General features: G+C 39.0%; 1 protein-coding gene across 34 annotated transcripts; it reads left to right on the top strand.

Annotated features, from left to right (window-relative positions):
- The first annotated feature begins 29275 nt into the window (after positions 1-29275).
- On the top strand, positions 29276-136599 carry adgrl2a (adhesion G protein-coupled receptor L2a). Of its 34 annotated transcripts, none has more exons than XM_037248803.1 (29): positions 29276-29422; positions 41217-41340; positions 50968-51254; positions 68779-68953; positions 86260-86473; positions 93112-93221; positions 94575-94634; positions 98386-98400; positions 100914-101714; positions 112665-112964; positions 113367-113470; positions 113722-113907; positions 114854-114892; positions 116546-116729; positions 117354-117476; positions 117564-117763; positions 118405-118578; positions 119148-119354; positions 119872-120092; positions 120907-120973; positions 125926-126017; positions 127341-127385; positions 127529-127555; positions 128419-128587; positions 128674-128802; positions 129391-129487; positions 131115-131243; positions 132099-132116; positions 134248-135131. In XM_037248803.1, the coding sequence occupies exons 4-29, from the start codon at positions 68791-68793 to the stop codon at positions 135129-135131; spliced, it is 4758 nt and encodes a 1585-aa protein (XP_037104698.1). In that variant the 5' UTR covers positions 29276-29422; positions 41217-41340; positions 50968-51254; positions 68779-68790. The 34 variants fall into 34 exon arrangements, with proteins under 34 accessions (XP_037104698.1, XP_037104719.1, XP_037104723.1 ...); XM_037248821.1 differs by lacking the exons at positions 29276-29422; positions 41217-41340 and adding an exon at positions 133689-133727 and having other exon boundaries at positions 50580-51254; positions 134248-134267; positions 134339-134422; XM_037248819.1 differs by lacking the exons at positions 29276-29422; positions 41217-41340 and adding an exon at positions 133689-133727 and having other exon boundaries at positions 50580-51254; positions 132099-132150; positions 134248-134267; positions 134339-134395.
- The last annotated feature ends 7580 nt before the right edge of the window (positions 136600-144179 follow it).

Raw genomic sequence — 144179 nt, 5'->3', positions numbered from 1 at the left:
CCTGTCACATACTGCCCGGTCTTTGAGATTCCATGAAGCAAGACTCCTATTTGTGCTTGTAATAGCTGCATAATGTTGCTCATGGGCTTTTGGCTTTGGGGAGGAATATATTTTTGCCCAATTCTCCATTTTCCTAATAGCTGCATCTTTGCATGATAAATGCAATGCAGCCGTCAAAGTACTGTAATAAATGGGGTTAACTGGTCGTGTATCATGTGAGTGTATATTTGGGTGAGACCAACGCTGAACGGTGGATTTGTTTAAAGAGGAATGGCTCCAGATTTGCTGTTTGACTTGTAATCAAGGATGTTAAACCTCGTAAATCTTTCTTAAAGCCACTTGTGTGGCTTTTGGCTCTGTAAAAGGTCTGTCTGTGATTTCACTGACAACATATTGTAACAGTTTGCTTCAGGAATTCATGTACTCCGTTGCAGCTCAAAGTATTGTTTTTAAAAACAACTGGATGGAGACTTAATTACACACCACACACCTCGTATTGCAATAATACAGGTCAGAATATTGTGGGAATAGCGGGACAGATCGTATCTACTTATAGCATCTACATCTACATTTCACAATCAAAACTACCCCCTCCATACACACACATAAATGTTTAGTTGTCTTTATGGGAAACATTTAGACACCACATATTGCAATACATTGTTTTGTGTATACTACCCCACTTACATCATCCTAGAAGTCGTGATGTGTCACAGAAAATTGGATTTGCTGTTCCAAATATCATCATATACATATTGACAGTGTTGGAATATTTTTTTATATTATAATATTATTATATACATATGGGATATTTTTTTAGTTGCGGATGACTTAAAATAAAGAACCCATCAAATAAAATAGGTTTTTTATTTTTAATATTTGTTCATTCTTAATGAAGCCTTATATCACAAATAAATTCAATGTACTTTGTAATATTTAAGAGATTCCTTCTCTGTGATTTGTTGATTGTGTGGTTTGGTGCTAGTTTCATATTCTACAGCTTTAATTTGTTTCACACCACAACATATTTAGCACACAATTGCTGTGCGAACTTCTGCCCTCAAACACTCAATGAAATACATAAGTAAGATTCACACTGTGACATGTTATGACATTTCAATTTGGTATCTTCTACTTTTAAATATTCTATAATTGTTTTTAGTGTACAAAGTATTCAATCAATTAAAAAACTAATTTGTGTTCAAGACAGCCATGCTAACTAGATAGTGTTAAAAATATATATTTATCTCATCAAACATCTGCGTGACAAAAACGCACACAATCACAATTCTAATTCTTTGACAAATAACCTTACCACACAGCCAAGTTTCTAATGATTCTGTTTGCATGCAAGTAAGAAACAAATAAAGTGAAAGATGGATTTCTCATTTTAGACCATGTTAGGCAAGATAGCCAAGCCATCTGTTTTGGGCCTGTGGGCGAAAAGCTGATCAGTCTCTCCACAGAACGAGTGTCACAAAATTACATGTATGCCAACTGAATCCGAGCCCCTCTTTAATTGTTCTGTCCTTCCATCATCAAAGTGGAATTAAAAAAAAAAGAAGAAATAAAATTAAATTAATACTGTGATAGTGACTTGAGGTCATATTATATAGATGTCAAGCCTCATTGTAAAATAAACTGCTAAAACATGTGAAATGGTCAATCTCAGGAAAGTTGTACATTCAAAATTACAAAACTATTTTTGTCTTAAAAGCCACACACACAATTAATAAAATCACAAATGCAAGAAAAAATTGTTTAGATTAACTCAATTTGTCACACTTTTACCCGTGAAGTAACATCGTACTGTAGGTAAATTTAAAATGTATTCCTTTTCTTATTAGCATTTATATTGCCATGTTAAATGAGATATTGCACACAGACCACACTGTAAAAGCGACAGACGACCCATTGACTCAATGCTTACCGCTCAAAAGACATCAATAAAAACAATCCCAAGAAGTTCGACGCTGCTCATCCTTGCCGTTTGAATAATTTCAATTCAATTTAACTACAGTGTCCCTCCCGCTCAAGCACCACAGCAACATTCCGAGTGCTTGGTGACTTTCTATTTTGGACTAATAATCCAGAAAACAGATTTCCCTTTCAGACCAGTAAGTTAAGCATCAATTGATAGTTAAAGGAAGACATTAGCATGAGTCGGTGCTTAATGACATTGTTTAATGGTGTGTTCACTTTGTTAATATGGCTGACAACACAGACACATTACGCTCGGAACTTTGGAGAATGCTGCTGTGAGTTCAGTACAAAAAGTGACTTTCAGGGCTAAGTTTAAACATGATCAAACATTTTTTTTTTCCGGCAGGGTATTTGTTTCTAAATGGCTTCTTGCCTGGAGGCATGTTTGCAAGTGGTGAGGAAGAAGTGATGACTGGATCTAAAATGTGAAACATAATTACCCAAATCTTGACGACAAGATTTGAAACCATTCAATAAAAACCCAGTTTAATGTGAACTTTGATACTTTAATGTTGTTAATAAAACTTTTCTCAATAATAAGCATTAATTAATTCCTCGGTTTACAAGGTTTCACACATATAGTATCACTATCTATACATCGTATAAGTAAAATGATTAATGCTCATGTAATGTTCACCCATCGTTCATTTGAAATTGAATCAAACATTCTGAATGAGACCAAAGAAATGCATCCCGTATTTTAATACGTTTTTTAAGAGATGCATGGATTTATTTATTTATTTTTTTTCCTTGAATGTTTTCCTTTTCTTAGACACTCTTTACATTGCATTCAGAGCAACATAAAAAGCCTGGTGCACTCAGCCTTGAAAACATATCAATAATTCAAACACATCATCCTCTCATGATTGGGCGGGGGACTGGGGTATAATACTGTACGTTGTCACATCTGACGATAGCTGTCACCTGCTGGAGCATGCATGGCAACAGCAGGATAATAAATGCACAGACCATGGAAGCACGTCACCCTTTTCAGTGCTGGAATGGCTGACCTTACTGGGAAAGGTGACTTTGAAACCCCACACATATCGTTGGATTACCTTTTGCTTCTCATTTAATGAAATAAATACATTGGTCAATTAATTTGATGACTACAGCAATTAGAAATTTTGAATGTTCCAATTCTGTACCAACCCAGCAGTTTTTTTTTAAACTCAACATGCACTGTGTGAATTAAATCTGTTTTGAGAGTCATTCCAAATATTGCATTACCTGAAAAACAATATAACTACGGTTTCTTAATTGTATCATTCTGGACATACACATTTAAGACATCCTGAGTACGGCAATTTGGGTTTTTTCCCGGTGTTCTTCAAGGCTTTATACTTGGACCCCTCAAGTTCATCATCTGTCCTCTGCCTCTCTTGGCCATATAGTATATTCTGTAGCAAATATCCATTTCCACTAAGGTGTAGATGACACCCAGCTATACCTGAGAACCAAGTTTTTTTAATCCCATAACATGGCCACTGCTTGACCACCACACAGATGTATGCATTCAGTCACTCCTCCTTTCCATTGCCTGACCGAAATACTTTTTAGTTGTACTAAGTTCATTTTGTTTTCACTTGTCAATCACTTCACTGGTTCTTTTATCTCAAACAAGATATTTTAGGTTGCATTACCTGACATGTTTTGGCTTCGACTCTGATGAACGCGGAAGTACAAGCCGAAACATGTCAGGTAATGCAACCTAAAATATCTTGTTTGAGATAAAAGAACCAGTGAAGCGAAATACTTTTTGTTTTTACTGACAGACTTTTTCATTTTAGACTTAGAAATGATATTCAAAAATGTCTTTAAAATATCAGTGGAGCATAAAGTCCATATGTGATGACAGACAGTCCTCTGAAGTCAATCTGGTTATCCCATCCTTACCCTAAACTCGGATCGTGGACAGTTTAAACAATCAACTCATAATAAACAGATGTAGAAGCTCTGAATTTCATAGACATAAACTCTTTTTTTTCCTCTCTGTGATTTATATTTCCCGGATGCGATGCACAATTTGCATTCTAAGCCAAAGAAGGTCATTTGTTTGAGAGTATAACTGTTGACACTGATTGTTGTGTTGAGTGATTGTTGCGTGGGCTCTCTGTAATTTATTCTGTTTAGTGAGGAGGAGTCAGGTGTAAGGACTGCCCTTAAGTGTGTTTCTAGTGTCTGAAAAACAGAGGGGGAAAATATGTTTCTTTTTAGTTTGAGCATGGTAATGTCAGTCAACTGTGCAAAACGTTGTACTGCCAGTTCAAGGGGTATTCCTGGAGAAAATACTTCACTATAAATGAGGGGTGAATTATGTATGATAAAGACACAGCTCACTAAAATCACCGTGTGATTCCAATGTTGTCATTGATGAAGATGGAATATGAGTCATCAAGTCTTTTTTGTAAGTCCACTGACATTCTGATTGTAACGCAAGAGCTCCAACTCACACAAACTCAAATAGGTGAACGTGAGATGTTTAACAAAACAAGAATGTAATGGAAATTGACCTTGAATACACTGAAAGGCACTTTTGAAACAAATATGATAATTGTAGATACTATGTGCTGGTCACCATGGTGACCAATTATTGTTTTAAGGTTTGGACTTCAGTCCTGAGTGGATTGTGCATGTTCGCATTGCGTGTTGTACATTTTCTAGCTTCATGTTTGTTAATGGAATTTAACTTTAGCAGTTTTAAAACCACTAGCAACAAATATTTAAATACAGACTCACTTCACCCATCTCTCCCTACCTCCATTGTGACAGGCATTATAAACAACCCTATGTTAGACAAAGTCTTAAAAATCTAAATAGAATTACCAGATGGGGCCAGAAAAGGATGATTTTTTTCAAAGATAATTTTCTTCATGTGCTATAATGACAGATTTAACCAAAATGACAAAAAGTAAGAAAAAAATGCATAGTCCTGAGAAAAAAAACCCCCAAAAAACCCAGCAAGTCTTGCCAGGATTCAATCAACTTCAACATGAGTGACATTTTCTGAACCATGGCTGTGCTTTGTGATGCATGCAGTCATGGCTTTAAGTGAAACTGCTGCTTGGGTCTTATTTGTCTTGGCTCTCTCAAAGCATTGCAGCTTGCAGTTATGTTGAAGCTTTTACTCCAAAATTACACATGGTTCATTTGTGAACAACTTGTTTATTATGAGTGTGATTTCTAACCGCATATTTCTACGACAGCTCAATTTCAGTAAATGTATGCAAGGGTAGGGTTCTTAGAAATCGTTTTTAATGGTCCACAAAATGTTTTTTTCTTTCTTTCATTTGTTTCGGTCACATGACCACGTAGTATCACATTAATATTGCCGGAGACTTGAAATCAAATCATTCTCACTGTACTGAAAGATGATTTGTGAGAATTTTACATTTTATATAATCATTAATTTGCTGTTAAAATTGAATCACTCAAAAAGTCTGACTTCATCCCATTTTATGTAATGTGGTCTGAAAAAGCAGATAATTCAAAGGTTATAAAATCCCTGTTTTTTAATGTTTGTATTTTTCATTGTCATTCCTTCAGCATCAACTTTTAAGACAGGGCTAGTTCTTTAATTTATGCCGAAGAGATGTCTTATCTCTAAAAGGTGTTGGCTCAATCAGTCTTTCTGAACACTCAACAATGGAGTGCTGTGGAAATTAAATTCTCATTGCAGCACCTGCAGAGCTGTCAAGTACTTGCCTCAAAACAAATATTGAAAAAAAACTAGAAATTGCAATTCCTGGAGAAATTGCGTGTGAAGGCGAAAAAGCTGAATAAATACTCGAGGAATGCTGCAGAATGATGTTTAAAGTTGGAACAGGTTGAATTAGTTGAAAAATGTAGAAGGGAAAACGAAATTTTAGAATATTTGCTGCGAATTTCGGAATAGAAAATTTGCCTTCACACAATAAGCGTTTTACTCTATACTATGAAAGGAATCACAGAAATGCAATACTATTTAATATTTCCAAGTACATGCCTGGTTTGCTTGGGGTGAGAGAGTTAAAAAAAAATGCTCAGAATCCTGAGCAATGATTCTTTCATTTTAATGCATTTCATAAATAATCTGCTCCAGAAGGTAATTACTCCAGGTGTTTACATATGTATCTACCATCAGGCTGCACAGTAGGTTCCTAGTTGGATGAATGTATGTTACGTTATTAAATTGGGCCCTGAGTAGTAGGAAGAAAGATGAGCTACAGTTGGGCAGGTATGAGAAGCAACATTCGTGCCTATTCATCATCCTACCCTGGTTAAATTTCCCTTATGTGATGCAGCGTTTAGGTGGGTGGCCAACGCTTCGAGGGTTAGGCACCAAAGTGTTTCACTTAATAACACATTGGAAGATTCATTTTATGTAGAACCAAATGGCCTGCAATCTACCAGGTTGTTTGTATTGATTGTGTTGCTATTTTAAGAATAGTTTGTCACGATCGAATATTTTTAAAATCAATTATTCTATTGATTATTCTATTGATTAATCGAATAATCCGATTTTGTTGCATTAAAGTGCATTTAAAAATCCTCCAATTGATTTGAATAAATACGAATAATATAAAAGATAAATCAGTTTGCTTTAATGACGGACAAGAGAAATCAAAAGCTTTTAGTTAAACAATGACTTTAAATTATTAAGAACCAATAAATTTCACAGTTATTTTGTTATTGATTAATCAATCACTCTGGTACAGCATTCCAAAGCGGACCAAGACACACTCCCTCAAGTGATCTTGGTCGCCATGTTTGTCCTGATGACCGTATCGGCACTCACCAAATTAACTTGTCAGAAAAATTATTTTGTTATCTTGACACTTAAAAATGCAACAACACCACAGTGGTCCACTATTGTTGTTTTCATTGTGCTGACACAGGAACAGTTGTTTTTATTTAATCTTGCAAATGATAACACACTTTCCTTCGAAAGGCACTTTCTAAGTTTATAACAACCGCCAGGTAAGTTTGTAGTTTTTTTTTTTTTTTTTTTTTTTTTTAGTTAAAACTGTGTCACGTCGTCGTCCCCTATGACTGAGGGTCTTTTGTCTGCTATTGCTGTTAAACCATCAGTGGGACGTAAAGTCCACACGTGATGACAGGCAGTCCTCTGAGGTCAGTCTGGTTATCCTGTACCGCCCCCAACCCTGACTGCTTCACAACAGTCTTATACAATTACTTCCCAATACAGATTTATCATTGAGAGAAGTGCCGAGCTTGATAAACACTTGAAAACAGTTCACTTGGCTATAGTCTTATTTTCTTTCTGCAAAATGGCTATGGATTCAACAGAAATTTACATTTTGGGAAAAAGAAGGTCATGTGTTTGAGTGTAGAACTCTTCTCTCAACACACTGTTGTGTTGAGTGATTGTTGCGTGGGCTTGCTGTTATTTATTCTGTTTAGCGAAGAGGGTCAGTCGGTATATGGACTGCCCTTAAGTGTGCTTCTTGTCTGAAAATCAGAGTGTAAAAAAATAATTGTTTTTTTAGTTGGAGCATGGTAATGTCAATTGACTGCACAAAAGGTTGTATTACAATTTAAAGGCATATTGCTGGAGCAGATATTTCCCTACGAATGGCAGGCAAATTAGAAATAATGAAGTGTGTAGGCCGACATACCTCATTACAATAGCAACGTCATTGATGAAGACAGAATATTAGTTTGGGATCTCAAGGTGAACCGGCAATGACTAGTTATCAGTCTCTTAATCAAGTCCACTGAGATTTATTTTGGTCTGATGTGGACTATCATTAAAGCAGAATGTGATATTTTCTTGGCAGTATGATTATCGTGCTTGAGGTGCACAATTGCTCTTCAGAATAGTACAGGGTTAAACCTGACATATTTTCGAAGGCTTATGTGGTGAGATCAGCCTTGCACTTTTCTCCTATTTTCATCATTCAACATTATCATTAATCCAGCAGTGATTGTTTCACACATTTGCAGGTGGCTCAGAACTCGTCACACCTTTCCAAGTTAGTCAGCCAATTAATGAAACTCAATGGAGACATCCACTATGCTTTAAATTTTGTGGATTTCACCACAGAAAAATTAACACCTTTTGAGTCCAATGCTCATTTTAAGACAAAAAAAAAATGTTATCCTCAGATTTCATGCCCAAATAAATGTTAAACCTAATGCCACCATGACATGTTGCTGTCATTTACTCTAACGTAGTGTGAATACCATGAACAAGGAATTTTCCAGTGACTGAAAAATAAAATATGGTGGTGATAATTCACTGTTGAGGGAATGTGTTTTTTTTTTTTTTTTAGCTCAACATCTCAGTGACACCAAATTTAACAGATGGAGACAAACTGTATAATTAAATCATCCCGCCTCTTCACTCCAGAATTTAGATGGATTTCATGTAAACAGATATGTATTGCAATGTGTAGAGTAAGTCTTCCACATTTTGGACATGCTCGGGGCAGTGATGCCCTCATTAATGGCAGAAAACAAATCCATGAGACGTAGTCCACTCAAGCACTTGGCAGAGGTATCGCTAAATAACGCAATACACATTTTTATTTCCATGGAATTTATGTAAATTATTTTATATGCAGAGCATCATCCATTACATTTTGATGTGAATCCAAATACTAAATGTATTTCTTTGGTTTTAACGTCGTCATTAAAAAAAAATTCCAACTGTCCCGCAGGAAAGACAAAAATTAGAACTATGGTTTTGCATTTTTTAAACACAATGTTTCACCATTCAAATACTACCTAGCAGTAATTGACTTTTCTGTTTACATTTGTGCAAAATGTAGGCAAATTAACAATTTTCTAAACTGTTATTTGCACACCTTAAGTCTTCACTTTAGTTGAAACACCATTTCACTGACTGAGTGCCTTTCTTGTATGTAGTACGTATATGCAGCAGTTTAAGTGGCACTTCTCTAAACACATTCAGTGTATAAAGAAAATACTCTTGTGCGTGTTTTGAGCAGTTCCTTAATTACATGCCAAATGTTCAGGAGGAAAAAAAAATGTATATCAAATATCAAATCTGTTTCAGAAGACTGATCCAGGTATGCAGGGTGATTGGCATCTAGTGAATACCTCATTAAGAAAACTCGAACCAACACTGCTCGATGTGAATATGAGCACTCCATCAGATTGCTACCTTTGGAATGTGGCTTTACTGTAGACCAACTTTAATTAGAAAGGACATTTTTGAAGTTGGACTGAACATTATCTTGTGAGCAGGGTCTGTTTTCAAAGATCAATAAGATATGCATCAAATAGTCCCAGAGGTTGATAAATGTGGTGCTTGACATTGTTGCTAAGCCTGTCTTTACATGCTACTGGCAAATTGTTAGTTTTCTAGCTGCTTTGGGCTCATGGGACACGAGGGAAATTAAATTGCTGCTCATGGAATGGTTGCCACTCTGAAAAAAACAATGTTGCTGAAGGCCATCAGTGTCCAAAGACTAATTGAAAAGAATTAATGAATATATAAATATATGCTCTTGAAAAAGGAACAAAATGTCAAATGTTCAAAACCTAAATCATTAAACTGGATGGAATACTTAGTTTACTGATCAAATAAATGTTGTTTTGACACATGTAGCCCTTTTCTTTCTACTTAAAAATAAACCACATCAATAAGAAGAGGGATATTTCCCAAAATGCAGATGTTAAAATTTTGGGTCTTTCGTCAACACAAACATTTTTGGGGGACCTTCAGAATGTTGCTTTTAAAAACACCGTCCAGTGTAAAGACTTCGCAAAAGTCCCTCTTCACCATTTGTGTGTAATTCAAAAGATGATTTGTTTTTTCCTTTGGTAGGGTGAGAGGGTTGCATTATTTGTGACAGGTATTGCGACTTAATTTAACAATAGAAACTGGTGGTTTCATTTGGTGGAGAGACCCCCCAAAAAGTAATTTCATAATCTCCCCAGGCTCTGTTCAGATAAATGGAGCTTTCAATGGTGTATGCATAAATATACATTTAATATCTCACTGTAGTGAGGAATGAATGGATCAGAATACATGATCAAGTCAGCTCGTATAAATTTTTTTTCCAGGCTTCTGAGTGGACAAAACACACTAATTGCTGTTCTTGTTGTTTCCCTGTTATGTAGATGTGGTCAAAATGTAAGCGATTTATCTCCTTCTGCAATGCATCTTATTTCCAGCACACTGCCTTTGCCCTAATTTGAGGGCCAAGAGTACAATCACAGGCCTGTGCCAGGGGTTGACCTTTCATTGATTTACATCTGATAGTGTGCGGAAACCCCGTTGGCTGTGTGGCTGGGTGTCTTCAGCTGTGGTCTCTTTAATTACCACACCAACAATGGGTCAGTTGTCTCCATGCGTCTCGGAGCGTAACATTTCTACAACATGGAGCGGGATGCGGAAAGCAGCTGTCACCAAGGATTTCACTCTCTCGATCGAGGCAGGCAGCCATATTCTAGAAAAGTGAGGAAAGCAATCCAGGTATTTACTCATTGCCTTGCTGATGGCCTAAACCATAAACACCATAAACTGCAAAATGGTGCATAATATGTTTACTGATTCTTCTGGCTTTCTGTCTGTCTGGATGGATGGATGGATTTACATTTTCACATTGTTTTGGCTTTGATGCAAAAACAATATAAATTCTCCAAATCTATTTTCTAGCTTACTTGATGGAAAAAATACAACAATAAAGTAATGAAGCAAGTTTGCAGACCCAGTGAAACAGTCTCCCTGTTTATGCACGTGTACGAATATTTTTAGATGAATAATGTCCAAATTTCTAGTCTGATAAGATTTGCGGGCATTTTATAGAGTATCCAGCTGTGCGGTGAATACACATCTCCTCGGGTAGTCAAATAGCCCCACTTTTGAGATGCATGAAATACAAGCTTCCAATAATCTTTTAGATGGTTTACACCCAGATGGGAACATGTTATATTGCATGGTCAAATTGAACAGAACAAAGTAGTGTCAAACTGTCTCCCCTGCAGGGCTGAAATAATAACTCTGCGTTTTTATTCCCCTCAGTGGTACGCCCCCCCTCCACTCTCTGCCATCGTTTAAGCATTTTCAGTCAATGAAGAGATGTTCCTCAGCGGAAGAACTGCTGCACATTGTGAAACAAGTCTATGAATGGATTTTTATTAATTAGCCTGCCCAACAATATGCTGACTAATTTGAATTCCAAATGAGATATAAAACTACAGACAAATTATACTCTCTAATTTGTGTCTAATTGAGGACAGAGATGTGACTGGATGCACACATAGTAAAACTGCACATACTACAAGTATGCGGCCCAGCAAGGGTGTAACATCAGAAAGGTGATGGTGTGGGCCTGTTTAATGGACTACTATCGAAGTGAGATGGTAGGAAGGGTGAAGGTGCCATAATGAAAACTATGTTGAGTTTCTAACTGATAATTTGCTCTGATGTATAAAGTAAAAATTCAAGCCTTCCACAGTTAAATAATTCTACAAATAGACAACACTATTTTTTTTTTATTGAAGCTTGTGCGTGTTTTCTTTTCACGCCATTTTACATCAAATAACATATTGTTCACTGAAATGCTGATTGTAGAAGATGAAATAATATCCTAACAATAAATTGTATTTGTTTGAAATGTATTGACTCTTCATGAAAATGCAGAAAAGCAGCATATTACTGATACTTTGTACCACAATGAATTGTTGGGGGAATTAGAGAGTGATTTTGGGCTAAAATCAATTAGTGATGGTAGTACTTGCAATAGACACCTTGACAACATCCCCCCCCCCCCCCCCCCACACACACACATACACACACCTATGAGTGCTTGTCCAACATGGTGGTAGCTATAATTAGATTTCTAAGCTCAGGGAGTCGGGATGGATGGCAGTAATTTACTTCTTCTCAGACTGAGATTTGCATGATTTGTGTAAATGAGAAGAATGATGACAGGTGATGTCTTGTTAAACACATCAACTGTCTCGTGTGCTGTTTTGAATTATCGAAATTTAAAATATGGTTGCCCTAATGGGTAAAATAAAGGATCATTCCCATTCCTGGACTGAAAGAAGAAGCCAAGTAATAGCTGCAGAGATTTTGGGGACGGCCATCTATACTGTATAAATAAATAAATGATATACCTAGATATTTTTTCCAATGAAAGAACAAATCATTTGACATGACGATAAGTGGAATATCAACACACCATTAAAGGCCTCTGATAACAATGTTGATAAATACAGTATCTTGGTAAACGACAAAAAAATAGCAATATTATTCGGGAGGATAACTATTTAATCACTAAGTGCAGCACGGCAGCTTCATCATGGCATCTATTCACCAGAACTAAAAGTTGTGCCTCATCAGCATGATGAGATGGTGTGACTGAGACTGCAGTATCCAGACAGTCATTAGTGTCCTCTTCTTCATTTTGACACTGACTTCTGGATATCTGCCATCTCTTATTATATTACAGTCTCCAAACTGCACTGTTTATCTTTATTACTGGCCCTTAATCTCTCGTGACAGTTAATCGCGTTACAAGTTCTTTGGATCGCTTCATTTTATTTTACCGCATTCATATTGTCTTTGTGCCTGTAACGCCATAATATTTACAACTTGGGATAACTGAACGGTTCATTACGCAATGTGTCCCCTTCTTGGCGAGGGTTCTCATATAAGAAAAGTCGGCTGTGTTCCCTCAGTGCTGCTTAGCCGGGCTGTGATTAATGTCTTCATGCTCTGGTCAAAGTGTCGATATCTTCACCAGCTGGGCCCATCTGTCATGTTTTTCCTGTGACACCCCTGAACGTATCTCTCGTTCTATCAGGGAGGCCATCCATCAAAGTGGTAAACAGAGACATCTCCCATTAGCGGCCCTGAACACTTCTCATCATATACTGTAACAGACAAGCAATCATCTGGTATTATGTAGCGCCACAGGCTAATGTGAAATATTAACAGAAATACAGCACTCCAGCTGCTGATTGGATGGAGCATCTGCACAAAACAAATTGAGAAGATCGTAGATTGTGGAAGGCGGCACGCCAAAGCAGTGTAAAACTGTAAATGCACACATACACAACCGGTTCAGGGCGTCCCCTACCTACTGCCCGATGACGGCTGGGATAGGCTCCAGCACGCCAGCGAGTCCTGTGGGGACAAGCGGTACAGAAAATGGATGGTAGATTGTGGACATCGATTCATAAATGATCCTTTTTCTCTTACAATTTTGTTCTACAGTGTGCAAGGGCAATAAGGTTTCTAATTGGATTCTAAAATGATCAAAGAAGTTGCCAAAATCATGTAGCCATCAAATAAATTGTTGTCACATGTCCACTTGAGGGCCATAGGTGAGCCTAGCCCAGCTGATTTGAAGCTCGAGGCTGGGTAGGAGCCTTGACTGGCGGGCACATATTGTATAAACAAAATGGAAATAACTAGGATGACTTAGGCTGAGCCACAAAATAAAGAAAGTTGCAAGGATGCAGTGACCTTTGCTTTTGTAATGCTGTTTATATACATACGTGTTTGGGCATGGATGAGTCCAGAGCAGTGTGAGAAAACTTTTTAATCTTTTTGAAAAAGAATCAGGAAAAAACCTGAATGTGACTGCATATCCCAGTTATATAAGGGTGTCCGCACCCTTATATAACTGGGATGTGTCAATGTTCTGATTTTACACACATTTCAAATCGCATTAAACGGGAGTCAACACACACCTTCCACTATTTAATAAGCCTCCAATTAACTAAAAAATACACTTAAGGTGGCTGACATGATTTTATATTCCTAGGAGAAGCATGAAGATTTTGTGCTAAAAGCGACTTCATGATTCCCGTCACCTTGTCTAAAGCCCCATGTCCGATGAGAGAGAAAAAAAAGCTCCCCTGAAGCAAATTGCCGCAGCAAAAGATTTTGTTATGGTGTGATGAAACTGTGTGACGAACTTTTTGGCCAGAAACCTAAAAAGGTGTGTTTGGTGCAAACACAACGCTGCTTATTACTAGAAGAATAATTTACCTACAGGGAAACATGGTGGTGCCAGCATAATGCTTTCAGGCTGTTTTAAGTTAGCTGAAACTGGGGCCTTAGAGAAGGTGGTTGGAGGGGTGTTCGTTCAATTTTAAGTAGCATGCCATCAGTGTTAGCACAAAAATCTTCTGTTAGAAAACATCAATTAAAAGAAATGTAGCAAAAGGTCTAAATGAACAGCTGAAATTTATTTTCCATCACATTTGGACAGGGGTGTGTAGACTTTCTATATCTGGTGTGGTTGGCATATGACCCAGAAAGGGTTGAACTTGAAAAACTTATTTTTGAGTACTGTATAATACTCTCTTTGTGTAAATAAATGGTCAAAATGGCAAATCATTTCAAGGCAAAATGTACCTTTGAAATTGGATCTGCATTGGCGACCATGGTTTTACTGCTCTTCCTCTGACACCTTAGCTTGGATAATGCTGACAGCATAGCATTTGGAAGAAATCTGCACTGGAAATGAAGATGATGTTTTTCAGAGATGTTGTGGTGATACCAAGATAAAACTAAAATATGATTCACTGCACAGCTTTCCTTGATATTCAGACTCCACATTCTTTTCTCTTCTGCAACTGTTTTTATGATAATAACTAAAACATAGATAGTAATCTAGGCAACAGTAGAAATTCTGAAGGAAAAAGTTGTTACAAGTTGAAAATAAAACATGAAGGTATCACAGATAAAAGATCTGATATTTGGCCAGTCTGCTCTTCTATTTACATACAGATCACAGAGACCCACACATGGCATTTAAAAGGGAAGCTTTTATTGGGTAAAAGAGCAAAAAATTAAGGACAGGTTTTCCGAAATTGAGCGAGATAGTGTTTCTTTGACTCTTTGAAACCCAGGCATGATCTGGCACACATTTAGAAAAAAAAAGGCTAATTGCTTCAGCACCTCTGTGCAAAAACCCAGTCACTTGTGAAACCATAATGGGAAACAGAAATCCACCATGTAATGCACATGGTTTCTGCTTCCTCAGTCAGATCGTTGTCATGTATTTTCTTTGTTGAATTCAGACACAGCAATTATATCGTCGGAATGCATCGTATGTATTGAAAACTGAAGCAAAGGACAGTTAAAACTAAAATAGTTTCATTTCCTTTAGTGTAAACAAATACCCCATGTCGTCCCCAGACCAGCACAGTGTGTAATTGGCTGCTATAACTCAACAGAACGCTTTGCCCTGAGCTACACGTAATACTTCCTGCACTTAACTAAATCCATTTTTCAACCCTCAGTAGAGTTATGACACACTAATGCATTATTGTACAAATGTCTGACCAAGTTAGACCTTTTAAAAACATGAACCGTAGCAAAGGCTGATCAAAGAGTTGGTCACTGTTTAAGAAACATCAAAAAGCAAAGATTGTCAGAGATCAGTTTCGAGTGTGGTTTAGTTTCAAAGATGACAGAATGGCTAATCTGGATCCTATTTTGAAGATAATTTAATATTATAACTGAGAAAGCAAGTGTGGCAGTACACAGGCATAAGAACATTAGATATAATAATAATCATCATCATTATCTGGCCCTTTTTTGTTTGCATGTTCTCCCCGTGCCTGTGTGGGTTTTCTCCGGGCACTCCGGTTTCCTCCCACTTCCCAAAAACATGCATGGTCGGCTGATTGAGCACTCCAAATTGCCCGTAGGTGTGAGTGCGAGTGCGGATGAGTGTTCGTCTCTGTGTGCCCTGTGATTGGCTGGCAACCAGTTCAGAGTGTCCCCCGCCTACTGTCCGAACACTGCCCAGATAGGCTCTAGCACGCCCGCGACCCCTGTGGGGACAAACAGTACAGAAAATGGATGAATGGATAATCATCATCACTGAACTCGCGTGTTGTATTGTTCTGACTATCTTTAAAAAAGGAATGGTACGTTTCATTTAATTTGCTACAAATGTGTGACAGATGTGAATTTATGTGTCCATCCTTTATGGCTGTTTTTTGCAAACGTTTAGTAAATCAGGCCCATACTCGTTGATTCTTTTTTTCCCCATGCAGCATGGCAGTAATGTCAGACGAGTAAATACTGTTTGTACGCCTTACTTTTAGTTGTTTTGATGTACAGAAGCAATATATACACTTAAGTGCAAATATAATTAAATAAAATATGCAGGCTTGAATATGACCTTGACTCTCAAAGCGTCTTTAATTGACTGCACAGGACTAAGATTTACTTTAATGGATTGAAAAATATACCTTTGGACATCTTTGAAATGTCAGAGAGGGGCATGATGCATCTTATTTCATAAACATTACTAAAACACAACTAATGGAAATTATCAGTCTACCACACGGTGATTTATGGAACCTTTGACCTCTGCTTTGTCCAGCTTCTTTGCTTCTTCATGCTGGAGTTTCAGAATTGTTGGCATGCATCATACTCCTTGCAAAGGTAATCATTTATTCATTAAACCTTCAAAGTGAGTGCTTTCTAAGATGAACAAAAGTGTGGGTGCAACTAAACCTTTGCTTTTTGGATGTGCAATTCTTATGAAACATACTCGCATCGTTTCACTTGTGACAACTTCGGGGTGACAAGTGAAATATCTTCCCCCAATCGTATGTGCTTGATGAACAAATACCAGGCTGTTGTGAATTCGTAATTGTTAATAATAAATTGTAAAACCTATTGAATATTTATGTCTTGTGTCTTTCTGGCCTCAGATAAGACTTGAATCATTCAATGCACCAAAGAGTACTAAAGAAGGCTCGGTCGCAGCAACAGAACAAGTCGCTTGGCATCGGCAGGGAAGATTTGGCACATACGCGGTCGTGCTGTTCATCCTACAAATGCGTGCTCTTTACAAATAGGACATAATTTAAAAGGGAAAATAAGCTTACCCTTTTCATTGCTATCAAATTTATTGACAAGAAGCATGGTTAAAACTAAGAAATAATCTACACCCCAAAAATAAATGTGCAAACTATTTGATGTTTATACTTGATGACATTGCCGCCATTTGTGCCACTTTAAATTCACTGAACTTGTAATGACGCTCGACGAGCTCCGAGCGCTTGCGCGTTTCAGTCCATATCTCAGTAGTGAAGCTGTAGACAGGTTGGTCCAAGTTCCCGCTGTGAGGCAATGGTACATAAAGCACACTCCAGGTGAAAACATACAAGGCTACGCTCCATTAGATCACTCCCTATGCTATTCCTGAGATGGCATTCTCAATTAAAAGGCCCTTGAATCTTGCATTCGAAACACGGATTTTACTGCCCTCATAAAACATGGTTACTTGTGAGACCCGGTAAAACAAGGCAGGGACATACAGTATATTAGGAATATATATGCTGTAATTGACACTACTTTGTAAATGCTTTATGGCTTCACGTTCAACCTTTTCTTTCTCCCTTACACTCTCTGCCTTGTCTTTGGTGATTTGCCTGTTAGCTACCTGCACTTTGTCCCAAGACAATGGCCTGTTCTGCTCATGCAGATGATTTGGTCATAGCAGCAGTGCCAAATGAGGTGTCTGCCAATTAGGGAGGGATTCCACTTACATTTCTGGGCAAACTTCCTCCAGTAACTGCACCCCATTGTGATATGGCTTTATAAGTAGACTCCAATAGATTCTGCTTTTCCGCTTGCAATATTACAATGTTGTTTTGCAATTCTGCACTCCTCGGAGACTGAGTGGTGTGAATCTGGAAATGCATTTGGTACCATGGCAGTATGTGATGTCAAAAGCTGAGGGTTTAAGTGCCCACACTGTATCGACCAACTGAGAATCATTCCTTGATGTTCAGATTGAATATTGGGGTCAGTGCTGTTCTTCTTGAGTTCTGTTAGTCCACAGGTGTCAAACTCAAGGCCCGGGGGCCAGATACGGCCCGCCACATCATTTTATGTGGCCCACGAAGACAAATTGTGCATCAAATTCGTGTCATTACTTGAATTGCAAATTGTCTTCACTTTTAACATCTTTTTTTGAAATATTTGACCAGTTTTTACTCGTCTGATTTGAAAACAAGTTATTTGTCAGTTTGTTTTGTAACTTTTACTGTATATAATATGAGGTGCTCATACATTTATTTGGGTTGACAGTCATGATGGCCCTCCGAAAGAAGCTATGAATACAATGCGGCCCGCGAATAAAAAGTTTGACACCCCTGATCTAAAACATATTTGAGAATAGGTTGCAATTCTGCTTCACTTTTCTTGTCATTTGTTTTTTACCGCTAGGCAAATATGACAGGATCTAATCGCGGTACATTTAAGTGAAATAATGTCATCGCCCAAGGCAATACTAGCTTACTCCTTTTTTTGTTGTCAGTGAACTGAAAATCTAAACCAAAATAAATGTGACAGTGACATGGACTTGCTTAAAACATTTGATGTCATGAGCACAAAACACGTTATGTTCCTGAATTTGACTGTACAGTCAAAGGTTCTTTGACTCAAATTCTTTGCTTATTATTCCACTCAAAGGGAAAGCAGTCAGAAGAAGCTTACGGCTTCAAATCTCCAAGCTCTACCTCTGTGATTACCCAGGCCACGGTGGGATAACGATTAGAAGAAAATCGCTAATCAAGGCGGATGTCATTAGCATATTACCAATAACAGCATGCAAATGGCGGAATAAAGGGAACTGCCTTATAATGCTGGTTAAAGTAGGAATCAATGTCATGTATAGATGCACACAGCTGCTTGACAAACAGACATTCACTTCCAAACATGAGTCAAGGAAGTGTGTAAAAATTATGTTTTTTTCTGGTTTTGTCTGAGTCACTCTGTGACGCACTTGATGCTAATATCACATTCCCCCTCTTTCTTTTGATCAGCTTTTGCAGCTGGGCTTCCCTGTCTCACTTGGATGCATCAACAAAGCATGAAGTGGCCACTCTGATCTGGTGAAGTATTGCCTGGATGGGGAGAAATTAGGTGAATTCTTTTAACTTTTCAAACAAACATAATGCAGTCAAACTTACTGGATGAGAATCAATTACATGAAGTGAAAAAGGGTTCAGCGGGGGATTTTGCTCTAATTCTGGAAATCACTGAAGACGTCTTTTCAAAAGTGCTCGGCTGTGTCGTGTCACTTGGCAGCTGTGTTTCAGTCCAGTTAAATGAATGACTGAAAATGCAAAACGATTTGAGCTCAAATTCACCGTAAATTATTTGTATGGCTAAACAGCATCCATTTGATAAATTGTCAACCTCCTATTTGTTTGGATTTTGAAAAAATAATTCTGTGGTGGCCGCACAGATTTTCTCTGGGTACTCAGACCTATTCCAGGAATTGTCAACCGGTGGGCCACGGTCCTCTAGTGGTCCGCAAAATTGTAAAGGAAAATAATTGTAACGTTTTTAAAAATAAAATTGATTTATTATTCAGACTTGATTTATTTTCCAGCTAATTTTTGAACCATTTATCCATCAAAATATATGTCAAATGTAGCTGAGATTCCCAAAATAGACATACAGATGCAAATAAATAGCTTGTATAGGTCTATCTTCTTTCGGTGGAAAATAAAATAATATTCCGCCAAAGCAAAACCAGTTGAAAACCCCTGTCCTATTCTTAAAAAATGCATTTTAGGGTACCAGAAGACTCATAAATTGCCCCATATAGTAGAATGTGAGTGTGGATGCTTGTTAGTATAAAGGTTTAAAAAGTAATATATCATACATTTTTATTTAATTGTAGGCATAGTGATCAATAATTACATTTAATGTGTTGTTCCTCACCATACACGACGCTGACGTGTTTCGCTGATACCCGAAATAGACACACCCGCACAAATTTTCTGGTTCATTGACAGCATGTGTAACAAATGCACTTTGTCACATATGTGAACTCTTGAAATCGATTTGTGATGACACTTTTCTTGTACCTCTGCTCAAGAATTGGCGGTAGGCTTGTGAAGCGTAATCTCTTTGAGGCACCTTCATATAAGGGCCTCAAATTTAGGTTGATGCATTCTATTAATCCACCACTAGATGGCAAACAAAATCAACACAGTGTCCCTTTAATGGTCTTTAATGGCATCGTTATTTTTCTTGAAAATTTTGATGTTATAGTAGTTTTAGGTCTGACAATTTACTTGAATTATAATCACAATACAATTGTTCAACTGAGTCAAACATCATCCCCCAAAACATTATGAGTAAATATATAATAACTTCATATCGGAGAGTATCCACTCACAGCCAAAAGATTAGGCAGACTTTGTAAATCTATTGTGAGACGGATTTATGAGAAGCCTTTAGCAAAAATAATAATGCACAGCTTTGACAGACAGTTTAAGAGCAGTATTGACTTGTGTAGCAGAATAAGATGGCCAATTCGCTGTATTAGAAAAAGCTTTCAGAATGACGCAGTGGGGTTCTTCATCCCTTCAAAAGACAACAATAATAATCAAAGTATTAACAGATAAACATTTAACTTTACTCGCAACATATTCTCTTTTCAACAGATATATAGTATTTGGAGGCATCTTTAGGATCGACCAGATGGTTTCTTGGGAAATAAAAGAATATGATCACAATACAAACATTTTGCTATTGGTCCTATTGGATGTGTGAGGCAGATTGTGTCAATTTTTCAACATGTCTAAGCCCTTTGTATGAAGGGGACCCGTTAAATCTGTCTTGCTTCTAATAAACTACCATTATTCCCCCCAACAAGGCTGCACTCATTAATAATGCTTCTGTCAGATGCCCATTCTACTATGTGAAAATAGAAAATATCATTAATTACAGTTTCTGTCACACTCTGACAGCTCCAGCAATTGTTCCAGTCCCTGAGTTCTGTTTCATTGTGTCCACACCTAGTGACCACCTATTCTTTACTGTCTCAATGGAGATGTCCAGCATGTGAGAGCCACAATGGGCTTGTGAGATCTCACCACACATTGCGAAGCTTCTGTCCCAGCAACGCATTAGTCATCGGGGGAGCCATCGAGTGTAGTGCAAAACACAAAATGCTGATTTATCACACTCAAGCAGATATTATAGAACAGTCAAAATTGTTTTTTTTGTGTGTGTGTGTGGATTCAGTCGCTTTTCTTCGTTTTGCAACTCACTTAAATAGCTTCCCTTGAGACGCACTTTGGGATTTGAGTTTGCTGCGACTGAAGAAGTCAGAACATTCTTTTATGAATTCAGTTGGATCTAAATGCTTGTAGAATGCTAATGTCGGAACATTTTCCAACAGGAACAAAAGGGAAACGGGACAAGAGCCCAACTCTGAAAATGTGTTGAAACGTGAAATTACTATGATGGATTATTTTGTTTTACATTGCACTAAATCTTCCGCACAGTCTTTGACCACCATCATTGAGAAGTCTCACTAATACATATAACAGTTGCAATGACTTTAGTGAGCTAGATGAAAAGGTCGAACACCCTTGGTTGAACCCTGTCACAAAATACCATTATGTAACATTCGAGTCTAAAAAAATTATTTTCATGCGAACAAGGTCTTAACTGAATGAAATATGGAGTGTCATAATTCAGACACAGACATGAACACTCTGTCTCTACTTCAAATAGCAACTTCAGTCTTTGAATACTTCTACTTTGATCTCACAACGACAACTTCATCTTCTTAATTTTTTGACATTAATTTGGTAGCATCTTTTTGTTTCAATGTGGCCTTCATAATTCTTTGGAATGACTAACTCTACAAAACCACTTTTCATTTACTGTTTTATTTTATTTAGTTTCATTTAAAAAGAAACTATAAAAAATGGAATATCAAATAATATGAGTATAGCGTAGGGCAAAATCTCTCAGAAGGAAGGGGAGAAACAGACGCTTCTAACAGTAGATCTAAATATGTTTTTTATTATTCATATGCAGCCCAGGAAAAGCGCAAATCATTCATTTTGTGTGGCTATGATAAACTATAGTATTTATGGACAAGCTGTCAAGATAGCATTCTCTCTTCAGTTATTGCTGATATCGTCCCCTGTATACTGTACGCTGTCACACACTGGATTATATGACACCATCGCATAATACACCTCGGTTTGAGTTTCCCAAGATGGATAAGCTTGGAAATATATGATAGCAGACCCCATACAGGCGTGTCATTAAACAAGGGCAAGTGAGTGTGAACTATAATGCATCATCCACGAGAGCTGCGGTCCTGGCTTACTATGAAGCAACATTGCCACAAACCAATGGCTAACTTCTGTCATCACTGTTGCCTTTAACTTTGCACGGGGCCGTGTTGGAGTGGGAACATGTGGTGGCCCAGAGAAGACGAATGGGCAGTTATGATAAATTTGGGAAAATGTGGTTTTATTCGAAAACAACACACTGAAAGGGAATTAGCTTTTCTTGCATTGTGGTTTGATCTTTTGTTTCGATCCTTACCGCGGTATCAATCATACTCGATTTTTTAATTTTTTTATTTTGTCAATAACAATGACTGCCTGATTTTTAGTCCCCCGACTCAGACAGAACTGAAGCATGTGCATAGAAGTAGGGCACTGCATTCCGTGTCATTAAGTCGGACAAAATGCACAGAGGGTTTAAACATGTATTTTCAAGAGGCCTAAATTTAGACACTCATTATGGTATCTAGTAGCAAATAGTGCTTATCTATTCAGTTACGGATGCTCCGTTTGGACCATCTATGCAGGAACTGCTGACACAGGGGGTTTGAGCTCTTACTGCATATCATTACATGAATGAAATATGTGCATGATTAGATGCACAAGTTGGAAATCCGAGTAGGTTTTAGTGGGGGTGAAAGGCTCAAAGCCGGAGTTTTTTGTAAACAGCTTCATCATACTGTTAAAAGCAATTTCATCGTTGTTTTCAAAAGCGATATAAAACGGAATGCAATTTCAAAATCCCATTTATGCCTCGGGATATAACATTATTCGGTAAAGAAAAGTACTTGACTATTATTGTAAATTTGTGCAAGGCTGTGTGTCATTATCATCAACTTTGTATTTGTTGTGATTGTAAAGATGCTCAAGCTTTTTGTTCATAATGAATTTTATGGAAATGCATTGACTCTCTTTCCCCAAATTCAACTATAATCCTATCATATTTTATTCATGGTATTAAACCAAATTTACTCTTCATCTGTGAATGAAACAAAAATTGACTTTCATTTATTCCATTCTGAAAAGTGCCTGCTTCCTTTCGTTTCTATTTCTTCAGTTTATCACCGCTGATTGTCTGCAGCGTAATCCACAATCTTGAGGCTCCAAATGTCTTTGTGTTCATCTCATCCACAATGGTCATTTCCTTCAAAGACCTGCGGTGCTTCCAAAATCATTTATAGCTTCTTATGACCTGTGCAGCTCTCCAGGGAGCCCTAGACTCTGTTAAGGGAATGCAAAAGAGCCTGAGCAGCCCTCTATCTTTTGATATACTCTGGATGGATTTTTGCTCACTAAGAATTCCCTCTCAAAGGAGCTTTTGTATATTTGTTTTCTAAAAGGCCATCCGGGCTCTTCATTGTTGGCGGTTCAGGAGCGGGTAAACTCTCATTTTATCCCATCAATTAGTCAGTAATTCTTAGTTCCCACGAGTAACATTACACAATGAGATATATTCCTTTCAGCTGAAAGGCGTCATTATATTTTATGAGGGGATCACAAACATAAGATTTATGCTGTAATTACTTGGGCGTAGTTAATGTGAGAACAGTTAATCAACATACATTAACCAACAAATTTGAGTAATAATATGATAAATTACAATGAAAAGCAAGCAGTCAGAGTGCATTATTATATATTTTGTTTTGTGCTGTTTACAACAATTTGCATAGAAACCAGGCGGAGGGAGTCGGGAGGACATATTCCTTAACAAGGTGAGCAAAATATTAGCAACATCTAAATGTTATTAGGAGCATCACAAAGGTTGGTTTATGTGTAATCTTGTTGTCCACTTATCCACTTATGCATATACTTTCTGAGTCAGGTACTGTAGAATAGATGAATCAAAACTGTGTGTGTGTGAATGTGAGTTGTGTTAATATGCACAGATAAGATGCCGTGTGAAGACCGAGCGCTGCGAATTCCAAGCAAGCCTGATGCTGCGATGTCACCACAGACAAAATGACTCATAATCCCCTAAGAGCTGCCACATATGTCCGCACTGTAAGTCCATTTGTGATACGACAACATGACCTTTGGATTCAGTCCCATCTGTTCCGCTTCAAATATTTACGTAAGAGAGCAGAAGTGCTTTAAACGAGGAATGCAGTTTTACAGAGTATCCTCAACAAACAGCACAGTTTACATAAATATCATGCAGTGAAATCATGATGATCATTTCTAATTTAGATCAAATTACAATTGATTATTGATTCAAGATGATAATTACAGTCTATGAATCGTTGTTCTTTAGTTACTGATTTAATTTCACACGGATCAGAAATTCATGACCATCCTATCATTAACATATTGATAAATGAAAGCAGTTCAAACCTATACGTAGTTTCTATATTGTAATACGATACTGACATCATCCAAAGTTGTTTCTACGGTCCAAGTAAGGATTAAACAAAGTGCAAAAGGTGTTTATCCCTGCCCAGAGATCTTTTATGAACCCCCCTACATTATTGCTCTACCCTTTATCCATACATAACATTTAATTAGATAGCTTTCATAACTAAATACCCTGCCCACGTGGTCTGCACATACATCACTAGCAAGAAATCCGTTCTGTAATTTAGTTCTCTCGTCACTGTAAATTAAAAACTACTTAGGAAAGTAGAGTGATGTATGTGCCGTATTTTTGAATAACAGAGTACAGATTGATTTCTCCATTCTGCTTGCCGTTAACTAAGCCTCAAAATCCAATCAACAATATCAATTAAAAACAGAATTATAGTGTCTTTTGGCTATTTAATGTTTGTTTTGTGATGGGTTGCATTGAGTATACCTGCACACACCGAACACACACAAGACATGCTCTTCACCATAAAAATCATACTACCTGCAGTGAAGCATCACACTTTGAGGCTGTGTTTTGGAGCAGTAACGTGTGTCTCGGCCAAGATCAATTATCAAGAGTTCAAAATAGCAGTCGGTGTTATCGTGAAACCTTCAGGCAAATTTAATGCAAATGAGGGGACCCGGTACGATTTGCTGGGAGTTCCATTTCACAATGGTGCGCCCTTACACCCAGTTCCCCCAGTGCAAATTCTAGGGAAATACCAAAAGAGAGAAAACTTCACCCATGTGTACAATTAGACTGCACATTGTGCAAAACTTGTGCCCAGCACGAAAATACATTTCTAAGTACTATTTTATTGCTAGATTGGAATATTATTCCCCAATATCACAATGGATAAATGGATTCCTGCATTATAAAATCGAACAACACCGTTCTCATTTTATTCATGGATAATTTTGACCTTGCTGGTACCTGGAGTGTTAACTGTCCTATGAATAAAACATTAACATGGCATAATAAAGCACAGTTAAGTCAATCAAGACTGACAACTGGTTGATTTCTAGCCATGTTAACAAAAACAACATTGAGGTGGACATACGTAGTATATCACAGTACGTACAGGCCGAGGCTATATGAAAAGAAATCTATCCGTCTCTCAGTTAGTTTTTAGTTTAGTTAAGTTTATTCACGCGATATCCAAGACATACAACATGATACAACAAACAGTATTACACAGTCTGATGCGTGAAAGGTCACCCCAAGCAAGATATTTAAAGCTTTTAATAGGGGGCCCGGTTTTCCATAAGTATCAGATATTGGCCTGATATCCTTACATTATGGACGACATACAGATATATAATGGACAATAAACAATAAACACACAATAAGGCACAACAAGCAGGAGACACACAAACATACAACAAGTAATAGATAGTCTCAATATTCTGGTTATACTGGATTTGATGGGAAGTACATTAGCAATTAATAAATTAACTAATTAATGTAATTCATTAATTAGTTGTTGTCCGTTTCGTGTAATGGAAACTTGACAACACGTAACTATAAAATGAGGTTGTTTAACAAAAAATGTGATGGATACAATTTTGTATGTATGCGTTAAAGCAAAAAAATAAATTAAAGAATGGAAGGAGGAAAATCAGAACTATGTGATCAAAAAATTTAATTAATACTGTAAAGAATCCATAGGTGCATGGATTAGGTCAAAAATTAGATAGTTGAGGAAAGAGCTTTTAAAAAGAAAAGCGCTATTGCTGCTTTTGTGTTGAATGACCTAAATTGGTTACTCACCTATTGTAGTACTGCACAACAATTATTCACAATAACATTGAAGAGTATTTTGTGATGTCTTGTGTGGCCTCATTGAAGGCAATATTAAAAAAAAAACTATAAAAGGCAAATCTGTTTACATAATAAATCTTTTATTGCTGATAGCAAAATACCACTTTCATTGCTGTAAGTACCTTGGAAGAAAGCCAAGTTTTGTTGCTTTCCAGGACAATTCCAAACATTAAATTATTTCAATTAGGAACTATGACTCGAAATGCACTTAAATGAATGAAACTTGCACTGCTTTGAATGGATTCATACACAGTAAACCACTAGCATGATGTATAGCATAATATATTTCCAATCTTTTTTCTCCTCCCTCACTCTTCTTGTCGTATTGTTTCCCCCAAATAACTGTTTCTTTTATATGAGGGTTTGTGTCTTTTCAATGCTTCACTTACGGACTTTGATATACAGTGTGTTACCAAAGTGTGATAGGGGTTAATTAAACAAGTGATGTATGAATGGGAGGAAAAGCTCCCAGTATTAGTGCATGGTTATTTATTCACCTAGCTTGGCCTCTCTGTATCCACATTAGATTTATGTGACTGGGGTTGGAAGTGCATGTAGATCTCAGTGTTATAGTAGCTCTCAACAAGTCACCATACTGTATTGAAACGACTGCACTGTGGATATCTTGGAACATTTGTGGGGCTAAGAAAGAGCACATTGAATTTTCCAAAGAAATCTGTAAATAAAAAGACAGATCCCTGTCTGGAATTTTGAGTGTAGCTTCAAAATAAATGCAAGTTATATGGATCTACTGTCATGTTCTTTTCAGAATGCAGAATGCTAATTATAGTCCGCCACTCGACCTAATAATTTAGAGTACATGGACAAAGAAAGGATATATATATATATAGTATATATATATATATATATACTATATATATATATAGTATATATATATATATATATATATGAACCATCATACACTCAAGTATGTGGTATTACTCATCAGGCTCATCGTTCAGAAACATATGTGTAGGTTTAAGGCACAACAGTGCTGACATGTGAGCCTGTCCGTTGACATGGCACAGATACTACATCCAGGCCCTAAACAAACCTTTCATTGACAGTCTGTTAGAATCATGAGTTTGCTGCTCTTTGAGCTGACGGTTGCCATTTTTCTTGCCTGTATCCTAATGGAAAACTATTCATCATTGCCAAATAACTATGTGTTCATTACAACCCACGACTTGTTTGACCTAGTGAGTAAAGCTTTGCCTTGGAACTGTTGGGTATTTTCTACTTGATATTTTCATTTTATTGTAACATGCAGTTAGACTAATGGTAGTAAACCAAGCATATCAGTAAGGTGCCAATCTGACAATCTATATCAATGTAAACAAGCATGTAAACAAGCAGATCATGTGAAACATTTAGCAAACAAAGTAAGCTGATAAGTAAATAAAACTATGGGAATCTAAGCGTCTTCTAATGCAAAGGACTGGCATGAGGTTTTGTTTGGGTGGTTTGCTTTTGGCCAGAAAGTGACAACCCTTAACCCCTGAAGAAAACTGATCTGGAGGTAGTTTTACATCCATGTTGTTGTTTCCTCCTAGTTCTGGCCCAATCAGGAATGTCGCGGGAAAGGAACAAAGCACTTGGCAAAACTTTTATCATCCCATCAGCACCACTGCATGACACAGGAAGACAGCCAGACATGCTTCTCACAGGAGATCCCTTTCTTGGCCCAGTCTGTTTTTAAGTTGCTCTCCGCCACTTGACGGTGGCTGATAGGAGCCCATTTGGAAGCCAGACGTGACTCAGCTGCCTGGAGGTGGCCTGAAGTAGAGGCAATAATCAGATCCAGTCCCTATAATGAAAGGTCCTTGTAGCAATTCTTGGGTTGTTTTAAAAGTGTGGTGTCTTTCCGAAGATGAAGGTCTATCCGTTATGTATTTACCACGGGGGCTAATAGGTGTCTGGTACAAAATTCTGTAATGCAACACTGAAGGACGCAATGAATTATGGCTGGCGCAGACATTGCTAACTGATCACAATAATAATTTTAATGCATAAATGTATTTCATATTTCACATAAAGATGCAAAATCCCATGGACTTTTATGTTGACTAAATAAACTATTGATACTATCAGCATTCTGCATTCACAGGTACAAGAGATCAAATAAGGTAACCCACAAATGGTAAAGAAAATAGATAGCAAATTATAATGATAATAAGCCAAATGGAAAGTATAAAGGGAACTATGTATCCGTTTCAGCTATTACTGTCCACTAAATCCGCTTTATCATTGGACCAAGGTATTTTGACAAGTTCAGAGTCCGCACTTTTAGATGTTAAACTCACATATACCTTATTAATCTAATTTATGTGCCATATATGACTTCTTAGGGATGGGCTGCCTAATTATCTCACACGAATGATATTGTAGTGCTTTATTAATGTTCCGACGTACTGCCGGGAAAAACCAATAAATACGACGCTAGGGATTGTAGCGAATGAATCGGAAATATTTCTGTCTTATAATGAAGCGCCGTCAATGCAAACCACATGTGCCCTTATTTAAATATGCACATGTGCCTTTTACAGAGGTATTACTGTATATAGAGAATGTATAAGTGATGGAAGCTGGCATAGTTTTTACAACCGAGGAGCTTCTTTGCCCAGCTTTGGGTCCTTTCTGATATGAAAACCAGCAGCTCTGCATACAGATAAGCTTTCTGCATCCTTTTTATGATGATATAGCTCACTAGGTAGAGCTAATTAGTACCTTGGGGCCCTGGCGTAACTAAGGTACTGTATATGTTTCAAGATGTCTAATTCCATTATATGGAATAGGAAAGGTTTACATTACAGGTGGCAGACAAATGGGTCAGGACATCAAGGTACCAGGTTTGATTTATCTCACCTCTCATTGAAACATAATGGAAAATCAAACATCATTATTGGTACATTGGACCATAAAAGACAAATGTGTGTTTCTGCTCACACTCTTGTTTACTTCAGTGTTTTATGTGCTCCCCTAGGAGTAATTTGAGCCTGTTGCGGGTCCGCTATAAATCCCAAACTTATCCACGTTTTCAGTCGCAAAAGGAGGTTTGCTGTCTGGCTGAAGATGGACCATGTCTCAGGTCTGGATAGAGACCTCTGTGACAGGCTCCACTGAGGACTGAATGGACAGCTATATCTGATGGATGGTCATCCTCCCCCGCAAATCACAAAGCTCTCCAAGGGAGACAGCGACAAAAGAGAGGTTAGTGGTGCTGGGCATGTTAGAGGACATTAAAAGATGTCCACGCAATAGTTCATCATATACTCACTGACCACAACATTAAGTCCACATCCAGTTCAAGACATGGATCACAAATTCTGTATTTTCAAAGATAATAGTTTTGATTGACAATGTCAGAGTGAGTTATTTATTTAATTATATAGCTTTAACTGTGGTTGTAATTTGCACTGGTATATAATTCCAATGCATCACACTGAGGGCGCTTTCTATTAGACTCACATGTATTTTTTATTTTTTTTACTACAAATAGTATCCCTGCTGTGGCGGGGTACACCCTGACTCTCAATTGGTTGGTAGCCAATAGCGGCGAATATTTGGTTTCCTTTCCTGCCAGATGATACAAAAGCACTAGCTGACTTTATTATTTTGGGAAGTTTTATACAACTGTTATATTGGATCTTGTCTGATTATGCGGCTTATGCATTTGTGGTTAAAAGAGATCACAATGAAAGCCCCCTGTACAAATATATAATACTGCTTAAAGGTTCCAAAATAAACAGTGGAAGCTCAAAAGCCCGTTGCTGGTTTATTCTGAATTGAAACTTTTCCTACAGGACATAATATAAAGGGGTTTTGCTCTTATGCACTTTACAAGTAACATTATTAGATTGTAATGGTTCTATTTTTCACTAACAAAATACATGTTTTGAATTTGAAAAATAAACATTTGATTTTTAAAAAAATATATTTTAAACAAATAAAAAAGGGTCATGTGAATGCACGTATTGTGGAGTTTTGTCCCTCCGTCGTCCGATGGATTAAGTACTGTAAATAAAACAATCTGCGATAAAGTGGTAAATTGATATTCAATTTCAACTGTACATTTGTACAAATGCTAACAAAATGTTGTGCACATCTCTATCTGAAGTATTATAGCAACGTGTTTTTCAACAAAAGCTTTTAAGCGGTGATTGTGCCTCGCATTTGACAGTAAATTATGAAATGCAAATTCCCGTTGTCAGACAAAAAAGCTGCTGTCAGTGGAAAAAGGTGACCCTAAATATATCCTTCAGCGGCTGTGCATTGAGTCGAAGGAAACAAAATTGTCCTTCAGAGCCTGTTATTATTTGAGCAAGCTATTGCCATGCACGCTGCACATTGAACCCGGAGCAGCGGTTGCATTTGCTGTACACTCCACTGCAAAATGAGACTAGTCAAGCCCTAATGTAACCAGCAAAAGCTGGATAAAAATCTATACAAACTCAATTATGAATCAATTTGAGTTTGTGTCAGACAGTCTGGTGCCAACAGAGTGGATTTTTTATTAACTTATGGTCTGGGAAGAATGAAACACTTTTCATTTGTGTACTTCACTATGTTGCTTCATGATTCTGAGGAAGGATGTTCACACTCACAAGGAGGGCTATCTTGATGATTTTTATTTTAACGTAAAAAAACTGTTTTCAGTGTTTTACTACTTTAGATTTCACATTATAATGCTGTCATTATGAGGGGAAGGCCTATTTATTGTGCGTGAGTAGTTCATTGATCTTTTCGCTGAAATCCACTCGATTTGAGGACAATGTGAATATTTTTTTTTAGTTCAGATGGATTTTCCAGTGCGTCACACTGTCCTGCATATGAAATTAGGTCACTGGCTTGAATATTCATGATCCATTATGACAACTCCCTGCTTGTCTGTGTCAAGACCTATGTTAATTCTATGATTTGCAAATGAGAGCCTCTACTTGAAACTCTTTACCACTGCAAATGTTTGATAATTAGAGGGCCACTAAAAAAACAGGGATTGGACATGTTTTCCTAACTGAATTCCTCGCGCACAATATTTGGATGTAGCAAGTTTTTTAACCGCTCGCTAGGCATATGGCCTTTTTAGAGGCTACTGCTGTGATGGCTGAAGAGGTTATTGATTTGAACACGACAGCCAGGTGGCCAATGGGCATCCAGACAATGTTGTCATTTTGCTCTTAGGAAAGCTATATGTCCCTATAGAAATGACAGCTGAGTGTATTCTGAAATGGAATAGTTCATTATACAATCCCTTAGCTTCTCAGGATTACAATCCAGCTGTCAATCAAATCATTATTTGTATTGCCACTGTCATGATATTGTAGTGTATACAGATAAAGCATCTGGACACACAAACAGGTCCCATTGGTTCTATTAAAAGTTGCCCTACAGTAGTTTTTTTTTTTTTGTCCCTAACTCATACACATGCCACTTGGCAGGAATGCCTGGTTTGTCCCATAAGGTCAATAAAGCACAAGCAAGAAATGACAGCATTTCCCACCAGACATTTATACCAAGAGTGTGATGGCCTCTCATTAGTAAGAAAGTGGGTCACAGAGGATATAGTAGTTATCAATTGTTGGATGAGAAATGGAAGTTTGTGCCAATCCCATCTTGGGAAATGAAACAGCCCTCGCAGTTGTCATTTACTACAATTCTGCCAAGAGCAAGACTGAAGACTAGAAATGGTGTGGATTGCTTGGCATGGTCGTTTTCTAACAAGCTGACAGACAATTGAGGATTTTTGGTCAAACCTTGGGTGCTTATTGTCAAGAGAAAAGTGTGATTTTATTATGCTGTTGAATGACAAATTACATAATTCAGTAGATGGATTGTCCTACACTTATGAATTAAATTGTAAGATGAATGTGTTAAATTGCGATAACTTTACTTAACTATAAATTACTTGGATTGCAAAGATGCTTCATGTGTATAAAAAAAATAACCCAACATTATTTCATAATTTTCTAGACTAGATTTATTTTTTTAGCATAGCATAAAAAGTTTGAGAGTATTCCTATTCCTTTCTGTTAGATATTTTACTTCAGTGATGGATGCACAATTCTTATTGTAAGCTCATGCACCACCCAATATGCAGCTGTTACTTGAAAGTAATTTCTACTTTAAGAGAGTGAATTCTACTTTCAGTATCAAGCTGTCATGAAATCTACAGTCCAATTGTTTTTCTTTTACTTTGTCTTGCTTTTCCTTCTTTTTTGCGCTCCCCTAAGATGCTCAAAATCACAAGCGCACTGTTGATGTATCTTGAAGATGATTATCCACTGAGATGGAGCTTCTCTAGCTTAACACGCCCAAGGGAGCCTCATCACCCCCATCGTAATAGACAAAAAGAGGAGAGAGTGAAAGAGAGGCATGAATTCCACTGAGCTACAACAAAGAACACACTCAAATTTTCACTCCCCCCCGACACACACACACACACACTATAGCAGCCATTAAACCTGCGTGCCATGAGGGTATCTTCATCCTCATCTAACTTGAGGTGAGTAATACAGGCACATATTGATCACAGTCTGCTTAGAGCTGGCATTAAACGAGAGAACTTTCAGCGTGATTATAAGACCATGTTCACGTTTAGAAAATTGTCCTTTTGAAAAAAAAACTCCAATTCAGATTTCCGTATTGATCCTCTGAACTATGTAGATCATTTAGATTTTACAACATTGGCAGGAAGGTAAGAATGCCTTCCTGTTCATTTGTTACATATGGGCATTCAACCACTCTCCTTCATACGTACAAACACACACACCTAGTGTGAAATAGATGCATGTCCTTCTTTCCCTGCCAAATCCAACATTTAAAGATTTATCTCTTAAATGAGAACCTGTGGTAAACAAGCTAATCTGTTTGGCGGCGCTCACGGTCATGGCTGAATAAAACATTTGACAACGCTAAGCTCTGAATCTTCCTATCTCTCTCTGGAAAAAGGCCTCTCTCTGCCTCCCTTCGGGGCTTCTTCATTGTTAATCCTACCGATCGCGTTCTTGGAGCTTTTCTTTTGTCCCGACATAGGGGTGCGGCCAGACTTTTGTCTTGTCTGTCCGAGAGTTCATTATGCGATTGGCGACCAGCTAATGCAATAACGTGCATCACGTGGCCCTACTGGCCATTGGAGCAGCACTCTGCGAGTCTTTCGTTCCTCTTTCCCCAGTCTTGTGGAGTCAGCCTGCTACCTCTCCAGTGGTGACAGGTTGTCTCAAAGGTATTTAACCACTTGTCTTGCAAAACCCCTTTTAATTGAAATTACCCGCTGGCCGATAAGCTGCAGTGGCCTTATCGAAGAGTAGATATAGTGATTCAATGTCTTTCAGAATGCACCACAGCAGTCTGTATTCACCTCTCATCTTTGCTTTGACATATTGTATAAATGGACTATTATTTTGTTATTATATTCCACTCAAGCATCTTGCCTTTTTTAGATGACAAAGGTGCTGTTCTTGGAGCCTAGTAATGAATGTGCAGAGTGCACAATCTTTTTATTGGGGGGCGGAGGGGTCAGGCCGGAACAGATTATTGGCATTTCCACTCATTTCAATAGGGAAATATTATTTGAGATAGAAGTGAACAAATTACACTAATTTTTCACAGAATTTTCTCTTGCCTCCACCCCAGAATCAAAAATCAATATTTACTTTTATATACGTTTTCCTTTTTAATCACTTTACAGATGCAAATGGCTCATCTCATCTGCTGTGAGATTTTTGAGCCACAAGTCAAGTCAGAGCCATTTCCTTTGGCCTTGTGTGTTTTCCAAAGAAATGGTTTTGCTGCGGTCCCATCAGTCAGCAAAATTAGCAAACTGCTAATTTCTCATTTCGCTGGTTTCGGCCCATTGAACACTGATGCACATATCCCGTAATTAGGCCAGTTGGAATCAGTTATTTAAATTCTGAACAATTTGTAAATTACCTACACACACATGCTTGCACATACACGACGAGTGAGGCAACGCAATAAAAACTACTTTTGCTGAGGCCATTGGTCATTAGGGCAAAAAACCTCAAATAAAATACCAAGTATAGTACATGTTCATCAATAGTGCATTGTTTTGCCAAAAGAAAAAAGTCCACATCACTTCGGTTCAATATTCCTGCTTGTAGCACAGCATGCGATTGAATCCGACTCAGCAGGCCAAATTCAATTACAAAAGGCCCTAGTCATAAAGCAAGGTAAAAAAACACATGCATCTACCCACTTCTCAAAGAAAAATGAACTCAACAGGAATAGTTGTAACATTTTGTTTGTATTTTTCTAAGCAAATTCCAACTCATGCACATATTCATAATCATTCAATAAATTAAGAGGTACTCAAATAGTTCTTGTGTGAAGAAAAAAAATATTGAATGCAATTAGAGGACCACAACCATTCAATTATTTTGCAAAGGTCACTGACCAATGTCATATTCAAAGCACTGAGAAATGTTTATTTTGTGTCTATTTATTATACCAAAAAAAACCAAGCGTGTCTCACAGTGACGGGTGGTAACAAATCAATGTCACGTCTGAATTATTAATCACCTGTTATTATGCACTTTCATTTGCATACTTTATTGCATTTTAAAGATTACAGTTTGATGCTGAGCACATACACTGTTTAATTGACTGTGTAAAAAAAAAAAAAGAACAAAACAGCTCTATAGTCGTTATAAAGCAAACTTCACATGTTCAAAACGGGGTACGGAAAAGTACAAAACTTATCTAATCCTGCCTCTTGTTCTCTGTATTTTAACTTATTTCATGTTAATACACAAATACGATGTTCATATCCTAAATGAAAGAAAAACACACCCCAAAAAAATACATTATATATACTTTGTATAATAATAGGCAATTATGTTAAGGCTTAAAAAGTCTAATTCAGTCCTTGCTTTTTTAAGAGGCATGACGCATAAAATCACAGCCAAATTATCCTTCTATGTGATTGATTTATCATGTTGCTAAGAGATTCAGGTGTCAAGAAAGAAATACACAGAGAACAGAAGGTGGAAAGAACGGCAGATGGAGGCGTGTGTGGAAAGGTGAAAGTCACCGGACGCAAGTGAAATGCCACGTGGCACTCAAATGGCCCACCGGAGCTACCTGAGACCCGAGTCCGAGTGAAACAAGAGTGCTTTGTTGACAAGCCGTCACTGAAAGACCCCGACAAGGGCTTTCAGCAAAGCGTTGTCTACTCCTGCCATACCCGCCCTCTCCACACCCGCTTGAACCCTACACCACAACGTATGTCAGCACCGTCATTAGCGTAATTGCTGATCACGTACACAATTCTCTCAGCCAAGTCTACCAGGCATGCATCAATCCTCAACGAGCTTTCCTTTACGATGATTGATCCGAACTGGAGTTTTTCTTCCGGCTCGTCCTTTAAAGACCAAAGCTTGTCTACTTTCGCCATCATCGAGCGGGAATGTTTAAATGTTCATGACGCTCTCTTTGAGTCTTTTGTGAGAAATCTGCCAGATGTTGTGGTCCCAAGATGACAACTGACAGTTTGTGACGGATATGAGGACAATGTGTCATGGACAGGAAGCAGTAAAAAAATTGCCCTCGTTATTGTGTTACAGTCAGGATTTTGGAATTCAAAGCAGAGAAATTCATTTTTTATTGCCTTTCTGTCTTCTGTGAAATATATCTGTTTTTGACAGTCCGCCCTCCTTTTTAGTGATGGACACAAGTATCTGACCTCAGAATTAGGTACAGCTGAATAACCTACTGAGGTCCAACGCAAGAACTGCATCATAGATTCTGTCCAACAAAGCTTACACTGTTTTGTAATCGAGGTGTAGAGGTAATAATTTAAGAAAATAGGGATGTGACAATTTAATAATGTTTAAATTATTGTAATGCATATTTTGGAGATGTGCTTGAAAGTCATCAATCAGTTGATCTCATTTTGACATTTTTTTAGATTCTAACCACATAGCAGTCGCGTATTTACAATATATGCAAATATTAACTTTAATAATAATGGGAGGAAAAGAAAAGTACACACAGACGCGCACATGCACACACACACAAAGAAAACATATTTACACAGTTCATACATTGATGCTTGTGAGGTAATCTGAGGTCTTGCAACATGGACCATGTGACCTTATTGGTAACAGGTTCCAGTGTAGTTATTTTTGAATGGAAATTCAAAACATCCTTATTTTTTGGTCTATTGCACATGTTTAACTTTATGACAACTGCTACCATTTACTCACTTTTTATTACCGCACACAGCATATACAGATTTCAGGTCAACATCACCGTGAACATGTCGAAGGCATTGAATTTCTTGCAAATGTGTTTTTTTATGGCCATTTATAAACATTATATGAACAAAAAAGCTGTTCATTCAACCATTTGTGCCAGTGGTTGTGACATGTTTCAGGAGGGTGCTGGAGGTGAGCCTTCCTCAGGTGTTGAGTTTATGCTTATTATCTACTCGGAGTCCCTGAAGCCACAACCTCCCATCTTTTGTAACACACCTTCCTTCAGTTCACATTCATCTGCAGCAATCATGACTTTTCTTCAGTGAAAGAGGCGCCAACACTTTAGCAAGGCTCCAACACTAAAGTGAAATCTCTGCCAGGATGAGAATTGAATGTGCACTTGGAAAAGCCTTCAAGCGGATATTTAATCATATCCGAGGTCACGTCAGAGGGAATCAACAATCATTTGCACCTTCTCCTCTATGCTTACTGCTTTATGCAGCTGGCACTCAAACAGATTGACACATGCCTTAACGCTCACATGCATGCATGTATGATGATAGCACGCGCTCACGCAGTAACTGACTCTGCGCATTGTAATATGCTCAGGAGCCTGTACGAGGATTAGCAGCTCATTTCGGTGGCTATGCATTTAGCCCTCACTGGGTCCCCAAGGGGAGAGACAGCTGTGTGGGGGTGCTGTTGAGAGAACTCCTTGTTGCATGTGTATGTTAAGGGGGTGGGGTTCCATGACATATTTTTATCTGACACCATGGGGCATATTCCATGAGCCAACACCAGTTTAACCATTACAGACGATCGGGCTTATCTCAGGCAGCTCCTCTTTCATAATATGATACCTCAATTTAAACAAACTACATGACTGTGAGAAATCAGAAAGAATATGTGACTTGGAAATACATAGAAGAATCCTTTAGAGATCCGATTTGATTTTATGGAAGGTTCCAGCTAATTTGAAAAGATAAACACAAATGTTAGTTTCCTTTCTCAACAAAGTAGTCCGGGTTCACAAGGCCCAGACTTTGTTGTTATAATTGCATGTGAAGCCACAAAGTTTAATTACATTTTGCCCAGACCAAATGCTCTGGTGACTTCTGCTTATTGGAACCAGGTGGGCCTTATTATGGATGTGCACAAACGCTTGAGAGTGACGAGGGGTCATGTGAAGATGTACCTTTACTTAAAGCCAAATAAATATTTAAGCACTCTTTCTGTCAGTTGAACTGACTAGATTTCTTGACACATGGCTTCTGGACTGACAACTAGTTCTGTTGACCTGGACTTCAGCCTCAACTCAACCTGCACTTGTACACACATTTACTTGATATATGCCAACAAAATTGAACAGACCATTTTATTGTTCTGTGGCTGCCGTGTTTTTAGCATTGAGTTTTGGTTTTTTTTGTACTTGCTGGACTTTGTTGTTACAAGTTAAAATGTGATGTCTGTCGGTGGACTCAAGCTCACGCTCTGCTCCAAAGCAAACACTGCCATGCCTGGGACTTAAAGGAAAAAGGAATTCAAGACAAAATGCAAATTCCGTAGCTTTAGGAAAACCTCGGGCAAAGTAGCACATTAGGACAACAGACAAACTGGATTTTCCCAGCAACTAGGAGTCAAATGAAAAATGCAATATTACTTATTTACTCTTGTAGACAGAAGAAAGTTTTTTGATGCATTCTATCTATTCCATTTTGGTGCATCTGATGACCTGGGGTGTCATTTACATGAGAACTAGGAGTGGTTGTGAGCATGGGCTCCAAGGCACAGTTGGCTATCATCCTAATCCAATCTATTCCTATGGCGCTGGCAATGCCGTATCAAGGCTGCAGCAGCAGGGGACTGCTTTGTGAGGGAGTGGATGGGTGTTATAACTTTAAAAAACTCAAACCATTCGGAGGCTTCGCTTTCTATGATGCCAAGTGGTATGGGATCGAGTGGCATTGTGATGCCAAAGCATTTAATCGCTTGTCATATTCAATCTGGAGGTGACAAAACACAATGGACTAGTAAATTGTTCAAGTCACACATTTAGTTGAGACATCATTTGCAGATAAGTGTTGTGTTGATCTTTTATTATTGTCAACTTATTGTCAGTCCAGCCATTTTCCATGAAGCAGTCAGGATAGATGCGTGAGTTAATTTCCAGTTGTTCATTATAACTGGCCGCATGACATCATGAATTAACCAAAAAACTAAATTGCCTAACTTAAAGACCCTGCAAAGTGATTTCAGTCATTTCTTCCGAAAGCAAATGTTTGCTTGGCCAATAGCAAGCAAGCCCATGGACCGGTGCTCACGTCGTCCAATAAGCCATCACCTCACTCGGTTTTGTAACGTGCGTGTGTCCACATAAAAAAGACCCTTTGGGGAGAGTTGACTTTTTATTAAACAGTAACACACAATATTCAGCCTGTGGCTCACATGGTATATATTTTTTTTTATTGTAGTCACATTGGTACTGAACAAAAAGTGGGATGAAGCCTCTTCGATTTTTTCCTGTCTCTAATTCCACTATAATTTGGACCAAAAACATCAATAATTACTCAGCCCTCAGAAAGCAAATTATTATATAACTGCATGCTATCAGACATCCAAGGATTTGTTTCTCACCAATCCTACTCAGACTTTCAAACAGTCCTTGCTTCATTGTTCTTTGCGCAACAGCTGTGACTTAATAAATCCATTCCAAAGTGCTCAGCTTTTGCCTGAGTCTGAGCTGCTTCCACTGCAGCCCCCTCATTGACCACATGACCATTGTGGTTGAGGTATTCACTGGATCTTAATAGTAAGACACACAAGAATGCAGCGGTGACTGAGCTTTTGCCACATGGTGGCCTTGCTGGGAAAGCTCGTGAACTCAATTCCAAGAGCTTATGTTTACCATGACAAACCAGTGACCTATGGGTTCATGCTCCTAATTTGGAGAGAACCACCCACATGCATAAATATTAACTTTCTCAAAGCATTTCAATCAAATGTTGTCTTTCTCCTTCATATTGTTATAACATGGCTACCCATTTTCAAATTTCACCAAAGGAATTGGAAACACGTATTTCGACAAATTTGTTCAATATTGGGAAATTGCATTTCAAAGACATGGGCTGAAATGGCACACTGTGCTTTTGTATGCTTGCTCATGCAAGGAGTGCAAAACCTGGTGATGCCATATAATCTATGCGATCATCCCTCCTGTTATGAATGAAGGACTTGCATATTACAAACAGAGAACTTGCGTATTAGAAACAGAAATGGAATGACTAATTGAGCTAGTAAGTCAAGATTATTAAAGTAATTAATGTTTTTTTTGTGTGTTTTGTTTTTCCGCCCGATGCCAGCAAGCTCTTTTCACCGCACGACTGTTTTCTGGTTCTGCTGGGTCACTACCCAACTTGTCCCCAATCCATGTATACTGTAACAGCAACTTTACACAGTTTTTCCTTGTCAGTTTTAAGTAATTACTGGCTTTTTTTCTGTCAGCAGTCTTTCTTATCTTTTCATCATTTCAGTCGTATCCGACCCTTGGATAGTCTTTAAGCCAGTTCCTTCCAAGCTTCCCTGTTGTTTACGGCTTCTTTCAGTTGCTCGATGCTCATTCCTACGTCTTTCTTGATGGTGTCTTGCAATCTGGATTTTGGTCTTGGTTTTCGGTCTCATATCCGTATTGAAATCCAATTGTTCTTTGTACAACCTGCTCCTCTGTGATCTTCATGGCTGCTGCAGCTTGGCTGGAGAATTAGGATTCTGTCACTGCAACTGATGTGACTAGTAGTTGTTTTACTAATTTCAATTTCTTTTGCAGACATGACTGGGAGGATAGTGGTGACAATAGACAGCGGTGACACTCCAAGGACATCCTGAGAGCGTCCTTGTAGAACCATGTAAATATAAGTCATTGATGGAAAAATATTTCATTGTTTATGATTGAATGAATTATCCACGCATGCGCAGATGAGTTGTCATGTGACAGTATTTCAAGGTAGCATTCTAAACAAAAAAACTAAATTCAATACTGTCAGCTAAGTGGTAGACCTACAACTATATATCATATTGTCAAATTCGTACCTGAGGAAACAACCGTCTGTCACGATGTGACACATATGCATACAAATTGGTGTGCTTGTGGATTAGGACCCATACAAACAAGGCTGTATTAAATGCCAGGAGAAAATATGATGTTGATCTGCCTGGAGTCACACCCCCTTAACCTCAGGAAGAACACAGCATGGCGCTGTCACTTGAGTCAGATGTCATTATCGCTGCAGGTCTGAGTTCTTAGTGAAGGCTGACAACTTTATGATTTGATTCACTCGGGCTGAGAAGTAATTAAAAAGGAAGGATGGCAGTAAGACCTCATAATGAAAAGGTATTATTCATGCATTCTACTCCATGATGTTATGCAAATGCACAAAATCTGTGAGCAGTGAGGACACGCTAGGGCACAAGGTAAATCATACAATCGCAACAATCGTTTATCTCTGATTAATCTCATCACGAATTTGTGACTAGTTTTGTAGCTATACAGATTAGGATGTTAACCGCAGCATATTAACGATGGAAAATAGAAAGAAAACTAAGGAAGGGAACATTTTAGATTCTGCTGTTTTAGTACAGAGTACCATGTTTGTTTTAGTGCCACGTCAACGCTGTTGGTTGTATGTATGGCTGTCAGTGGAACTGGTTCCTTTGTGTTTGTTGATTATGATGATGGCAAAAGCAGCAGGGCTAATTCTGAAGTGTTTTACGCAATATTTTCTGATCATTTTCAGCCAATTGCTTCAGAGCTGTTTGCACGACACTTCACAATATAGACTGACAATGACCCGAAGCATACTGCAAAAACAGAGTTGGGTATCATCCAATGGCTGTGTCAATCACCTGACCTGAATCCAAGTGAGTATGCATTTCACTTCCTGAAGACTAAACTGAAGGGAAATGTAAGCAATAACAAGCAGGAGCTACAGACAGTTGCAAACAAGGCCTGGTATTGCCTAGTTTTCAAAAATGAAAATTTGACTTATGAATATGAATACACTTAAAAAATGGAAGGAATAAATACAAATTGCTCCTTCACTGTTCACCGGCCTTTTTGTCTGGAGTTTGCCGACAAAAATCCTGGTTTTGTGTGTCTTGTAATTTAAAAATCATTACAAAGACCATTCTTACTTATGGGAGTAAAGAGATCAAAATATGAAACACCCGTGACAACCCTTCTCATGAAAAAGTCCCTTGAATTTTCATGTCCAAAAATCAAATATCCAACTTACTGACAACCGCCCCCACCCGAGATAATGACGTTTAAAGTCATTTCCCCACAACACTGACAGATGCAAAGTGAATGGCATAATATTAAAACACTTTCTCATCAAGAGATAAAAATGTATATTTCCTATGCCTGAAGGCAGTCAATTATATGACAAGTACATCTAATGAACAATGCAAGACTAGTCAGAATTTAATCAAAAGGCAGTGGCAGGGTCCCAGTGCAGATGGAAAATGATTAACACAGTTAATCAAACATCCCAGCGTTAGGTTATACATGGCCAGCCTTTGCCATCATCTGAAATATGGATCGGATCCCTTGCACATTTCCTTTTTCCATTTTCTTTTGCCTTTGGAAAATTTATAGCATTCATCACGTTGACCCTATTTATTCTGCTGCTTTCATACAGGTATTTATGTTAACCCCAACATCTCGTACAAATGTCCTCTATTTGAAAACAAATGCAGACACATTTATATGAGATCATGTCTCTGCGATTACTAAACATTCTATTGCAACTAGCTGGTCAAAGCATCAGTGACCAGATGAACTAAAACTAAAAAAAGAAACATATCCATCCATCCATCCATCCATCCATCCATCCATCCATCCATCCATCCATCCATCCATCCATCCATCCATCCATCCATCCATCCATCCATCCATCCATCCATCCATCCATCCATCCAGTAAGTAAGTACATATTGACAAGAAGGACAAGCAGGGAAGCATGAATATTTTTGCATGTATATCCTTTTTTTTTTCTCAAAGTCAGGAACAGCAACTTTGTTCTGTTCGCAATTTACCACGCAACAGTAATTAGCCATGATTACAAAGTATCTCTTGAGAAATTGGGACAGAACAATTTACTGCATTGTCCCCAGAAATGAAGAGATGCCCTTCCTTTACATGACGATTTCCACTCTTGGATTCTCTCAAGAAGACGCTACTAATCAAGCCAACTATTTGATTGCTTTTGGAATAATTAAGTTCAATAATTAGAGTGACTCATTCCAGACTTTTAACTGTGTAAATGAAAATGTTTGATACCGTCCATTCTAGCAGAGATTACAAGCACGTATATTTTTGTTTTGCAAAAGTTTGAACAAAACTTTGTTGACTTGCTAATAAGCTCAAGCATCTATAGCTTGTATCATTCCTTTTTAAACCCTGGGGATCACCTTCTGTGTTTGGAACAGTAATGTTTTATGGAAATAAGCTATATGTACTTAAAACTTATAATTGTGTTCCTTTATACTTTGACAAAGCAGTTACTTTTAATTTGGTCGAATTAATCGGAATCCAAAATTGAAGGGAGTAATGTCTGTCCACAATGATGAATGCTTCAGTAAGATTTTGCCTCAATTAAATTTCAGGCAATTATTCTAGAAGATTATTGACCTCTAAAGGGACTACTGAGGTCACATATTGTCCACTGTCTTTGCAGTGCAGTATTCATCTTCATTAGGGAGAACAATTGAAGTTGTTTCCTGCTCAAACGAGAGGGTATTAACGCAGACAGATTAGCCTCTGCACAGTTCACTAAGAAAGTTGATTTCTATTATGGTCACCACAGGTAAAATAAGATTTTCTTGCACATGTATTTTTTTTTTCAGCAAATTGAACTTACAGCGCTTAACCAGTAACACTGCTTACACTGCATGGTTCAAGTAAGACTATTTATATCTACTATAATTGTCATTCAGCAGCAGAGTTGTTTTGATAATGCTTCAAATAATCTTTTAAACTGTTCAGCATTCACTCATGTAAAAAATTTATATACTATATATTAGATTTTTACGTAATTTCTCACTGGGTCTGAGGAACATAGTCCTGGACAATGTGCAATAATCATAAAAAAAAAAAAAAAAGTCCATTTCATGAAATGAAGACACCACCCAGGGTTGATTAGGAGTAAGTATACCAGTGAATTTGTTGTCAGAGACAGAATGCCATCTTTGTTTCTGGAAGCCTCTACCAGAGAGTAAAGTTTAACACTTAAGTATAACACCCGAGACTTGCAGCTTACACCCCCTTGTGTTAAAAGCATTTGTCACAATCACAAACGCTGGCATTGACATTGGCACTAATGGTTTAAATGAATAAAGTGGCAACTGCTTTGTGAACACACATGAAAGAATGTTCCACTTCTGCCTGGTTTTATGTGAAAGGCACACTGATACCATGTGTACGAGGGGCATGATTGAGGGTTAGGGTTAGGCCTGCCAACCATGTCCAGAAAATCCATAGTATGATCCCTTTCACTTATTTCTAAGGGACCTATTTATTTATTTTGCCTTGAAGCAATTGCACAAAAATGGGCTGCACTACTTTTCTGCAACCTACAGAAGTGCTGTTGATTCAATGATCGTAATTTCTGGACTATAAGCCGCCCTGAATAAAAGACACACCAACTAAAATTCGGGAAAAATCCTGTTTTGTTCCTATATAAGCCTCTCTAGACTATGAACCGCAGGTGCTTTAATGTTTAATTTCCATATATAGGAGAATATGCACAAATCATACAATATCACATGTCATAAAAAATCTATAGATAAGCCGCACTGGACTATTAGCCGCAGGGCAAAAAGAAACACCTTGTAGTGCGAAAAATACGGTAGTTTGCAAAATACAACATAAAAGTTGAGCAATGTTAGCATAGACTTCTCTTATAGTTGCCATTTCAGCTTTAATTTCTAGTCATGCCAAGACTTTTTGTATTTATTTTTAGTAAATGTGATTGGTCCATTATTTTTTTGGCATGACGTTGTAGTCTTACACATTCTTCTTGTCGTGTGGTAACAATTGTGGATATTGATCCTCAAGTCTGGAGAAAATTGACGAGTAACTGTCCAGTGGAAAAAATGCTGGTTTATTTTTTCAGATTTCTTTCAAAAGTCTTGCAAGAGAGGATGAAAACTTACAGATGTTCTCATTTGCTGGCCAATGTTTTATAATTCCTGATTATAATACATCAGCTTGTTGAATTCTAATTATGATAGCTCCATTTTTGACAGAGTGCCTGTCTTTTTCCCCCCCTCTACTTGTTGCACTTGTGAGTGAATGGGTGTCTCACTCAATCATTTCAAAGCACACAGAGCGCGGGGCTGCGTTTACAGTGAAAATGCCACATCTTTTGAAAAATATGTCCATTTTTCCACAAGACAGACTTATAGCATGGCAAAATGAAGCAAATTGGAACTGTTGGCCTCTGCTGAACCATATTACTGGGGACCATATATCATTTTTTATAGGTCACAAGTGAAGCACATCTGTTTCCACTTGCCTAAGTTTCCATACAAAACATTTGAATAGAGATTCTTCATGTATATTCTTTGCTCCCTTGCTCTTGTTTAAACCAACATGCGCCTCATACTTCAGCCCACCCGTCAAAAGAGCCAAAGGCTGTTCCACTACAACTTTCTCAGCTCGTTTGATTAAAGAATGTAGTCGTAAGAAGCCTTACGATGTTTACACCACAACACGATGATTTGTTTATGCAGCGCGGTATTTTAACAGTCAACTTTCCTGACAGTTGTGCAAGCCAGAGCCCCAACATGGCCAAAGTGAACCTGGCTTTTTCGCTCAAATTTGATCTCAAAACCTCTCATGTGTTTGACTTCTTTTTAATTACTTCCTGTCTGCTGGGTCAATTATAAGCCCTGGGTTCTTTTAAGGGGGAGCGTAGCATTTTGAACAGACAGAGTGATTAAATAACTGAAATGTGAGCACAATCATGAGATCATTCATTGGGGCTTGATTTGATCATATGTTATACCGTATACCTATTCTAAATCTACTTTTTAATGTTTATACAGAAGTTGATTACTCGTGCCGCCAATCTTGAGTCCATTTTAATTAAACCAGCAAGAAAAGACAAAGAAGTCTTTATTGATTGAAGTAGTTTGAAGGCAGAGGACACTTTGAAGTCTTGCTCTGTTTTTCCATTATTGATTTCAGTCATATGCGTGCCACCCCGTTGTCACTTAATTAAATGATCGTATTCAACAAAAAGTGTTTAAAAGCTCAAACTGTCCCCACACATATAAGACAGGTGTCCATTAACACATTAACACACCCTCGAAGAAATCAGTTTGTGTCACTCTGTGTAATATGGAAATGCTTGGGCAATTATTTTCAGCAGACGGTTGAATGCCACAAGGTTGTAAGATTTAGAATTTGATTAAAAAAAAATTTAAAAAAAAGACCTGTAAAGTTATGCAAAACCTCAGCGCTCGGTCTGACACTGTGTATAACACTTTGCAAATCTTTTTCAACTTTTTGTGACACTTATTCAGAAAGGAGCAGCAACAACAAGACGTGTTAAGAGAAGAAGAGAAACAAAGAATATTAACAGGAAGGTATATGAGGTCAACAGACTCACCTGGGATAAATCATACATAATACTATCATCCGAATGTTTGGCAATTGTAGAACAGTGGTTCATTTCTTGTTACATTTGTGCTAATAATTGTTTAATAATTTGGAGGCCCTGTTTAACTTAAAATGGTCCAAATCGTTAGAATATATATAATATATATTTGATGACCTTGATCTTTGATAAAGATTTTTGCCTCATGAATAGTTACTGTGGACTGTAATCATGAAACAAGCACACAAGCCAACTTACTTATTAGTAGCGACTTAATGTGACTGCCGACCAGTCGCCTGATTAAGTCACTGGGCAGTTTAAGTTCTTAAATATTGGGGGAGGGGGTGACTCTTGCTGAATGCTCAAGTGGCACAGGGCAGCTTCTTAAGCCATGGCCCGAAAAATCCGAGCAACATGAAAAACAGTATAACGGTGTATTACGACTTTGCACATTTTCAGCAATTATCTTTAAACCTGTGACTTCTGTTTAGAATCAAATCCATGATTGCACTTTACAGTAAATTTGACAAGGTTAATGACGATGACAGTTTGACTTTGATTTTTTTTCTCTTTTCATTAATTCCTGGCAACAATTGATTATCAACATGAGCAAATTGCAGGGTAAGTATCATACATTGAATGGTTTGACCGTAGAGGTTCTGCTCGACTAGATTGCGACATAAGAAGATTTAAATATTCTGTCAACTGTTAAATTCTGAAGCCCATATTAAATTTAATAGTTCATAGTTGTTCTCATGGGTTGATTCCAAAAAGCCATCTAAATCACACAAAATAAATAATAAGTGAACCTGTACAGAGCCTATTGCTAACCCAAAGGAAGTCCAGTTCAACCCGTGCAAAAACAGGGCAGCTCCATGTGGAGGTGAAGAAGTAAGGTTAAGTCTCCAAGTAGCATGGTTGCCCATGGCTACATAAATATTAACCAACTCGCCTCTGTGCTGAGACTAGACTTCTTTGATTGAAAGTCTACTGCAAGATCTTGATATATCCAAGAAGATCACTGAAGGCACCCTTTCAAAATTGATGCGTGAATACCAGGAGAGTCCATGTTGAGCTAATGTGAGGAACTTTCCTTCGGGAAAATCTGTTTGCTCTTTTTCATGCAAAGGGTAAAAAAAAAAGCATTGTATAATAAAGTCTACATTAACATTTTGTTCTCTTTACCATAACACCGCCACCCCCCCCCCAATAGCTGTGCCTGCAGCCCGGAGAAGTGTCTTGGAAATATAATTTAAAAAATGATGCCAATAATATTAATGCATTCAAGGAATTTATTTCTACAAACATTCATAGAGTGCAATATACATTTATATTATTGAACTATCCCATGTTCTGCTCTATGATGGACAAATTTCAAAGCATTGGTAGCATTCAACAGTGAAAACGTGAAGTAAAAATAATATAATTAGACTTGAACTTTTTTTTTACCTTTCTTTCACGTGAGTCTACTCCCTTAAAGTGAGGAGTCCATTTATACTATACTGTTACCAAAGGATCTACTGTTACTTTTATTCCAACCTTCAAAATCCTTTTAGAGCATGCATAATTTGTTTACTAGCAATATGCGAGCACACAATGACCTTCTCAGTATTATATTAAAGTTTTTGCATTTTGCTATCTACCTTTATTTCATTCCAAGTCATGCCAAAGGCTGAAAATGTTGCAATTGTGCGCAACGGTGATGCTTATCTGCATTGAAAAAGTAAAGAGGCTATTTTAACTGACTGTTTTTATTCATGTGTGCTGCCGAGTACATTTTATATCCTGCACACATCGATGTTTCGATGCAAACCAGTTAGCTCTACTTCTGTAGGAACACGAGTACATGGGTCAAGGTAGTGCATAAAATGAATAATATAAAAGGAGAAAAAAAAGAATGAAATCAGTGGACCAACAAGTTGTGATGCTTGTAAGAACCTTTGTTACTTGTTCTCTGAAACTTTAAATCTGACCAAAACCTTTGGCCACTGAGCTCTAATTTATCAGGGTCAGCCGCAGTTGCAGTCCTGTGACTGGTCATGTGTGCCTGAGATGTCAATCATGTGCAAATATTTTGGGAAGGAACCAATAAGCATTGTTCATGGAACAATTCAAGGTTAAGAGCCAGGCTTTGAGCCACATGAGAAATTGGGAGGTATGTTTGCTCACCGGGGATGACATTTGCCATTATCTCCACGTGATAAGACAATAGGGGAAAAAAAATCAACAGGAGCTATGTCTTTACTCGTCAGCAAACAAACACACATCATCTTTGATTTTTATAGTTCGGGCGAGTCATGGAATGTCGTACATACCCAGCGGATGGCGTTTAAGTTGGGTAAAAAAAAAAGAATTTGATTAAATTGCCAATTTTCTTGTCCTTTTCACCTTGTGAGGTAACAGAGCTCTTGAGCCCAAGTTGCCAATAAAACAGAGGAGACTGGCATATGCCAAATTCTGCCTTGCCCAAAACCTAAATATAGTAAATCTAAAATGATAATTTGTTGGCTGTTCTATGTGAGTGACACTCACTTTTGGCTTTTGTGGCATAAAAGCCAAATAAAAAGCTTAATGCGCACAATATAGGCATCTCAAGGCCCTTTACATTGATTGCGTCACGTAATATATGCAAATCAAGGTGCTAAATGACTGCACGTCCAGTAACTTTATGACTCAGAGAGCGATGGAATCACAGAGAATATTTTATTACTTTATGTATTCCAAAAAATCAGTTTCTGTTTATATATTTTATATGTTTGGGTGATAATTTCATATAAAGATCTAAAAAAAAAAAGTCCAAGGTCCATTCTGAGTATATTAATGCCCACTATGGGCTGTAATCTTATTCCAGAAAAAAAACATACCGTTAACAAGTATGCAGAGGTGCTGCTGTATCAAAATGAGTTGTTACATCAGAATTCACAATGGTTATAATAATTTAGTTTGACCAATCTCCTCCTCTTTTACTGTGGCCCAACATTTAAATAACGTTTATCAAATGTGATGGTTTAGTAAAAAAATCCCTAAAGGTATGATGATTCTCTCTCATAAATGTGAGAATGAAATTACATTAAAATGTACAAAACACCTAAATGTATCATGCCTGACTGTGAGCTCAGCACCCTTGAACTTCTGATCTTGTAAAATTGCTCCTGGCGCACAAAACTAAGTGCAGAATACGGAATTTTATGACCTTGTAACTCTTGTTCGTGGAGCAGATTTATTTTTCTTGCAAATGTCAAACCTTACTGCCTTTCACTTTGACATGAAATTGATGCTAATTTCTACATGATAAAACTTTATCCACAATATACGCTTCGTGTAATTTGTAGTTAGCAAGCGTCAATTTGCGTTACATAGCTTCCTTTTGCAAGATACGTCGAGATGACTGTAACTCAAACACTTGTGACTCATATAACACATAAAAGCACAAATGCAGCACACGTTAGAAATGAGAAGAATATTACTGAGTGAATTCTGTAATAATAATCTGTCTTCACCTCATGATGGTTACATTGAGTTATCTTTTCAAAGGAATGCCTTCTGTTGGCAATTTGGACTGCACACTTGTATGAATACAAAATTGCTGTTTAACAAAGCCATAAAGACACCACATGTGTTTTTAGTCTGTGCTTATAAATAAACATTTTTCCTGCTATGGATGCTTGCCACTGGGTGACCTTTTATTACATCTGTTTTCTCTTTTTTGTGCAGCCCCCACCCCCCCAAAAAAGGCATGTATTATTATGTAAAATTATGCTTATAAAAATAAGTCAGCTACTTGCTTGCGTTCACCTTCACCTGGTGAGCATGACTCAACTTCACGTTTCCCCACAGTGGGTGAAAAGCAGTTTTTATTGAAGCCAGGTGCTTAGCCATGTCCTGCCTGGCTCAGAATATTTTAGGAGAGAACTCCTCAACCACATCACAACACATAAAAATGCAACTCTTGTGCATTGACCTCCATTTGTTTCATGTAAGCAATAGAGTCCCTTGCTTAATTGAATATTACACAAATTAAATTTTAGTAGATTTTTAATACAAAGCTGTATTACCCGCAAAAGCACCAGCCGTGAGAAATTAAGATCAATATTAAGACAATTCGAAAGAATTAGGTTATTAGGTTTTATTTATTGATTTATTCATTCGTGGGTGGTGCATGTTTGCATTCCAGTTAGATTTCACATCAAAGCAATGACATCAGATTTTTTTTTTATTAAAATCTGTTTTTGTTGCACCCCTTAGGTAGATGTCAAATCAACCCCTCTTTTATCAAATCAACCATTGCAAAAGCAGATATTTTGACATATACTCTCTATTGTATATCATGTTGATTATATTGGTGTGCCTCATTTTGTATCTTTGTGTCAGTGGTTATGATTTCCCCCCACTGTAATATGACAGTGGAGACTAAATCTTCGTTTTCATTGGTTGACTCAACAGGACTGCCCACGGTAGCACATCACTGTGCACACTAAAGCAAAGGATGCTTCTCAAAGCGGAAAAAAGAGCCAATATATTGATAACATCCTCTCTATGATTTCATTTGAATTCCCTCAGAGTATAGAAAAAAAGATGGCAAGCTAAATAAGGCCCCTGCAGCTTGTCCTGCAACCGCCACACAGTCCAAATCCGACAGATCCAGTCCAGGCTTTCCAGCCGCGCCTGCCCTCGGTGGGTGCCCGCACACGGCAGTCTGCTCCCGGCCGTAGCACTGGCTGGCTGGCTCTGCTTACTGGAAGTCTGCTGCACGTCTGTTCCTCCTGTTCCATGAGCTTGGGCACCGATTCGGCTTCAAAACTTTCCGCCCACGGACGGAGAGCAAGACGTGGTTAGAGCCAGCCACCAATCATCTATTGACACTTTTTTTTTTGTTTCGGTGCAGAAGAGAACTGATGGTGTCGGCTTGGTCCCGGCAAAGGTATTGACTAGAGCGGCCAGAGCGGCTTTTGGCAATGGAAGTGCGCCCCTGGAAGAGAGGCACGGCTGGGATGAGAAGAGAACCTGTCGCCGATTGAGAACCAGCCTGAGTTCCATGAAGAAAGGCATGCCTCAGACCTGCAAACCCTTACAGGACCCCCTATCAGACATTATCTGACACCCCCCTATCATCTTATTCTTTTTTTTTTTTTTTTTTTAATTCTGACATTATTCACCTGGTTTTGCTGCAAGGTAAGTTTCCGTGCAGTTTAATTGAGAGATGACTTTTAAGTTTAATTGGTGGCAACTTTTACCACTTTTGCACGCACACACCATCGCGTGTTTGCGACTCAATTAAAGGAAGCTTTTTGCAAGTTGTATTTTAGCAGCTTAAATGTCACGGGCACACGCTGACTGCGAGCGGATAACTCCAAAATACAGAAAGAAAATCCTTGTGCAACAGATGTGCGGCCACGTTTCAGAGATGGAAGCATCAGCGAAAACATTTATTTCTTATTAGTTCAGTTCTGTGATAACTACCTCCTTTTTTTTTTTTTTTTTTTTTAAACAAATCCATTGATCCTCTTGTTAAATTCAGGGGGGATTTCTAGTGGAGCTGTGACCTAAGAAGTATTTTTTTTTACCACATTCAATGACTAATCCTTTATAATTGGACAGAGGCTACATGTTTTGACATGAGGTTAAAAGTGGAGAAATTTAGCCAATGTAATAATTACTTTTTGGGTGAGGGGGGGGGGGCGGCGTGGTCCATTCGGCTGGTAAATGTCAGCGAAATGAGGCAAAATGGATAAATAAATGTGGCTGTTGGAGTCTATGCAGAAATACATCTACTTTAATTTTTGGCACAGGGTTGAATGCATGTGTTCCGGAGCTGGGTGAGCGGCACGCCGCGGCGGGGCCGGTGATGCATGGCACCCCCCGAAGCACAGCAGCGCTCCTCGGTCATCCATCATTGAATTATTGGTCAAATTTAGCCGCGCATTCGGCAGATGGTCTGCTTTAAATTGTGCAGTATGAAAATGATGCTGTGATTTGGTCCGTGAGTGCAAGTCTATTTCGCACAATGCAAAGATTGATGTACATTTTATGTCAAAGTGACTATTCAGTTTGGATCATTTGGGGATTCTTAGGAATTAATCAATACAGATTGAAAGATAAGTAACAAAACATGAGTTGAAAGTAAATCTTTATGCGGACGAATGCAATTTGTTTATGGTTTTGATTTAACCTAACCCATAGAGGTGATTCGCAGCTCTTAAAGACTTTTTTTTTCTTCAAATTCCATCCATAATCACACTGGAATTGGCTACCAATAGGAATGTTTTCTGAATTTTGGAGCTTCTCGGCTGTAACGTTGCCATGTCGCAACCGATTGTGCTGTGCTGTGTGTGCAAAGCTTCTCAAAATTGCACAGTGATTCTTGTGTTGTGCTGTGTGTGCAAAGCTTCACAAAATTGCATTGTGACTCACCACCAGTGAGGTAAATTTAGGCCAAAAATGTAGGTCGATTTAAAATAAATAAATAAATAAATAAAGTAGTCATTTTTCATTTTAGTATATTATTCAATACATTTCTTTTATGTTGTCTATCAAGAACCCTTTTCACCAATTTTATGTCCAGCCATGGATCAATACGGGCTTTCTCCTCCAAACTGTTTGAAGTGTCTCACATCCATTTTCTCAACTTTTTTTTTTTAAATTTTACACTCTCGCCAGTGAGTGTGAAAAAGGAGGGAGAGAGTGAGAGCTCGTCAAAATTTGTGACATTATGGGCTGTTGCTTGATGCTTCCTTCTTGCCCATCCCACACTTGTTTTCTTATACAATAGACAGCAACTGAGATCGGCTTCTTCTGATGAATCGCTTACGCAAAGAGACCTTTTATTTGAAACCTTAAATGATGATAACGCGTCAAGCACGTTGCGCTTTGGCTTTATTAAGGTCATTTGTGATTGGTTTAATATTGAATGGCTAGGACTGGTGGTAGCATTTGCTTGCTGTTGTGTCTTTTTGCTGATGAGAAAATTATGTTTTCTTCCTTCAGTGATCTCAAGCGTCGCATTGTAGGCATGCAGAGCTTTCAAATCCTCATTGATGACCATCCAAATATGCTCGGACTTCTTTTGTCTCTCCGCTCAGTCAGTCTTGTGTTGAGATTGTAAGGCTCTTCTTTCGTGAGCGAGTAGAGTGGAGGATACATAGAATAGGGAGTGGACTCATTTTGATTTACACTCCGTTGCCAATTCTGGCATATAAATTGTGGGTTTGTGGGTTTTTTCCTACATGGAGTCATGCTGGGTGGATAACTGTTCGCCGTTAAAAGGAATAAACAAGGCTGTAAAGAAAGGCAAGCATTGAAGGTGCGCGCTCTTTCAAGTACTTCCCTTTCTTGTGACTAGTTTTATTTTACGATTGCTAATCAGTAAAACACTGTGCGCTACTGTGCGCACCGACTCTACCACCACCAAACATTTGTTTCCACTTCCCAAAAGTCCCTGCAGTGCAACGAGGGAGGGGGGGTTTAAGGTTATTCGCGGGCTGAAGAAATTTCCCGTTTGCCGAAATAATTTCAGACACGAACTAGGATAGCTTGCAACGGCTCTATTTCAACTACGATGACGAGAATCAATATGGCTGCCTCCCTCAGCTTTGTTAGATGGCTCCGTATTTGCCTTTTGTGAAATAGTATAGTGCAAAGTGCAATGCATTGCACACACACACACACACACAAACAGACCCACTTTGTGGTTGTAAGTCTTATTTTACGACATGTTGCGCACATGCTTGGCTTTCACAACGCTGTGCATGATTTAAAACTGAGTATTGGTACACCTATCATATGGACAGAAGGGGAACGAAATAGGCCAGCGGATGAATGACAGGTTAGAAGAAATATAATATTTTTAATGATGATAATAATAAAGAAATAATTGTAATCACAGACATTAATTTGATCAATCTTTGTTGCTGGTTTAATATGAAGCAAGAATGAAGAAATGGACACAAACCAACATTCTCATTTCTTTTTGCGGTGTATGTGAATAAGACTCGTGCTTATCTGTGCGCAGCTGCAACACTGTTTGGAGAAAATATTCAATTTGTGCATGTCAGAGGAGATGGGAGGCTGTGAGCAAACAGCAGTTATTGCGGCTCCGCCATAGCAGCCACCAGCAAGGCGTGCATTGGGAGAAAAGGGGGGATCTGCACGCGTCTGCCAGGGAAAGGGAGTCATGTCTCGGCTGGATTAGAAGAGAGCGAAGCACTTAAAAGCCCCTCCGCTGACAGGACACGGGCTGTTGTTCAGGGATGGTGTGGATAAACATGGTAGAGCAATATATCTGTCCTTGACTATTGTAACTTATTGCAACTGAAAGAAGTTCGACTCACCGCCTTTAGCATTTAAGAATGTTTAAGAAGGTTAAAAGAATAAGCTGTGGCTACGGTTGCACATTATTGAGCGCAAACTAATTTTGGGAATGTAAATGTCTTCCAAATGGTTCTTGCACTTAGCCGCAGATCAAAATTAAGTGAAAAAAGTGTGTGGCGGGGAATATATGTACTATATAACAATAAAAAATATAGAATTCAACGTCTTAATGTTGAGTATTTCACGGAATGCACATTTAAATTTTTTTTTTGCTGTTGGATTAGTTTGTGTTTGCAATTAACATGCATGACTTCCAAGGAAAATATCAGATTTATCTAAAACAATCAAAAATTGGATACGGAATTCAACCAGCACTACAGAACAGTACTAGTAACACACAGCATGAATCATATCAATTCATTATTGACACAAAATCAATCAAATGAAATGATCTTAATCTAAAAAGTAATCAGAAGTTAGGTTGGCTACTTACCTTGTTATTCCTGTTTTAAATTAATCTGAGAAATATACTTTAAAATTAGCTCCACTGGACAATACTTCTAACACACAACATCAATCAGACACTTTTATAATCAACAAAACAACAGTTTGCAATACAATAAAACAGTTTCGAACTTTACCAGACCACTAAAAGTTTTTGTTCACTTTTTATAATACACATTTAATTTCATATGTGCCTGTTTAGTGGAATAGGTCTGCTAAGTAACTATTGTGTCGTGCGGCGTGTGCTTGGCTGTGTTTGGAGCTTTGTTCTCGCACTGTAGCTTAGTTGCCAAGTCAGATGGAGTGGAGCGTCTGGCCTGGGACTTTCAGAGGAATATCACAATATCACAAGTCTGCTAAGTTGCTAAAAAAAACTAAGCTAATCAGCAAAATAATTATCTGTTCAATTGCTACCATGCCAGAGACATCAAACGCAGTAGAGGGGTGGAAAAACAATGAAATTATGTGATAATGATTGCTCACGCTGACAGGAGGCGCCCTTTTTTGCGGGGAGGTGGGGGTGTACGTGAGGAAAGATGGGACTGGAGGCTGCTCACTCACGAAAAAAAAGAATCTGTGTACATTTTGAGAATGAGCATAAACGTCCATCATCACCTCTAATGAGCTTCTTATGTGGGTTTTTTGGCGTTGAAACAGAGAGCGAGAGAACAGTATTAGTCGATTAATTTCCTGCAGTGAATCATGGAACCTGCTGCTTTTATCTTCACACTGCGCTCCATGTGTGGGCCACCAAAAAAAGGTTTATGTTTGCCTCACACGCTCATAAGTTTGGCCCACCGTGCGTCCCCCCTCTACCCCTCCCCTGCTCTTCTCCTTTTCACTCTGGGCACAGATAATGTCTTTGCATATGAATTAACCGCCCTCGTTGAGCTTCTTTCCAGTAATTGAGAAAGCAGAAACCGTAAAACTATCATCATATCATATTTGATATGTTCTTCTCTGAGCTGCTTAGAGGGGCCTGCTTGGAATTCTTTCCAAAAAGAAATAAAAATACTTTTAATTTTCTGGGTACAGTTAGAATGTTGTGCATGATTGAAAACTAGCAGGGGGGGTAAAGCGCAGACTCAGCGGGTGCAAAATGGGTCGCTCTAATTGTAAAAAAGTTAGGATGATTGATCAGGAAGTTGTTTTTTGACTGGCTTGTAGAAGAAAGATCAAAATATACCTGGTGATAAAAAATATGCCGCTTTATTAACCGCTTTAATAAGATTTTACCTTTTTGCGGTAGTAATGGTGATTAGTTAGTTATTTGACATAATGTTACGTTTAATGTTTATTATTGTAGTTTTAGTCTGCATTCTATCATACTAAACAAATACTACTTATAATACATTTTATCTTGTGCAGCTAATGTTGAAAGCGTGTATGAACAAAATTACAGGAGTAAATAGTACATACATGTCAGTCCTTCATGTTGTATGTTGATGCTCTGGTTTGAATCTGTTTTGTTGTCCTAGCGGGAGCCTTTCTGATAATGCTGCTGTAGCGGCTCATAATGTGCGTGCGTGTGTGTCACAATAAAGTTTCCGCTTGGTGCTGTCTTACCAACACAGTGCAAAATGGCCTGAGGAGGAGTTGTTCCTGACAGAGATGCATTGTTTGAGGCAGCCAATAAAGGCGTTCGCTGAGTGGCTACATCTGCGAACCTCATCTTGACTACAGTGTGGGCCGAGCGACAACACGGCAACTGTCACTGCTGCACCTGCTGCTCTCTCCCCGCGCACAGCACCTCGCTCTGTGCCGCCCGCTGAGCAGCCGCCGCAGATTCGCCCATCTCTGCCGTGGCTTTATCACGGGTCACCTCGACATGAGTTTCTTACCTCTTGAAGACAAAGCAGAGAGAAAAGAAAAACTGAATTGAAATTGTTGCCCCTAAGGACTGAGTTGTAGTTTTGCAGAAGTGTAAAATCTCTGCCTGTAAAACAAAATAGGGTACAAGAGAGAGCTGGCTTAATATAAAGTGACCAGTCCGGAGAGTAATATTAAAGCTGGTTGTCCCTCCTTGTTACTGCGGATGGAAAATCCATGACCTCCTTAGCACGCACGCACGCACACACACACGCGCAAAGAGCATTAAATGCTTATATATGCTCAACTGCTGTTAACTCTACAAATTTGAGTTCTGGCTCAAAATCTTTACCCAAAATATGTATTGGCTATTATTTTACGTTGTTGAGTTCCACCTTCTTGTGTTTTACTAAAATGCATGATAATAATAACAGTTGTGTGTCACTCTGTTCAGTATTATCAAAACAACTAGATGAGCAGCAGACATTTTGTGATTCTACTGCAGTGTGTGATGTTGGGTGTCACCTATCGTCCTTGCAGTCTTGACAGTAACTCATTTTATCGGGTTTCATCGAACTTTGCTGCTTCATTTTTCTTTGTAATTTATAATATTTCTATATTGTAGTGAAAGGCATTAGGATTTTATTTGCATGATTTATGTTAAAATAGCTGAAATTGGTCTTTTTCAAACATTCTGACACAAAAAGTACTTATTGTTCAGTTGGAAGAGATTCAGACTAATGACATACATTTGGCGCGTTTCATTGAGCGATATGTGTGATAATGGCGTAGACTCACACATTGTGTGTAGGAGTGTGTGGGAGTGCGGGGAGGGGGCTAATTTCCCCCAGCTTTAGCCTTGCTTGTACAGCTGTGCCAGTCCCGATGGCATGGACTGCTGTTTTTTGGCTCCAGCTTCTCCACCTACGCTGCGGGGGATCTTGAGTAATAAACATCCTTAACATTGGTGATAAGTAACCTTTCACCTCCGGTCGGCATTGGCTTGATAGAGATGTCAAATGATTCATGAATGTAATCATGAAAATTGGAAAGGAGAATATTGACACTTCTGATCTTTTTTGGCAAGTGCAGAGGAAATGTTCATGTATGCTGACTGGCCCACCCAATAATTCTAGTCATACATTCCCTCGGTGCAGACACATTTGTTTCTTTCACTTATTGCTTTTTAATATTCTGTGTGTGTGTGTACAGGCTGCAGAACACACTTGTTTGAACAGAGACGAAAAAAGAAATCAATTCCATTCTATCATATTTTAATTTACTTGGATATATTTCCATGTTGAAATAATTTGTGTGCAATAGTTTACCTTTAATTCGTTCAAGGCTAATAAAAAAAAATGACACAATTGTATTTTCAGATAATAAAAACAATTTCTACAACACGAGGCGATATAGTATTATTGCCAGCATGTTGTGAAGATGGAGCATTGCTCTTCCTTGCATTTTGTCGGAAGACGAGCGCCGATGAAATTTCTAGCTTCTCCTGGCATGCATCGGTAATCGTAAAAAAAAAAGAAAAGTAATTTAACATTTTACAGATTGTTTTTATGCAGCTGTAAAAAGTGTCCATAAAATCCCAAATTAGTTCTCTCTCTGAAGATCGATGACACACCAATCAGTCAATACTCAGTTCACAATACATGCAAAATTCTTTAGCCTTTTTGGACATAGTAAAGCAATAATAATAATAATAAATGTGCTAGTGCTTATGTAGACGTGATTGGTGGTCTTTTTATGCTTGTTTCTTTTTTATGTGTATTTTCTTCCTGGGTTCTGAAGGTTAGGGGATCGTTGACATTTCAGCACTTAACAGTGTACAAGGGAGCCACCAATTTGCCTCAATGTTACTGGGACACTCACTTTCTAACGACCAATATGACAAAATGCAATATGGACAAAATAAATGCTATAAAAATATTTCATTTTCTCATTGTTCAATGCATGTAAAAAAGAATCAGCCATCCAACAAAAAACAGCCATACACTATGTGAGAAATCCTTTTGTCTTTCTCTCTTCCCTTTTATTTTTGCTCGTAAAATCAACTTACTCCAGAATGCTCCGGGATGCGGAAATTGTAATCTCGCGATCACAGCTTGCATGACATCACTTGCATTGACTGCAGAAGCTGAAAGTTGAACAAAACTTAAATCGGAAATCTCAACTTTGACGAACAGGGAAAACGTAAGAGGAATGAGCCAGGCAGCCTGTTAAAACTCGTTTTTTTAATATTATTTTTACGACCACAGATATTTCTTTTGACAAGGAGTGGTCTTAATAACGGATTAAATCTAAAATTATATATGAAATATTCAGGGCACACTCTCATGCGGCAAGTAGTTTTCTCTCGACTTAATGTCCACCAACGACTACCGTGTGTTACTTCTTGCTATCCATCTGTCATACGGCACTCCATGTGAGTCCAGTATGCCGTTTCTCTTTGAACTTGAGTAGTGCTTCAGCAGTGTGATGAGAGCAGGTCCATATCAGCTGATGAAAAATGACCATAAAGAGGTCAATCAAACGAGACTTGGAGAAAAAAAAAAAAGATGGTGGATTTTTTTTTTTTTTTAAAGTAGAGCTGGTGGCATTTGTGGCATCATTCATCAGTTTGAGCTGATTACACTCCAAGTTGGTGAAGTGAGCTGAGGATGGAGCTTCTGTAGGCATTTCCATCACAAAAAGGTCCAGCCCGCCCGCGGACAGACAAAGAGCTGCATTTCTGTAGAGACCAAGACCTGCCCACAGGATGGAAAAGTTTACTCCTACTTTGCCCGATAACATCTCCCTGACAGTGGAGGTGAGCTGCTTTCCTATTTAGCATATTTAGCAAAATAATTTCACCTATGCTGAAGCAGAGAACCTTAAGCTCTGTAAATGTAGCTACGAGACACCCGATGGTGAGAAGAATCGACATTGCAACGCCTCCTCACTTTTAGTTCACGGGATCTTTTATTCTCTCACCGAAGGCGGCCCCTGAGTTTCTTGTGCGTACTGGAGGGTTCTTGTTGCGGCCATACTGTAACTTGGGGAAGATAAATGCACTATATTCTGCTATCACCGACAAATAACTCCCTCGGTACATACATACTTAAAAAAAGTAAAAATAAAAAAGTGTGCCCAGATAGCTATGTCTAATGAAGCTGTGGTAATAGAGCACATGCAAGTAGAGCGTGCAGTGATAGCCCCAAACTGAAGTGCTAATTGATGCTCTGGATATTTTTGGCAAAGATGGATGGTGGAGAGAAAGAATATTTATTAGTAGGCTACTCTTTTGAAGTGGCAATGTGTTACCGCTTAAAACCAACAAAAATGTATGTAAATTTAAATTGCAGTGACAGATCCTTTAAAGGGCTGGAGCCATTCCTTTTATATTGCATCATTAAACCAGTTTGTGTTGTGCAGCTGGAAAACATGCTCTACATATGGGAGTTGTTGAGAGCCTTATTTATATATATATATATACATATATATGTCTTTGTTATTACAATTGTAATTTGCAATATACTGACCTCGTTGAGCCACATGCGAGGAGGGACTAGTGCATGTAATTATTTGGCCAGTTATTTGGCCGACCTGTGAAAGTATGTTCCACTGGACTCAATGCTCCAGGTTAATATGTAATTCTGAAGTGGAGAATATGTGACCTTGTTATAACATTCCAAGTGAGTTTTTATCTGTGATGCAATGATTCCGTACAACTTGCATTTGTGACTATAACACTTTAGTGTATTATCAATACAGATACCTACCTAGAGTAACTATAGTCACATTTTGACTTCATTCGCATTCACAGGAGGTGGTTCAAAAGGTGCGACCTGAAATTGTTCTCCCTTTCAGAGTTTGTTTTGGAAATTAGAATCGCTTTGGTATTCAAAGTGAGAGCAGATAATTTTCCTTAGTGAATGTTTTTATCGCACACAACTTTGCGGTCCCGTCTAGCTTTTCATCTTGTGTCTTTGGTTTCCTTGAAAATTATTCACTGCAAGGGAAAAAAAAACTTAGTCCTTTTGCTTATCAGCTGGAAGCAAACACATTAAACACACACAAGGTGTAACACTAGTGATTGTCCAACTGTGGATGATAAGACAGGCCATGAATGCAAAATGTGTTTCAATTATACTTGAATAATGTTAGAAAGGGGGTATCTATTCTTCTACACACCTAAACTGCTATATTTCTTTATTGCGGTTGCCGTCATTCAGCCGTGTTGCGCCAAGCGGAGTGAAGCAACCACTTTCATCATGTCATGAATTTCAATATGTGCTTGACAACTTCTCTCCAAGCTTGGAACCGTCATTGGATCTGCCATGGCTCCCGGCCTTTTAAATTGCCTAATCCATTGTACAGTAAGCAGACTAGTGCTGAATTCAGTAGAACTTTAATTATTAAAATAGAGGGTTGGTGGGGTGAGCGTGTTTGCATCACAATCCACCTCTCTGTCCACATGCTAATGAACAACTAAGGAAACTTCTCATCCTCTCACCTTGAACTTAATCAAAGCTTTGCCCTTTACTCCAACTTGCTCCAAAAAATAATGCAATGCATCTTTTCCACACATATTATTTTATTCGTGTAGTTTTCTTGGAGTAAAACACAAAGCTGAATATAGCCTCACGAGGTTTAACGAGCTCCATTACCTGTCCGGGTGCTTTGATTTAGGACTGACAGGTGATTGCATTTACGAAATACGACACCGACCTCTTGGTGTGTGTGTGTGTGTCTGCGCATGCATGTGTGTGCATGTGTGTGCGTGTGTGTGTGCTTGTGTGTGTGCATGTGTGTGTGCGTGTGTGTGTGCATGTGTGTGTGCATGTGTGTGTGCATGTGCTTGCTGATGAGACACAGCCACGCCGGGTTTTGGGTTGACATACCGCTTCCCTTGTCTAATGAAGGCATTCATGCTGTCTTTGGGATTTAAAATAGATACAGCCGTGCCATGGCAGAAATTCTAACATGCCGGAATGAAGCTGGCCACAGTAGCTGCTGTTGAAATAATTATTCGCTTATGTAATTGGTCTAATGAGTTTGTCTGCTGGATTTCATTGACACGGACTGAATTAATTCCATTATTGACTGCATTTAAAATCTTACAAAGTTTGCATGGTCCATGGAAGAGCTCATCCATCATAAGTACGTGAAAGACCAAGTCATTTGTTTGGTTATCCCACACATCGTATGGTACAGTGTAAGATCTTTTTGCTTTGTTCTATTTAAATGACTTAATGTGGCACACATTATATTGGCCGTTTGTCCTTCATCTGGACTGCAGAAGGTTAAAAGCATCAATTAGACACCAAGTCATGGTCAGCCAAATTATGGTGGAAGCTTTTAATCTCAAAGAATTGGCACTCTTCAAGAATGAGTGACATACAACGATTAGCATCAGGTTTATTTTTATCATGTCATGAGGAGGTGGATCCAAGCCAAAGGTGCTATTGCATCATTGTTACATGCAATTGTCACTAATGTAATGGGCTTCAACTATCAATTGCATGGATTGCTTTTGCACTCATTAACCCCGTCACACTATTTTTATTTTTGGAATACCGTACATTTCATTGACACACGTACACAAAATAGCACTAGGACCAATGAGGTAATCCATATCTTGCTGAAAGATTTGCTTCTGAGGAAGCTGCGGAATTTGACCGTAAAAGAGGAAACATGCCTCAAAATAAAATACAATTAAATGAATAAATCACTTGAACTTGCATAAGTCTTCCTTTGCTGAATTCAAAATCAACTCAGATCATGTTTCCTTTATCTTTGACACGTTTCTGTCTTTATTCATCATCTATTATGATTAGTCATTCTATGATTTTATAAGAAGGTTAAGTACGGAAACGCAAATGAATAGCAAAACCCCAGCAGCCGTTATTTCTTAGCAAAGCTGCTGTCGTGTATTTTATAGTGGTGATTAATGTTTCGGTTTTTCCCCACTTGGATAGCAATAAAAAGTTTGGCACAAACAACATGTATTATGGTTTTATGCTATTTTATATTTGAGTCAAGAATTTACAAAGACTTTTAGGTGGATTTCCAGTATTCCCCTTTATCTCCAACAAAGGCATTGACTGTGCCTTATTTTAGCTTCCATCATACAGCATCATCATCTCAGTTACCTTGTACATGTTTTATGTCGCTGTCCTCTATTTTAAAAATTAATAATCCTGTTTAATACTGCCAGGCGATCACAGTGCATTATTGATGCTGGGCCCTTAATACAAAGACAGAGCCGTGTTTTTAACCACGCAGCTGCTCATTTTGAAATAAGGAGGGGGTGAGAGGGTCACACAAGCTGCTTACTGGTGCACATTCATGTAAATACAGCGGCGTTATTATTGTACAGTAAAACCACGCCGCATATAACCAAAGGGCTTGCTTCCTTTTTAGCTAACAAACATGGGCATGGTAATAAAGAATTAAACAAATTTTTGGTGAGGCCGAAAGCAGTGAGACTTTTGACCTCGCTTTTTGTTAGGCTGCGTTCACACTATGATCCTGGTGGCAACAGCAGCAAAGTTATTGTGCCATGAGAATTTGCGCCATTTAAAAAAGAATCTTTATTCTATAATATATAACGTATCTATTTTCTCACGGTTTATCACAGTATCAATGACGGGCTGTGGGGAAACAGGGCTAAGCTCGTACTGCCGTTCAATAAAGGTTTTTAAATATAGGCAATATTGAGTAATCGGAGCCTTAATCGAATGACATGAGACTCAGTTGCTGAAAATATATATTCGGATTTTCTTGTGTTAGCTTCAGTAGTGTTTAGTTACACAGCCGAGTTCAGTCAATTTGGTTGCACTCATTTAGCCATGGCCAACTGGGTCCCACTGTAAATGTTGCTTTTATGGTGTCCTAATGTACTCTCTGATCAACAACCAGGCAGAGCATTTATGTGCACATTCTAATTGAATTGGGTTTCTGGCCAGTGGAGTCTACTCTATAGGCATTGCATACATTTGGGTATTTCAAGGTGAATTATGGCTGATCAACTACCTATTGGGCTTGATTGGCAGCTCCTATCACCATGAAATGCCCATTTCCATTCATGATCTTCCTATTTATCCTACGGTATTAATGTCAGCCTAGTAATTACCAGACACGGGGAACATTTGGCAAAAAGTCCGCTTAATGGTCCAGGCAGAATCAGTCTTATCTCAAGCGAGCTGAAAGAATAGTTTTGTGCTATCAGCAAGTGGAAATGACATTTTGAAATTCCCTTCCGGATAATCCACTTCAGTTGCCAGTTAAACATCAAAAATTACAACTCGGATTTATCGAACCTGCATTACAAGTTTGTTGCTGTGTCGAATCATTTTGCGATAATCCCTGTGGACGGACAGGTATAGGTGTCTGGCGGCACTAATAGGATTTTCAGTGCATTGCTGAAGTGATTATAAAGCTAGGGATGTCAAATATATATATTCAGACAGAAAGTGATAAGGCTGAATCACAGCGGACACCTTTCCACATTTTCACTTATTTGCTGCTGTTTTGTCTACTAAAGTCTACCTGGACTGGGTAAACTTTTTCTCTTTGTTTGTTGAGATGTTCCAGTATTATACATTGTATTGTTTAAACCAATGGCTCATGATTGCTTTATTTCATAGCCATATGTCCTGATCAGTGGGAAGCACAGATCATCAATGAATTGAGTGGCTCATAAAATTGATGAATGGTGCAAACACAAAAGCAATGAGCCCGACAAGCACCATGCTGCTGTCATAGGCTCTGTCGTGGAATTGTTTGTGCCTCAGAAACTGATGCTTGCGTAGAAGTAAAATTCAAATTAGCTAAGATGGTATAAGAAAGTATCGACTGCAATGTCTTGTCATACTTTGGGAAAGCTTTAAATGCAAATTTTCTCTTCTAATTTCTTTTATTTCTTGCTTCCATTTTAGAGTCCCACTTTCCAACCCCCTGTTGCTTCACATCATCACCCCCACTGTACACCCCAATCTGATCCTGTTGCACTATGTGCAAGTTGGCCCTGGTATTCCCCTTGCGTGATCTCTGGTCAAGGCCGTTGTTTGGGGTGAGGGGAGGGGGGCACCAGCAGTCACACAGCGTTTGGGAGGATGCCATTCCCGGGTTGCTCTCAATCATTCCATCTGCAGAATAGGTCAACGGATGATTCCTCCCTGCCCCATATCGAGCTCAGCGGGGCTCCAGACTCATCTGATCAACAGTCCACTCTGTCCTCGGGAGTGCAAATTTTCTGATTTCCGCTTTCCATATTGTACTCGTACGTCTTCAGCTGTGGAGAAGCACGGACACAATCTATTCTGGGGAGAATCATTTTCTTTCCGCGGGAGTGTCTGAGTGTTTGGCGTCCTAGCTCTGAGTCCGCGGGTAGTTTAGTCCTTTCGAAGTTGGTGATGCGGGGGTCTTACAGTATGTATGAATTTATGTTTGCTGTTGGGAAGAACCAATAGAAACAACTTTCCGATTCAAACACGCGGTGGTCCGTTGGCACTGATTTACATTTGAGGATGGATGAATGTCCAGGCCTCTTTTGCATCCCTGTGATGTTCTCTGACAATTAACATCCCAACTCTTTCTTGGAGTTTGTTGAAAGCAGAAGGGCTAATTCAAGGGTCAAGCAAGACTTGCAAGCTGTCAATCTTTTTATTGTAACTCGAATCCCCTCCCCCACTCAAGTCCTTTTATTCTCAGACACCCCAAACCCCCCCTTCACCCTCCCAGACCTCTTTTAATAGAAAAGCCCAACTCTTCCTCTATTCTCCCGCGACCCTCTAACAGCCCAAGAGGGATAACCAAAAGCTTTGTCTTGGAGAAGCCATGCATTCTTTCACATCTGCCTCTTGTTCTCAGACCCCACCCCCACTCCTTTCAATTCAAATTTCAAACTGCCCTTTTTCCAATCAGCCCTCCTCCTGTCTCTTCTAATCACCCCCTTCCTGTTAGCTACAAAGCCCCTATTTTGCAGTTCACTATAAATGCAACTGATTTGTTTTAAAACAGTATGTCATACACACCCCTGGAGCATCTTCATTTTACGAGATACTTAAACACCTGCTTGTAATGATACATGCATAAAAAAAAAAACCTGAACAACAAAAAATGGCTCTCTCAATTTAACAACTGGCCAATCGGTGCTTTGATTATGCCTTTGGAATCAATCCAGTCTATTGCTGATGCCCTTCATCATCTGTCTGGCTCGACTCTGTAGATGCAAACACCTGTTCTTGGATCACAGCGGTATGGAGGGGGCTCAATACGATCACTGGCGGCGTCGCTGTTTCAAGGCTTGGGGAGAAAAAAGCAAGCTCCAGCAGAGAGTGGAGACTTTGGCGCGTCTAATGAGAAGAATACCAGTCAGTCAGTCAGTGTCCCTCCGGTCTGTGCTTTTGGTGTCTGTGCATGTTGAACACTCACAGCATGAGACAAAATACATTAAGTACAAGACTGTTATGATCGATTTGTAGAACAACTCTGTACACGTATGAGGGAAATAAACTCTGCATTTACTGTCATGGTGGCGGAGTTCACTGCCTCCGAGGCAAATGTGTTAAGATGCATTTGTTTTTTGTCTTCAGACAATTGAGGTAATGCGCCGGTCAGGTTTATGAGATTGTTTGGATTGAAATACAGACACAGAGGCATACAAGGATTAAAGTAATACGTAGTTCTGTGTTCTATGGAGACAATTTGATTTGACAGAAGACTTGCGAGTGTTCTCCTGATAACGTCAAACAAGTTTGAGGTTAATCTTTTAATTCAGACCATTAATCTCAGCCGAACCAGGAAAATCTCTTTGTTAACATCCATTTCCATTAGAATTAGGGGAGGGCAATACTGTGATGTAAACAGCATAACCCCTCCACCTCACTCAAGGTCGTGAGCCGTCAGGCATCTGTATTTCATATTGCACATGACATGTGAATGCTTATCTGCCATATTAACTTATTTGAGATTCTGTGCATGCACAGAAGAGGTCATAGAGTGAACTGGGTGCTAGATTTCTGGTATTTAAACACGATTTAAAGTAACCAGGGTAAAAATTCATCATTCATTGGTCTCTCATACAAAAAAATCCATCTTAACAACTTCTAAAGGTCACAGCAATTATTTTAGCTAGTTTTTGAATGGGATTATTGTCATGCTTCTTTCTATGCACCATAAGTATTCTAAGTGGACAAAAGTCAGTGCTAAGCCTGTGCGTGTTTACAAGGATCTTAAAATCCTTTATGTTCCCTTTGCAGCTTTATTGTACAGACGGCAAACACAAGGCCTCATCATATACACTAACAACTTGCAGGGAGAATGACACTCAGTAGAACTAAGACCTCCACCAAGGCGAAACAATCCAATCCAAATTTTGAAAACTTCATATATACCCTCCTCTATGTATTTTCCAATTTAGGGGCTGTAAAACTTCAAATCAATAAAACTATATATCAATTCACTGGACCTAAACATACACTGATGTCGTGTCCCGTTTTCCCGCTAACCTCATTATAATGGCTCTGAAATTAGAGGTCTCATGTGAGGCATACTGTCATATTAGATGAGGTGATTATGGTGGACTTAATTACAACTTTGTTGCCTAATGTGTGCATGCTGCATGTTTTCATGCCCGTGAAGTACTATGCTGTCTGGGAACTAGCAAACACAAAATAGATCAAACGCTTTGCAGCCAAGGAATATTCTCCAGTGAGGAGGAGCTGAATTTTTTTGCTCTAGCTGCACGCGACAGGCAGAAAGTTGTGCATGAAGGCTAACATTCAGAGAACGGTTGCAGAGACATCAAGAAGGACGTAGCTGTTTTTGATCGGGCTGAATTTATTTTGAGGGGAAAACAGTTTCTAATGTGCCTCGTTGCCTAAGTGATGCTACATCCCTTGGTAAATGTGCTGGACCGAGTTTAGCCCACCAATGTAAACAGGCCGACAAAAAGGGAGCTGTCAGTAGTGTGAGACGCCTGCCTGGACGTGCAGGTAGGCGTTAGGTTTCACCCTGCGTAGCCACACTGGTATATCCATGACTTGGGAGGAGGCCATTTGCTTTTGTAGCGAAAGAGAGCAAAAACAAACATTCAAACAAAGTCCTATTAGTGGGACAGGTATGGATGAGGTGGGGAGACAGGAATCCTGCTCGGGAGTGAAAGGGTGGGGATGCAGAGATAACTTTGTGGTCAGTCACAACAAAGACTGTTGACCATTTGCTCTCAAGTGTTTATTTGTTTGCCGGCGCCTCGGGGGTGGAAAAGGCAATTTTGCTTCTTGACTTGCGGCTAGAATATCTTAAGCAGATAATAGTGGGGGATACTGACTCGTGTAAGTCATATATTGGCCCTTTGTGATGATGCTGTAGATGTTTAACTGGTTCGGTGGGTTTTAAATATAATGTCACTATTTCACCAAACTGAAGATGTTGAAAAACATGTTGGGCCGTGTTCACTAAGCCGTATGATTTTCGCATTTAACGCTGCCCTCAGCTGATTTAATATTTTTCGTGCATGTGGATACAGAAAGTGGTGGAGCTCACAGTTGGCCGCTTCCTATCCGTTTGCCGCGTTTTCACTCTGGGCTCATGTCAACGCTCTGTCGGGAAGCGAGAGTCGAATTCAAATCGGAGATGTCTTAATAAATCAGCATCATTTTAAAATCTTTGTGATATGGCTCATGTGCTCCTGGGTGGTAGGCATGGGCTATGATATATAGATGGACATTTTAAAAAATATAATAGTGGAGTGAGATCGAGGGTTGATAAGGTGTCACATCCCTCTTCCATTAGTCACAGTAGGGTTGGACAAGGGCGGGCTCTGTCTGACAGTATTGGTTGCACCCAGATCTGGCCGGTTAGGTGGTCCTGTTTCCAGATGCCATCAAAGGATTTCCCCCCTCTCACAATTATTGACTTCATGCACTTATTTGGCAGTTTGTGTGGGTTTGCAAAATGCTCACCCCCCAAACCGCATCCAACACACATTTTGGAGACATCTTGTAGTAAATGTGCGTTCTTTGAGGACTCCAATTTCACCGTCAAACTGACGTTCCTTCTTGGTGTCCTCCCCTGACAGGTGAGAGGATCAATGACGACCATCTCTAAGATCGTTTGGATTGGACTTTTTCAATCAGAAGCTCTTTGTCACAACACAAAAAGCTGCAAGAGACCACCAACGTTTGGCGCCATGTGGAAACTACACACCTTGTGCTGGTTTATCATCACCCTGGCGCAAGTCCACTCCACCGAGGGTAAGTGCACGTGAAACTCTTTGAGACTGTAAAAACCGACCACTTTGTTTTCATACCATCATTTTATAGCATCCTGTGAATGTGTGTTTGAGGCTCACTGGCAGTCAGGCACTCAGTTGGGAATTTTCTTTCTTATAGACTTATTTAGGAATTCTCGAATGAGCAATGAAAATGTAACGCTCATGCTGCTCCTCTGAGGTCCCACAGTGCATGTCTAAGTAATGTGGCTCTGAGGACCGTAGGCTCAGGCGGTTGGGGATGATCGGGAGCTCTTTCATTAGCCGGTATATCTCAGACAAATTGTGATTTGCCAGAGATTTTCTGCTTGAGAGCGCCAGTTGTTCCCAGTGGCATCAGAGCTGGATGCTTTTTTCGAAATTTCAAGCTCAAATGTTCTGTGTTGTGGCCAGCGCTCACAGATTTCACACCTCAAATACGTTGATGTTTTAATCATGGTGCGTTTTAGCTTTGATTAAATCAGTCTCGGTTGTATCCTAATGGCCAGATTTATATGTCTAAACTGCATATCATAAACACTTTCCTCTACTTATTAGACTTTAATCACTGCAGTAGCGGTGCAGCACTTTGGTAATTGATGATTGGTCTAAACATTTTTTGTTTCTGTTTAGTGTAGTATATCAGAAGAACCATTATAGATTTGTTTTTCTTTGGTGACAACTGTTTTAGCTCTTGTCCACTCTTCCCTTCTGGGAATTTTTAAGGAGTCCTATAATGTGAGATTATTGAAACAAATTGGTAGACTAATGCAACATGTCATATAAGACACCAATGACATACAATTTATGTTTAGTTTATGTCATCTAGCTTGGATTTTTACAGTCACACAAGAAGTGGAGTGTGTGGCTGGCTCCTTTCAGCTTCACTGGGTTTGGCAAACACTGAGAAGCAGAATTTCATCAATGCTGGCAACATACATCATCTTATGTCTCACGTCATGCGGCGATAAGAGTTTGCAATTTTCCAGGCTTATAATGTGACTACACCTTGAGCAAATGGAGATTGTTGGAATCTTAGAGAGCTTGAGCTCTTACCTGGCACTACATGGATTCTTAATGCGGTGGTAGACGACTGTAAATCTAAACATGTACTTAAGATAAACCAAACACATAATGCTGCTCTCAAGGTTGCATAGTTGTTCTCTGACATGTATTGCTGACATGTAAACGAGGTTTGCAGAAAACAAACAAACTGTCAGAAATATTTAGAAGAAAACAAAAAGCAAGTAGAAATCATAATTATAACATTCAATGCAATTCCCGCTCAGTGACACTGTGTATGTGAGTGTGAATTTTTTTCTGTCTTCATATGTGACCTGTTGTGTTTTGAAAATTGTGTCATGTCCAACCCCCCTTTTTTTTTTCTTTTCAAGGCCAAAACTTGAAAATTAGAAAAGTTTGACAGTTCTATCCTCTGCTAAACTAACTTTTGTCACATTTTAATAAGTAAAGCTTGTTTGACGTCCCTGTGGTTGTAAGTAGAAATATGCAAAAGCTATTAAATAATGCACACTCAGTTTGGCTATTGATAACATTTGTCATTATTGTTAGTTTGCACCCCCTTGTTTCATGTCAGTCCCATTTCCCATCTCAGCTGCAGAGATCAGTGCTGAAACAGTTCATTACAAACAATATCCCCAAGTCCACACGCTTCATTAAACTGCGTCTATGCCTAATATCTTTTTAATGCATTTTTATAATTGAATTAAATGAGTTAGTGAAATGTTGTAAATAGTTTGAAGTTTGTATTCGGAAGGAAGACACACACAACATTATTCCTTTTGCTGAAGGCAATTGTGTTGTGACCTCCAATTGCAATGTATGTCTCATCCTCCATGTCCAGGGATGTCGCTTGGGTTCGGTCCACGTGTATACGTGTCTTTCATCTATATTTACACAGCTGGTTCACTGTCATCCCGAGCCTTTCATCCTATATTCCTGCTTTTGTTTTCCTTCACTACCTTATCTAGGAAAGAAAATGTGCGTCTATATATCTACAGCACAGAGCTAACAGACAAGTGAATAGCTTTTGTTTCAGAAATTTGACTACACTAGAGGTGTTTTTTTTTTTCTTTCATTTTATGGGATTAAGTTTATATTACACTAAAATAAGAAAATAACATTTCAAAAAAATGCTCTTCCTTGCAGAAATTAATTATTATTAATATAGTCACATGTATAAATTTAATACCACCTTATCCTTTAAAACTTAAAATATGCAATTTTGCCTTACATGTTTAAAGAGTACCTATTACGACCAGAAGTCTTTTCTTTTTCTTTTGTCATATCCACGTTTTGGAAACTACAGATAGCACCAAAATTTCATTACCTCACTCAGCGTGTATTCTCGAGCTTTGCTGTGACTTGTGTTTCTGAGCACATTGCACGGTGTGACTGTACAGTGATTGGTTGAATTTTTGTCACTATTCATGCAATCATTGGGTGGTCTTCATACAGATCTAAAAGAACGATTTAGAGCTCAACTGAAACGGCATTGTCTGGGAGGACATTTGGATATTGATTTTAGACTGCATACCAGCAAGTGCACATCATGCTGTGTGATAATAGAATTCGGATATAGTATTACTTAAGAGGCAACACATTCTCTTTTCTAATCACAACTGTTGAATTTGATCACAAAGCATTTTAACTGTATTTCATATTCTGACTTAAATGAGTATGTATGAGGTCAGTAGTGATGGAGTCATCGCTGTGTTTGTAATGCTTCAGGATTTAGACTAATCGTTTCTATATCTCCTAAAAGCCTTTAGCACAAATTGGGGTGTGAAGTTGACATGGGTGTTTACCACAAACTGATAACGTCTCACAAAGGACATTCTTGCATTCTGTTGTGGGAGGGGTCAATGTCTTTGTATTTCAGGCTTGATCCATACCAAAGTCGAGATTTCCCAATAGCACTGAATTTTACTTTCTTAAGCTCCCAAGTGACATACCGACCTGTTGGAATGCCTCTTGATAAATCACAAACTTAACACACGTTTGGTAAAACATGCGTTGTCTCAGGGATAATCAAACTTGAGAAAAAAAAAAAAAAGAGTCCCTGTTTAAATATTAGAAAGCAAATAATATAAGTAAAGGCTACATTATGCCCCTTTAATATACCTTCCATCTTGAACCTCTTGAACCAAATGGTATCATTCCTTTAGGATCCAGAAAATGAATGGCAGTTTTCTTTTGTCTTTTTGTTCAATTTTTTTTCAAATAAATCACACATACCCTATAGAAAGCACAAGAAAAGTGTATGTAATAAACAAAAACATCCAATGACCGGATAAATACTATTCAAAATACCTGTTAGAATGACATAAAGTGAAGAATAGCAATAAAGTACTAATAATTCAAATAAACACAATAACAATCTGCTTTAAGAGACATTCAAACATCTCTACCATTTAACCAGTAAAACACAAATAAATAAACAGTTTCACAGCTTCAGTTTTAGGAATGCAGGTTTGCCAGCTTGTTCTGAAAGCCCTGGTTAACCTGACTGTGCTGTCTGAGTCTGAAAACAAAGGGAGCTATGTAAAAGGAGTACGTAAATAGGAGCGGTAGATAGTAGATGAAGAATAACTGAACTGAATAAGAAAGCAATACAAAACAGCTTTGTGAGAAAGCCACAGTGAGTTTCCTTTCAGAATGTCTTTTGTTTGCAAACTATACCACAGAATACTCCCAGAAAATAAAACATTCATCAGTCAATATGCACACACAAATCAACTCATTCTAGCAAAGCAAATGTCTGCATACAAATATTACAATTCATAATCATCTAAAAATGCTGAATCTTCACTTGAGCGATTGAAAGTAATGCTCATCTTCAAAAGTCTGAATATTATTCCTGTGCTCACACAGAGGAGGATAAAAAGTTTCCTTTTCAAAGGATTGTACACATTTATGATGAGCATTCATTGTTCAAGACTTAACATTTGCACATTCTGGATTGCGCATAGCACAACAAGAATTTTGACAAGAGTACACTTAACAAGTAATCAAATTGTCTGTCATGGAAGTCGCTCAACTTTGATATGTAATCGCAGGTTCATTTCCTTTGTCCTCCTGGTGTCCTCTGTGGTCGTTACCATGGCAACCTAAGCAAATTTAGCCGAAGATGTGATTTACAAAAGAATACTGTCATGTTTTGGTAATGTGTAATGCAGTGATGATTTCCTTCCGTAATACATGATTAAACTGCCTCCCAAGTCAGCTCGTGTTTTGTAGCCAAGCTGAGAGGATTTGTCGACCTCAGGAAGTGAATAACAATTCACACTTAGCATCAGCAGTGTGTTCTCTTCAAAGGCTTTGCCTAAGATTGCTCGAATTATAGAGTGGAGCAATGTTTCTGTGTCAAGGAGAAGGGGGGGGGGGGGAGTTGCCACATGTCAGACACACAACTGAGAATCAATCAAGAAAAGATGTGCTCCGTTTCTCTGCTCCTGGTGTTTTAAAGTTTTTCTAACAGTGAACAATCAGAATAAAATGTAAGCAGTTGATAAATTACCATTGTGGCTTTAAAGGGAAACAATAATACAAATGTAAACTAGGTCACTGGGTTTGTGTAGCTTTAATTGTAACTTTAATCATTTTATTCAGTTATTCTGTATCTCAGAGGTGATTGACATGTAAATACCTGTCATGATTAAAAGCTTTCAGAGATCAAACTTTTTTTTTTATTTTTTTTTTAGTAACCTAACCAACTAACCTCACTTAACTAACCTTAACCCCTATCCTCCCTTACACCAACCCCTGTTTCTTGTCACAGCTTCACTTGTTTGTAGTACTTGAAAATTTTCAAGGACAATACAGAAGGGCACCTTTAAAAGTCCTTTCTTTTTGGATCACGTGGAAGCAAAGGAGAAGAGGCTTTAAACCTTAATCTCAAAGTGAATGGAGTGAAATAGACAATCAGGGTGTCTCAAAATGTAATTACTGGAAGTAAAAGCTGAGAGCTTAATGCGAGCCAGAACCTGTAGGAACACCATCTTGCGCCACCCACTGCCATGCCAAAATTTTCTCGGGTAGTTATATCTCCTGACTTCAAGCAAACTTAAAATTGCTCATAAAATGGTTTTCAAATCTATTATATACAAGTAAGTCCATTAAAATAAAGCCCCAAGTCCAATACTTTCCTTTTAGGAGAGGCTGTGTTCTGTTACCCTGCACAATAATTTTCCTATCTTTCCACCAGGCAATTTTTTCTAAGCCCAAAAATGTTTAAAAAATAAAAGCATAATATTATCTGTCAAAATATTATCTTGTGGAACCTTAGACATTTTCTGCTAAATAGTACCAAAAAAGAAAAGAACCAAGACCTTAGTTCCCTCACGGTATATGATGAGTTTATGTTATGACTAAAGTTACAAACTTGTTTGGGTTACCTTTTATAGAAACACCATAAAGTAACTTAATTGTGTTTTATCTGATGTGAACTAAACACAAGTTCCTGAAAAAAACTAGAAGCCTTTTAACAACACGCGACAACTTGTATTTGGTATTCTGAGATCAAGACCGACAAACAAGTTGTGTAGTTTGAGTTTTTATCTAAACATTCTTATCTAAACATACCCTAAAACAGCAATGAGTCACTGGTGAGTCAAACCAATCCTGTTATTTTGTCTCTGCTTCTCTCGCTTGCTGTCATTTTGGTTGTCCATAACCAACTGTTGAATCTGGATCCACATGGTGCCAGGCAGGCAAGGGGGCCTTGTGTACGAAGGCCCACCGTGCTGTCATGTCTCTTTCATCACCAACCGGCTTTGGAGATAAGGAGACAATGAGCAGTGGCAAGGTGTAGCCACAGCCCCTGGGTCTCCTCCCTGCTGAGCACTTCAAATCCTCATTAGGATTTTCAGCAAAGGAAGGAGGGATTTTGTTGGATTAGTGCTTTGTCACAGCTGGCCCCAGGTTGGTGTTTGTCATGCAGAGCATTGCAGTGTGCTGACATACTCCCACCCATGCCAAACACACGCCTCTTTTCACCTGGCTACTAAGGAGAGTAATGCCACGTTTGGCTTGAACTAACAGTTTCATTCATTGGGCTGCACTACACATGTTTTTTTTTGTCAGAGGTTGTGAAGGACACATGCCGACTGCACCACTTTTCAAAACCTGCAGTTGTTGCTAAAATGGTACAGCTATATATGCTACAGATTGATGAGTAGTCACCTGATACTTTTGTGTAACAAAATGAGATAAAACATAAATCTGAGGAAGGCGGCTCGGTGGAACGTCCGCCTCGCAGTTAGGAGGGTGCGGGTTCGATTCCACCTCCGGCCCTCCCTGTGTGGAGTTTGCATGTTCTCCCCGGGCCCGCGTGGGTTTTCTCCGGGCACTCCGGTTTCCTCCCACATCCCAAAAACATGCTTGGTAGGCCGGTTGAAGACTCCAAATTGTCCCTGGGTGTGAGTGCGAGTGCAAATGGTTGTTTGTCTCTGTGTGCCCTGCGATTGGCTGGCAACCGGTTCAGGGTGTCCCCCGCCTACTGCCCGTTGACGGCTGGGATAGGCTCCAGCACGCCCGCGACCCCCGTGGGGACTAAGCGGTTCAGAAAATGGATGGATGGATAAATCTGAAGAATGTAAATCATATTTTTGATTGTGACGAGACATTGCCTCAGCCTCGCGTTTCCTCTTCTTTTATTGGCGTCCTGTCTTTGCATCCGGTCGTGGAAACACCAGGTCAGGGTTTATTATTTAAAACCATACAATTGCTAGGTACCACACATTCCAGTAACTTCAGTTTTCAGCTGATGTGTTAAGACTCCCTTTTGTACTTATTTATGCAGAGACCTTGCCAAGAATCATTAATTGGCTGTTTGCAGTCACCTTCGCTATCTCTTGTTACAGGAAACAGTTTTCTTTTAACTCTAATGTTCGTGAGTTATTACAAGGACATTACAAGTGGTGTCTCATTGATACCTTGATCCTTGCCAATTTTCTTGAGTTGTTGTTGCTTGTATAATGAAAAGAAATAGTTTGTGGCTGTTTGCTTCATGAGTCTTGTGGACTTCTCACATACAATACAAGATGACTTTGATCATCAAAATGTAGCCACAGCTCTAATGTAGTCCTTAACTGGAGAGTCTTTGTGTGAAGCTTACCTTTTCCCGTCATTCGCTGGGCTGATCCTTGTGGATAATGGCCATTCATGCAAGTCGCAGAAGGTCCTCACTGGGTGGGATCTCTGGGGCTCTTGATTAGTCATCTACCCTCATGCTTTCGCCGTCGGCCTTGTATTTTACCGTCATGCTTTGTCTAGTTTTGGTCATGCTTAGATAGAATCATGTGGGTTCCTTACAAATATATCCAAAGCAATCTGTAAAAACATTTTTTATAACCCACTGAGTCTCTTCTCTGAATCCCAAAGACAGGAAAAGATGTATGACATCACCACGGCAGTGGTCTTGGGAAAACTAGCCACAGTTCTTATAACAAATGTTTTTGACGTGGATCTACAAGATGAGCGGAATGTTTTTATGATCAGATTTTTAAATCAACATTGATATGCTCTCGTTTTAAAGTTGTGCTCTATTATAATCAAGATTGTGTAGGTTTAATTCCGTTGCATCTTAGAAAAGAACAACCCTCTGAAATAAATAACAACATATAACCCACTTTTAAAACAGAAGTGTTGTGGACATAAAAGGCAGCAGATCTACCTCATATGATTGCTGCTCAAGTCCTCTGTGGAAAGGGCAGATGATGAGAATGTTTTTGATTATCCAGTAGATGGTATTTCAAAGCACAACCAGCATGGAGGCTTCGAGACCGACAAATGAACTAGCTTGTTTGGTCAAAGGGCAAATAGAGCTGACTTTCTTTTTTGCTACTGTATCATGGTGGGAATTTAATGTGACTGGACTGCAGTTTCGGGTCATATGAAGTTGCAGTTTTCACTGGTCAACATGGATTGTGCTAGCAACCGACTGGTGCCAAGATTCAGTCTTACACCGCACATTGAGCTGTGATATATCTATCAAATTATAATCAAACTGCAAATTTTGAAGTGTCTGAAGTGCTGTTGTTGCTGCACTCAATTTACGAGCGTTTTGAGATATGAATCGTCAATGTTTTGGGGGAATGCTGAAACATGGCATTTGCATTCATTTCAATGGGGAAAGATGATTTTCCGACAGCGTGTGTTTTGCCTTACGTACAGTTTCATGGAACAAATCAAATTAATCTCTTTTAAATGTAACTAGTCTCCTTTCATCACACTCATACAGCATTTTATGAAACAATTGAGTCCCCTGGAACCTGAGCTCTTCTACTTCTAGCTAATTCAAGCAGGTGTTCAAGGGAGATGCTTTCACTGCAGATGAAAGGCATTTTGATCTCAGGATGTGAAAGTGCAATCTACTTTGTGTAGTGTTAAAAGAACAAAATAGAACTGAAAGATGCATATTTTACTGTTTTTTTCAGATTTAAATGCAAGATATCACTGCTTGCATTTACCAGCGTCCTCTTTGTCCTTTTGCTTTCCTTTGTACTGATTTAGAACGGCTATAAATCCAGTTGAGGCTCCTGTAAACGAGGGGTGTTAGAAACGTGGTCGTAAATACAAAGGATTTAAATCCAATGCCTTTCAGAGGAAGTCGGAGTTGCCATTTATGAAGATTGTTGAGTAATTTCCTTGCCATATGATATAAATGGGCACAACTGACTCAGGGGAAAATGAATGTCGCATTAATACAATATATATATATATTTTTTTTTTTGTAAGTGTTTGTAATTGGATCTGAGAGTCTTGTTCTAAATGCTCTGAGCTCCAATTTGGATGCCAGTGTCACTCAGAGCAGATTGATACTGCTAGAAGTAGTAGTTCCAGAGGAGAAGTCTGCAGTGATGGAGTTCATCGTCCCATACCTGTCATGTTTCCTTCTTTAGACAGCAAACTATTTCAAAAGAACCTCTGCCGGTTGAATCTACAGTAAGTCGTTGGATCAACTTTTGTCTCAATTACTTCCAATTGCTTCCAATTGTGACACAGTTGATCAAATTCACTCAATGATTACAAAATAATATATTGTGTAAATGTATGCAAAAATTATTACCAGTTGTGATTACATATGAACACGTTAACATTAGTCTCAATCCAAGTGACCGTAGGCTGCCAGGGAAAGTTATTTTAGCTCATTATCCCATTTTCAAAAGTCACCATTTACTCAAAGAGGTCGTGAATTTCTAGTTTGGTTGCTGTCAGCTTTAACTTGTCAGCCCAGACCATTTGTCCCCTGACAGATCACTACGTCTTGACCCCCCGTGTGACTCAGCATTTGACCTTGTGAGTCATTATGACCCCTAAGTGTGTCCATATGTCAAGGGCTTGGCTCTCTTTTCTTAAGACCCTTAAGTAAACTATTGCCTGAAGAAAACAGCAATCCAAGGTTTCCCATGTGGTAACATTACAAATCAATACTAATCGAGTCAGTCATCTTTAATTAACTGAGATAAATGTCCATACTAATACTATCTCAGTGTGGTGGGATTGTTGTTTCTTGTTGTTGCTTTATCTTAATTTTTAATGATCACATATGGTTTACATAACACCTTAAAAATCCAGAAACCAGTTTGAATGAACCATAACCAGAAGACGTGACAGGTTGATGGCAGGAAACAGTTGCAAGACTGTGAATAGGAATGAGAAGGCTTAATCTCTTTTCGCACATACTGCAAATCTTAACTCTCTTAAACAGAGAATTTCTTTGTAGACTGGACATCGACCATAATTTGTCAATTTCTCACTCCATGTCATGTCCATGTGTTTAGAGACGTCTACTCACTGTGACTGTGATCATTCATCACTTGTCTGATCATTACACAAAAGTCCAAAAACTCAATGAATTTGAATTTTTCAGTATCACAATATGTCCTAAGAAGATGGCAGCAAGTCTGCACTCTAGACTGAAAGGAAGTTGAATTAGGTGTGGTAACAGTGGCGTCCTCAGTGGGCTGGTCAGCAGACTTCAATGGCAAGTGGGGGTCAGTCGAAACACTAGCTGAACAAATGCATACACATGAGAGTGGAGTCTCGTCTAAGGAGGTCCTACTTGAGGTAGTGCACTTGGGGAATGCAAACCAAGCAGATGGACCTCGCTCATTTGTGTGTGTGACCCACTGGGAAATGTTTCCTTATTGAATCAGGGAGCATCAAACGCTTCATTGGAGCAGAGAGCGAACCGAGTCGGAGCCGCTCGGCGTATATGAGTCTATTTTTTTTCATCATTTGGAATGGAAACAATGGCAGTGAGCTGGCAAACGCATCCCAAATCTAATTTGAAAAGTCTTTCAAAGAAAATATGGCTGACATCCTTATCACATTTAAACTTTTAATATGAGGTGAAATATTGTTAGTAATAAAGCAGCTTAATGAGGTCAAAAGTGGCTGCTCTCACCGGTAATCTTTGAAGAAACACTTTAATCCTTAATAATGACCCATTGGTTCACTTCACAACTACAAGTTAAAAAAATATATAAATAAACAATTGGCCCATTTTATATTTTCTTGACAGGGGACGTGCAAAAAGTAACTCAACAGAAGGAATATTTTCTTAAAGTCTTAAATAATACAGACAATATAAATCATCGAAACTTACTATATCGTGACTATACAGGGACACTGCTATTTCTGGTAAGGCCACCACAACATGGCTCAAGGTGCACACAAAAAAAGTGCAAAATTATCACTAAAACATACTGGTTGGCCATATTCGCCAAGGATCATGGCACATAGCAACATATTTGATGGTCATTGCAGCTATTTCATTACAAGAACATGTCCTTGTCTTTTTTATGGCCTAAAAAGCACTCACTCACGCAAACACACACACACACACACACACACACACACACACACTGGCTGGCCTCAGGGCGATCCGATATTAGACGGTGAGATGACAGTGTGTGCTTGTGAGAGTGCAGCCACCCGACATGTGCTGATGATGGGAAGTCAATAATGCATTATGAAAAAAGGGGGGATTTATGACCTTGATGAGCCCCATTGAGTTTAATTAGGCCTAAAGGTTGATTTACATACAAGTTTACATGGTGCTTCACCGGGCTGTGTATTTTCATTGCATTTCATCTCTACTGCTAAAAAGACATAATTTCCTCTCGGATTAATGAAGTAGCCAGTTACGAAATTTTTTTTGTCTAGAAACAAAGACAAGACAAACCATAATGTCCCTGTGAAGGACCTCCCTACATAAGATAATTGTATACTTAAAACAGGGACAGACTCAACGAATAGCATTCCCACATAGGCTTTTGTGCCCTAAAGTGCTTAATGCAGAAGTGGAAATGGTTGGTAAGAAGTACCCACCAGGGTTCATTTTTTTGGTAAAGAAGCCCACCTTAACACCCAAAGTGTGTCCTGGCGGAGAAATGACAGCATCTATTTTACAGTCATGTACCTACGTATATCAAAGATGCTCTTGATAGCCCCCCTGCTGTTGCTATGGAAGTAGCAGAAATGTAAATGAACTGGAGGGACTTGGTTGGTGGAGAATACAAATGAGCTTCAAACACTTGTTTCCTTGCTGCTCTTTGCCTCGTCGTCTTCTACTATCCACTAGAATCATGTTTTTCTCTCGCTGTCTTTGCAAGTACCGCCCCCCCCACAAACCTTTCCTACTATAATCAAAATTCACACATTATATATGAATTAGGGCTCCCAACAACCCTACACAAGTATAACAGCCAATGAAAGACAAAAAAATATCACTTAACTCAGATTTTCAATTGCTTTATTGACTCGTGATTTTCAAGAGACTATGCTGGCACAAAAACTTTTTGTTCTGCAAACAATTTTGGCAAGAAGACTTCAAAGTGTGAGAGCCAACATATCCATTAGTTTTTGTGTTTCTGTTGTTTCAGTTTTTTTTTTAATTTTTTTTTTTTATGATGACCACAACCATTGTTATGAGACTTTTTTAAAGAGAAGTTGGGGTACCACATCTGTGTTTGATTTATATTTGTATATTTTATATTTACAGTATACATTTGCCATACAGTATAAATTTAAACTCTACCAACCAATCCAGAAAATGTCATAGTTTCTGTCTTAGAGAAATGCAGCAAAATGTGTCAATGTGTCATATTATGTGGATATCAATGGAAAAGAAATGTCATAGCTCATCTGTCTCAAATGGACAAAAAAAATCTTTCGAAACTGGCGAGTATGGCACGACTAAAGTGAATAATGAATAAGTTGGAACAAACACTACCAGTGTAAGTAGTGCTTGTCCTTCATCCGCCACACAATAAACAGCCCAAAAGGAATGTTAAGAGAATACGTTTCACACTAAAGTAACAATTTATTTTCTACAATAGGGAATGCAGCCCACCTCATATCCTGCTGTTTGCGGGATATATGAAATATTTTGTTCCTTCACCCCTGGGTAGACCTAACTTCTGTTGTTGTAAAGGATATCTGTGGATTATAGAGTCAGCTCTGTGGGAAGAGTCTTAACTTTAAGGTTTCTTTTCCCAAGTGGTTGTCCTTTACTTGTACCATCGAGAAAGGCCTGGGGGGGGCATAACTTGGAGGACTCAAGCTGTGTTTCCTGTCGTTGCCTCACTAATGCTGTGGGCCACATTATTCTTTCACCTCAAATCCAAGAGACCTTGTAGATTCGAGTGTACCAAATAATAGCTGGCCAAAGACAGATATTTTAAAAGCAGCTGTTTTGCCCTCACCAGCAGGGAAATCAAAGATTTACGCTAACAGTAGACGACAAGCAGCAGGAGCGTCTGTGTCACACTCGCGACGAAAAAATTATCTGGTTTCCCATCAAAATAATCTGAGGACCTTTGTGCTCTGGCCACAGTGACGGCGGCAAGGGTAAAGGGCTGAATAGGCCTTTTGATCAGCCTTAAACCCCGGACTCTGTCTGGAAGCATGGGTTACTCAAGTTACAAAGGGTCATTTTAATAAGAAAACCTTTACTGGGTGCAAGAAAGACTAAATAAGAGGCTGAATAGTTGCAGATATTTTGTGTGTGTGCTGTTTCAGGTATGTTTGTGAACATCAATAAGTACAATTGAGATTTATTTTTTCTTTTTACATTTTTGAGAAATTAAGATATTTCTAAAATATTATTGTACTACGCATGTAAAACAACTGTGCTCAGTCGAGTGAACTACGACCTGTACTGAGCATTATGTGCAAAATTTTTTTTTAATACACTGTGGCGTCGCTTGTTTCATGTTAAAATTTATATATATAGTAACTATTAGAACTGTGCTAGATGCCATGGCCAATCTTTTTTTGTTTTAGTTAGCACACTCACCACTCTGAATAATAGCATGTATGCGTTTTCCATTAATTCGTACGTGACTGTTTTAAGCACTTGATACACTTCCACTTTCCAAAACTTTTGTGAATATCCATTTTCAGATGTCTGTGTTTCCAGGCTCCAAATGATTGTTTTCATGTAAACTATTTTTTTTTTTGTTAAATCTCCAGTATGTTCTGAATGCCCTTGGTATGTGCAATATTAATGACTTGCTCTATGTAAGTACAAGGTTTAAAGTTTCTACATGACTGATGAAGACCCTAATAACGCCCTATTCCTATGAAGTGCGAAGGTACTTTGCTCATTACCCCCGCTTCAGTGACACTCAAATAGTACCAGATGGTCACTTTACAATTGATTTGCCCCATCTGCATTAAAAAAAAAATCATTATTATATTATAGCACTAAAGAGACTGTGCATATAATGGTTTTGTCTTCCATATGGGAAATTCTCTCAGTTCCTGAGCCGCCTATTCCATATTGGCCTAATGTCATTGCAAAGGTCACGCACGGCAATAAATGCCAGCTTAGGAAGCTTTAAATTGAGGTTCCTCATTGGTGCAATAAAGTGCTATAACCCATGGACATAAAGGTCCGTTGCACCAATCAGAGTCAATTACCAGCATGTTATAACAACACGCGCGATAAGCAAATGTCTAAAGGTTGAGTTGTCACATTGTAAACTACAACGGTCCTTAGAAGAGCAGACCTCCACCAATGAGGATCATCTTAAACTGTTCATCTTTGTAGATGATTGATTCATACATGTTATCTAACAAATTAAGGAAAGTTCCCCTTCATGCCACAAAGTATTTTCAAATAAGTTGTTTTTTATGACTTCTATGACTTATGACAATGACATGTCTCCACACAAGAGAATATGAATTGTGGATTTCTAGTAAAGTTACCAGTATGAGAAAGGAAGGAAAAAGATTTGTCCTAGTAAAGGCACATTGTATCCATTATGATTGTCTTACATGTATCTGCAGTGTTTTCTCTTACTTAAATTTGTCACCTATCTCTGTCTGACTGAGAGAAGCTGAAATGCTTTTCAAGTGCTGGGATGGATGAATTGACCAGAATACTTGATTAGGAAGCATGTCGACAAAACCCCGATAAGGATCTGGTCGGTTATCTCTCTGCTGCACCATGTTGCCATGGTCACAGCACTGTGCTTTCTACCTAATATGCTCCTGAATATGCATTAGGTTTTTGCGGTTTAATAGATGCATATAATTAGATTTGACTAATCGATTTGTCAACATTTCTGCTTGCAGTTTTGAAACAATAATTATTAACATGTTTAAGATGTACAGTATAGAGTGTTTACTGTTAGTAACGAAAACTTGTGACGAACTACTGTGCACTATTTGGCCTCCATAACAATTGTTTATGATTCCATGCGTACAATAAGTCTTGCTTGTATGGCTCATTTGCATTCTCAAATTATTTGATTAAATGACACAGTAAGTGTTGGATTTAGGTTGGATTTAGTGTGATCACACACAGTGATCAAATTATCCTGTTGTAATTGCGATTCATGAATATGCCAGTCCTAGATTGATAGTGCTGTGCTGTCTTAGTTATTTTCTGTGTATAAAACAGAGATGTGAATTGCAGATGTGTAAACGCAAACACTGTTCTACAATAAGATGCGCAAGACCACTACAATAGTTAGGAATCATACAACCACAGTTGACCAAAATCTGCTTTTGGACAGGTTTGTTTGGAAATTGAAACAATGTTGCACATTGTGAACAATGGGAAATAAATAATTTGTTCCAAGTCTTAAACTACCACCATCATAAAAAAACATTATAAACTGCAGAGGCAAATCTACCTAAACTTAATAAATATAAATTGAAATGTGACATCACTTATTGCAGCTATCATGTCAATCTTGTGGTTAAACAGGCATAATACAATACAAGTGGTAGTCATGTATTTATTCTATGAATGGTTACAGTTTTGATCGAAATTGCTCTGTGTTGTGTTCACTGTCCTATTGAGTTCCTGGTCCACACAGTAGTCTGGGAAAGTAGTACAGCAATGGGTCTAATCAATGGAGAGCAGCTTTTGGACAATAATCTACTGAGACAGCTGAAGAATTAAGTGCATTTCGGGGACACACCAATTCTTCCAATGTCTGGATTTTGACTCAATAATCAAGCATTATTACAGGGCTTGTCATCTGCGTGGTTGGAAACGCATCATCATTCCCGAAATACACGAGTGTGACTAGTTTAGTGTTCATAGGTGTCAGTGTATAGCTGCAGTCTGCTTTCCTACTTTAGTATGACGACTACATTAGTTTGGAATAATAAAACCAGAAAGAGAGTTTTCAAAGGCCCTCAAGTGATTTAAGTATTTTAACAGCTATCGCCTCATACTGAGCACAAGTGGGTTTGGCCGCCAAGCTGGAGATCAAACTCAAAGGTTCCTGCACATGGTAAAAGAGCCTTAATCACTTGCACTGGATGACCACAAAGAGAAGAATTTGAGGGAAAGTGGAAAGTACACCCATATAGTATACTGGGAGCATAGTTTTCAGGAAAAAGAATAAAATAATTTGAAGTCAAGCTCTTAGTGTTATGCTGCAGTAGGCATTGGACATGATGCCATCGTTTAGTTTTGTGTTTGTGTAAGATGTGGCATCGTCTGATGTGCATTGCTTTTACACATTACACTGTTTGCTTTTAACCACGCTGGCATGAAGTCAAAATTGGATGTCGACAGCTGTTCCTAACCTGGCATGTTTTCTTTTTTTTTTTCACCCCGTCACACGAGACGTTTGTCACGAGCCAACATGTACACCAATAAATTGTTTAGCACCTGAAGCGTTTTTTGACTCCAGCGAGAAAAGGTTACGAAAATAAATATATATCAATGTTTCATTTCTTTTGGTCACTTTACACAAGATTTCCTTTAGAGATAGCCAGGAGAGGAAGAAAATATCCTTCCTTGATTAGATGCCCCTAAGCAAATGAAGAGGTTAGCTCAGCTATGGCAGCTGCCCCCCGCCATACAAATATACCCTTTGTTTACTCTAAGCTCTACTCTACACTAAGCATCTTTAGAAGGGGAGCTTTCACCTGATTGGTACACAAATGGAGGATCAGGCTATAGAAAGTGACATTTATCTTCCTTTATAAAATACCACGGTAGCATTTTCAGGTTAGGGCCACAATTCAACAACTTAATCCCCCTCCCATTGTAACATAGCATTTAATCAGACAAAGATAATTGTATTTGTACTTAATTGATGAAGTAGCCACTAGGGTAAAATAAAGTGAGCCATTCCAAGTAGTTTTAGTAGGCCTGAAGTCAGTAGTTAAGGCAACTGCTGTTGGAAAAAAAGTGCTTTGTAAACACAAGCAAATGCAAGTATGGATTGGTCTCATTTGTACCGGTGCCAATGAAATACAGCAAAACAAGTGCATGCAACCCAGCCACAAAAACCTCATTAGAAAGCCTGCAGCTCTGGAATATAGCTAGCACACTGGCATTTAAAGGAAAAAAAAAAAGGTAACAGATGCTCAAAATGGGATATTATGATTCAGTGCTGCTTGTGGTTTTGTACAGAGGAGCAGCTGGTGATTTGGTTAAGCTTTATATCAATGTGCTGTAATACTTGACGACATGGTGCGCCATGCGTAACCAAAAATGTTCTCTATTTGGAACTTTACTTCTTTATATTCTCTTTGAGATGGGCTTTTTATGGCTTGTTATTGATTTGGATTTTTTCCCACCCATACTCAAACACCATTATTGCTGCTGGTGATACTCTTTCCAACAAAGTAGTAAATTAAATTGCATACAGTTGATTTAAATTGTTTTACTCATTTTTATAAAGAAGAAATAGTGCAAAGATGGTTTTCCTTGTTCACATCTATCTCTTACATATTGTATGGTGTTTCTCAATGTCGACCCACTCCGCATTGATTCTCACTGATAAAGCTCTCTTTCCACTCCCTCAGGGTTCAGTCGGGCTGCCCTGCCATTTGGCTTAGTACGAAGAGAGCTATCTTGTGAGGGTTACCCCATCGATCTGCGCTGTCCAGGAAGTGATGTCATACTGATCGAAAGCGCCAACTATGGACGGACAGATGACAAGATCTGCGATGCCGACCCTTTCCAAATGGAAAACATCAACTGCTATCTTCCAGAAGCATACAAAATCATGTCACAGAGGTAAACCTGAACCTTACAGTTGTAGAAGTTGCAGTTTACGTGGGTTGCCCAGAGCAACACACTCTGAATTGCTGTCAAATGTTTAGGTTTTATGCTTTGCCCCTTGTGTGTTTTCTTTTTCTTTTTTTTTTTAATCCCTCTGCTTCTCTTGCCTTAGGAGGAAAATCTTTAACACCGTTGCTGTCCGATTGATTGACTCCATCAAAAATAGACTGACTCAGTTTAGCTGTAGAACGGGCGAAAAAAAAACCAGGCAGCGCTATCCCATCTGCAAGAACACAAGAAACATTTTACAATTCTATAGTAACATCTGCAATATACATCAGGGGTCACATTACATTATATTTAATGTTTTAATATGTAATGAATAATAATTTTGCGATTGAGCTTTTATACAACACAGATTGTGGACCTAACTCCAACTGGTGGTTTGGCTTGGTTCTCCATATCGCTTACGTGCAAAGCAGATGATTTAGTGTCTGTGTGTGGTGTACATGTATGTTCACTCCTGTTGGGTTCCATTGCCATTGCTGTTAATGTGAGCCCTTAAACATGAGAGCAGTTGTCACACTTGGATGCCGTTAGAGGCAAAGTGCAATGGATAGATGACCTTTGAATGCCACTGAGAGATACCGGATGGTAGAAGAACGTCAGCAACTTTGGTTAGCCGCTTTGGGAAATGAAGACACAAAACAGCAGAGGTCTTGTATGCACGAGGCTTATTGTCAAGTCCTGTTTGATGAAGTCAGATAGCTGACTTGCGTTGTCTGTCTTGAAAGAGGATTGTCTCCCTCCTTTTGCCCCTGCGCATTACGGAAAGCTCAACCTCACTTGGACAAGTAAAAAAACAAACTGAAGCACAAATGCTGCCCAGCAGGAGCTGCCTGTGAAACAAAATTGGAACAGCGTTGTTGAAATATTTTTGGCCTGTATCTTTAAAAGAAGGATCAGGTTGTATGCACTTCCTGAGAGTGCCAGAGGCCTTAGTAATGTTAGTTATTTTCAGTGTTTAAGTCCCACTGCAGAATTGCAGTGTTTACTCTCTGTTTGAAAACTGCAGAAATGAAGTTCAGAGAACCCCAAATTATTGCCCAAAAATGAATAACAAAAATTCTACCAATATCACATTTCTTGAGGTTTTGCAAGATATTTCATCATCTATTATGCACTCGATTATTTTTTGTTGTAAACCAACATATGGTATTAAATTACTGTTATTAAAACAATCCATGATATCGCAACAAGCCACAACTAAATTATGATTTATTAGTTGATTGCCATATAACCTAAAATGTCAAGCATAATCAACAGAACATTTGCACCCATGTGGAAATCTTTGTTCACGTTTCCACGTGTTTGGTAAGTGAGGAGAACTGGAATGAGACTTGGTCATATTTGATAAATCATTTTGGCGCTCTTATTGGTTGGCATATTGCATTCATGAGCACAATGATTTATGGAAAATAGCCTTAGGACTACTGCGGCTCAATTAGAACATTCACCTGCAAGCAATTAGCGGACTCGAGTGGCTGATAATCTGGACATGCTGCATTAGGGTATCATTTGATATAATTAATATGGCGATAGGAAAATGTGCAAAGAAGCGTCTTCCTTTGAGCATTACATCTGATTATTGTTATTTAAATATTTTTTTTATTTATGGATTCAATATTTTAAAAAATTGTAGGTGTGAGTAATTCAAAAATAATTATTTATGATGCCGCTGATGGCCATGTTTGTGAGTAAAAGTCCAAATTCTTTTCCTTGCTTTATTAATGAGGAAACTTTGACAGTGCTGCTTATGCTCATCATTTCACGTTCATACTTTTGTCACATGCAAACTACATGCATTACCACACGTCCATTATTGAAAATCACATTATCTTAAAAAAAAAAAAAAACATTGGGGATGCTTGACATGTCTCACAAGTAGAAGATTACAAATTTTGTTTTGTCTCCCCCTCAGTCCTGTGGACTTGTCCATTAGCAAGAGTTGCATTTTATACCACAACAATGAATGAGCTGTTTCCATTGTTTGCATGAATAGATGAATGCCTTGAACTGAGGAGAGTGCTCACCCCATTTGCAACTTTTTTTTTTCCTGATTGCCGGGTACCCGATAGGAGATAAACCTTAGATAAAACCCTAAAAATTTAAAACATTAGTTAATGGTGTTTTGAATTATATGGTTTTTTTTTTCCACCTACGGACAAGAGTTCATTTGCATGCTTCCCACCTGGGTTCATATGATCACTTTCACACTTGACCAAATGAACTGCACTGCCAGAGCAATCACACTGGAGTTTATTTCAAAGTGAACCAAACCTGATTAGTGTGAACAAAGCCTAAAGGCAAGTCTTTATTAAATCCCACTGGTTCTTTTGAAAGATCTTGCCCTCCAACTTTTTATAACAATCCCAGTACAAGGATGATGGAGAAATCTAATCACCTCTAATCAAATGACGAGGAACACAATTAGGGCAGGAAAGGTTCCCATAAGAAATGGGAAGATGTCTTAAGTGTCTCTAAATGGTTCCGCAGATGAAAACATTTACAGATGTGTAAATTTGACAGTTCTGCATAGTATTAAAAGATTCTTGCCACACAATAGACAGAAGGAACTGAACTTTGTGAATATTTTATGAATATCTCTGGATATTTTAGGAAAACCATCGTCCTTTTGGTATTTGGTGGTCGACGCTAAAATATCTGATGAAATACAATACTAATAAGTGGCTTCCATTGAGTGATGTTTTTAACTAATGAGCTTCATTGCAAGTATTCAATAGCAAGGGCATTGATTACTACACTGTAACACGGTCCAGACGCGCCATGCCAGCACGTCATCGTTTTTTGCATGGAGTGAATCATCCACATAAATGATCAATGTTGATAGCTTTCTAATAGATGAGGTAAAACTCATCAGACCAATACGTCCTGGAGTTGACATAAAAATCATTAATAATTAAAACGATAAGGAACATTCAACAATGAAACATTTGCCTTTTGATGATGGGATGTTATATAAATACAAACGTTCACATTAGGGGGTGAGAAATGTCACACGGCAAATCAAAGGTGTAATCATCAATGTTTTCTTACCCTTGTCAATCTTTGTAAGGCAGTTGAGGAGCAAAAATGATAGTGTTCACTCTATTTATATCAGTGACAGTGGTGCTTGCACGGCCCTCTGAGGAGCTCCATTGTTGCCGCCTGACAGCACAGCGTCTCTCGCGTATGCACGGCGAGTTTTATTCAAAGCACAGCAGATAAACATTTCATAAAGATCCACATGCAGCCGGGCTATTGCAGAGAGCCGTGCGCAAGTCCACGGGTCGTGAACCTGCCCCTGCTCCTTCGCCAGGGTTTCTTTGTGGGTAAACATCTATTACCCATAAAATAAATCACCTATGTGCTCAATATTGAAAAATGAAAACTAATAGTCCCAGCACATAAACACAAGCACATGACAGGAGTTACGTGTTTGTGAAATGCTTTAGCCCGATATCACCTCAGACCTATGTTGAAAGCAGGAGGCTAATTGTTAAATTCTAATTGGCTGTTTGGTGCAATATTATTGGGTCACCCTTTTAGAAAATAGTCTAACCATATACTGTTGACGGTTGTAAGCTAGGCAAGTAGGTATTTTGCATCCTGTTAATAATTGTGTGTTGTTTTTTTTTTTTTTTCCATTCTGTGCTCCTACAAATGATTTTATTTTTCAGTGGCCTGCCTACAATCAACAGGCCAGCCCCTTGAGAGAGATCTCTGCTTTGATAATTATGCCGTGAACCTCATCAGCATTACAGTTAAAAATGAAGCGAGACAGGTCACTTTGAGTTGAACAGACGCTAATTTGATTGAAATTCATACTGGGAGCACTAGGAAGTTCACTCTTCCATTTTCTGTTATAATACCCTCACTTAAAACCCTCTCTCATATTGCTGCAATGCAATGTTGTTCTTTTTTAATTTTTATTCATGACTGCTTTCTTCATGACCTCCAAATGGCGTCTTAGGATATTATAGACTTTTGAGGGATGGAAAATTGAGCAGGGGGAAGAAACTCATCTGAGATTCACCGATTAAAGTGCGTCTTATCTGTATCTAAAATATCTGCCTCACATGAGAAGTACCAGATGAATCAAATGAACGGCATTACATTGTGCCATGAAGTGCCCATTTGGGTTGCATTTTTAAGAAAGGATTTTTTTTAACAGTTGCACATTTAAGATTAGTTTTCTCATTTCATGTTTACATTTGTGCTACATAAAACAAGACTCATGCTACGGTGATGACGATGCAAACAAGAAATTGGTACAGTGTTGAATGAAAGGAATATTGTAGTAATTTTAGAAATAAAAAAAAGCCAATGCAATATAGAATGAGGGATACACTAAAATAAAAACGTAGAGTAAAAATAATGGCATGTTAGTACGTCTCTGAGGGCTTATTTTATAAGAATTCAAGTAAGTACAAGGCAGAAAAAAGACCAACTATACGTCATTCTTAGCTTCACCATTATTAAATAGCTGTAGTATTTTGCCAGAAGAACACACAATTATTAATTAAAAATAAATAGCACTGTCTTTCCTTTTATTCATTATGCACATCATTAATTAGTATATAGCCTCAGATGATCAAAAGAGACTCACAGAAATCATATTGTACATGTATTTAATTCCAGTGCACTCTGAGACCTGTGCCCTGGCAGGATGAAATACTGAACTTTTTATGCTAAGAATTTCAATTACATGCGTAATCTCAAATGGAGGCCCAAGACTATGCTGGAAGAAGTCATTAAGCCTTATTCAATTGGTCTCAGGAGAAGCCCAAGATTTCCACAGATGAGACAAGCTTGGTCCCTCACTCCCATAGATCAGGGCGCCTGGCTCCACAGCTCCAAAATGAGGCCAATACATCAGAAACCTATCAACACTTACATCAACATTGTTTCACAAGAAATGGGAAATGTCGCCCACCAACTCCCCCCCAACCCACCTCCAACCATCCTCTTGTTTAACACACATAGCTCTGGAATGTCGGCAAGGCTCATTAGTGTCACCATTTTTATTTTTGGTATCATTCTGTTTCATGAGCCAAATGTAAACTAAATATGCATTTTCCTGCTCCCATTGGAATGCACTAGATAAACACCGTAATTCACATTGCTCCTGTATGATATGCTTATGCATGAGTAAAACTGGCAGAATCATGAAACTGACCATATAATTTATACTATATAGCAAGTGCCAGCAGAGTTGTGGCATTTTACGTACCTTTTTTTTTCAATAGATTGAGGATGATATGAATTCATGAAACACGCTTGCTCATTTCCCTACAAAACAATAATAAAAGTTAGAGATGTGATCTAGTACCAAAGTAATGAAGTGAAAGGGATATACATACACAAACCTAGGCTAAAGAAATACTGTAATAATATATCTTGTAATTCCCTGCAGAATAACAATAGGTACATTACATTTTTTCTGTCAGAAATAAGAACAGGAGGGTGTGAAAAAGCTGTGAAACAAAAACCCATAATTTAATTTATTAAAAAAAACATAAAAATATCATTCTTTCCCCGTCAATAAAAGCCGACTTGCGCCCTTAAGGTTGTTTACCGCAACGCGCTCGTGAGTTTCTGTAAAAATGCATTCAGTGAGAAGCCAAAACTCTTCTCCTGTATCCCCAGTGCCTTTAACTGTAACCAACTCACCTCTGTTCCAATACACTCCCTAATATTATATTAATAACATTTGGACACAGAGCAATGATGCGGCAGCAGCTTGGGAAAAAATGGAGGAAAACACAATACAAGGCAAGCTATAATAGACTTTTCATTGATGTGCTGGGAAAGACACAACTGTTATCTATGTCCCTGCTAAATCAGCAGAACACAATTATTGATTGGAATGTTCACTTGGTCAATAGAATTTTGCATCCCCTCAGTACCAAAGATGACTTGCTTGGGGTATTGATGCAATTATCATCATTTTCCCTGCTACAAAAAACTGGAAATTTAGTATATACCAGACATACACACATGATCTTGTCCCACACAATATTACGCTTTCAATCACCATGTTATTGACTGTCTGGAATGTAGTTTAGAGACGTTTTATTTTTGTAATTTCCTCAGATGTCTTAACTAAAGTCTCTCTCGCTCTTGCTCTCCCTTGCACTCTGTCTGACTCGAGGCAAGTAGACGCCAGCGTCATGTGATGGCCAGATTTACTTCATTCTTGAGCCAACCTGCAGATCTTTAACCACTGTACACCACTTGAGTTAACTAAACCGAAGAAAATACGTTTAAAACGAATAAATAAAACCAGTTCAATCCACTCAGTTTTTGGGAATAATTTCACTTCCAATACTAGTACATTTAATCTAAAATTATTTTTGATTATTCAGTACCTCAAATTTCAAATATTTTGATATTTACTCAATTAATAGTCTACAAAGTGACTAACTTCTACCAAAACCCGGTTCTGTTAAGATACTTTCTCAATACAATAAAAATAATACAGAAATATGTGGAACAGAGGCAGCACGATATATGTGACAGAACATTTTATGCCTATTATCGTTTAAAATGCACAACTTGCGGCTTAATCCTTGCTATATTTGTCTTCACAGATGCAACAATCGGACCCAGTGTATCGTGATTACGGGTTCAGATGTCTTCCCGGACCCCTGTCCGGGGACATACAAGTATCTGGAGGTCCAGTATGAGTGTGTGCCCTACAGTAAGTATAACCCCGCTCTCACCCCACGTTCATGAATTGAAAAGTCACCCTCCAACCCCACCGTCACCCCAGTGCTTCTGTCCTTATAGTTTCTCTCACATCGTGACACATCATCGTCCCATTTCCTGCTCCAACCTTGTCCTTATTGTCTGCTCTCTTTGTCTGCAACACCTTTCAGCGCCCTTTTCCTCTGTCTCGTCTTCCATCCGTGTCACGCAATGAACTTTTCATGATGTATGACCTGTAAGACATGCTGGGTCTCTTCTGTACTCGCCTGTATTATTGATGTGGTCACCGTGTTTTCAGCAGTCCAACGAGCCGGGTTATGAGTTAGCAGAACAGAGGGGAAGGTGGAGGAAGTCATGCTGACTCTCCATAATGGCAAGAGAGTGTTTCATTACTCTAGCGTGGAGAAGTCTGTCAGGCAAAAGCGCAGCTCACCTTGATGGCTTCATACACGTCAATAAAACAGGTGTGGAGGCATGCTAACAGATGTTCCATTATGTAAGCGAGCAGAACGGCTGCACTCATAAGTCAGCAAGATAATCTTTCCGACGAGAAGATATTGTCAGCATTTAGTCTTCTCCTGAGTTGTAAAATATTCATTGCCATTCATATCCCAAACAAAATTCAGATTGCCCTTTGCATTAAAAATCCCCTTTTGTCCTTTGAGCTGCCATGTTCATTTGCAGTTTGTGAAGAATATTCCCCCAAGTAACCTTTATAACCTGATTAACGACAGAGATTTACATGAATTGCCAGACAATCAGGTGGAACTGGAATAATTGGAGGGGAAATTATGGGAAGATGATATTTGGTGACTCCTCATTCCTCCCATCATTCATTTTTGTATGAAAGGATAATGGAAATACATGCCACAATGTAAATATCTCCTTATCCTAAAAGGTTAGCATTGTTCATTTGTGTCAGTATACCTGGCTAAGATACTCATTAGTGTGAATTCACATTGCACTGTTGAACATCATTAGGTGGCCTACACCTTGACAACCTAAAGGTCAACCTCTCCAAAGCTTGAAGAGCTTGTTGTTAAAAAGAGTCACCAATAATGAGTATTCGGATGAAGTTGTTAAAAAAAATGGTCTGTTTCACATCTTTAGTGTTAGTCGCCCACCTCACTACTACATAGATCGTCTTGTGCCACCTTAGGCAGATGAAACAGAGGGATTTGCCCGAAGGCGCACTCTCCTTCGCCCACTGCTAACTTAAGCCTCTTTCTTGCTTCGATGACCAAGGGCTACAGTATTTAATAGAACCAACAAAAGAGGAGACATTTCATTCTTAGCAGTTTCAGTTTGTGCATGTTTGTAGCACCATGTTTTTGCCTCTCAAAAGGTCCATGCCCACCCAGAATAGGAGCAAGAACACAGAATGTGTCCTATCGCAACTGTCCTGGTAAGTCTTTAGTGTACTCCCAGTGTGACCACCACAACCTGCCCGCACAAGCCCAACGTTTCCCTCTCAAGTCCGACTTGTGTTTTGTAAAATGTGAAATGTTTTGTTGCTCTCCTCAAACCTATCCTTGTTTCCCAAGTATTGTACACACAGACATACATACACACATTTTTGTACTTGTCTTTCTGATTGGCCCCCAACGGAGAGAATTCCCTCAATCAGTTCACGAATCCTGAAAAACATTGGAGTGGAACCTCTAAGGTCGAACAAATAACATTAAGGCACTCTCAATTGAATAGTGTTGGATTTTCCATTTCCTTTTCTTGTCAAGTAAGGTGAAGACTTTTGTTTAATGTTTTTTCTGCATTAGATTAGTATTTCTTTTAGTATTTTTTGCCGCATTTAAATCTTAGACTGAGTCAAATTTACTATAACAGTGGCATAGGAGGGATCTAACAGCATGCAGTCTTGTGCTGTTTGCAGACAAGTCAGATCACATGCCAAATATCGAGATTTGTGATTAAAACATTACAGTGGCTCAGAGGCTTAGGGTTCCCCGGATTTGCTGGGATACAAGACTGGAGAAGTTGATTTACAAGACAACATATTAAATCCCCATTAAGCTGATCAACGACGGGCCTGCAGACAGTGTCCTCATTTCTGATGTAGACCTAATGGTCCCTCAAAAGCTTTTTCCAATGAAAATTTGGTCCGTACAATGTTGGAAATGTTTGTTTTTAGTTTTGTGACCAACTGAATCAGAGACTCATGAATAGAAAATTTGCATGATCACACAAGCAATTTGAGGATTTTCGCTTATGTGCAAGTGGCCTTTCCAGCACATTTCCATCATTTCATCATTTTGGCTTTATGTTTTTTTTTTTTTCTTCAATGGCGTGCTGTCATTAGCAACATTAGCTTCCAGCCAAGGAAACATTTGCCTCTGTACATTTTTACTTCACCTGGCACTGAGTCACTCTCTCATTTGGCTCTAATACTTGCTTGAGTCAGACCACTTAAAACATAGGTAAATCTTTAATAGTCGTGAACTTTGCATGCAATTTTGAAATGACAAAAGTGACACTAGTATAGACATTTGTGATGTTCAACGTTAAAAAACATTGTTTGGTGTCATTTGCTAAATACCACATATTTTATTGAGAGTTACCAGCCAAGTGATATAAATGAAACATTTTTTTCATTATTCCAGTAAAGATAGTCTAACACATTTAAATTCACACTCAAGCAAGTTTTTTTTTACGATCATGTGACTGTATTTGATATATGGAAAAATAACTCTTACTATTTCAGTGGCTAGTGGAAACGGTTGAGGGCTCGTTGTGGGAGGGGAGTACCTCGTTTTGAACTGTTGCTTCAGGAAAAGTTAACTGACTGTCTTCCCTTCCCTTGTGCAATCCGCAGGGAATCTCCATGGCTACCAGAGCCCCACTTTTCATCTGCTGATTTTTGATCACACTGATTTGTTATTTCCTCACTATATTTCAGACTAACCTTGTCAGCTTTCCTGTCATGTATCTACTTTGCTTTGCAGATTTTAGTGTCTTCTTCTAATCTAGTTTGATGTGGCTGAAGAGACTTCTTACAATTTATTGTCATTGTTGTTTTCTTTGCATTGCTTCCCACTATATACGTTCTTGGTTATGATCTGCAATTGTCAAAATATGAAGTGCGGGGTAAGAAATATATCACCTTCCAAAATAAACTATTCTTTAGTCAAAATATGAGAATGTGATGGAATTGCAGACTTCCCTACAGCTTCATATTTTGATGCAAAGAGCATTTGCCAATATGAGTTGATAAACTGTTGGTATCCTGAAGTCTACGTCAGACTAAATAAGCAGTGATAAGAAATTCCTATTATATTCCATTTCAATTAAATTTTAATTGGATTAACATTAAATTTCTCAACACTACAGAGTATTTAAAGTCAAAAAGTCATAGTCAAAGTCTGCTTTATTGTCAATTTCTTCACATGCCAAGACACACAAAGAAATCGAAATTACGTTCCCACAATCCCACGGTGACAAGACATAGTACACAACATACATACAAGTAAACAACACAAAAAATAAAAACAAGAAGGCACAAACAATGAATAAACAAGAGTGATGAATAAATAATAAATAAACAAATAACATAATAAATAAGAGGAGCAAAAATGGAGCAAGTGTGCATACAGCAGACAGTCAGAAGATCTGAATGTTGTGTTACTCCTAAGCAATGAAGAATTTATATTTTATAAACAAGCAATACACAGCAATGTTGCCACAATTTTTAGTACTATCTAGCAGTCTTTGCCAAATTTTACATTGAGGAATTTAATGTTTGAGTTTGTTTTTTTTTAAATCTAATTCCACCATTTTCATTCCTGTTTTTTACTCAATCAAAAAGATTGCTATTTGGGACAGATGTAATAATCAATTAATTGACCAGTCTGTAATTTTTATGTGGAACAAATTGTTGATTAGTTGCAAATTAGCAAATTAGGCAAAATGGAGTGCACTTAATGAACTAGTTTGAATATGAACCGCTATTTTCCTCTGAATAATGACGGATCCTGGCCAGCATATTCTTAAGAATATCATGATGCCAACTGTTACTATATCCATGCAACATCAACAGCAATGCCTCTTTTCAATAGGCAGATTAATTATAATAATAACTAGTCAAATGTCCAGACGTAACATCACATTGCTGTTTTTACAAACTAAAATCTAAATAATTGCAGTCTGACCTAGACTTTCAAGTCTTTTTGAGAAATATATAATATCAACGAGCACTTGCTATCTGTTACATAATATCCTTTTGATATTTGATTCTTATTGATACAGTTAAAAGGTAATACCAGCACATAGTTATTGTAGCGACTGGGGACACAAGAACACATATGATAATGGGCTAAAAATGTTTTGCACATTTGAAGACGTATTTTCTATTATTATGAAAAATGATGGTGCCATCAGTGTATATTTGTGTTCATTTGTGACAACTGTTTTTTTTCTTTTCATCAAAACGTAACTGCTAGGTGGATTTATTTTCTTGTTTTTAAAATGTCTGCAGACACGTAATTAACAATTATTTGGTCTACCCTAGCACAGTTATGCACATTACTGGATTGCAATTAAAAGGAACGTTCACAATTAAAACAAAACAAAATAAACAAAACAATTGTCATAGTTGTTAACAGTGATCACCTGTTCGTCTTTCCTCTAAGATTAGTTGGATATCACATTAGAGGCACACGACTGGGCCAGAAATTGATCATAATTGTCTCAAATATATTCGGCATGTACTACAGTTAAGACATAATGACTATTTGAACAAATATGACAATAACTCTTTTTTTCTTTAATTTAATATTCAGTTGATGCAACATTTACATAAAATATTTGGCTTACATTTTCAGTTCAGACAAGACTATTGAAATTGAACATGCTTAACTGCTATCAAGATACGGGCATGAAAAACTGCACATTTCAGCAGTAATCCACCCAACACTGTTCTGATTTGTACGTCTTCATGAATTATGTACAGTGCTGTACAGTGATCTTTACCTTCAACAGGACCATGGCAACAGATGACTTCAATGTTGTCTCAAATTAGGTCAACCCATCCTGATCCATATGTCAGTTGTGTCTCTTTGTGTAACCGTAGCGATGGAAAATACATATTAATCTCTTTTTTCCTCCCCTCCCATCCTTTTCATTCTCTCTTCCAATGCCTAAAATAGAAGTGGAGCAAAAAGGTAAATAACAGACACGATCCAAATCCTAGCTACCGTATTTTCCGGACTATAAGGCGCACCGGACTATAAGGCGCACCTTCAATGAATGGCCCATTTTAAAACGTTGTCCTTATATAAGGCGCACCGGACTATAAGGCGCACCATTAATGCATCATGTCAGATTTTTAATCCAAATCAAATCATTCTCCATTTTATCTTTTTTATTTCAACTTCAGACGTAACAAATTACTTTATAATCACAAAATAATGATCCATAGTCTTTTTGATTCATGATTCATAGTCTTCAGCGGGCCACTTATGATTGATTTCATGACACAATGCTTCGGGCCAGTTTAAATTTAGGAATTTGGTCCATATATAAGGCGCACCGGACTATAAGGCGCACTGTCGGCTTTTGAGAAAAGTTTCGGTTTTTAGGTGCGCCTTATAGACCGGAAAATACGGTACTTTGTTTTGTGGCATCGAGTTGTAAACTTCTTGTGGTAGCCCGCTTGTGGACTACAGTGGAACCTCCAAATTTTAATGGCCTTGAGTTTCATCAATTCAGAATTTAGCTAAAGTTCTCAGGCAAACAGTGGTTTACACAAAAACCTGGATTTTGAGACACTATCACGCATGATGTTGGGCCATTGTATATCAAATGCACAGTAAGTTTTGGGCAATTTCAGCTCGGACCTTTATGTTGATACCACAACAGTGGACACAAAAAGTATACACAACTCTATTCAAATTCCAAGTTATTGCGATATGAAGAAATGAGATCAAGAAAAATCAGTTCAAAATGCTTACCCCCATTGTGGTCTATGACCTGTAGCACTCAATTCAAAAAATTTAGTCCATTAGAGAGGGAAATAAATACAAACAACATAACTTATGTGTTTGCAGAAGTGTGCACACCCTCTGATAACTGTGAATTATCCATTCACAACCAAAGTCATGTTCAATTCAGCATTCATCAATACACATCCATTACCATTGAAAGTCTATGAACCCCAAATAAAGTTGAGCTGCACCATTTCCCTCACATCTTATCACACAATATATTCACCAAGTCCACAAAAATCTTCCTCTGCAACAGACCTCTCTCTGTTCAAAGGTATAATTCAGGAAGTGGGTACAGAAGAACTTCCCAAGCAATACTCGATGGAACACAGTCACGACAGTCATCATCAAGTAGAGCAAATATGGCTCAACGGTGACTTTAGCAAGAACTGCATGTCTCTCCAAAATTGAAGAAAAGATGAGAGGAAAACCGGTCAGGGATGCTGTCAAGATGCTGAGAGCAGCATTACTCACTGTTTAGTACATTTGACAGCAATCTCCCATTTTCTTCATATAGTATGCCTGACCTATGGGGCAAAGTGCCACAATGGAAGTCCAGCTACATTTTGCGGGGAAGATGAGTTATAGTTTGATAAAATCAAGGTTGAACTTTTTGACCATATGTCCAAAAGAAATGCTCATCACCAAAACAATAGCATAACTGTAGTGAAGCTAAACTATCTGTATATCACCTCTGAGACAGCATGGTCGTTTTCTTCCGCGTTGCTCAGTGTGCCGTGGACTTTAGAGGTTTCACTGTATATTCTCATAGTGCACTAACTACAAAGTTAACCATTATTGCAGTGCACCAAGGGAAGTAAGAATGGCTGCAAAGTAAAGACAGCACACACAGCCAAAATAATGTAACTCGGGGCGAATTGGCTTCACTTCCTCCTCTTTCTGCCTGGGTGCTTTTGCAGATCAGCACAATTTGCCTGGCTTCCAAATCGTTTTCCATAGCATGCCTTGGTAAAGGTGAAGCTATTGTTTTCTTCCGTCCCCTTCTTTCTCCAAGGCCCCTTTCTTTCTCACCTTCCTCCCATTCTCACCTGACGACACACTGTTTCTTTATTGAATCCTATGCCTTAGCACCCGAATCTATTTTCCTCAAGAGAATCTTTCCTGAGTTTTTTTTTTTAAAAATATGTATTTTAATGGTTGTGATATTTACGCCACTTGCTAATGACGTGCCTCTCAAGATCTTTATTGTAGAAGAGGTGAGGTGCATCTTGACAGACACATGTATGTTCCCAGCTATGCTGACTCTTGCTCTCTCATAACCTCTACTGCCAAGTAACTTTAATTTGGTTCTATTTATTTATTTATTTATTTATTTATTTATTTTTTAATTACAGAACTGATTTTGGTTTTGTTGCATTTCATTTATGTTGCCCTCATTTGTATTTTCCCTCCAGCAGTAAATCTCAGAACTTCTTTTTTGTTTCAGATTATTTCCAATACCTACATATTATGCTTCGTTACTTTATTTTGCATTTCCTTGCTATGCACAAAACCAAAATCCAAACTGCTTGTGAGAATTGGCGATAGCTTTTAGTTGTTTAACTGTGCCTGTCCTAATGTTTGTGGACAACTCATGAGACAAAAATGCATTTTATTTTGAGATTTCATGTATGGTGGTTTTGGTGGCTATTAACATGTCTCCCTCTTATTCTACTTTCTTCTATTACTAGTTTTTCTTTGCCCTGGGACTCTGAAAGCTGTTGGAGAACCCTCTTTTCAATTTGAAGCGGAACAACAAGCTGGTGCCTGGTGCAAAGATCCACTGCAAGCTGCTGACAAGATCTACTTCATGCCTTGGACTCCTTATAGGACAGACACTCTTATTGAATATTCCTCGCTGGATGACTTCCAAAATGCCCGTCAAACAATTACCTACAAGCTGCCCCACCGTGTGGATGGAACTGGATTTGTGGTCTATGACGGTGCTGTGTTTTTCAACAAAGAGCGCACCCGCAACATAGTCAAGTTTGACCTGCGAACTCGAATCAAAAGTGGGGAAGCAATCATCAACAACGCTAATTACCATGACACATCACCCTATAAGTGGGGTGGTAAAACAGACATTGACCTGGCCGTAGATGAGAACGGCCTGTGGGTGATCTACGCCACAGAGCAGAACAATGGCATGATAGTAATCAGCCAGCTGAACCCCTACACGCTCCGTTTTGAGGCTACGTGGGAAACGGCCTATGACAAACGCTCAGCCTCCAATGCGTTCATGGCCTGCGGAGTTCTCTATGTGGTCCGCTCCACCTATGAAGATAATGAAAGCGAAGTCAGCAAGAGCATGATCGATTATATCTACAATACTAAGCAGAACCGTGGGGAATATGTTGATGTCCACTTTCCCAACCAGTACCAATACATTGCATCTGTGGATTATAATCCGCGAGATAACCAACTCTATGTGTGGAATAATTTTTACATCCTGAGGTATAACCTGGAGTTCGGGCCACCTGATCCAGCTCATGGTAAGTGCGCTTCAAGTAATGTTAAATTATATCCCTCCAATGTGACTGTCGATGTTTTATCACATAAGCACCATCAGTAAAACGCATAGTTTCATCTACCAGACATTTTTATGATGTGGCGCTAATCCACCTTGTTCATTTTTAGTATAGAAAAACTGAGGTGCAGAATTCAATGTTGTTGTGGGCTCTGTGGTAAACAACACATTGAATCTAGCTGCCGTATCATAATGAATCAGTATCTTGGGGATTTAGGTTCACCATGGGGCATTCCCCGAGTTGTGTCAAAAGCTCAAGAGACCCCTGCTTGCACATTCCCTTTTTTGGGGGTGGGGGGGGGGGGGGGGTGGGGGTATATACTCTGCCATTGGAAACAAACATGCCCAGACAGGTGCAAGTCTGGCCTAGAGCAAGGTTAGATCATTCCCCAAGTGATGCTGGAAATCTAAACCTCTTCTGGCCAATAAATAAATTCATGCCAGCAAAAGAGTGTAAGGACTTAAGGTTCTGTGCAAGAGACACGAAGGGAGAACAAAATATCTACATGTGTCCTTTAAGTAAATGAGCTGGCATGAAGCTGAGAAGGGGGCCTGCCATAGACCCTATATATAATAGCAGTCATTGAGGTCAAGCAACTTGTTTTTCACAGATTACCACTGGGCTCAGAATTTTGTAATGTGTTTGCTTCTTATAGACAGGACTAGGGCTGGGGAAGTCAAAACTATTTCAGCCAGTTGAACCATGTAGCTCAAGGCCAAGATTTTTTGTATAAATGAGTATTATCTAGGTTTGAGAGCAAAGCAAAGTGGAAAAATATGCAGTGATCATAATCAGGTAAAATAATATTTAATTCCCTAAATAATAAAAATGAATTAAACTGAATGCATTTTTCCATATTTTTTTAAATATAAAATATGCATGTCTATAAAGAATACACAGCAATTCAAAACATCTTAGTCAGATCAAAAGAAATAATTTAACAACATTTTAAAGCAACCAAATCTGACAAGAAAGAAACTCATCATCGAGTCCACATATTTCTTTAGACTGCAACATGAATGTGTGTACATTGGTGTGTGTGGGCTTCTTCACATTTATACCCAAAGAGCCAAATAAATACAATATGTTCGGATGAAAATTATTTACAAATACAGACGACAATATATTTTCCCGACAGTTTTCCAACGTGTCTATTTTGTGCTGTCTACAAAGGTTTTGTTCTCTCCTTGATAAATGAGGTGTTTGCGTGGTCTTGCTGCTGACTAATGTATGTCGAACATCAGTCGATGAACGCTGGGGAGAATAGTCTGAAATAATCATCAAGATGTCAGTAAACTTGTCCTCCCACATGGCTGATGTTGACATATAAATGATGGGCACTTTCGTTTGCCTGTCGCCAGACGGTCTCTTTGCGATAGCTTCATGCTCGGCTCATTGAGTTTCCCGCAATCACAATGTTCGAGCAGCTCGTGTTTTGAGCTACAATCCGATTAAAAAAAAAAACAGCAATATTTTAAATTTGCTGGCGCCACAGAACGCTGACGATAACTCTTTAGCATCTAATTGTGCAGAAATAATTTTAACATGGCCAATTATGAATGTAATGATGATATTAAAGCTACAGACAAATGTTCTGCAGGGTGTTTTAATCAAAGCCAAGCAGAAGATGTTACAGCTGCTAGTGAAAAGAAAAGAGGACCGTACTACCGGCCTCCTTCATTTGTCTCCATTTGTCATTTGCGCAAACGTTATGTCGCTCGTTCATCTTGGAATTCAATCGCGGTAAAGTGATGTTAAGAACCTATGTGGCAGACAGTTGGATTGTTGTCAAGTCCAATAACACTGCTCATGTTGAGGCTAGATCACCTCTTGTAGGATTACGGGGGAGTGGATGGGGTCACATCCAACAAGCGTCTCCACTGGAAGTGGACATTAAATGGGTCAGTAAGTCCCTCGCTTGGCTTTGACCAGCAGCACCATAATCCACTCGTTTACTCATGGCCCTGTGGTTTTGTTCCTTCTTGCATACGGGAGTTGGTAAAATAACATATCCCCGCGTCTGTTCTTTTAAGTGAGATGATTAAATTGATTTAAATGCAATTTCCTTCCTGAACTCTCATTATGCAGCAATTCTATGGATACTTTATTCACGCCAAGCTCTGATATGTGGCATTAAACTGCCGAATAAGCATTTTGAAAGATGTTTTTACTACAATTGTGCACAAACAGCCTATATTTGCCGCCTTGATAGGACACAGGTGAGCTTTGCTAGCTTTTTTATTTATCCCGTGTTGGGGAATTATACTCCGAATCACAGCCATATAAAAGCCCTCGGCACCACATTTAGTACCCACACAAATCAGGTCCTCCTCTTTTAATTGCACAGATGTCAATAGATTTGCATACAGATTCAAGCCTTGTTGCACAATGGAATTATACATCTGTAAGAAAGTACTGACGAGAAAAAACACATTTGTTTGAAATGGCAAGGTGCTGCTCATGAATGTCCTTGTCCAATTATTTTTTAGTACGGCCCGTGCAGCTCAAAGAGTACTTTGTGTACTTTGTATGTGTCTAATAGAAGTGCCGTACTGTGACCAAATATTCTGTTGCAAATGCAAAGATTAGCATTCACCCCAGAGAGAAGCCTCTTAGTATTTGATGAATATAAAGCTTTCTGATAAGCACCACTGTGATACATTCTTCTTATTGGCGGCGCTTCCATCGAGCTCAAACTTCACATGGCAACATTTAGAGGAAACGCAGGGAAAACAGAGAATGACATAAGAGACTTTGATCATCGAGATTTCACAGCCAACTGAGGTGTTTGGCTAAAAGGTCAGCCTTGTCTGTGTTGCCTCCGTGCCCAACAGTGCGACAGCAAGCAAGCATTAGGATGCATTTAAAACAACCAATTTGATTGTTTGCCTTGACATCTCCCCCTCCTTCCTCTTTCTCCCTCCCCAGCCTCCTGTCAGCTGCCCAAGTATACACACAAATGAAAAAAGAGTGGCTACTGATGTGTAAAATCACACTTTTTTGGTTTGTTTCTCAGTCCTGTCATATTCCTAGCTTTCACATCTTATTGTCTCCCCTTTTGACTCCTATTGCAGGTTCTGTTTTGGTAGTGTTCCCTCTAGAATACCTTACATTACCTCTTAAAACCTCAAGCCCCTGAGGGTGCATGGTGACTTTTCATTGGGCAGCTATCTTAAAAGGTACTGCTATTCTGCCCTGTGATGCTACTGCAGCTATAAATGCAGCATGTACCTTCTTGACTTTGGGAAGACGTATAAAAGCACCATTGTTGTACAGTCATTTGCAGTGCATTAGTGCAGCTTGGCCTTTTACTCCAACTGTGCTGTATGCTTTGACACTGTTTTCCGCCTTCCTTCAAAAGTACACACATTGGTCATTTAATGTTTTTTTTTTTTGGGCATTCTTCCTGAAGTCAAATCTAAAGCCTTCGTGAAACTGTTCAAATCATACTGAATGAGCACTGCGAACTAAATGACAGGATTTGAATAAATCCTTAGCTGTGCCTTTGGGAAACTGGACAAAGAAGGCTGTCACGCATGTCTAGTTTAGATATTTAAAAATATTTATTCACGAGTGAGAGAGTTTTTATTTAACTGCTATACATTACTGCAGAAAAAACTGCTGTAAGCATATGTTGAACACGCCATATCCTTTGGGAAGTGAATGTGTTATTGATTAAATGCACATTTCGCAATCCAACATTCCACCAGTCATTTTTCCATCCAATTGTGTCACTGCCAGTAATCCTTAGCTTATTTAAAAAAAAAAAAAAATAAAATGTTTTGATAGTTCCCATCCCAGGAGAATACAGTGGTTGTGTAGTCAACACTGCTTTCAAACAGTATGATGTGTCTAGATTTGAGTATGATCGTGTGTGTGTGTGTGCGTGTGTGTGTGTGTGTGTGCATGTCATCATATCTACAGTGTTAAAATCCACAACGTGACCATGTTGAAGGCCTCTAAATTGGCACCTGGTCTTTGCACATCACATGACGGGTAGAATTTCATCTCAGCTTACTGCAGATAACTGCAACTGTGAAGAAGAAGCTAGCAATGTAAAGGAATGCCAGCTTCTTTACTGCCGGGCCACCACTTGTTGATCTTCCCATGTAGCTTTTTTTAACTGGTCTCACACTTGGACTGCTGGCATTGTAAGTCGTCACGCTAAGTTATAATATACGGGTAAAGTTAACTGAGGCGATGAAATCCCACATTTGGGATTTACAGTCCTGCTCACAGGTCTGTGATGTGGTGTTATGGGAGAACAACCCACTGTCTGTTGGATTTAAAGTATGTTCCGTACATGAGGTGAGGGCATCACCTGTTTCCTACACGGAACATCATAAGACATAAAGACCAGTTGTTGTTTTGCCCAGACTGCTCTTCTTATAAAACACATTTGCACAAAAACACCTCAAGATACTTTCTCAAATTCTCAAGTCTCCAGTGAAATGGCTACAAATGCAAAAATAAAAATACCAGGCTGACTGAAACAGACCCGGGGTTAAGATTTACTCACAAAGACTTGTTTTACATGAAAGAAAGGAGAGAGCGTGATTATAGTTTCATGCTTTATAGCCAGCGGGATCCACGGACTCTTGTTTGATTACAGTCTGAGCAAGAAACAAGGCGTATTAAAAGAATTATTACTCCGACTTTACATTAGTCCCTGTCACTCCCACACAAATCCTTTTGAAGGAATCTACTCCCATGAACCTTATTATTGTTTTCACTAATCTGCACCTCCAATATGACTTTCCTTATTACAAAATGTATGTAGGGCACGGGTGCTTCAGCTTGTGAGCCCGAGTGTACAGTCATCCTTGAAATAGACACCCCCTTGTCTGCACAGCATTAAATATCAGTCTGCTTGGTACATTTGGAGTTAATACTTGAAATTTGAGGCACGTAGAGTACAGAGAAAAGCTGCTGGGGAAGGAGGGGTGCGTTCAAGCTGTAGTCTGGCAGCTGCTACGTCTGCTCTTTATATTTTGCTGTCAAGGTGTAGATTTCGGTGCAATAGCGTGAATATGTTTATATGTATACACATTTGATGTGTAGTAGAGACAACAATAACTGACATAAATTAGCTATTAGGCTATGCGAGATATGAACGTATCGTATATATTCTGCCACCGCTCCAATGGACATGGCTCCTGGGAAATTATTAGATTTATTTATCTCTTTTTTGCCCCGCTTGCCTCATATTTACTGCCTCTATGCAAGCAATCAAACACGGTCTTCCCGCTTCACATCCAGAAATGCAACAGAGAGTGAAAGACATGTAATCCAATTTCCTTTGGGTATTATCGCTGTTATTGGCAGATCTGTGAATGCATCACAAACATATTGTGAATTACAACACTGCTTTGTAGTCAACTCCATTTAGGTGCAGGTTATGTTTAGAAGATGAACTGAATGCATGCTGTGAGGGTGAGTAGTAGCAACAGAGAGAGGAAATCATTTAGACTTTTTTCACTGTTCATCACCTAAATTCTAATGGGTTATTTATTTATCACTCTTCTACTAGGTTCTTTGTACTTACATATAAAAAGACCAAGTGTGGCTTCACTCCACTTATTTGGGTTTCCATTCTCTTAACTTTACCAATTCTTTCCCATTAGGAGCTCATTATGACCTGAGAGTGTAAAAAAGTGCAGTAAGTCTCCTACAAACTGTAACAAGGAGGTGAATCTTCAAAGATCCCTACCTTGAAATCATCTGGAGATTACTCCTCGCTGTCTTCTCATGACAGTTTAGTAGTGAAATGCATGTAATAACAATAAAATGTTGCTGCGCTTCCAAAAATATTGTGTTCTTTCATAACACGCACCACAAACACAGCAACCTTGTTGCAAAAGAAAAACTATTCGACCGTAGTTTCACAGTGGATTAGGTTAAGACTCAGATTATAAAACTAAACCCTAAACTCTTGTTTGGAATGTGTTTTTATTTTCTCCTTGCTTTTAGGGATTTACCGGCTCTGATAAATGTATGAGTTCAAATCTGACAACAGACAACAAACTAAAATATAGTAGCCTAAAATAATGTGTGATAAAGCTTTCAATTTGTAAGTAATACTGTATTCGCTGACAAAAAAGTACAGAAACATTTTATATTCCTTTGAGAACATAGCGTTGAGTAGCAAATACATTTTGGATAAATCTAATAAAAACACGATGGCAACTGGAAGGAGCTGGGCTGAATGGGATTTTGTGGATAATTTCGCCGTAGAATGTTGGCATATAGTCAATAAATCATGTCTTCAAGCAGCTGAAGTAAAACCGATCTCACCACTCGGCTGCAATAGGCCAGTGGGGCTGGTTGGTGTGAAATATGAATAAAAATACTAGTATAGTCATCTTAGGGGCCGGACCCTCAAATAAAAATTCAGAGTGTATTCACACCTACACTGTTTGGTTGGTTTTAAACAGAGTTTGCTTCCCACGCTAGGCCGGACCTTTTATACAGATGTGAATACACAAACGAATCCTAGTGCGGACCAAACAACCAGGCTGAGACTGAATTTTCGAGGTGTCACTGCACATATTCGGCAACAGTTCCAAAATGTAGAAACATATTTTCGCAAAACCTGCATTGAATGAGCTGCTCTTGACACTGAAAATTATTTTGCAGCAAGTAGGTCATGCAAGTTTCTCTCCGCGTGCTACCCTCGACATTTATGTCCAACGAGACACGCGTCGATGTGTTTACAGAATATTGTCCACTTGCAAAAACTACAGTGTGAATACAAACCACATCAAACTAAAATAAAAAGTTTGCCTTTTGTCCGGCTGATAATTATAGAATCTAGTTGCGGGTGGAATTGGACGGTTCGGCTAGCGGCCAGTTAATGATCACTGCACAAATGATGCTTCACCTCCTGTGCGGCAGGTCGATGCCTTGCTCAGCACTCGTCAGGAAGCAGACTAGCATCTTTCTTACAACTAGCTTCCTTTTTAAATTTTACCGCTGCAGGACTCGAACTCCAGTCAGCCCAGTGACACATAAATAATACCAAGCCCAAATCTTTACAGATAAGCTACTACCACCCCTTAACCTGAGATACGTATGAGTCTGGAATGACCTCAGATTGTCAATTGGAAGGGAAGCCATTAAGCATAATATATGACACATATGCTGTCAGTTTTCATTTGTTACCTACACTGGGATGACTGCACCCTGGTAATGTCTCATCCGAGGTGTGTGCGTGTGTGTGTGTGTGTGTGTGTGTGTGTGTGTGTGAATGTGCGTGCCCGCTTATGTCGATGCATAGCCTATGCTCACCAATCCAAATTATTCTCCTTTTCTTCTCCCAAGTTCCCATCTACTCATCAGTTGGTGACCTTTCACTCCGCAGATAGTATCACAACCGCTGAGACTGTACTCACAAGTGCAACGTGTGATAGCGTTCTCACACAAAGAAGTTAATGAATAATGTTTATCTTGAATATTAGCAATGCTTTGGAGGATGTAATGACGCTCTACGACAGCTAATTGAAGGTTTCCTTGAGCTGAGTGCAGCAAAGACAATTATCAAGGATTTTGTTCCGCTTCTACGACACAGCCCAAAAATTGGGATTTTGTCGTAATCAAAACTGCGATTCAGTCATGTGCTGCCAGACTCATAGCTAACAGCAGCTCGACTTAAACTTGTTCTCTTCAACATATCCGTGAACAAGAGGCTATTTTAATACTTTGAGTTAATTCCTCACAGCTTTTATTGGATTAAATTAAACGGAGCTATGACATAAAGGTAATACGATTATTGTACTGCTGGCTGTCTGGATTACAGACTGGCAGCATACTCTATGCACACGAACAGCAGTGGTCAAAGTGGCCGCATTGTTTATGCATGAATATCTCAGGGCAGTAGACCTTGCATTCACATTAGCCTCTTTCTCACACAGGAAAGTGGATTTGTCTTCATTATAAACCTCCCAAATGGAATGCTTTAGCAGTTTAACTCATTCTGATTTCATTCGATTCATTTCATATTCGAGGGTTCTTTGCGTCTTTTTCAGAGTGGTTCTGTTTTCTCTGGTTAAATAAGTCACTTAGCCTAACTGGATGACTTTGATTCCTAGCATGTTGTGATAACTGATCTAACCAATTTCATACAGAAAGCAAATTGGTGTAGCGGTGTACTTAATTTAATTTATATTTAGGTTTCTCAAACCGTACAGTACCGTAGTACATACATAGTATATCTGTAGAACTAGTAGTGCTGATTATGGCGAATTAGAGCATATCACCGATAAATCGACATCAATCAATGTGTAACCAGTGTTAACTGTTTTTGTTGCTCACACAGCTTCTGTTGCTATGCTCCTGTGTCCGTGTTTCACTCTGCACCTGGCGCCTCAACCTCAGCACACATCTCCTCTAAACACACTCGGACAGCTGAAAGAAACTACATTTGTTTTAGACCGTTGCAGCCACAAGCAACTTAAATAGGCTACCATTTTTTTACGAGTGCAACTCGGGGGTCACAAAGGACAATGCACCAGTTATATAGTAAAAATATATTTTTTTTAATAAGGACAAAATTTGTGCATGTCTTTTTTATACTATACGTCAATATATTTTAACGGTCAAATGTCTATATAGAAATATATATGTATTTTTGGGTGTGTTACATGATCGCCACAGATCAAAATGTTTGTGGGGAGTAATGGAACTACTTAGATAGTCCTCGTAAAACACAGCCAACATCTGGTATTTATAGGAGTCCATTACATGTTCACTGCTCATGGAAGATAGGAATGAAACATGTAAGCATGGTGGGGGGAAAAAAAATGATGTTTTATGATGAGACAACACTCGAGTATCAGCCTAAACATCCTGGTAAGCCATGACAAGTCCAGTTGAATGAGCAATGTTGACAGGATATAATACTAAATTGACGTGACGGAAGAATGTACTTGGATAACAGTGAATGCCACGTTGATTTACTGACTAGAATTGCAGGACCGTTATCTTAAATCATGCTGCCAAACTGCAGATTGAGTTTCATTTTATTTCTGTCTGGATTCCCCACCCATTGAGACCACAGATCCTTATCGTGTTGTACGCTTTGGAAATAAGACACCAATGAAGAAACATGTTTTTGTTTTTTTTTAATTAAAAAGCCAGTCCAAATTTTGAAGAAGTAAAGCGACCGTGAAAGACTTTATTCTTCATATAATCTTTTTTTTCATTTGGATGAGTTGTGAAAAACATTCAGGCAGGCGTTTCTGATGTCGAGGTGTAAATACCGGTAGGAATTGGACACTAAGCACAGGTTGTCGCCATGAGTGATTTGACAGCTAACAATTTCTCTGTTTTGAGTAAAAGAGGAAAAAATGTCACTATGCTGAGGTTAAAGCAAACATCTAACGGCAACATCTAACGCAATAAGCCAACCAATGCACGTGTGTGTGGTGTATTGTATGTCATCCCAGAAATAATTTCCCCAGGTCAAAAGAGCTAATACACCCAAAGGGTCAGCTCACCTCACACATCAGAGGGATGATCTCTGTCAGTCAAATTATCCAATGGGGGGCAATTGATACAGGGGGTGTTGCTGTCTCTCTTCAATCCCACTCAAAGACAGAATCTGTCTTCTTTGTTTCCAACCGTGCTGCATTCGCTCAGAATTTTCTGGTCATTGTCAAGGACCCTCTCCTCTTCCCTCCCCCATTCACTGGCTTGCTGTCAGCTTGTTTCATCGATGTTTTCACCATGGGGGTTGCTCCGCTTCAAGCGGACGGGCTTGGCCGGCGCGCCGTAGCAGCCCCTTTTGCTGCACGCACTACAGGCATCCTAATGGAGTAAATCAAAGTACTGAAATGCGATTAGATTTGCAATGAACATTGCATCCGAATTAGAGTCCCTACCTTTGATAAATGATGCCTCAATTCAATCCAACCAGCAAATACTTGTTGTTAAACAGCCTGCATTCTACATCACAAGTATCATTTAAACATGACTGCTTATTTGAAAGATGACTAGACAAAATCAGAAGTGTACTATTTTCTGGTTTTCTGGGACTAAAACGTTGTTTTTGCTTGAGGTGTTGCAAGAGTTACCGCACACCTGCTTTATCTGTTGCAGAAAAGGGCAGCTGCAAAATAAAAATTCAGAGCTAACCTGGCAACACATATTATTGCGTTGCTCCGTTGAAATTTAATCATCCATCCCTCAAAATCTCCCAGACAGAAATGACTGCCAGCCAGGAGGATGTTACTGTAATTATTGTCTTGTTCACTGCAGACTGAGTGCCGTGGATAAGTCATCGTCAACAGGAAGGCAAATACGCTTGTTGAACAAAGCACTTAGCTGCAATTTACACAACAGGATACTTGGATGTATAAGCATTAGCGTGTTGAACATGACGAGAACGGGCAAAAAAAAAAAAACAATCGGAAAGTGTTACTTAGGGGGTAGCCATTAAATTTTAAGCAGTACACAAGGGCATCTGCCCACCAGAAGTTCCAGCGTTGACTAGCTGCTATAGTTTTACTGCTATAGTTGATATATTCCACATTAAGGACCATGGGGGTGCCACACTAATGAGCTGACCTCAAAGTGCACCCGCACAGCATCACGTTTTCTAGTTTGACTAATTCATAAGAATCATACTTTTTTTCCTGTGTCTCACTCGTTTCAACTGTATGAAAGAAAAAAGACAATAAAAAAAAAGTGTTGATTTTAGTCATTCACGCACAAGCCAAAATTTTGGATGAAAAATTAGGTTAAAAAGTGCAACGAGGTTTTTTTTCATGTAAATTGCCAAATATTCACTCTGGCTTGACCTAGATATTGCATTTCTTTTGCCAGTTTCTGCAGCTGCAGCCTAAAGTCTGTACTAAATTATTCTGTCGTGTAATTACACCCTTCAATATAAATAATCATATTTTGTCTTTTGTGCAGCTCCGCCTTTATCTCAGGCCACCGTCCCCCCTCAGCCTCTAAGAACGACAACTACCACCACAACAACCACAGTGCACCGGGGCGTGGCCAACAACACCACCACCACAACAGGGCCCAAGGAGGGAGGCAAGGGAGCGGCCAGGCGCCCTCCTGTAATCCTGCAGACGACTTCCCCTCCGCCCCTGGAGTCATTCCCTTTGCCAGAGCGCTTTTGCGAGGCTACCGAGAGAAGAGACATCATGTGGCCTCAGACCCAACGGGGCATGCTGGTAGAGCGACCTTGTCCCAAGGGAACCCGAGGTAAACAGGGCCCATCTCATCTCACGGGGCTCCCGACATGTTGCAGCCCTCAAGAGAGGGTTATTTGATGTGTCTGATATACCAATGTGCCATGATCTCGTTATGTAGAAGCATAATGCGAGCGTGCGGAGTCAGTGAAGACAATTTATAATAGAGTGCCTTTTGCCATCGTCACGTCCAAACATGATTAAGCAATCTGTAACTGCTCTGTTGCAGGCTCAGCTGTTTGGGCCCAGAACTCAACATGGCGACATGCAATCGTATTGGATTGTGTGTGAAATTGTGTTAGGTCACATGGCTAAATAGGACAGAAAAATGTTAAGCCATTTCTAGCAAAAAACAGACAGAAGGTGTTGTAAGAGTGAAAATGGTTGACTTGCTTGTACTTTTATTCCCTTACAGGCACAGCATCTTATTTATGTGTCCTTTCCACTGGGACCTGGCACCCTAAGGGCCCTGATCTCAGCAACTGTACCTCCCACTGGGTCAACCAGGTAGCCCAGAAGGTGAGTGTGAGCTCCTTATTTTTCTTCACCATCTTACTAAAGAAAATCACACACACATAATGTGCCAATAAGGATTAGTTTTTATGATTTTAAATATTTTGACACTCACATTCATATAACAACAGTGTACCATGTCTATTTTTAAATTACCACATAGTCAAACGCACAATTTACACTCTTACTCTAATGTAACTCGTTGTAAGAAACAAGGCTATTATTAATAGCAAATCTGTTTTCTTTACCCCCTGCAGATCCGCAGTGGTGAAAATGCAGCAAACTTGGCTAACGAATTAGCAAAGCACACAAAAAACCCGATCTACGCGGGAGATGTCAGCTCCTCAGTGCGCCTCATGGAGCAGTTGGTGGATATCCTGGATGCTCAGCTGCAGGAGCTTCGGCCTAGTGAGAAGGACTCTGCAGGACGGAGCTTCAACAAGGTAAAAATGAATGTGAAAAAACAGCAACTTGGCATAGAGCGGAAACTCCAAAGTATCCTGGTGGTATTGATAATTGTTTTGTGTTTCAAAAAAATGATCCCATCACAAATAATCATTTACCACTTAAATAAAATAAATTCCATTTCTGGTTCTATGGTCATTATCCCAGTTTTCCTCTCTGCCAACATTATTATTATTATTATCATTATTATTATCATTTTGTCAGACAGGTTCTATTTAGGGTAAGTGATTTCATCAGCCTTGGGTGTTGTCAATGAAAATGCATTCAGCTTTTCAAAGTATGTGAGTAGCCATAGCCAATTTAAATTGATGTTAGGGTTTCAAATAAGGGTTACAAACTCTGGTTTGTGTTTCATAGTAGGGTTTTAAACTTTCAAGTCGGGTCAAAAATTTTAATAGTTGTTACAAAGTTGCATTAAAAACGTCTGGCGCCATAATGTATGTAATGTAACCTCAGATTTTAAAGTAGTTAGGATTTATATACCTTTCCTACACAGGGCCAAGTAGCTTTAAATTATTCTTTTCATTTAATAATAAAAAAAAGCATTTACTTGGGTTGTCTTTGATAGTTACATTTGTTTGAAGATCGTAAATGTTTCAGGGCAGAAACTGCAAAAATAAGAATTTGAGAAGTGATTACTCAATCATGGCACTGTACCATTTATACGGGAGCCAATCTGCTTTCTTTTCAACGTCAAAGTTAAAAGCAAAAAACAAATCTTGGCTGCAATGATATCAGTCATACAATTTATGCAGTGATCATGGACGTCATCCAAATCCCTTTTTATTCATTGACCTTCAGGTAAGACGCAAGAGTCATTGATGAGTTTGTGCATCCATTCTGTCAGGCTTACTTAGACTTCAAATCATCTGTCTTTCTCTGTCTTATCCCTTCTTTTTTCTTGATGAATTAAAACCAAAAAAGCTTCAAAAACGAGAAAGGACTTGCAGGGCGTACATGAAGGTATTGGAGTGATACTCTTGACCCCTAAACCTCATGCTTGCTGCCGCCCCCTCCTCTCTGCCTGCGCTATATGACCAGTTCTGCAGCATGAACTTTTTTTTTAATTTATTTACTGATATGTACTCACTCAATTCCATGTTTAAGTTATACTACTTCCATACGCACAACCATATTCAAGTCAAATGGAAACAATACACTCATCCTCACTTTCAAATTTGGCACTGTACCATGAATGTCTTTTGTTTTACATCTTAATTTGGATTATGACTGAAGGAACCAAAAACTAATCCCACTTTTCTCATACTTTTTTCTTTTCAAGGACCACCATCACCTGACTTTTTATCATCAGCAAAGTCAAAACTTAAGATCTTGTTTCACAATAACATGTTTGAGGTCACAGGAGTAATTGTTTTCCATAAATTGGTGCAATTTGTTCCACTTGGATAATAGGGTTACTTAGGCCAAACCATCTTTTTTTTCTCTCCTGAATGCTGTCAGGTTGTGTTTATGCATCACGGTGTTCTGTCCAAATATATCCCTCCTCCACTAGGGACGTCCGCGTCCTCTGCTTGCCACCAAAGTCAACACCTTCCTCCATGCAGATCTGTCATTTGGGACAGTATTAAAACAGATTGAGCAAAGTCACGGTGTATAAAGGCTAATTGCATGATGAAGGTACAAATACATAACTCCAAATGTGTTTCATCAAATCTTTGCCCTCATGTTTTAGGTATTAGACACACAGAATATATGTAAAATTCAAGTTGCTTGTCCTTCTGCAGCTCTAACAACTTCTAGAATTTTTGGTTCTTTACCCATACTGTTGCCATAAAAGTTGGGAAAATCCAATTGCGCAAAATATCTAAAATGAAGAATTACCAATCCACGATTATCCCAATCCCTGATGGATTACCTAATTCGTGATACATTACATTTGTCAATATTACAGTCTCCTAAAGCATACTGACAGTGCTACTGAAAATCTGGCATGGAGATTGATGACTTGGCATTATCTGATACCTGCCATATATGATGCACACGCATCACTTTAGCTGGTCTCTTCTCGCACTCCATCCTTCACGCTACCCGTCTCTGGCATTGATTACATGATTAGACATATTGATCTGGTTATTTCCTGAGGAAAACTAAAGCAAATGCAAGTTTAAAGGTGTACTTCACTCTAAAAAGTGAAGCTGGGGGTAGGTGTAGAAAACCGTACCTAATTATAACTATAATATTATGTATGAGATCATTTTCACACAGTCACAGCAAGTAGGCAGTCATAATAAACAAGGGAACTTTCCCAGTTTGAGTACTTTGGAGTTAATATCCCATTATTGGAGTGGACCTGCTCACTCTTAGAGCACAAGTGGGTGCCTTGATGAGACGTCCTTGAAAAAGAAACTAAATCCGCTTGCGCTTAGCATCCCCAATTTTACTTTGCAACTTTCTTTTTATCATGATATGCTTGCAACTCCGTAAAGGCTGTTCAATTATTCTCATTTATTGTCTGATCATATTATGTGAAGCTTCCGCTCAGCTTTTTATTCATCAATGTCTGCATGACACTCTCATGTCTGTGAATGTTATATTTTTTCTCCTCCCCCAATACATTTTGTTTTGTTTTTCACTTTCTTTTGTGGTTTAACACAGGCCATTGTGGATACAGTCAACAACCTACTTCGGCCTGAAGCTTTAAAGTCCTGGCAGGACATGAACAGTACGGAGCAGACGCATGCCGCCACCATGTTACTGGACACCTTGGAGGAAGGCGCCTTTGTGTTCGCCGATAACCTGATGGAGCCTGCCATCGTCAAAGTTCCTGCAGACAATATAAGTGAGTTGGAAACCATATACTGACAGGCGCTCGCAATTCAAACACGCTCAGCTGGTATAATTTAATTGCGGGAATTACTTGTAAAAGGAAAACAAGAAGGCCCTTTATCATGAATACCGCCTTGACCTCGAGGGTACAGAAAAACTGTACGTATTAGTTTAACGAGTCGCTTACTGACAAAATGATGAATATCAGCCAATTAAAGAAGCTGGATTCTCTGATTGCAGATACTTAGTTTATAAATGAATGTGTCGAGACCGTGTTAATGTATATATTAATGTGAGCATTAGTCTGCTGCGGGGTATTTTCGTATCCACTACCTCCTCCTCATCCCCTCATTCTCGTTATCGATTAAAGCGAATACATATGGCTGTTTTCTTTGCGTGATTTTGCATCGCTTCATTAAGCAAGCGTTACAAGGATGAATGGATCCCGCTTTGATGGACGTTTATATTGTGTCGGGGTAATACGATCGTGAGTCTTTAAAAGAAAGCCTTGACATTAAGCTCTGTAGTTTCGTTTCATTTTATAGTGATGTACCCATTTAAACATGCCTCGTTATGACTGACAAGTGACAACTCCTTTTTTCCCTTGACGGTCATCTTCTGACTCCTCCTTCGGCAGTCTTGGATGTCTATGTACTCAGCACCGACGGTCAGGTGCAGGATTTTAAATTCCCACAATCCAACAAAGGGGGAATCTCAATCCAGCTTTCGGCCAATACCATCAAGCTTAACAGTCGTAATGGTGAGCTCCATTAAGAAAGAATTGACGTCAAAGAATAACATCTCAAGATGCCATTGATCCTCTTATGTTTTTTTCTTTTTTATGTAGGAGTCGCCAAGATGGTTTTTGTTCTCTACAAGAACCTAGGCCAGTTCCTCAGTACCGAAAACGCCACCATTCAGATGGCCAACGACGCTTATGGACGAAACGTGTCCGTCAATTCCGACATCATCGCCGCCTCAATCAACAAAGAATCCAGCCGTGTCTTCATCAATGACCCGGTGGTTTTTACCCTGGAGCACATAGATGTGAGTGGAGTGGGCAGAGTCAATATTTAAAAAAAAAAAAAAATCTATAAAGTAGAGTCACAGCAGAAAGCACAAAGCATTGAATTCTAAATGTCTGGCTCGGCCAGTCTGTAGTTTATTTAAGTCATTGAACATCAAATTAAAGCCGTCTTTAGAACCTAAGTGAATTCTTAATGAAAACTAATTCCTTAATCAACATCAGGATATAAATGATAGCCATTTTCTTTTATTGTGGGGGGAATTAACTCCTAGATTAGTTGTACAATCTAGGATGAAATTACTGGAGCGCCATTATCTTTCTTCTTTTAAAGTTGTCACTGAGTTCCCAGAGGGTACCGTGGCTCCATTCTTTATCTGGGAAATTGTGCAATTCCAAAGACAGGGCGTCAACATTACGCTTCACTGTTATTAAAGCCTCATATATCCAAGAATGTGTCGCTTGATTTGGTAAGCATGTGCTAAATGAGATACAACATATGAATTGCTTCATAAGAGCTGTGAAGTGAGAAATCGTCATCCGTATCAGTGCGGAAAAATACTTTGTACGAGCAGGGGGTAAATGGCCTTTGTGTTGTTCATCTACTTCAATTTCAGGCAGTCAATTATTGGGACACTTTAGCATATCTCTTGTTATCTTCCAGATGGAGCACTACTTCAACTCCAATTGCTCCTTCTGGAATTATTCCGAGAGGAGTATGATGGGCCACTGGTCCACGCAAGGCTGCAAGCTCCTTGAGTCCAATAAAACACACACCTCCTGCTCCTGCAGCCACCTCACTAACTTTGCCATCCTCATGGCCCACCGCAAAATCTCAGTAGGTCATTTTTATGTTCTCTGATATTCATCATCTTTCTGGCATTTGTCTTTCTGGCATTTGAGATTAATATTTTCTGCCAAACTGAGAACTCTTACAGGTCGTTTCTCCAGACTTTCAGATAGATTTGTTCTGTGTGATGTAAAATGGCAAAAGTAAAATGTTCCACTCTTAACTGTATCCTTTTAAACCTTTTGACAGTTAATTATTATTTCAGATTTTTATTGTTGTCATTGATAGACAAGGGGGTCTAATTTCGGGTTAATCCAAAAATTCCTCTTAGCTAATTGTCTCTAAAGCTTGAGAGGTCCAAAAAGTTAAAATGCTTGAGTATAAATTGCCAAGCAAAGAGATATTTCAATGAGTTCAAGAAGAGGAGTAATAATGCTGTCCATTAGCTGCTTTCAATGTTAAGTATTCTGCGATGATTGTATTATTGTGAAAATTTTGACAAAAGGCCGGTTTTGGTTTCTTTTGAGAAATCTGAGAAAAGCACCAAATGTGTGATACTATAATAGTGTCTTGTTGTTTTAACATTTAGTTGACATGTATCATTTTTTTTCTCCTAGGTCAACAGACAACATGAGCTGCTGTTGACTGTCATCACCCGCGTGGGTATCGCGGTGTCGCTGGTCTGTCTAAGCATGAGCATCTTCACCTTCTGCTTCTTCCGAGGACTGCAGAGCGATCGCAACACCATCCACAAGAACCTCTGCATCAATCTCTTCCTCGCCGAGTTAATATTCCTAATTGGTATCGATATGACAGAGCCCAGGGTAAGAGGGGAGGGCGTGCACCCTAATGATTTACTTTGCATTCATTCGCTTTCACGTTATCGCTTCACAATCCCACAAAACAAGGCAAAAGACTTCAGAGTTAAATGGATGAGATGAGCTTTTAAGTGTTGTTTGTTCCAAAGCCTCTCAGCTTGTCCCTGACATGACATGAGTAGAACAGCACCATTAATAAAGATTACTAAAGAGCCGTGTCCACCCTTTGACAGATGTTTTTTTTCCTCCCTCTTTTAAAGCATAGTCGACAAGGTTTCGCTTGCTTCATGTCATGTTTAAGGTGGCCGGGTGATATACGTAATATATAATTTTTCTTTAATTAAAATCTCAGCTTTGTACTAAATTCAGCTACATTGATAGACTTTTTCTGCTGACTCAAAATTAATACGGTTCACTTTCTTTTCTGTTTTCAATTGTATGTAATATTAACTTCAATTGAAAAGCAACGACTTGTATTTAATAAATTGTACCATCTTCGATTTGGACGTTTGTTCTCGTTCAGATTGGCTGTGCCATCATTGCGGGGATCCTCCACTTTTTCTTCTTGGCTTCCTTCTCCTGGATGTGTTTGGAAGGAGTCCAGCTATACCTCATGCTTGTGGAAGTCTTTGAAAGTGAATACTCGCGGAAAAAGTACTACTACGTATCTGGTTACCTCTTTCCTGCCATCGTGGTTGGCGTCTCTGCGGCCATCGACTATGGAAGCTATGGAACAGAAAAAGCGTAAGTAAATCATTTGGGTTTATTTTACCAGAACAAAACTGCTCTGTTTTCTCTGTTTCTACTACCTGAATCATGTGCAAATCCCTCATAGGCAGCATCAAACTATTTGAGCTGCTGTCAGCAGGGATGTGCAGCTGTTCAATTTTTCATGTCATTTGAAAGTGTTTGACGGACTCAACACTGCGGTTAGAACGGGGCGGGGGGGTTGGTGTGGGTACATTAATGCTTTTCTCCTAAAAGACCCTCAGGTGACCTCTTGTTTGTAAATGCTTTGTGCAGAAAAAGCTTTTTACATAGATTAATGACCGCATCGTTGCTAAGACTATGAAGTGGGGCTACTTAGGGTCTACCCTTTGTTCTGCGCCTATGGTCAATCGGTAAAAAAGCTTTTGAGGTTAAATATTGATGAGAAATCATTCAATCCATCAGCCTAACCATGAGAAGCAGGAACATGATGCTAGGGATAACCGGTGATTCGATTAATTGAAAAAATGTTTTTGATTGGTAAAAAAATAAAAAATGTTTACAATAAACATTGTGAACAAACATGGTCATTTAACATAACTTGAACCATCTTGAGTACAAATGGAGTGCCGGTCTTGAACGCAACCAGCAGAGACATATTCAACCTGTTGCTGAACCTAACCCTTTATTTATAAATACACGTGACTACCTAAATATATTACATATCAATTATTGTTATTGTATATGGAGGGAATATTTGGAATCTATTCTATTAAAGAAACAAAAGAATGCAGATGCATTTTCTCTTTCCCAAACTGAAGTCTGTATTTTGTGTCTTTCCTTCTCTCAGGTGTTGGCTAAGTGTGGATAATCATTTCATCTGGAGTTTCATAGGACCTGTCACCTTTATCATCATGGTAAGCTTTAAGTTGTATTTTCTGTGTGAAGAGTGAATCTGATGGAGTGAGTGGGGCGAGATGAAGCAGATGCAGGGAAGAGATTAAGGTGGTAGTGAGAAAAAGAATCAGCGGGGTTTTGCTCCGAACCTCCTTGTGCCGAAGAAATTTTAGGAGTCATCTGACAATAATCTCTCTGATAGTGTGTCTGTACCTTTACACAGCTCACGGGGAGGACAAGCTGTTGTTGTACAATGAAGCGCGTTGATGCGTGCGTTCAAGTAAAACGGCACGTTAAGATTTTATAGCTGCTGTGTTCCTTCTCTTCACCAGCCTCCTTTTGTGTTGTATGTCAATTGTAAATAGCAGATGACAGCATCAGTGAAAGGCACGACTTGTTTGGTCAAGGACCGTTAGAGGTGAAGGACGTGTAGCATATGTCCCATTGAGGCATACAATGCTGGTCCTGACATTATTATCTCCCACTCCAGACAAGAGCATGTGTTACCACCATCATGTGTAAAAAGACGAAGAAAAAAGAACATGTATCATCTCTGGTTACCACACCGTGTTTTATTTTGTGAGGACGTTACAGTCTACCCAGCTAGGATGAGGATGCAAACCTTTGTCTGCTTTGCCAGACGGCTGCATTAGATTTGTTCAGTGCTGTGTTCATTATCCAGCACCATGGTTGGCGCTGTAGCTACAGATGCATCCGCATCTCTTGTTGAACATTAAACTGACAATCAAATTAACATTTCTACTGAAGTACCGTATTTTCCGGACTATAAGCCGCTACTTTTTCCACAAGCTTTGAGCCCTGCGGCTTGTAGCCCAGTGCGGCATATCTATGGATTTTCCGTGATCTTTGTGATGTTTAATATACTTATAAACTAGTTAGAAAAAAGGTGCGTGACAGAGGGATATGTGACCAGACACGGTCACTGGGAAGAAGGGTGGCGTGTTGATGGCATGTCTGTACGCCAGGCAAACAGTGCCGCGCAGTTGTCACGTACAAGAGACAAAACGAGATCAAAACAGACATTACTGGAGAAAGGAAGCTTTTACTATACACAAACCCTCATTATAGGGGACTAAATAAATGCATATGATGACGCTTTTAAATTAAAGGCAGTCGATTTGGCTCTTAATGAAGAAAATTGAGCTTTTACGTTTTTTGTAGATGTTTCACTAGTGCCACTCGAGGGCACTAGGCTATTGTTGATGGCATCTTGTTGCGTCACCCTTTTCAGTATTTTTTCCCCCGGTCATGTCTTCTCCAGAGCTTTACGTGTAGCTCGTACCTCATTGCCAACTTTACAGTTTACTTTACAGTGGCCCCATTTTATTATTCGTTGTGTGTTGCTAGTGGAGTTCTCTCTGTAGACAAAAAGTGTGTATAATTGTAAAATGGTACCAAATACAAGCTGGCTTGCCTCCCTGCGAGCACTCTTGACAGCCACACGGGAGCGCATTTTTCTTTTCTTAATTAGACCCTTATTGTTTTCCAATCGTATGTTGTTGCCGTAATGATTTGCATGAAAAATGTGTCTGCAGTAGAAATGTTGATCAGGATCCCGGCGGTGATGACCGCAAAGATAGAATCATGACCCTGCAAGTCGCTAATGTATTGTAGGAGAGCTAATGTGTGACAGGAATGAGGTTTTGCAGAACTCGCTTGTCTGATTCGGTGCAACAAATGACTCAAAAAGACAAAGTACTGTGGAAAGGCTGATCTCCAGGGAAGTATGCAGGAGCAAGGTTTGCCTGCACCGCCAGTGACCTTGGGTTTCTCGACAAATTGCTTTTGTCCTTGTCAATGAAGAAGACCAGAAACGCCCCAAGAGCCAGAAGAAAATGAGGGGAAACAATGTGTTGTAGTTAACGTCAGCAGCGAAACCATGTTGCTTGGGTATTAATCAAGAGCAGCCATTTTCTCCCTTGTAGCCGTTTGACTTTTTTGCTTTTCCTACCACATTATTGTATTCCACATATGATATCGTGTCCATGAAATTAAATGTCACATTTTGTCTGTTTCTAAAATTTCAACAGGGCCCAAACTTACTTTCTCATAGATTCAATGTCATTCAAATGTGTGTTAACTTCATTGACCCGACTTTATTATCGGACCCTTGTCGAAACACTTTTATTGGTGCTTTTTTTTTTTCTTAGTGGGTATCCTTGGACTGGAAATGACACAAAACACTGGCTAAAGACTGAGCTATTCATGGACTGGAAAAAATTTTTTTGCAAATTAATTAGATATAATGCAGTAAAAGTTTGAGAAAGTCGTTTTTTGCAACATTTGAAACGATCTCAAGTTTGCTTCTCAGATAGACTCAGACATGTGCAGTGATTCTTCAACATATTTGTTAATTTAAGATAACCTTTATTAGTACCACAATGGGGCAAAGACTCTTCACTGCTGTAGAATATTTAACGTGCATCCCAGATCGGAAGAACATTTTGGTGGGTATGGGTGAGAAAATTTTATTACTTGAAGTGTAATTGCAACTTCCAGCAGCATTTCAAACAGCTTCTCACATAAACCATGCTTGCTTTTGTAACATAAAAATTCATATGGTAAAACGTTTTACGGTTGCTTTGATGTGAAAGGCTGACTATGTATTTATTTTGCACTATCCTCAAAACAAGGTATCAGTAGTTCATTCTCAGTTCTTGAATGAAGTGCTCTGAAAGGCACTTTGTAATTACGTATGTATACTTGAAAATGTGATGGTGTGTTTTTAAAAAAAAATTTTTTTTAATTTGAAAACTGCTGGTTTCAGGGTGACAACGGATGATTTCTGTAAAAAGAAAAAATACAGCAAATAATGTGAGAATCGAATGTATTTTTGAATTGAAACATATTACTTTAATGAGTTTCCACCTAAAAAAATTCACATACCAATTAGCAGATATCAACTCCTAATTTGGACAAACATTTTGGGGATGTGGGTTGGATAGATTGCAGTTGTGTACAAGTGTCCATTTTTAGTTTCTTTTCTCTTTCCAGCCTTGGACAACACACGGCTATAGCAAAAGCTGGCGGAAGGCACTTAGATCATCGTCGTCTCTGGGCACAGGGGCTATTAGCTCCATGAAAGGGGTACATGGAAATAATGAATGTATGCTTGCGGTAGTTGGGGGGTAAGCCATTAGTATGCTTGAGCTAACATGAACACAAGGCCTTTTGGATCATGACACGTCGCAAGCAGTTCTTATCATGTGGACAGCTCCATCTGCACCTTTAATATTTTATCGCCAGCAGTTCATTTAGAGTTCACTGTGTAAACATGCAGGCTACCTTCAAAAATGTGAAAGGAAGCACGGGAGGGGAAGGAAGCTTTTTCCTGATGTCCCAATGTGGCAAGTCTGCTTCTGCATGGCTTGCGGTGATGATTCCCAGACAGAAAAGACGGAGTGAAGGATGGAGGACGATTCCCCAGGGAAGCGTGTTGGTGAGGGGGAGGGGGGCATGTGCCTTACGACTAGGTTACTTTAAAGCTCTGTGTCACACTCCTCTGTCTCATTGGATCCATGTCACTACTCCAGGCTGTGTGAAAAGGGGCTTTTGAAAAGTCCTCCTTTCGCTTCCTTACACACCTCCCCCATCTTCAGTCTCCACCGCTGGACTCAGATGACGTAAATAATAGTGGATTTCTGTGAAACAAACCACAGATTCATTGCCATCTTTTGATACAGTCTAAACCAAGGTACTCCATTTTACGCCCTGCCCGAACTCCCTTATACAGGCTGCCTTATTGTATTGTGTTTCGCACCATGAGTTGATTGCATGAGGAGGGGTGATGTATCGATCACAGGCAGTCTTTTCATAGGAGCCCCCCCCCCACACACACACAATATGTTTAAAAATGAGTGGCCATGGTATGAATGGCACCTCCAAAGGTCATTTATTTCATTCCCTCCCACCAGGCAATGCATTTTATTCTCTGCAGGCTTTATTATGCTGTAGGTTAACACTTGAAATTTCTTTTTACGTGTATTGTCTTTGATAGGCACACATACCGTAATTTTCGGACTATAAGTCGCGGTTTTTTTTCATAGTTGGGTGGGGGGGCGACTTATACTCAGGAGCGACTTACATACATATATATGGGGTTTTTTTCACTTTTTTGGGCATTTTATGGCTGGTGCGACTTATACTCCGGTGCGACTTATAGTCCGAAAATTACGGTACTCTAATTCATCTTTCTCAGATATTCCTTACCATTTTTTTTTTAAGGTTCGCCTGCTCGTTTGAGTGCATGAACATGCCGGGTCGGGTCTACTTTGTTCCAGAATAAATATTTTTTGGAGTGAATTTATTTGAAGCAGCTCTTCTCTGTCAGCCCATCCAAGCTTTGTGTCTCTAAATCACAGTATTGATTTTCAAGGTAGCAAAAAAAAAAACTCTCTGAACTCTCAGCACATCCAATACTTTTTTTTTCCTCCCCCCAGTCTGTTATGTGCCACTGATTCCCTTAAGATTTAACGCACTAAAATGCTACCCCTCCCTCTTCTCTTCAACATTTATATTTGCGGTCTTTTCTCTAACATGCAGAGGAATCGAAAACTGTACTGGTTATAATATTTCAGTATGTGCACGAAACGATGGCGTTGTTTTGTACAACAAAAAGGTTTCTTATTACCCCTGCTCTTTTTTGTTCCCAACTGAATTCCTCAGACTGAGGAGCCACTTCTCTTTTTTTCCTTCGCTGATGGATTTTAATGCTTTCCCATGCTTTTATTGATATAGAATGACACTAAATTTGGCGCCAGTGGGCCCGTCTTCTCTCGGACTAGAGCGATAGATGTTTATTGGATTAGTCTGTGGACATGCAGGATTGGCTCCCTGCCTTTTTTTTATCTTTTGAAACTTTGATACAGGATCGACCGAGATTCTTTTTTTTCTTTTCTTTGTCAGTCATTCATCTTTATTTCTTAACACTGCCTTTTCTCTGATTTGACAGCTCAATCTGATCTTCCTGGTCATTACCATGTATAAAATGATGAAGCACTCAACCACCCTGAAACCAGACTCGAGTCGACTGGAGAATATCAAGTAAGTAAAGTCTCCACTGCAAAATAGCCACATCCTACTTACCAGCAATATAACACTGCTGCTATTCTACCAACTGCCCACGAAAGCTGAGCCTCTTTTTCTCTTGAGGAAAAGCTTTCTTTTTTTTTTAAAGAATTTATCAGAGCAACAACTCTTTTAAAGTAGCTCACTTTTAAGAAATGGAATCATTTAAAAGCCCAACCTGTCACATCAAACCCAATATGTTTGTGAAATGATGATTATCCACTACCGATTTGGGTTTTAAGAATCAATTCTTCCCATTGGAAATAGAGGCAATCCATTTACAGAGTCAAATTGATACTATTATAAAATCAAATGGTATTTTAACTGTCATCAGTGAGGATAGGAATTACCACCAACTGTTGCTATTGATAAAATGTAAGCCTTGTAAAACGAAATTTACTAAATTACCAATCCGAGGAGACATGACATGTTTTTACATTTTAAAAACGTTTCTCCTTTTTTTTATGTACATATATGGCAGGTTTTTGTCAAGAAAAATAAAAGGATCAGGATTTTTTTCAAAGTGTTTGACATCTCATAGAAGCAAGCCAGCCCTTAATGCCACTCCACTTCTATTTTTAATGTTGTTGTATTTATTTGAGAAAGAGTGAGCAGGAATTAAGCAGCAACTGACGACTCACTTCCTGCTTCTACAAACAAGCAAGAATGAACGCGTTTGAAATCACGCAGGCTGGAATTTGCTATTTGTCTGTATCCCCTTGTGCCCTTCTTCACCAAACCAAATAAAAATCCCAGTTTTTGACCCAATAAATTAAAACAAGCTCTTTGACAAATCCGCAGTCGACGGTTTGCCGCTCGACATTTTCTCAAGTCGTAATTGCTTGTTTTTGTATACATTTGAAAACCGTATTTACAGGCTGCTAATCAGGGGTTACCCGGTGCTCGTGTTAACAGCGCAAGGGCGAAATTCCGTGTGATTTCATTATTTACTTTTCCTAGCAAATATGTGCAGCATGCCAACACCGCGGTGAGCGTGCAATCAAGAAGAACTGACAGGATAAATGCTTATTTACGCACCCGGGTGTATTTGAGTTTTTCTGATCTCATATTAAGGAAACCACAATTTGTGCCTTTCTCCTGGGAACCTTTCTTTTCAAATTGTTTATTCCTGCAAGGATAGTTTGTGTATTAATAGCTTCATTGTGGTCTCTTTGTTTGTGTTCACATGGCACCATTGTAGCGCCAGTGTCTCTGCATGTTGCATGTGAAAGCAAATTTAACACGCAGCCTCTCCTTTCTCTTCTGTCACTCTCTTCTCTGTGGGGCAATCCATGCCAGTAATTATCACGTTTGTGACGGCTACTATAATACCGATTTGCCTGGGTAAGCTTTGACTTTACACCTCGGCTAATTACACACACACACGCGCGCACACACACACACACACAGTCATGTAAATGTAACAACACACAGTCAAACCTCGCTGTGATCTAATTGTGCTTTTCTCTTCCTGCTTCTCATGCTAGCTATGAAGATAATAAACAGTTTATCAAGTAAGGATGCATTGACCAGAACTCCCCAATTTCTCCTTAATTCTATTTCCTCTCCTGCCTTTTTCTCGTTCCTCTTTCCAGTTGTCACCGGGTCATCCATCATTTCCCAGGCAGCAACTTTTAAACCAATCATTTTCTATCCTTGTGAATGCTTCCTCTCTTTGTGTCCATCGTGTTGTTGTTGTTGTTGTTATTCTCCTTGAACTCGTTCCTCATCTGCTGGTAATTATTGGTAAGGTTCAGACACACAGATATGTCGTACCCTTGGATTGTTTGTTTTGATAACACTGTACGTTCAGTGAAAAAAGGTCAAAATTGCAATTATAAACTCTGTGATGAGTATTGTTTTGCAGAATATTGTGCAGGAATATTGGTCTGGTTGAACACATTTTTCAGCCAATTTAACATTGCATTTTCGACAAGGGCATATTTTGATAAGTGACAGAATAACAAAATAATGGAGTTGTATTTTTCCCCCCATTTTGTTATTGTTTAGGCCTTAGCCAAGGTCTGCACCGTCTTAAGTTCCATTCTGGTGTTAAGTGTTTCCTATTAAGAGGCTACATTGCATTCTGACTAAACAGAGGAGATCTGAGCAGCGCAAAGCATTACAAATAGTTCAAGAAAAGAAAAAAAATTTATATGGTTTGCAGGAAGTATTGACTTTGTTTTTGTTAGAATGACATTTTTGTTTATACTTTGGAGGTCTGTGCCATTTTAGTTTTATTGGTTTGCTCGCATCTGCCTTGCAGCTTTCCTGTACCCTTTCTGAGTAATGGTGCCATTTATTGATTTGTCAGGGCCATGTAAGCTATATATGCAAAATTTATCGTCTCCTTCTGTTTGTTTATGTCATCTTGCAGATCTTGGGTCATGGGGGCTTTTGCACTCCTCTGTTTGCTCGGCTTGACGTGGTCCTTCGGTCTCTTCTTCATCAACGAAGCCTCCATTGTCATGGCGTACCTCTTCACCATATTTAACGCCTTCCAGGGGATGTTTATCTTCATTTTCCACTGCCTGCTCCAGAAAAAAGTAGGTTTCATATCATGTGGCAGTGAACTCATGTCACGCGGCACTTCAGCACATTTTCAATGAGTCATGTTTGTCTGCTCTCGTAGGTCCGCAAAGAGTACAGCAAGTGCTTCCGTCACACATACTGCTGCGGAAGGCTGCCGACTGAGAGCTCGCATGGTTCGGCAAAGACTTCCACTACACGGACAAGCGCACGCTACTCCTCTGGTACCCAGGTAGAACGTCAAGCTTGCACAAGCCGCATCCTTTCTTTTCTACTGGCCAACTTCTTCTGCCACTTTTCTCACTAATGCCATGTGCATGTGCAATAAAGTGCACTTTTATTTCGGTATTTCACACTGATTTGGGTCAAGCCAAAATTACATGATTTTCTACATGATTGGTTGATTTATTAGGCAGCTTTCAAGATTGTAGATGGAAAAAAAAAAAGGATGTTCATTTTCCTACATTCCCACCGCATCGATACCTGGTACTCGACATTCCTACTTGTAACAGATTCATCCATAGGTGCGTCTCATTGGCACGATGTGATTGATCATTTCCATAAAGTCAACCAAATTGTAAATAATTAATTAACTAATTATGTCCAGATCTAACAGGAACACTTTCTTTGTTCAAATAGTGATGAACGCTTAAGGCATTCACTTTCAAAAAACAACTCTAAATTAGAGAGTAGAGACAGTGTTGCTGTAATTGTAAAATGTAGGCGGAGGAAGATGGTGCACACACTCAAATAAATGAAAGGAGATGTGAGCAGCGGGCTTGTTTAAAGTCCTAATGATTGTCCCTTGTTGACCTGACAGAGTCGAATCAGGAGAATGTGGAATGACACCGTAAGAAAGCAATCTGAATCCTCCTTTATCTCAGGTGACATCAACAGCACCTCCACCCTTAACCAAGGTCAGTTCACACCTCATTTCTCTCCACATCTCTCACACACACACACACCCCTATGCACACATTTCATCATCCGGTTTAAAAATACTCCTCCGCGCCCGCCTGCTGCAAAGGATGGTTCCTCGGTAATCGTAATAAATGGCTGCGGCTTGAAAAGACAGAGGAGTGCGGTTAGAAAAGCGAAAAGAAATTATCTCAGCCTTCTGCCTAGTTTCCCTGTTGTGTCCGCAAAGGATTACCAAAGTCCGTCCTCAAATAATCTGGTCAGTCGGTTTTAAAGTGAGGTGGGAATGGAAATTTATTATTGAAGTGCTGGCTGTTCCAGCAACATACAGTGAACATGTAGACAAAACTAAAATGAGAAAACTGAATGTCATTTTAAGAAAGAAGCCATTTGTTGCTTGCCATCTGAGGTGACATTGGTTACTCTCAAAGGATGAGGGGGAAAAAAAATAAGAAGTCATATTTTATTTAGCTTGAGCACAAATATGATGATGAGAAGATGATGTTCAACTCTGGCTGACCCGGAGCGCTTAGCGTGTTGCTCGGCTTTCTGCTGCCTCTTAAATGGCTTTTGGAGCAGGTGAAGGAAAAGCGTTCCTATTCCAAGGCCGTTAACATCCCGATGCCTTGCTTCGATGCCAATTCCTGCACATCTCTGCCTTCACTCTCTTTTTTCACTGTCACTTTTTACAAGGTAACTCACTGCTCCTCCGGCTCCGAGGCACATTTTGACTCGCTCATACACCTCTAACAAAATAGACGTAGAGCTTTTCTCCCCACACTGTCGAGCCGTGAAGTTGTTAATGTAAAGGTTAGATATTGATCACTCCGGGGTGTAGAAACCTAGCTACCCTGGAGAGCCGCTGCACTAAACGAGGGCTCTATCTCCTGGAAGCACTTCCTGTCATTAAAAGCATCCCTGAAGTCCTCCCAACAGACAGACAGATGGCATTTAACACAGGTGATTAATGGCACTGGAGATGCTTTCATTCCCTGAAATACATTAGAAGCTGGTTAAAAAAAGAAATGGACAGGAGAAGAGTGGTTTAAAAGAAAAATTCAAGTCTAATGATTAAATAAATTACTGTAGGCCAACGATGCGCAACCTAAATACTACTAGGAGGCCACATAAGACCACATACTTCCGAACCAGATTTAAAAAACGTTTTGAAAAATTAATATGGACAAAATATGTGCAGATTACCAATTAATTGGCAAATTAATAAAACATATTATCATGAATTATCAAAAAATATTATTATTTTGTTCGCCCTCACAATACATTTTAATAGGTGTCAGTATACAAGTATTTTTGCTAATTGGAATGTTTTTAAAGGAACTCACGTATATGAAATAACTTTCTCATCGACGTATCTTATATCTCCCTATATATTTGATGCTTGTCCACCCAAACTTATTATTGATATTCTACTCGGTATATCCAATCAGGTGCAGAATTGTTCAAATTTAGTGTATTGCTCTTTGCATGAACAAAAAACTATTGTCTATTCTCCTCTCACATTTCCAGCTGCTTCCAGACAACTCAAATAATGACACTCTAAAAATCGCCTTCATTTTTTCACTGTTGGCTGAGTGCACATTCTCCTCTTCTGTCTTTCTACTCCAGGAATGACTGGGAATTATCTACTAACAAATCCTCTTCTTCGACCACAAGGCTCTAACAACCCTTATAACACCTTACTGGCTGAGACAGTTGTGTGTAACACCCCTACGGCTCCAGTGTTTAACTCTCCAGGTGTGCATACTCATCCGATCACCTGCTTTTTAACTTCTACAGTTTTTTTTTACCTCCCTTCCCACAAGTATCTCGCTTGTCAGTGTAGTGTTGACAGGCCAAACAAAAGGCAGGATGTTCTACATTGTCGCGTTGTCATACTTGTCCACTTGTCTCCCATCAATTTCTCAACCTAAACAAACTGTATTGTTTGACTAGTGAGGTTATAGTGCAGATGTTATTAAGTCATCTGCTGTTTTGAGTGCTTTTATGGGAGATTTACCCTTAAAACACATCAAATCTATGTTAACATTACGAAGAATGCATTTAATAGAAATGAGTGTCACTGTCAGCCTGTTGTGAAAACTGCAGTGCAGTTACAGTTAAGCCCACAATTATTCATACGCTGGCCATTTATTTACAATATTATTTTTAATTTATTGGAAGGATAGCTACTAACTGGAAATGGCAAAAGAATGTCACAATAATTTTAATTATTTAGATTTTCCTGTTCTATACATACAATATTAAAAATGTATTAGAATTCTGTTGCTTATACACAAACTTGCCAAGGTTCTTTACAACGGGTGGACTTATTTCACCGTCACAGTTGTCAAGGATATTAATCCTCTAAAAATGTCAAATAAATTGAAAATAGAGGTTATTTATTTTAATTAATACCGTATATCCAACAAAAGTCTTTCTATATGTTCTATATGTGTCATTTCCAGCTAGATGATCTCCATTCACACATCAAAATTGACTAACAAAAAATGTGGCCTATCTGGGTTTAACTGTATGTTTTCCCCACCATGTTGAATGTGAAATGGCATCTTTTGTGACGTTCCTGTGCTCTTCCCTTGTGCTTCCCTCTAGTGACCTACAGAGAGACAAGTATGGGAGTCAAACTTAACTTTGCCTATCAAATGTAAATTTTTTTCAGCATGCTTATTTAAAAAACAAAAACAAAACAAACATCTCACCCCTTCCCCACCACCGGCACTTTTACTGTTTACTTTAGGCCATTAACACACACACACACACACAATGAGCAAGGGGTTCACAAAAGGTTCTTTCGAATTACTAATATTTTAAAGGCATTATCATTTTTCCTTGTTTTCTGTCCAACTGTCAGGCAGCATTCTGTCGAGCTCATCTGGCACTTTTTTCAATCACTTTTTACACGTAATAAACACTCGCCTGGTGTGACAGCAGCTGTTTGATTTCCCCTTAATTTCTCTTCTTCTTACTTTCTCGCTGATAATAAGAGGGGCATCTCTGCTTTAACAATCCCAAAACCTGATGATCTCTTTACCTCATATTTTTTATTATGTTTTTTTTACTTCTATGTACATATTTTACTGGAAGGAAAAAAAAAAAACGCACTCATAAGTCTTCCTGCTAATGTTAACATCTGGTTTAGTGTGAGGAGTTACATTGGCCTTTATCTCCTCTCTTTATCATCGAATAACCAAGATTTGTCTTTTTTTTTGTGCTGCTTTGCATGACCTTCGTGCTATGAGGAATTCTTAACATGACTGCGTCTGACCTCTGCAGCGCTTGTGTTATTTCTCAGCTGCTCCACCAGTGACTGGTGTCTCACTGGGAACTGTCACTGTGACGAATGCCAAACACTGGGCTGTTGGTGACCTCTAACCTTAGCCAGCTATGGGCGCACAAGCTGCCAAGTTACGGACAGAATGTATACCTAATTGGACAAAAACAACTGAGAAAAGCTGTTTAATGGCCCTTAGTTAATATACAGTTGTGTTAAGAATAATGGCCGTGTGTTTAAAAATGTGTAAAGCTTGAAATCCTTCAAATGAATTGGGAATACTAAATTCCTAACTAAATCGAAGAAAAGCATCAGATGTGTGAATCTGCTTTTATATTTGTATATGTATATATGTACGTATATGTACATGTACACATATATCCATACATGTACACATACTTATATACATACACACATATAGACATATACGTACATATACAAGTACTTCTAGTACATATACATACATATACACCTGTACTGTCTGTATAATATAGTACATTTCACAAATCATCTGTGTTTCTTGATTACGCTTCAAAAAATATTTTTTGTGGATCAACAAGTACTGTATTGGATCAAGGTTTAGGGATTTGTGAACCCATGAATTGGGCTGGTATAATAGTATAGTGTATATTCATCTCATTGGTCTGAAAGCAATGCTTACTTCCTCTCCGGCAGGTAGGGTAACGATTTCTATAAGCTATTTTTAGGATTTTGAGCTATACTCAGCTTTTTAGACACATTGTTGTTATTCCAAACACAACTCTACTTGAAAGTTCATTTGATTTTCTGAACCTTTGCTCTTGCTATGTTGAATTTGCAACCTTTTTCATTTATTTTTTTGGTTGCTCTTTTGAGTGTTTTTTTTTTTCTTCATGTTACAATAAATCATTTTACTTTCTTTTGTACATCAGCTGCTCTTAGACCAGATAGGCTGAGCAGGCAGACATGAAGTGAGTCTTTTCACTTGCTGTGTGTGGTGATGGTGGAGTGCTGCTTGTGGGCTCCCCGTCGAGTGAGAACAAAGATGGCTGTCTCATGTTTACACATGACAACTTTCCCTTTCTCGTCATTCCTCCCCGTCTTTGTGCTTTTTCTCTCACCCTGCACCTTCAACCTATTTGGTGTAATGCAGCTTGCCCGTCTGTAGACCTCCACTCTGCCCGGTGTGTCGTGATGGTGCTTACCGTTCTCTTGGTTTTCTTAATGTTGTTTGGGATCCTATTTTCATTGTCTCTTTGTGGCATACTAATACACACAAAGTGGACTATGAATAAATTACGGTTGAAATAAAGTTAAAAAAGCATAAAAGCAATTTCTCAAAATGCATGCAAAGCATTGTGCCACACTAACAGATGTATGGCATGGCTTAAAGTTAACTATGTGCATCCTAAACAGCATTAAATTTAGCATTCGGCGGTACTGCGGGATTAAGATGTAAAATAACGGAAAGTCACTGTCTTTCCTTTGCAGGGCACTCACTGAACAACGTGGTGAGGGATACAAGTGCAATGGATACTCTACCGCTAAATGGTAACTTTAACAACAGCTACTCACTCCGCAGTGCGGACTTCGGCGACAGTGTACAGGTGGTCGACTGCGGACTCAGTCTGGACGACGCTGCCTTCGAGAAAATGATCATCTCTGAGCTTGTACACAACAACCTGCGTGCCTGTAACAAAAGCCACCAACAGCAACAGCAGCCACCCCCCAATTTGCATCACCCTCCTCATCAGCACCACCGACCTCAACAGCAGCATCCGCCTCCGCCGCCATTGCAGTACCACCACCATCGTCACCTCATGGCGGAGCGGGCTCCACCCAAGGTGACGGCGGTGAGGGGCAGCGGCAGCGAAGATGGTGTCATCGTCGCCGACGCTTCTTCTCTGGTGCACGTGGGCGAAGCGGTGGGCCTCGAGTTGCACCATCAGCATGAGCTGGAGGCGCCGCTCATCCCCCAGCGGACTCACTCGCTTCTGTATGCTCCCGAGAAGAAGGTGAGGACCGACGGGGGAGTGGAAACCATTGTGGGCCGCCTGACACCTGACAACGACCAGGAAAGTTTGCAGTCTCCAAACAGAGACTCCTTGTACACTAGTATGCCCAATCTGAGGGACTCTCCTTGTCCAGAGAGCAGTCCCGAAGTTGTGGAGGACTTGTCCCCATCCAAGAAGAGCGAGAATGAGGACGTTTACTACAAGAGCATGCCTAACTTAGGAGCCGGTCATCAGCTGCAGGCCTATTACCAGATAGGCAAAGGGACGAGTGACGGTTACATTATTCCCATTGCGAAAGACGGCTGCATACCGGAGGGCGATGTACGGGAAGGAACGATGCAGCTCGTCACAAGCCTTTAAATGTATTACGATGAACACCCAACCCTCCTCCTGACCATCTTCAGCCGTGAACATTTGGTGGACAAACTAGTGAGGAAAGGTGTGTCATTTGAACTAGCCATTGACCACTCTTTTCCCCCCAAACAGGTCACTCTTCCGCCCTTTTCAGCCATTGCTGCGCAACGTTTTAATAAAAATGTACATACATAAAATACAGAGTCAAATTTTCATTTTTAGAGATAAGCCAATTATGTATTTAAATGTGCTGCTGCTGTCAAAAGTGTACGGTACCATAATAGAAATACAAAAGGACAAAAAAGAAGCGTTACTTGATCCCTCAGAAAAGCATTTAAAAAGGTTGTACATACACTTCCCAGCATCCTGTGTTTTTGTTTATTTTTTTGTTTTTTGATTGTGAACAAAATGACATTCAAGGACCAGGACATTGACTATAGCCTGTACAGCCCTCCCACCCCAAAGGAATATATACGGTCATGGTCATCCCTTCATCCCCATGCTGTTTTTTCGATTGTATGACCACTAGCAATCAAGCCCCTGGCCTTATATTTTCTCAACTGTACATTGAAACTGTAGTCAAGAATAATGGCTATAAATATATATTTTGTTGTATTGCTGGTGTAAAATACAGATTCTTGGAAAACCGTAATTATAAAGAAACTGTTTAACTGCAAAATTTAACATTTGAGAGACTATTGTCTAGAGGTTATACATAGTGGCTTCAACCGTTGATTCATGTTAGTGAGTTGGAACGTTAAAGACATACAGTATGTAAAGAAATAAATAAACTATACATAAAAAAATACATGGATGCTTTATCACATTTTGCACCAGTGAACAGTGTTTATACTGTCTGGATTTCATTGATTAGTATCACTCACTTAAATGTGTTAATCTGATTTTGCCAGAGTTGCGTTATTTTATGCATCAGTACATATTTTTGCTGTTATGGCAAATGATGGGCAGTTCGAAAATGAAGGGTTGTTTTGTTGATGGTAATCATTAATTTTCTTTTACTGCCTTGATTGAAATGGTTTATTTATTAAATCTTTTTTTTTTTAATAAATGGGAAAAAATTCTCAGCACTGGTATACATATTGTACTGTAGCTCATAATTTTGTGTAAACATATTAGAATGGGCTCGAATCTCCACTCTAAAACTTATGTAAAGTTCAACACTTGTTTGGCAAATACAATAAATGTGAGTTTTTTTCGCAAATGTCATGTTGCTTATTAATGGTGTATTTGCTACTACGGGACACCACATTGAAAGGTAAATAGGTGAGTTTATGTTTATTTTCTCTTTTTTTTTTTCTTCAATGGCTGCACATTTTGAGAGAGCTCGTTTCACCCATATTTGTCAAATACGGCAAATCTCCATGTTAATCAAAGACGAGAAACTCAGGTAGGAAAATTGCTATGTAAACGGTTCTGTGTGGTTGCAACACAAATAAAAACACAATGATTATGATTTACAGTATTCCGTTAAGTATATTCTTGAATGACCCCTGCTTTTGACACCGTTAAGCAGCGCTACACAAATCTTTTGTCTTTATTATCATGTAGGAGTGTATCCACAGAGCTTACAACTGGTCAATGTTAGTTAGACTTGGCTGCACTTGTAGGAATATATTATACAAGATCTGTCTATGTACGACACGTATTTGCTCTAATTGTCCGTTGCAGCTGAAGCCCACGCCGAGTTCCTACCCGTGTTACACCTCAGGTAATGCTAATTTACGAAATGTAACACCAGTTGAGGCGAAGTGACAAGATCTCAGCTGGGGGCCTGGAAATTGCACGGATTACCATTTGGTATTGCAGTAAACTACGCAGACCTTTAAAAAAAATAATGCACTCTTTGTCAGCCGTGCAACATGGCAGTGAGTGGGCTACTGTTTTGACTCAAACCGCAATTATGTGGCATTTAAAAAGTGAAGCAACTGACAAAAGTTGTAGACATAATTATACTTAGGTAGGCAGTTGACCATAAAAAAATGAAAAACTCAACGGGAGACAAATAGGCATTTGATGGACCGTTTGGCATTGTGTTTTCGTTCTGACGGCTTGTCTTTTCAGTGATGGCTCCACAAATTGAATGTGTGACACTCAGTCGAGCCCATCATGAATGAGAATAGGTAGTCAATTTTAGAAATTAATTTATTGTTTCTTTCCTAAATCATGCCTTTGTTTTTTGAACCCTCAAATGCATACTGAAGTTTCAGTGCCTGAACTACAGTATATCAACAAGACTTTTTCTCAGGGAGACATTGCAGAATATCGCTCAAACTTTATGTTTATACTGCAACCCTAGATTCAGCCTAAACGTAGCTTGCAAGCTGGTTTGTTTTTGTAATTAAGAGCATAGCAATATGATCCGGAATAGGATATGTATCTGTGATGGATAGTGTGGACTTGGCACCCTCCAACTTTGCGTGTGGCCTTCCCACCACATGAGAGCCTCTCTAATTCTCTGCCTCTTGCTCAGGGAGAGACTTGGCCTTTGTCAAACATCGATTCAGAAGTAGGCCAGGAGCCGGGGAGCCGCGGTGTCGGAGACGTGAGAGGCAGTCCGCGCTGAGGAAACCAAGGTAGACAAGACTGTCAGCAGAACTGGGCTTTGATTGTAAAATATGAATGTTGGATTGACCAACGCAATGACAACCGAACAATAGTCACTGAATCAACATTAATTGTAATATTTGATGCAATATGCTGATTTTTTTTTTCTGCCAAATGTGATGTGTTGTGAGGACTGCAAGTGTACAAAAAGTCACACAAATCATCTTTTTAAAGCAGTAAAAAGCCTCACAACTGCAAATATTACTTTTAAATTCCTTTTACAAGGTTCTGAGCGCACATCACTGATTTCAACTAGTATCCCAATATATCTATGAAAATATATTGTCGCGATTTCTCCCGGTCAGGGAACCATATGCAGCCATAGGGGGGGCACATGTCAGTGTCTCCCTTGTGCCGGTCCCAAAAGGGAAAAGCCGAAAGGCGCCGTTGTTTTTCCAAAGAAATGAACATTTGCACCATATTTTGAGTGTATTTGAAAATGTATCACTCCAACCCCCTGCTGGATCAGAAGTCAATAGTCATTTCAATGGTGATATGTGTGGCTGTATAACTCCTGTGATTGGAAAACACAGTGGCACTTACAGATGTCATCAGCATGGATAAAAGCGATTGCGTTCTCAAGTTGCACAGTATCTGGCAGCGCAAAACTAACTTGAGTCAAAGGGGACCCTTTAACTGCTTACTCTTTTCTTCCCCCAGCCTCTTTTGTCCTGTCCCCAACTTCAAATGTGCAAATTTGCGACCCATGGGCGACTTAGATCCGGTACTGCTGAGGTGAAAAATCCAATTAACCTGCAGCTCTAGCTGCCTTCGTTATAATCCCCTCCCATAATTATGAAATAACCAGATGCAGGGTTTCAAATGAAAAAACGGATGAGGGTGACTGACTGAAGAAGAGAAAATGAAATAAAAGCATAGTGTGCCAGTGTACTGCGTTCCGGTTTAACCTCGGGGGGAAACAGATCATTTTTAAGACAGATTTTGAATGTGAGACCTGCAGAAGTGGCGGTAATCAGGATAAGTATGTTCTAATTATACACTAACAAAAATAAGAAGGGAGCATATCGGGGGATGTTACATTGTTAGACTGCATAAATCTATCATATAAAGCTGAGATGAGAAACTGAGGCTGTGGGAGCACTGAGGGATCATTGTCAGTCCTCCACAGATGCTCAAACAAGGCTTTAAAATGATTAAATACTTTGCATTGGGAGAAAAAGTGAAAATTAAAATCATTAACCCTTCACAGTCTGTCTTCCATTGTTTTGTTTGAAATAGAATAACATCACAGAGAGGTAAGGCAGCGTCTTTGATGAGAAATTGCTGAAATACAAAAACACCTTAAGCTCATCCATTTAAAAGCAATTATGGATGTTGTTGCAGCCATTTAGCATGAGTTCAAGAAAAACAGATATTATTCGCTTTAGGATGACTAGCATTTAATCTTGTGTTTAAAAAAATAAAACTAAAAAAAAAGTACTTTATCTTATTTTGCAGAAAGACCTCAAGCATGCAATTATTTTTACTTTCAAATGACACAAGTGGTTCACTTTTCCAACAAACATTCGAAATTTCAATTAGGCAAAATCAGAGCAAACTTTCAGGCCAAAATTTGAATCACACAAATTAAAAAAAGATTTCTGGATATTTATTGAACAAGCGCAATTTGAAAGTGCACAAAGGTTACATGAAAAAGGCAACCATGGTACAATGTACTGTACAACAGACCAGCAGTGGTGGAAACTCACCACAGGAACCACAATGAGTGTTGGATAAAAATAGAATTAAGCACCTGTGATACTTTACAATCTTTCTTCTCACTCAAGTACACCCTTACAAACAGCAATTCATAACATTTAGAGCCATTCAATGTTCTGTAAGGCGAAAGCCATACATTACAGTATTAAAGGCCAGTATGTTGTATTTCTAGAAGCACCCCACACCTGCCAATCATGTAAAGTGTGATACTTGAATCTCAAACATCAACACATTGGCACCATCATTTAAACACCCAGGAAACCTTGACCGCTCCCATCAGGACACAGATGAGATCCATAAAGCAGCCAATGGACTCTGCACTGCGTTTATAATTAATAAGTAGAGGGAAAAGAGTTATAACCTTGAGTGCAGCTGCACATTGACACGGAATATTGATTCAGAATTTCCTTGCTGGTGCCAAAGGTGTTCTGTGAAGACAAGATAGAAAATATATTATGAATGTCTCTGTTGTACTTGAGTTTCTCATGACAATTCAAAGGAGCCGTACAAGAGAAAACCTTGTCATGCTGATATCGGCCAAGCGGTCCCACGGGGTCGTTATGACCGTGAGCTAGTTGACAACTCAAACGACAATTTTTGTGTCTGATCTTTGTCAAATCACTTGCACTGTGATGTCATTATTCTGCTTGTTTAGGTACATTGCTGTGCGGAACTAACTCCCTCCCTCCCTCCCTCACTCCCTCACTCACTCACTCACTCACTCACTCACTCACTCACTCACTCACTCACTCACTCACTCACTCACTCACTCACTCACTCGCTCACTCGCTCGCTCACTAACTAAAAGGCCGTCAGGTATATTGGTGAACCGGTAAGTGGCTGGTTTTCTGCATCTCGTATGAATGTCTTCTCGTGAATGGATTTCTGTGCTTGTCGTGGATTGTCCATAACGAACACCACGTTCAAACATATGGATGTGCACACATGCAAATTCTGGAATGGGAGGAGTTTAGTGAAGGCATGGAGAACGGCGTCCAGACGGCTTTGAAGAATTCTTGGTCGAAGTCGGAATGTGTGTTCCAACTGCAGGAGTATTATACGCCTCAGTCTTTCTATTAAGGTCTGTTCAGGGGTACTGGAGGTCAAGGGTCAGTCAGTTGAATCTCAAATTTGGGAGGCTCATCGGTCTGAAAACACTGACTGAAGCTATGCCCAAACAAACCAAGCCAAGAAATATTTGCTATATTCTATCCAGAATGACAAATTTCCATCTTATTGTGACATTTGGATACTTAGGGAAATCTCTTGATATTGGTCTACTGCTAATACAATTATCCTTTAGATGAGAGTTTCCTTATTTTTTTGTTGAACGATTTCAATCTGAACGGACATTACGAGGTCTTGCCAATCATGCAAATTCAATTTCCTATTCATTGGATCCCACAGCAGATAGCAGGAGGGAGAAAAGCATTATGTTGACTTGGGGAAAAAAGGGGAATAGCAGACAAGCAATTAATGATATCTGAGCTGAGGTTTCATATCGCCAGCAATCAAACCTACATTTAAATGATCTTATGGTCTAATGTCAGGTGTGCTTCCTCCTTTCAAGTCATTTCTATTTTAATACGGCAGATTAAATTGCTTTGGCTATATTTTGTGATAATTGTCACATTGGCGCCCGGGACTATGAGTGATTTCTTTTGCAAATTCCAGCATGAGCTGTGGAAATAGACTTTTAATTTCAATGTATTTCAATAGCAGCAAGTGTAATGGATTATGGTGGCTCTGCATGATTGATTAGTTTCTCACTTGAAAGTCTACCTTTGCAGATCTTTGCTCAAGGATGGACTTTTAATAACTGCATGCATACTCTTAATTATACTCGTGTTTTAGCTTATCGGGAGCTACGAACCTGCACTTGCAAGGTTCAAATGTGTTAAACAAAGCCAGAGGCATGTCGACAGATGCTGAATGGTAGTTTTGTCTTGGGAACATCAGGGATTTCAGCTCTAAGGTGAAATCAAACAGGAGCCACATTACAACTCACTTTGATGCGATGGCTTCCAGCTGTGGCTGGCACATCAGCGATGTACGACTTATGAGTATATCTGAAAGGACCCCAGGGCGGTCGTATTTCTACGATTGTACAAGGTTGGTGCAGGGCAAACTGGGAAAAAACAATGAAATGAAATATATATATTTTTTTCTTAGAGACGTATTGCAGCAGGGCAGGAAATAAAGTAGTACAAGTGGCAGAAACTAAACTACTGTGGAGATCAGCAGGTGCCCGTGGCTTAACACTTTAAATCTTACGGCCTCCCAAGACCCAAACCATATGTCCCAACTTCCCACACTAAAGATATTCAAGTAAAATTGAAGGCTGCCACAGCTGAGGAGGTCATGGTGTTGCCAGCGCTAGTTTGCCTTTGTCTCTGTATAATTTATATGGGTTCAGGAGTGGGGAAAAAAAACTATTAAAAAACAATCGACAGGTTTCACTGAACTTTATAGAAGTCAAAGAAAAGCATTAAACCACAGAAAATTGTCTTCTTTTTTTCTCATGTCATTTCTGGACCTGAAATTGTATAAAACACTCAAAGCAGCTGCCCTGGTCACTCACTGACTTTTATTTGAAATCTGTCTTTCCCATCCCAGAATGCTTCTTTTGAAAGGGGTCATTAGATAATATCACCACTGATTATTATTACATTTTGTTGTGAACTATGATTTCTTGGCGGCGATAGAAATGATAAGCTTTTCACTCATATTCATGAGAATGTTCCAACGTGAGCCTGCTGCTAGGGATTTTGGCCAAATCGACCATTGAAAACTGTACAATTTGCCATAATGTGTTGCTGGTATGAAGAAAAAAAAAAACCAGACACTGAGTAGAGGCCACAGCCGTAATATTTACATGTGTCACCTTGGAGAGACGTGTCAATTTACACATGCTTCATGCAGTGTGTTATTCCTCAAACTGTGCATTAATTTCCTGTCGGGTTCAAAGCGTTTGTCACCCTGTGTCACTCACATTGCCGCTTTGTGCCTCACTTCTCGAGGACCTCGCTGCCACAGTTAAAGGAAAATGTGTTTCCCCTAAACAGTACACTGCCTCACATGGTCGATTGTGGCAGAGGTCCTCAGGGGTCATGGCAGCTGACAGGGCAACACTATTGCCATTGCGTGATGAAATGTTTAAGCAGTAATGGACAGACTGCATCATGGGAAAGAGGTAAAACTGCAGAGGAGAGTGGGTGGAGTCATATCTAGCACTCGTCTGTGATTGATAATGAGGAAGTGAAAGGCATCCAGGACAAACAAAGTAGGGGAACAAAACAAAGGTCTACTTGATTGAAAACAGCACTGGCGATTAACCTTACTCTCTGTACGTTTGCTCAGTGGCATTAATCAGCACTGGATAGACTCATCGGAAAAATAAGCACAGTGATTATGCCTAACTGAGTCGGCACTCCTCTTCGTGATCCGAGCGTTGGCTGGATTGCCAGACACGTGTTGGTCGCAAAAGAACTGCAAATCAGTGAGCAATCAGTGTGCCGTGTTTGCTTACAGTTTTGCACATTGAACAAAAACATGATTTGATTAATGACAAGATGGCTGATGCAAGACATTAATGATTTAAAAACAGTATTTATAAATGCATTCATTTATGTTCTGTGCCAATTGGTCTTATTAGGGCACGTCACCATTTGCACTAACATTCACGCCCTGTAATTTGGAGTCTTTAATTAACTTTCCGTGCATGTTTTAGGGATGTGGGAGGAACCCGGAGTAACTGTGGAAAACCCACGCAAACAAAAGGAGAATACAGACACTCCTCACAGGAGAAGGCCTGAGCTGAGATTCGAAACCCCAAACCTCGGAGCTGTTAGGCAGATTTGCTAACCACGCGACCATTGGGCTGCCAGCCACTGATTTGTTGTAAACAATTTGTTTGTAAATTACAGGCATTCAACAATGCTGCATACCTGCCAGCCAAGGGAAAAGCATTGTCTTGTAATATCTATATAATTGGCACGCCTTTGTAATCCGACACCTTTCAGCGCTTGTTGCCGTATGACAATAGGGAAAATAATGAAACACATCCTGTAATTAAGCTCATGAATATATATTGGTTTGTTAGGCTTTTTTTGTCCTACATCATAAATTTTCACCTTTTGCATCTCATCGACACCCTCAGACGCAATGCGATGCAATCAAACCTTTTCCTGGGAAAAAAAAAACAAACTGCTGACTTCTCTGTTCACGGCACCTGTACCTCCTGTTTGCATTGTGCGGAGTCAAACACAAATTCTTCACACCGAAGTCAAATCTCAATGGATTTAGTGACAGTTTTTCTCGTGGTTCTTTGACATTACATTAGACTGACGATGATCACTTTAAATCCGACTCACAGGATTCCAGCATTAGAAGTAATTGAGATAAGCACTGATTGGGGTCAAATACGTTGTGCTAAATTCCTCGGCCTTTACATTTACAAGTAGATGGCAGGTTGACGCCTATCGGTGCCAGGCTGTTAAATCCATTACATCCCTTGAAAAAAGCTGACAGCCTTTAAATCACACAACATTGTGAGCTGGCCACTAGGTTAATTCTCCAAAGAAAAAAAAAAACATGAATGGAGTAAAAAAGCCTATTTTACATGCTCTTTAGTCAGACACTTAAATAGCCTATAATAATAATTTATTTGTTCCCCTCTCACTTGTGTTCTACTTAGTTATTTTATTTTAG

This window comes from Syngnathus acus, chromosome 4, assembly GCF_901709675.1.
Source record: "Syngnathus acus chromosome 4, fSynAcu1.2, whole genome shotgun sequence".
Classification (NCBI taxonomy): Eukaryota; Metazoa; Chordata; class Actinopteri; order Syngnathiformes; family Syngnathidae; genus Syngnathus; species Syngnathus acus.
Note: the sequence above shows the minus strand (reverse complement) of the source record. Positions and strands in the feature narration are given on the sequence as shown.

Bases quoted from the DNA above. Each gene is read 5' to 3' on its own strand.
- adgrl2a (XM_037248804.1), top strand. From the start codon at position 68,791: ATGACGACCATCTCTAAGATCGTTTGGATTGGACTTTTTCAATCAGAA. The intron at 112,965-113,366 runs GTAAACAGGGCC...ATTCCCTTACAG, and splicing joins TTGTCCCAAGGGAACCCGAG to GCACAGCATCTTATTTATGT. The intron at 119,355-119,871 runs GTAAGAGGGGAG...GTTCTCGTTCAG, and splicing joins TCGATATGACAGAGCCCAGG to ATTGGCTGTGCCATCATTGC.